General features: G+C 39.4%; 1 protein-coding gene across 1 annotated transcript; it reads right to left on the bottom strand.

The window, feature by feature from the left end:
* Positions 1-30,014: 30,014 nt before the first annotated feature.
* On the bottom strand, positions 30,015-121,337 carry LMLN (leishmanolysin like peptidase). Its single transcript, XM_047734665.1, is given in 20 exon segments — positions 30,015-34,000; positions 47,847-48,057; positions 52,931-53,061; positions 55,197-55,217; positions 55,220-55,247; positions 55,249-55,290; positions 55,292-55,357; positions 57,826-57,958; positions 68,913-69,023; positions 83,609-83,685; positions 88,251-88,358; positions 90,098-90,215; positions 95,103-95,197; positions 98,347-98,452; positions 103,066-103,244; positions 105,999-106,116; positions 106,629-106,711; positions 107,771-107,801; positions 108,460-108,557; positions 121,119-121,337. Coding segments are annotated over 20 exon segments (2,076 nt in total). The 3' UTR covers positions 30,015-33,899.
* Between the last annotated feature and the right edge of the window lie 835 nt (positions 121,338-122,172).

Genomic DNA, 122,172 nt, shown 5'->3' with positions numbered 1-122,172 from the left:
TCGCAGCTTGCCAGGTCCCTCCCCTGCCACAGGGAAGGGCAGTTCTTTTCGTATATAGGTAGGTGAGGAGCGTGGATACCAGAAGGAGGTACCTGCAAGAGTTTCCAATCTGCTCTTTTTTTTTTTTTTTAAGATTTATTTACTTGAGAGAGAGTGTAGGTAGTGAGGGAGGGGAGGGTTAGAGGGAGGGGGAAAATCTCAAGCAGGCTCCCACCATAAGCACAGAGTCCCATGTGGGGCTTGACCTTGCAACTCTGAGATCATGACCTGAGTCGAAATCAAGCGTCAAATACCCAACCGACTGAGCCACCCAGGTGCCCCCAAATCTGCTATTTCTTTAGCCATCTCAGGGTTGTTGCTAAGGGTGAGGGGGCTTTAGGACGGATCACTGCAGTGTGGCTTTCCTGCAGGCTTGCCTTTGGCCATGCATTCACCTCCTCTTTGTCCTTTGTGAGGTGGAATGGACTGGAATTATTATTCCCATGCTAGAGACTTGGAACAAAAGCATAAGAATCGGAAGCAGAGTGGTATACCCAACACTGGGTTGATTTGCCCCGCATTCTGGGCCCTGTCCCTCTAACTACCTTCCATGTTCTTACTAACCACCTCAGAAGGTGGTTATAGATCAACTGAGAATGGAACCCTAAATCCACAGTAACAGAATCACAAAAAGCCCACTGGGTGAATATTCAGATCATTTTCCTGACACAGGCTGTAGCGTGAATTCTGTCTCAGGCCTAGTGGGAAAACTCGAGAACTTTTTTCCTGTGAGTGAGGAGCTTCTCAGTTGAAGGTTGTGCTTGGTATAGTAAAAATTGCAGGTTCTCTAGACTGAGATGGAACCCATTGCATTTCACCTGTAATATACTGGACAAGTTACTTGACCTCTCTGAACCCCAGCTCTTTATCTGTTGAATGAGAAAAATACTACCCACTTCACAGATGACTATGAGGAATGAAGAGAAGACAGACACCTGGCCCACAGCAGGTACTCATCATCCATTAGTCCCCCTCATTCTCTGGGTCTTTCCTAGCAAGGTCCTGGCTACCAAAACATCTGGTAGGACCCAGCTGGCTTGGTGAGTTAGCCTAGCGGGAACCAAGAAGACCCACAAGTCATTTGGAACATTAATGTCCGAATCCATTGAAAGAATCTTCACTCAAATGTGCCTCTTTTCGGGAGAAGTTAGGCCTCTGAGAAAAGGAGGAGGGGGAGAGAAAGAAAGAAGGAAATCCTGAGGACATCGTTTTTATTGTCCACCCTCCTTTTTTTCAAATACATGAAGAGAAATTAAGATTAGTTGGCCATGGCTATGGCCATCCTGTACTCATCTTTTCTTTGGATACATTTCAAGAAAGGATATGATGCTTCTTTCAGTGCTTGATGTTGGCAATGATCATGTAGTATTAGGTTTTCATAGACTTTCTCCCTGATGAAGGTGTTTGATGATAGAGGACTCCAGTCATCAAGATTTTCAGGCATCTGGCTCAGCAATCAATGAGATGAGGGCATAAGGCAGTATTCATATTAAATGGTTTTCCTCTAGTGTTAATACAGGATGGAGTGAGCTATTATTGAAGATCTTTATTTGTAAATTGGCTGAAGCCCTTCGGTCATCATAACAAAATTCAATTAAAGTTGGCTGAGGGGAAAATTGAGAATTTTATATTTATCTATGTTAAAAATGATTAAAGAAGACAATTTAAGTGATACAAATAAACATTATTTCACACTTCATGAAACAAGCAGTCTCCATTCCGAAGGTTCCAGAGAAGTGAAAAATGGGAGGAAGGCAGGAAACTATTATAAGATAAAGAATACAGAAAAAGCAGAAGAAAATAGGAAGTATTGGGCTGAGGCTACATAGGCAATTCCACTTCAGTAAGAAAGAACAAGGAGATAAGCACAGAGTCCAGAGTTGGCTTGGTGTTTGGAAATTAGCTGACTGGATATACTGTGTTTCTGGTCATGTGGAACATTTACAAGGACAGGAAAGTTGCCTATATTCCTTTTGCTGACATGGCAGCCTGGCCAGGAGCAGCTCCATTTTAGGCCTAGAAATTTATCTCAGTATGTACATGTATATTCTATGTACACTTTCATGTATATATGTATTCTATGTATGTAAATTATGTATAAGGATATGTATAGGAATATCTCATGAAACTGGAATACAAGAATCCAGTAGTGCTGCAGGAAAGGGCTAGAACAGGGAATTGCATTGCCATTGGGACATCCCCCTGAAAATCTATTAGGTTCTTTTCTCCTCTCCTTCCCTTCCCCTGGTGAAATATGGCTGTTAATCAGCCTCCTGAGAAAGTGATTGATGCTTACGGTTCTAATCATTTCTGAATCAGGGCAGTCTAGGTCACAAATCCCAATTCCTAACTTGGGCAGTTGTCCTTCCTGAGCCAATGATCTATTAGAGCAAGCGGAAATGAGATACACAGTGCAGACATGGCAGGTGGAGCCCATCCATTGTGAGCAAGGAAGACAAAGTCATTACAATTTAGGACCAAGAACTGGAAACCCAACCTAGACTGGGTATCCGTGCTGCATAAAGAAAGAAAAATGATCAAATACGAGCAAATATATCTAAAATGACCGGAGTCATGACTGAGAAGGATAAACAAAACAGGGGCTTGGCCTCTGGGGGAGATGAGATGGAGAAAAAGAATCAGGGCCTGATGGGGATAAAGGGGATAGGGCCAAGAGAAATCTTGAGTGTGAAACCTGGAGGTTAAGAGCAGGATTGTGCCACTGAGAGTAGAAGGGAGAGAGAAAGGACAGCCTGGCCTGGTGCTTGATTTCGTCAAATAGAACATCCCTTAACTACTCCCACCTAAGCATTTTGTAATCCCTTCCCCTTCCAACACCCTGCTTCTAAATGGGATCTGTGTCTCTGGTCTCTTATCTTCTTGCCTAATTAAAGAAAAGCTTTCAAAAGAAAATAGTGATGTCAAGAATAATAACAGTTTCCACTTACTAAGAGCTTCCTCTACCCCAGCTGTTTCACACAGTTTCTAATTTTCACAACTTTGTGAATCAAACATTACTATCCCCACTTTATAGACCTGGAAAACGAGTCTCAGTGTGATAAAGTAACTAGTCCCAAGTCACGTAGCTACAGGGCATGGAGCACAGAGTCAGATCCAGGTTTGCTGATTGCTGCCTACCATGCCAGCGTCCTTGATGGGGAGATAAGGAATTGTGTTAGTTTCCTACTGCTGCTGTAACAAATTACCACAAACTTAGTGCCTACAACAATGCAAACCTATTATCTTAACAGTCTGGAAGTCAGAAATCCTAAAGTCAAGGGGTTGGCAGGAATGCATTCCTCCCAGAAGCACTAGGGAAGAATGTGCTTCCTTACCTTTTCCAGCTCATAGGCCCCTGCATTCTTTGACTCATGACCTCTTCTTCCATCTTGAAAGCTGGCCATGTAGTGTGTTCAAATGTCTGTGTGACTTTGTTTCCATCTTCACATCTTCGCTCACTCTTCTCCTCCTTCCTCCCTCTTGTAAGGACTCTTATCATTACATTGGGCTCACCAAAGAATCCGGAATAATCTCTTCATCTTAAAGCCCTTAATTCAGCCACATCTGCAAAGTCCCTTTTGGCATGTAATAGAACATATTCACAGGCTCCAGGATTAGGGCGTGGATATCTTTGGGGACCATTATTCTACCCCTGTATGGACATCCATCTCTTTGCTATATCTCCAACACCTAACACAGTGCTTGTCGCATATAAGTGCTTAAGAAATATTTTGTTAAACTGAGGAGTGAGGAACAGTAAACTAGATTGACTCTAAATCTTATCCTCACTTTTGTTTTAATTTTTTTTTTTTAAAGATTTTATTTATTTATTGGACAGAGAGAGATCACAAGTAGACGGAGAGGCAGGCAGAGAGAGAGAGAGAGGGAAGCAGGCTCCCTGCTGAGCAGAGAGCCCGATGCGGGCCTCGATCCCAGGACCCTGAGATCATGACCCGAGCCGAAGGCAGCGGCTTAACCCACTGAGCCACCCAGGCGCCCCCTCACTTTTGTTTTAATTTTTATTTTAGTTTTTGGTTCACCTGTCTTAAGGTATGATAGTATCAGAGGGTCCAACTCCACAACCAAGTAATCCGTTCTTCCAGTTGGTCCTAGATTTAAAGACAGACAGCCCTCAACACCAGAGTCTGTCATCTAAGGCTGAGTGCACCGAGGAGCACTGGGTTGTAAATAAAATCTTCAAAGTGTAGACCGACTGCTTGTGACCTACAGTGGTGAGTGACCTACAGTGGAGAGGGTTTCAAAACTTTAAATTAAAAATAAACCATGAGGGGCGCCTGGGTGGCTCAGTGGGTTAAGCCGCTGCCTTCGGCTCAGGTCATGATCTCAGGGTCCTGGGATCGAGCCCCGCATCGGGCTCTCTGCTCAGCAGGGAGCCTGCTTCCCTCTCTCTCTCTCTCTCTCTGCCTGCCTCTCCGTCTACTTGTGATCTCTCTCTGTCAAATAAATAAATAAAATCTTAAAAAAAAAAAAAACCATGAACAAACAGCCCAAAATTTTAAAAAAATAGGCAAAGGACTTCTTTCTTCCAAAGAAGACAGACAAATGTCCAAGAAACATATGAAAAGATGCTCATCATCATTAACCATCAGGGAAATACAATGAAATTACTTCTCCCATACTATGATGTTTATAATTTAAAAAAAGAAAGAAAGAAAGAAAAAAAGTGTTGGTAAGGATATGGAGAACCTGGAACCCTCATACCTTGCAGGTGGGAATATAAAATGGTAGAGCTGCTGTGGAAGACAGCTTGATAATTATACAAAAAGTCAAACACAGAATTCCCATATTACCCAACAATTCCATTCCTAAGTATATGATATAAGAAAGAGATTAGAGTTCAAAGCTGATGGCCAAGAAAGAATTCTTGAGCTATCTTGGTGCAAAAAGGTGGTTTTATTAAAGCACAGGGACAGGACCTGTGGACAGAAAGAGTTGCAATGGGGTCATTAGGGATAGTGATTATATACCTTCAAGTTGAGAGGGGGTTAGGGATAGTGTAAGTCTCTAAGGAATTTTGGAAAACAGGGTTTCCAGGACCTTGAGGGGGTTAGCTATTGTTAGGAAAAGGTCATTTATTACCATCTAATAAAACTTTAGTCATGAGACCTGTCAGATGTATATCAGTGGGCCATATGCTTGGGGGATGATTACCATATCTCGTCGGGTCTAATTTTAGAGAGAAAGGAAATTTCTAAAGGAATTTTTATTTTTTTTTAAATATTTTTTAAAATATTTTATTTATTTATTTGAGAGAGACAGCGATAGAACCCTATGTGGGGCTCAATCCCAGAATCCTGGGAACATGACCTGAGCTGAATGCAGATGCTTAACCAACTGAACCACCAGGTGCCCCCAAAGGAATTTTTATATGTTAAGGTAGACTTACAGGATCCTGGGGCGGGGTGGTCAGGTTAAAATTGCCTTTTGCCCTTAGCAAAGTGTCAACATCAGGGCAGTTGAGTCCCCAGAGGAACGTCACTCGGCCTCACTTGTCAGTGAGCCACAAGTAGTAAGGAAATTTAATAATTTTTCTTCTGCCTTTGTTTCTCACATCATATATACCAAAAGAATTGAAATCAGGGACTCAAACAGATGTCTGTACACCCACGTTCATGTCAGCATTGTTCACAAGAGCCAAAATGTGGAAACACTCCAAGTGTCTACCAACAGATGAATGGATAAACAAAATGTAATATATACATGCTATTCAATATTATACAGCCATAAAAAAGAATAACGTTCTGATATGTGGCACAACATGGGTGAACTCTGAAAATATTATTTTAAGTTAAATAAGCTAGACACAAAAGGACAAATATTGTATGATTCCACTTATATGAATTATCTAGAATAGGCAAATTCATGTAGACACAAAGTAGATTAGGTTTACCGGAGCTAGGGGAAGAGAGGTTGGGGACTTATTGCTTAGTGGGTACAGAATTTCTTTTGGAGGGTGATAAAAATCTTTTGAAACAGTGGTGACGGTCACACAATATTGTGATACACTTATTGACACTGTATTGTACAGGTGAAAATGGTTAAAATGACAGAATTGATGAGGTTATATATATTTTACCACATTTTAAAAAATAATAAAAATTAATGAATGAATAAATCATAAACCTTTTTGTCGGGGAAAGAAGGGCTTTCAGTGACTCAACACTGCCACAGGGTAAAGAGCATAGGTCCTGTGAATCCCAAGATTCATAAAGGACGGAATGTTTAATTATAAGGGCTTGATGGAGACAAATACTCGGAGGCCTTTGTCATGTAACATAGGGAGCAGCTAAACTAGTTTTATCAAACCTCATTAGCCCTGGAACTGATACACATGGAACTGTTTCACAATAAACTGATTTTAGGGTTTAAGGGAACCAAGCAGGAGAAACAAACAAACATCAGATGTTCTGTCTTCCATCTCACCAGGATTTAACACGAGCAGGAGCAGAGTATGCTTATGATGATAGATGACAGGAGAAAATACAAAGGGGGGACTTTCAAGGAGGATGTGGCAAACAGAACTGCAAGCAAAGGTCCATAAGCGAAACATTAGAACAAGTTCCATACAGAAATTTTTCATATGCAATCATAGAAGAGAGTTCAAAGCCACATAACCAGAAGATATATTTGGTCTACGCAGTGTTTAAATTAGTAGCTAATACTTAAAAATGAGAATATTTCACTTCAAATTTTGTTTATAGCTCCTCTTGAAAAATCAGAAGACCTGGCAAAAGTGGGTCTACAGTCTTGCCTGGAAACTATCCCTGGCACTGAGAGGTGGCTGCTCCCTTGGAAGGGCTGGGTGGTCTGTAGGTTATCCCTTGTCCAGAAAAGCAGGCTTCATTCACCTATGGGTGTTGGAATACCACAGTACCACCAGGGCCAGTCCCCCCAAAACATCTGGCTCTTTAACATGGACACTGTTGAAACAAAACAAACTATTGGGTAGGCAGATACCTTTTCTTTGACCTGTGTAAGGAAAAATGTGTTTAATTAGTTTAAATTTCGGTGTTGAAAAAGGACTTCAACTTCCTCCATTTTTAAAAAAGATTTTATTTATTTATTTATTTATTGAGAGAGGGAGAGAGAGTGAGAGAGAGAAAGGGGGTTGGGGGGGCAGCAGAGGGAGAGGCAGGCTTCCCTGGGCAGGGAGCCTGACGTGATCCCAGAAGCCTGGGATCATGACACTTAACGGACTGAGCCACCCAGGCATCCCTCAACTTCCTCCATTTTGACCTCTAACTTTCTAATTCTGTTCTTCTTTCCAGCTTATCTTTCAATTCAGGCAAAAGACTCTGCGGGCAAAGCATCTCCTAATGGGAACCGAAACTACGCCCTGGCAATAAGGACTGCCCTGAGCCAGCAAGCACCCCACCCATAAGAGTGATCTATTCAACCTTTACTGCCCACCTGCACTACCCAGCAACCTTTGTCTCCCATTTTCCGTATATAAACTTGGAACTATTTTCTGTATCTTGCAGACAGTCTTTGAGACCTAGTCCACGGTCTTCCCAGTGTTGGCCTCACTGAGATAAGTTCCTTTCTTGTTTTACTACCGCTTGTCTCTCTGCCTTTGGATTTTGTCAGCGGATAGTGGCCAAACCTAGTCTGTTTGGGACTCCCAGACTAGGTGCTCCTGTACCCTGGGCACCCCAGCTACAGTACCCTGTATTGTTCTAGAACCTTCAAGCAAAACAAGGGCAGGACTGTAAGCTTAGGACTGTGTCTGCTTACTTATAGCTGAGTCCCTCATGCTTAGAACATGACTTATGCCCATAAATACAGGAGGAGGGAATGAAGACGACATGCACTATGCAGTAACCAGAACATTCATAGGAAAAACAGAGCAAGCTTGCCCTAAGGGGACGGTGCTTGAAGAAAGAAAAACACAGAAGCGCAAGACTTTCTGACAGATGTCACTGATTTGGGGGCAGAAGCCCACAGAGATAAGAATCACGACAGAGGGGCCCCTGGGTGGCTCAGTGGGTTAAAGCCTCTGCCTTTGGCTCAGGTCATGATCCCAGGGTCCTGGGATCGAGCCCCACATCGGGCTCTCTGCTCAGCGGGGAGCCTGTTTCCCTTCCTCTCTCTCTGCTTGCCTCTCTGTCTACTTGTGATCTCTGTCTGTCAAATAAATAAATAAAAAAATCTAAAAAAAAAAAAAAAAGAATCACGACAGAGAACTGAGCTGGACTTAAAACTCTCCGCTTACTAGGGCACTAAGGCAAATGACAGCATTTCCACGAAGAATTTCAGTTATATGGGGGGAAAAGGGAATATAAATAAGTAAAATGATTCCATAAACTTGCACGCTATATAAAAATGTCCTTGGTAGTAAAATAAAAATGAATCTGGGGATCTCTGGTCATGGAGATGTCTCAGTGTTTCTCTCGGATTTGTAGGGATCAATCCAAGACAGGCTGCTTTGGCATAAAGATTATTTTGAGTTAAAAGCAATCAAGATGGCTTGCCTGTCTGGTTCGGCGGGGTTGTGAGTTCGAGTCCCACATTCGGTGTGGAGCTTACTTAAAAAAAAAGACAACCACCACCAAGACCCAGAAGATTCAGGTAAAGTTCTTTATCTCCCCCCACAGCTGCTTAAAAAGAATTTAGATAGAAGACCTACTCCAGGAAGAGAGCATAGATAACCACTTTATGATATGAACTAGGTATAGTGGACAGAGAGGAACCTAGCAGGGCCTTTTTGAGCAAAGTCCTCTCTGATGTGGAGAACAAAGGCAAAAGAAAAAATTAAATTTCTTTACAGCTTACAGCCCATGGACAAATACTTGAGACAGGCAGAGTGACCTGGAGCTTAGCTGTCTCAAAGTTAATACGTCGCTAGAGGCAAAAGACAACCTTGGCTTGTTATTAGCCTGACCTCCACTATCCTATAAAAATCCCTTTGGGAACCTCCTTTATCTCTACCCCTTCCCAGCCAAATACATGTTAGTAATCCTCCTCTAAACATATGGCCCACTGATACCTATCTGAAGGGCCTCATGACTAAGAGTTTGCTATGCTTCACAATTTCTTTTCCTTAGCGCCCATGGTTCTTGGTCACATCACTTGGAAGCATGAAGACGTAGACCCGATAAAGACTGGTGCACAGCCAATCAGAGTTTATGGGTGATAGTACAAAGGTCCCAGAGAGGGAGAGAACCCGAGAGGGTTGCCACCAGAGTTCCTAAGTCTAGGGATTTTTATGAGAAGGTTGGCAGGTGGTTTTAATCTGATTAACCCCCCATGCACCTGTCATCCATCGGATTTTTGTCCATGGGCCCATCTACCTATCACTTGGGAAAGGGTGGAGGGCTCCTTCCAGAGTGGTGTAAAATCCTTTTTAAGGGTAGTTTCCTCTTAGGGTGGGGGCCCCTTGTCCCTACCTGCCTTTCTTCCGATGATCCTTCATTAATATGATGGAGAAGGGCTACTGTGGGTCTAAGATTACCCACAGGTTCAGTTGTCTAGTGAGACAGGGGAACTAAAGGAACCCCATGAAAAACTGCTTTCTTCACCCCTTAACCTGCTTCTGTTCTTGCTAGCATCTACACCCCTGCCTTACACATGCCTTAGAGAACAGATAATGCTATGAACTTGTAAAGGTCAAGAAGATAATGACCTCTCTTTTGTTCCCGGATGCCTGAGCGGACCACAATCCTCAATAAAAACCCCAGACCCCAAGCAAAGATGAGACTCACCTTTCCTTTCCAGGTCTCCTCGACACTGCACCTGCACTCTCTGTACCTTTGATAAACTCTGCTCTCACTTCCTCTCGCCTCACGTTTGATTTCTATCCTGTGCAAAGCCAAGAACCCTCTTGACTCGTCTTGTGGTACCTCTTCTGGACCCTTGAACCTGGTCAACCTGCATCATCTAGCATGTTTATACACACACACACACACACACACATATACAGACACACACATATATATATTCATTCATTCATTTATCTTCCTGCTATTGCTCACACTGTTTGAATAGCACTGACTCACCAAGACTGAAAAAAGCTCCATTTTGATTGATGAATTTAGGGTTTGAGGCCTCATACGACCAACATTTTACAAGCTTATGGGCCAACCAATGCTCCCAGACTTTTCTGGTCACCCTCCTTGCATTTGCAAAGCTGAACCAAAAAATTAGCTTTGCATGAGGTGCCCCCCAAACCTCACCCTTGTCCTATAAACAGGGCTACCCTGAGAGTCTGGCTGCACAGTCCAGAGTGAAGATACAGACTTTAGGGCTCCTGGGTGGCTAAGCCTCTGCCCTCGGCTCAAGTCATGATCTCAGGGTCCTGGGATCGAACCCTGCATTGAGCCCCGCATAGGGCTCCCTATTCATCGGGGAGCCTGCTTCTCCCTCTCCTTCTGCTCCTCCCCATTGCTCTCTCTCTCTCTCACTCACTCTCTCTAAAATAAATAAATAAATAAAATCTTTTTTAAAAAGAGTTTGGTTAATTACTAAATTATTTCTTGAATTATTTATTAAGCATCCACAGTTTAGGTATAGGGATGTGAGGGTGAACTTTACTGGATAAAGGGTCTGTCCTCATGGAACTGAGGTGCTATTGAGGGTGTAAGGAGGGAGAAAAAAAAAAGAATGATGCGTGTGAATGTCTTCTACAAATAGTACTTTTCAGATTCTAGCGTGCAGTCCAGCTGCTTGGCAAGCAATCGTTGCAGCGGATTGCTGGACTCCACGCCCAGAAACTGATTCAGTAGGTTTGAGGAGGGGTCAAAGAATTTGCATTTCTAACAAATTCTCGGGTGATACCATTCCAAATGGAGTCTGCACAAATCATAGAACTCCAAGGTCACCTGTGAGGTGAAGGATTTCGCACTGTGCTTGCTCCTCTAAGTGTGGTTCCCAGGACTCCCTGGTGATCTTTATGAAAAGTACAGAAAAAAGTGAATTCTTGGTCCCTCCCCTAAAGGGAAGCTGCTCAGCTAATAAAAAAGAAGGAATTACTTAGTTAAACATGGAGAAATGACAACGTACTGCTATGTTAAAACTTTAAGAAATTAAATACTGATGAGAAACAATTTTGTTGATTGAATTAAAGGGTGTTTATAATAAAAGCATTCAGTGTTATGAGGTAGGATCCTTATACTATTGGCATGAGAATAAATAGCAATCTGTACCACAAGCCTTCAAAATAATGTTTTAATTCAGTAATTCCTCTTTTGAAATTTTATATTAATAAACTAACCATTGGTGTGCATAAATTTTTTCACTTTTAGAAAAATTAAGCCGTTTATTTTGAGATAATTGTAGACTCACATGCGAGAAATAAAATCTTTAAAAAATTTTATAAGTGAAAGTCTTGCAAATGTATTTTTATTTTCTTCTTATTTTCTGAGTTCTACAAGTACCATCTATTATTCAAAAATTGTTTTACTGTGGTAAAATACATACAACATTTTTAAAAAGAGTTATTTATTTTAGAGATAGAGAACAAGCACAAGCAAGGGGAGGACCACAGGGAGAGGGACAAGCAGACTCTGTGCCAAGGGCAGAACCCAACATGGGGTTCGGTCCCACAACCCTGAGATCATGACCTGAGCCGAGTAGGACACCCAACTGACTAAGCCAGGCAGGTGCCCCACATAACATTTTGAGTGTACAGTTCAATGGCAATAAATACCTTTACACTGGTGTGAAGCCATCACCAGTATCCATCTCTAGAACCTTGTCATCTTCTCATACAGAAACTCTGTACCCATTAAACAATAACTCTCTATTCCCTACTTCCTCCAGATCCTAGTAACCACTGTTCCAGTTTCTGTCTCTATGTATTTGACTACTCCACAGAAGTGGAATCCTATAATATTGTCATTTGTGACTGGCTTACTTCACTTAACATAATGTCTTCAAGGTTCATCCATGTTGGAGCATGTATGTGACGCCACATTGATTATGAACCCATAAGCTACCACTAAGTATAAGGTCACTTATAATAAGCCTCATATTTGTGAGATGTTTCCATGTTTGTAGCTGTGAATTACAAAGTTAAAGGTAAGTCTGGAGTCCCAGGCTAAAGCATCTTTTGGACTGAATTTGGTGGGGGTGACCTGGTAGTAGACAGGTTAGTTTAGGCTGGAGAAATGACACATTCACAAGGACAGAAGAGTGGAGACCCAAGAAGCCAGCTCACTTGGCTATGCTCAGGAGCATGATTAGGGCAATACTGAGAAAAGCATAGAAGATGCTATGGTTTGAATGTTTACATTATCCCCAAATTAATTTGTTGAAAATCCTAATGCCTGAAGTGATGATATTAGGAGGTAACCCTTGGGAGATGCTTAGGTCATAAGGGTGGAGAAGCTCGTGATTGAGATTAGCACTCTTTCTAAAGAGGTCCCAGAGAGATGCCTCATCCCTTCTAACCTTTGAGGTTACAAAGAGAAGTCTGTGACCTGGCAGAGGGCCCTTACCCTACCAGGCTGGCACTCTGAGCTCCGACTTCCAGCCTCCAGACCATGCGAAATAAAATTCTGTTGTGTAAGCCCCCTAATCTGTCGTATTTTGTTACAGCAGCCTGAATGGACTGAGACAGATGATAAAGGGAAAGATCAAGAGGCAAAATGTACATAGGAACAGTTTCCATGTAATAAGAGATGCCGTTTCAAGCCAGAGGAAACTGAAGCTGAGATGGGACATGTTCCAACTACTGTTTAGAGAAGGAGGTACTGCTGATTTGTGTAGTTTGGGTGGCAGGAGACCAGGGCAGCCATGCGGAAGAGGCACAACCTCTCCAGTTGGGTTCGGATGGGCTCACACTTGCCCTGTGAGTCTCGTGGATGCACCCACACTCTACCATGCTAATCGGGATTTGTTGTGTGGACTGCATGCCGAGCTGAGAGAAGGAAACTGCATGCAACAAAAGAGAACAAGAGAACTGAACTCTGTCAGAAAACAGAGTAGTCAGGGGAGGTCAGGATCAAGTATGATTTTGGAGGGCTGAACTTGAGGCAGGGTAGAAAGACCCCTTTCTCAAAATGTTTGCCTGGAGTTCTGGGGCTGCTGGATTTCACTCTGGTCTGAACCAAAAGATAAAGCCTGGGGGACATAGGAGAACCTTGCTTTTTATAGCCATCACTGGGGATGGAACCAAAGGCAAAACCTAGGACAGATGCTGCCCCAGCCACCGCAGTCTAGCTGGTGAGTCATGCCCTGAATTCTGAAGGGAGTCAAGAGGCTGGGATGGGAGTTCACCTGCCTAATCTTGATTTGGCTCCTTGATATTTTCTTCACTGTTGTGTAGAACCACACAGTAAGAGAGTTGAAGGAGCTGGAGCAGATGTGAAGAGGAAGGGCTGGTGGTTAAGGGATCCATGGGGACAACAGGAAGCTCCCCTTTTGTTTCACCCTAACCGGCACAAGGATATAGACCTGAACTGGGGCATAGCTACTGAAATGGATAGGGATACGTAGACCCAGATGAAGGGGAAATATCACAAGATTAACAAAAATATCTTACAGCATGAAGGACTTTGGAAGCCACCCAAGGTCAACTTCCCATCTAAAGAAAATGATTACTAACATTTTTGAGGACTCCCTTCACATTAGGGTGTTCTAACTGCTTTAAATATAAGTCCTTTAATCCCCTCCAAATCCCAGGGACTTTAGGGCCCCTGTTTAGAGACAAGGCAACAGAGGTTAGGCAGCCAGTCTGTGATGGCAGATGGTGAGTGGTGGAATCTGGTTCAGAACCTGGGCATGCGCTCTAACACCTGCAGGTCAGCCATCAAGCAATTTGACTTTCCTTTTTGTATGAGTACTTTCAGAGCCCAACATCGCCATATACTTCTGCTCCTGCATCCCTCCATTTGTGCCCTCTAGCAAACATATTCAAGAGTCTAAAGGACAGAGCAAAATATTTCTTTTTGTTTGTTCCTCTGCGGTTCCCTTTTGGGTGAGGAGGCACCTCTTTCTTGTTCTCTGTCCTTTTTCTACCCTTCTCCCAATGCCCAACCTTAGGAGCCTACCCGGCTTCATCCTACCACACCATCTGTATTTAGGCCAGCAAGGCCCATTTGCCCCTCATGTCTGAGATTGCCAAGTCCCTTTGTCCTGGTCCTCAGATTCTTACGAGGAGAAAGGCCATATTAAAAGACAATCGCCAAACTGTGTGGAAAGAGCCAAGATGCCCTTCAACAGATGAATGGATAAAGAAGACATGATCCATATATACAATGGAATATTACGCAGCCATCAGAAAGGATGAATACCCAACTTTTGCATCAAATGGACGGGACTGAAGGAGATTATGCTGAGTGAAATAAGTCAAACAGAGAAAGTCAATTATATGGTTTCACTTACTTGTGGAGCATAAGGAATAACATGGAGGACATTAGGAGAAGGAAAGGAAAAGTGAACTGGGGGAAATCAGAGGGAGAGACGAACCATGAGAGACTGTGGACTCTGAGAAACAAACAGGGTTTTGAAGGGGAGGGGGTGGGGGATGGGTAAGGCTGGTGGTGGGTATTATGGAGGGCACATAGTGCATGGAGCACTGGGTGTGGTGCATAAACAATGAATTCTGGTACACTGAAAAAATAAAATTAAATTAAAATGTTTAAAAAAATGATAAAAAGGTAAGCTTTTGGGCTCCTGGTGGCTCAGTTGGTTAAGTATCTGCTTTCCGGGCGCCTGGGTGGCTCAGTGGGTTAAGCCGCTGCCTTCCGCTCAGGTCATGATCTCAGGGTCCTGGGATCGAGGCCCGCATTGGGCTCTCTGCTCAGCAGGGAGCCTGCTTCCCTCTCTCTCTCTCTCTCTCTCTCTGCCTGCCTCTCTCTCTACTTGTGATCTCTGTCAAATAAATAAATAAAATATTAAAAAAAAAAAAAAAAAAAAAAAAAAGTATCTGCTTTCCACTCAGGTCATAGGACTCAGGGACTGAGGTTCCTGCTCAGCAGGGAGTCTGCTTCTCCTTCTCCCTCTGCCCCTCCCACCGCCCCCTTCACAAAAATAAATAAATCTTAAAAAGACAATAAAAGATAAGCTTCTGCCTTGCTAATATTGCTTACCTTTGTTAGAAGGAACATCAGTTAGGACCCAAGCAGTCTGAAACAGGGGCTCTCCAGGCTGAAAATGAAAGTGCTAGATACACCAAAGCTGTATCCTATTATTTAAGGCAGTATTATGAGTTCAGGTCTCTGGCTGGCTCAGAGGGGAATTATAAACTCCTGTTTGCCATCAGCAACCTTCAGTTTTCATGTTACTGGTGCTGGGAAGCCACGTTTCAAACAGGTCCAAAATGGGTAGCATATGATTCCAGTGGGTCTAGGGTCCCTCAACAGAGGTGCTGGTATGTGTCATATTTTTTTTAAAGATTTTATTTATTTATTTGACAGAGAGAGATCACAAGTAGGCCAAGAGGCAGGCAGAGAGAGAGGGGGAAGCAGGCTCCCTGCTGAGCAGAGAGCCCGATGCGGGGCTCGATCCCAGGACCCTGGGATCATGACCTGAGCCGAAGGCAGAGACTTTAACCCACTGAGCCACCCAGGCGCCCGGGTATGTGTCATATTTAAAGCTTAGCAAGCTGTTTTCCTAAGATTCTCATAGAAGTTGAATATATATTTTTGCTGAAATCATCGTCTAGGCAGGAATGAGAATGGAAAGAACAAGTGGATGAGACAGGGACAGAGAACCCCAAATGCACCCCCGTCATCCTCAAAGTCATCCTCAAAATGTCCTTATGTTCAGCAGAAATCCACTTCCAATGGATCAAGTCTGCATTTCAAAGCCTACAAAGAAAGGACCTTCTCTTCCCAATGACAACATTTAGGCTTCTGTTCTTTTTTTTTTTTTTTTAAAGATTTTATTTATTTATTTGAGAGAGAGACAGTGAGAGAGAGCATGAGCGAGGAGAAGGTCAGAGGGAGAAGCAGACTCCCCATGGAGCTGGGAGCCCGATGTGGGACTCGATTCCGGAACCCCGGGATCATGACCTGAGCCGAAGACAGTCATCCAACCAACTGAGCCACTCAGGCGTCCCTAGGCTTCTGTTCTAAAGGAGAAAACTCCCTATTTCCTTTATATACATATCCTCATTCTACTAGGCCACTTTCCAGACTTCTGTCACCCTGTTCATTCTGCTCTGATTTACTCAAGTTTGCCAATATACTTTTTAAAATATGGCACCAGGAATTGAAAGATGTTTTCCTCAGAAAACAGTTATGTTGTACCCACAATGTCTGAACAAGGCAGAAGGAGACAAGAAATGGAGGTGATTTTAAGGAAGTGAGCTTGAGGACTGGGAAGATGGTATTGAACAACTGTGCATAGAGGTTCAGATGTAAGATGATTTGGGGGTGGCTGTGTTTCCCAGTGGGAAATAGGAAATACAGACCTGATGGGAGGAGAGATGAAGACCAAAGGAATAGTCTTCAGCCTAGATGTAGGCAGTGGTAGCAAATCCACTGAGGAAGGGGGATATTCCCATTTGCGGAAGACAAGGATGATCAGGCCGTGCCAGACACTTCCCCAGAGTCAGTATCATCTATCTAATCGTCACCATTTGTAAGGTAGGAGTCCCAGCCCTCATGAGGAGGATGAGGCTGATAAAGTTAAGTAACTTGACCAGGGCCACTGAACCACTAAGTGAAGGGGGTGGACTCCTACTCAAGTGAGTTCTCGGGGAGTGTGATGACAGCCTTAAGAACTTGTTTCCAAACCTAGAGAGTCAAGTATGAGTCACGAGGAGCACGGGTGCATGAAGGTTTCCCGTGTAGACGGAGTACAGATTTAGTGCTTAGGAAATAGTCTACAGTTTGTTGGGAAGCTGGGTGAGCACAGACCTTAATGGTTAGGAACACAGGCTATAGAGAGACCCGGCTTCAAACCATAGCTTTGCCCCTTGCGTGTTGTGTGTTCATGGGAAAATTTCTCCACCTTTCTACCTTTTCTTTGTCTATACATTGGTGTAATACCAACTTTGTAACATTGTTACCAGGATTAAATTAGATCGCTTTTGTAATGTGTATATTTCTATATATACGTAAGCAAAATATATATACAAAGTATATATGAGAAATGCTTAAGTAGTAAGCATTCAACAAAGGATAGCTATTTCTTTCTATGTAACTTATTCACTTATCTTTGGCACTCCATGTTGAGCCTCTTTTTATTATTTAAAACAAGTTTTTAAAGGATTTTTAAATAAATAATCTCTACACCCAATGTGAAGCTCAAACTCACAACTCGAGATCAAGAGGTATATTCTCTACTGACTGAGGCAGCCCAGTGCCCGTTGGGCCTCTTTTCAAAATGGAGAACAAGTGTCACTTGTCACTTATAATGTGTCACTTGGCTTAGGTTGAGCTACTCTTCCCAGTTCCTTTCCATGGGTGTTTCCAGTTAGGAGGATCCGTGAGAGTTTCCTGAGACGGAGGGCAGAAGTGAAGGGACAGCCGTCGTGTAGCTTGCACATGTTGTCATTTATTTTTGTGAGGAAGCAGCCAGGCCTACAACTCCTCCAGGTTCCCTGTATCCTCCTCCAGCATCTCTGGCTTCTGAGCCAGGAGTGTGTAGTTAGCGCTCTGACAAAGGGTCCCAGCTTCCGCAGGGCATCCATACCATTAAGGCTGGAGGCAACAAGGACTGTCCCCGTTTCATTTCATCTTTTGGCTCCAGCATGCGCCTACTCTCTTCCACCCTAGACCCGGCTTCTCTTCCCCACTGCCTGCCTGCTGACTATATATACCTCCTCGTTAGGGTTGCCAGACTTAACAAATAAAAATACAGGATGCTCAGTCAAATGGGAATTTCAGATAAACAATACATTTTTTAGTGCAGGTTTCTCTATAATTCACATTTGACTCGGCATCCTGGTGTTTTGTTTTTGTTTCTGTTTTTTGCTTGCTAATTCTGGCAATGCTAAGAGTGGAAGAGTACGTGATTGGAGAAAGATGATTGCTGGGCTGAATCCCATAGAGGATAGTGACTGTGAGTTTACAATGACACCAATTAATACCCAGCTGAATGCTTTTCTCCAGCTGGGCTCAGCTGCCCAGGTGCAGGTAAGGCCTAGAAAACCGGGTTCCTCCAGAGTTACGATTTTACCAGGTAGATGCTGGTAAAAAGCACAAGAGAGTTTAGGGCAGAGGTTTACAAACTTGAATTGGTCACAGTGTCACTCAGAGGACTTTGTCAGAATGCAGACTGTGGGGCCCTTACCTGTCCCCAAAGTTTCTGATTCATTAGATCCGGGGTGGGACCCAAGAATGTGCACTCTAATAAGTGCAGCACTTTAAGACCCACTGGAGTAGAATGAAATGGGGGACCATGAGACTGAAAGTAGATAAGGGGAGGCAGTGACAGTGGAGGGGCTGATGTATTCCCTGCCTGCCTTCACGGTGAGCACGAGACTGTGATGGTGACTTCAGGGGGGTTGTGTTCCTTCAATCTGTTCTTTGCTAATTTTGGGCTATGCATGCACTATCCCTGTCCTTTCCTAATGCTGGCATCTGCCTCCCTTCTAACCAGGGAATTTTTGAGAACTCTGGTGTCATGACACTGGTGTCCAGTGTGATCTATGCGAAGCTGGCCATTAAAACAGATGCACTGATGGAGGCAACATCAACCACAGAGGTATGGAAGTGAAGGTCACAAGATCATAAGGTCACAAGATCCCACACAGAGACTATAGGAAGGGAGGAGGAGAGAGGGGAGAGGGAAAGGAGAACATGTGCACAAGGCACGAAAAACCAGAATGCACAAAGAGAAAAGCAAAACCCAAACAAAGAAAACTGCACAGAGCTAAGAGAAGTACAAATATATGAAGGTTAGGAAAGCAAAGAGGCTAACTGCCTCTGAGAGTTATCCCAAAGGGACTGAGTGATGAAGGAGAACAATGAGGCATCAGGAGCCATAGAGAAGATAAATAGAATCTTGTCATCTAAACTGTGTGTTCTGAGAGTGTTTGATCATGTCTCATGTACTCATTCTATATCCTACTGAAAAGTACACTACAGAGAACAAAATTGCCAAATTGAGGGCTATGAGTGTATGGGTGTAGGGGTGTCATTTTTGATTCTGTGCTTTATTACTCATGCTGTTTTTCCTTTTGCATGTCTCATTTACAATGACCTGGTAAGATAGTGAGAGCCATCATCAACATCACCATCATCATCATAATCATCGTAGGAATAACACAATAGTGACAATAATAGCTACCATATGCCAGACCTGATGCTGCTCATATAAATTATCTCAATCAGTCCTTTCCTTTCACAAACCCATGCGATTGGTAAATCATCCTCCTTTTTCAGATGAGGATACTTGCCAGTAATGGGATATGAAGCAAAGTCTCCTCCCCAAATCCTCCCACCTGCCCAACACTAACAGGCCAGGCCTATGCTCTGTATTTGTTCTGTTAGGAGCACATTTCTGAATTCAGCAAGGGAGACTTCCACTTGGGAGGTACAAGGGAAGGCTGGTCTGGAAATCCAGGAAATGTGAGGTTGTGAAATGGGGAGGAGAAGGAGAGGAGGAAATTATTAATCCTACTCAAATTTATTCCGATTTCCCACATTCTTCTCTAGGGTGTATAAATGAGAAAAGGGAAGACCTTTAAGGAACTGTTCAAACCCCCTGCTTTGAAATCACTATGACAGAAGACTGGCACAGAGGATAGAGCTCTATGGGGGTACAGAACATAGAGCAAGGGGATATTGGGGTGACGGGATCAGGGCTGAGGAGCTCCCAGAAGAGGAAATCCCTAAAGGCAAATAGCAATGATAGGCAAAGGGCTCCTATTCTTTTTTTTTTTTTTAAAGATTTTATTTATTTATTTGAGAGAGAATGAGTGAGAGTGAGCATGAGAGAGGAGAAGGTCAGAGGGAGAAGCAGACTCCCCAAGGAGCTGGGAGCCCGATGCGGGACTCGATTCTGGAAGTCCGGGATCAAGACCTGAGCCAAAGGCAGTCGCTCAACCAACTGAGCCACCCAGGTGCCCCAGGGCTCCTATTCTTAATATGCTAATGCACTTACTTGCAAATCAGTAAGAAAAAGGCAAACACCGCTAATGGAAAAATGGTCAAAACTGAATATGAATATCAAAAAGAAGAAATACGGGTGACTAATCAGGATGTGAAAAAAGGTCAACAAAAAATTTCTTTTAGGAAACATTGGTTAGTGGTTGTGAGGCGAAATGAGTTATTTAATCCAGTAGAGGGCAGTCTGCATGTAGGTATTCACATTTACTTTTATTTTTTACTGTGGTAAAATATACATAATAAAAACTTACCATTGAACTATTTTATGTATACAGTTCAGAGGCATTAAGCACACTGACACTGTTGTGCAACGATCACCACCATCTCTAGAACGTTTTTACCATCTCAAACTGAAACTCTACACATTAAAAATAACTCTCCACTGCCCCCTATATTCACATTTTAATATGATTTGTGATTTTATTTCAGTAATTGCTCTTCTAAGAATCTATCCTAAGGGGGCGCATGGGTGGCTCAGTGGGTTGGGCCTCTGCCTTTGGCTCAGGTCATGATCTCAGAGTCCTGGGAGTGCAGAAGGCAGAGGCTTTAACCCATTGAGCCACCTAGGTGCCCCGGGAATGTGATAGTTTTAAAATGGATAAATACAGGAGCACCTGTGTGGCTCGGTCAGTTGGACTTCTGCTTTCGGCTCAGGTCATGATCCCGGGGTCTTGGGATCAAGCCCCTCATTGGGCTCCCTCCTCAGTAGGGAGTCTGCTTCTCCCTTTCTCTCTCTGCCTTTCCCCTCCACTTGTGCTCTTTCTTGTGCTCTCTCTCAAATAAATAAAAAAAATCCTTTGAAAAAAATGGATAAATACCTCTGTTCAATAGAGGAGATATATACTGCCTTTTTTTTTTTTTTAAAACAAGGAAATATCAGTTAGGCTTGAGATTTGTAAAATCTTGGGTCCATTTGTGACCAGACGTGTGGCTGTGAGACTAAAGTGTTTTTGAGAACTTCCCTGAAACCACCAATGCTTTAAGCCATCACTCTACCCACTTGCCCCTTCTCTCCTGAGAAGAGTCCACTGAAATTCTTACCCATAGCTCTTCCCTTGTTCTTCTTGTCTTCTATTTTTTCACCCTTCTGGTTTTTTCTCTCCTCTCCCTATTTATCTTTTCCGCCAGGGTGGTTTCTAGAATATTGAGGCCCTGGGAACTGGATTCACAGATAGCCAAAGCTGCCCTCTGTTGGGACTCATTTTTACCAGTGTATTCTCCAGGGATCCAGTGGTTCTTTCCACTTTCCTGGAGAGCTGTGGTATAACTGACATTATTATCACTTCACACAGTTTGGGGATGGCGGTGTTGCAGGGTGGTGTGCAACATAGCATTCTGGCTGAATACTTCGTGTTCAAAAAGGATGAACCCTTCCAGAGGAGAAAGGTCCTAATGGGGACAGAGTCTCTGGATGGGTTAAGAAGACCACAGTTGTGTCCCTTGGTGGGAGTGTTTGGCTTAGCTGTGAAGCCTCGGCTGAATTTCAGTCAATGTAGGGAGGAGACTCACTTAATGGAAAATTTAACGTACTCTGTAGTCACTTTTTCATTTTTACGGAAATCATGTTGGAGAGAGGTTTTGCCACCAGCAAATATTTGTGATCTGTTTCCATGATGCCATGGGGGTATGCAGAACACTAGGGAGAGTTGTCTTTTAAATACTGAGTGATGAGAAAACCAATGCATATTTTATAGAATCAGTGGACCAAAGTGCACCTTGACCAAAGATGGGTTATTTCAGCATCAGCACAAGATCTCCCCCAAGAGCTGGGACCTACTGGTTCCACCTCTGCCAGGGACCATAGATAGAAGGAAAAAACAAATCTTTCTTTACAATCATAGGGATAAAGAAGAATTTTCTATTTTACATTTATTAACCATCTCTCCATATGCTAGAGAAAATAACAAAAGCCACCTGCCTTCAGTGTTGCTCACAGCATAAAGAGGAAGACAAACTACCAAACATAGAATTACCATCCAGCAAGGGAGCAGAGGAGAAGTCTTCATCCCACACTAAGATGTGGAGGTCAAAAGGCCAGGGAAAGGCTTTCTGCAACAGGTGATGCCTGGGCTGAGACTTGAGACAGAAATGAATTTGGCAAATGTGGGCTAATGGGGGGAGTAAGGGCCTGCTCCCTGCCTCTCTTCTAATAATGCCCCTAAAGGCACCTGGGGACACAGTTGGTTAAGCATCTGACTCTTGATTTCAGCTCAGGGTTGTGAGATTAAGTCCCGTGTCAGGCTCCATGCTGAATGGGGAGCCTGCTTAAGATTCTCTCTCACCCTCTCCCCCTGCCCCTTCCTGCCCTCTAAAGAAAATAATAATGCTTCTAAGTATAACCATTAATCACTATACTCTTATTTACATAGTGCTTGTCGACTATATTTGCATACAAATTTCTGAATGCACAAAACCCCCACAATGTTAATTTGGCTACTGGATGGAAAGCTCTTTTCTGTGGTTTTGACCTGAATTCCTTTTGTGATGAACATCTAGTGAAGTTCTGCGTATGGGTTAGATTCATTGTCTAGATTCACTCCTGTAGGGCTGGGAAGGCAGTCACTTTGGATGCCTGGCCAATTTTCTGCAAGAAATTTATCATGGAGACATGGGATGTTCTTCTGCATTGCTCTAGGACCTCGTCACTAGCATTGTGCATGGCAAGCAGGGCAAAGTCGCTGCAGCTGACAGAGCAGTTTCCTGACTCTCTACCTTCCCCTTCTTGTGGAAGAGACAGCAGCTCCGATGGAGCCCAGTTCTCCAGGATTGTTCTGGAAGACATTCTTACAGAACTACCATAGAGCCCCTTTCTCCAGCTCTTCCAAGTGTCCTATAAACACCTTGTTCCCGTAAAAAATCACTCACAGCTTAAAAAAGTGGTTTCTGCTTCTTGTAACTGAACCCTGACTGATAAATCTTTAATGATTTAATTCCTACTTTATTTTTTTTTAAAAGATTTTATTTATTTATTTGACAGAGAGAAATCACAAGTAAGAGAGAGGCAGGCAGAGAGAGAGGAGGAAGCAGGCTCCCTGCTGAGCAGAAAGCCCGATGTGGGGATCGAACCCAGGACCTGGGATCATGACCTGAGCCGAAGGCAGCGGCTTAACCCACTGAGCCACCCAGGCGCCCCTAATTCCTACTTTAGAATGGATGCTATTAACTCCATTGAGAGAAAGATAAGATTTTTTTTGAGCTTCAATTTTTTTTTAGGGGGGGCAGAAGAAGAGGGAGAGAGAGAATCTGAAGCAGGCTCCCTGTCTCACATGGGGCTTGTTCTCACAACCCTGAGAGGGTGACCTGAGCTGAAGTCGAGAGTTGGACACTTAACCAACTGAGTCACCCAGGTGCCCCTTGAGCTATAATTTATAAAGACTCTGAGTCACAAAAAACTTGCTCAAGTCTTAAAGCCCGATCTCTCTGCTACCAAAGACTTTGCTATTATTTACCACATGTTAAAAAACAAAATTCAAATGAGTAAATTTGAAGATCTAATTGGTTTTATTAAGCAATTCATGAATCTGGCAGCATCCCATCTAACAAGTAGAGGGGAGTTCATAGGAAGGAAATTGTTAGCAAAAGACAAGAAAGGACTGTTTTAGGCAACTTCACCTTCATAGATGGAGAAGGGCAGAGGTCTTGTTATGCAGATTATCTCCTCTTCCTTTGGGGGACGGAGAAGGCCTAGGCAACAGGCGACCAAACTTAGATTTCTCAGGGTGGTTAGAACTGAAATTAGGTTAGGTATTATGCTCTGGTTTGGTGACTTGGCCTGGCTCAAGAGTTACCATTTTGGGTCTGTGGTTTTCTTTTTAACATACTTTATGTTGATTCCCCAAAATACACATACACACTACCTGACACACAAAATCTTCTCTGCATTGGTGGATAGTGTGTTCAAATCGTCTTTTTCAGGGTTCGTTTGTTTGTCTCTGTCTTCCAAATATGCTGTGAGGGGAAGCCAGCTAGGGTAGAATATGCCTAAAGAATCACTCAGTACGTAGCAGTGAGTAATTTGTAGGGTCAGCCCTTTAACCCAGTTTAACCACTGACAAAGGGAGCCAAGGCAGAGCTGAAGCATGCAGCCCCATTGGACTAGGCCAACCTCAAAGCCATGCTGCTTTCTAATGATGAGAAGATATATATGAACCTGGAAAAGAAGGGGGCTAATTTCTGAGAAGAGGTGAGTTTTGGATTTTTATGTTTGGATTCTTGTTGGCATTTGGCCATTTTGCTTTCTTTTCCATGCAAGTGTCTTCCATGACTCTTCAAAAATCTATTTCTAGTGGTTTAATAAATGACTTTAGAATTGTACTTGGGAAAAAAACTAAGTTAGAATCTTTCCCCAGACCAAATGTCAAAATTAATCCTGTTGGGGCACCTGGATGGCTCAGTTGGTTAAGAATCTGACTCTTGATTTCAGCTCAGGTCCTGATCTCAGCGTTGTGAGATCAGGCCTGACATTGGGCTCCATGTTGCATGTGGAGTGGGCTTAAGATACTCTTTCTCTCTCTGTCTGTTCTTCCTACCCTCAATGCACACTCCCTCTTAAAAAAAAAAAAATTCCTGGCATATTAAAGAATAAAGTGTAAAAATTAGAAGAACCAGAATAAAATATTGGTGAATAGTTAAACTGGAAATAACATAAATGCCCATCAGTAGGGGCAGTAGGGGAATGGCTAAATAAGTGATGGGTACCATAAAATCATTACAAACTATGATGTAAATCTAAGTTTACAGACCTGGAAAGAGGACTGTTGAACCTGTAAGTAATAACTACAAGATACCAAATACTGAGTACAGTGATATCATTTTTATTTTTAGTAATTGTATACCTCATCTAAATTTATGTATGTACATAATAGTCAAGTTTGAAAAGTATTAGAAAAGAAAAAACAGGCCAAAAATGGAGTATTTTTATTAAGCCCCACATCAGTAAACCAAGACTTAACACTAACCTAACCTAATGGCTCTTTCAGCCTCTCCCAGGATTATAACCAGCTAGTCAATCCGAATTACCCGGTCAGCAATAGTGAGGTAATCCACCTGATAGACTCCCATCTTTCCCCAAAGCATGGTAACCCTGCCTGAAACAATCCTTCTTTGCTAGAAATGTCCTTTTTTTCCCCATCCCCTTCTGCCTACAAAAGCCTTCCATTTTGTACAGCTTTTTGGAGCTCCTTTTTATTTGTTGGATGGAATGTTTCCTGATTCATGAATCTTTGAATAAAGCCAATTAGATCTTCAAATTTAGTCAGTTGATTTTTGTTTTGTTTTAGATTAAAACAAAACAAAACAAAACATAATCTTTACACACAACCTGGGGCTTAGACTCACAACCCTGAGATCAAGAGTTGCATGCTCCACTGACTGAACCAGCCAGGTGCCCCTTGAATTTTGTTATTTAACAAAGATTATGTACCGAACTGAGGCCCTCCAGGTTACCTTTGGAGGGATAGAAATGGAGGGGCCAGAAGAAGCAGAGCACTTTTACTTCTTTCTGTGTATAATATTTTAAAGAGTGGTAGAACTATAAATTATTTCTATTATTTGTGCTCAGTAATTCTCTGAAGAAAAAATTTAAGTGACCTTTCAAAAGTGAAAAAAATATATAATAGAGGTAAGGAAGGTTTTCTAAGCATAACATCAAAGATGAAAACCATAGAAGAAATCATCTAAAGAGCTAAAACTTTCATCTAACAAACAATAAACTTGTAAAAGGTATTTGCAAGCTAGAAAACCATGGTGGATACTCTGAGTTAGCTCACTCAATCTCCATTCCTTCATCCTTCTGTGTATAGAGGGTATAAAGCTTAAAACGACATTTCTGAGATTTCCTTGCAGTTAGGATCCTGGATGTAAATTGGGTTCTGTCAGTCAGATGCACTCTCAGGATATTTAGAAGCAGCTGTTAAGCAGAGCCCATCTGTCAGCTGCTGCTGCTTCTGCTACTGCTGTTAGAAACCAAGGTTATGGAGACCTCCGTCTTTAGGGGCAGTTGCAGCCACGCCCAGAGTTTCAGTGTCGAGTCATCCCCCTTTGTGGATACTGAAGGCAGCTGTGGGCTCAGGAAAGATACCAAAGAAAAGTAAAATCACAGAAAAGAGAACAAAAATGAAAGGAGCATAAGGGACAAGGGACGTTGTTGCCAACACCATGAAAAACACAGTGGGCAGAAATAAGAAAAAGACAAGGAAATAAAAAATTAAGGAGTCGAGAAAAAGTGGTAATACTGAGGACAAACATATACATAACTGGCATTCCTAGAGAGGAAATCCGAAAACAGTAAATAAAGATGAAATTTTTTTTTCAAGATTTTATTTATTTATTTGACAGAGAGAAATCACAAGTAAGCAGAGAGGCAGGCAGAGAGAGAGGAGGAAGCAGGCTCCCCGCCGAGCAGAAAGCCCGATGCGGGGCTCGAACCCAGGGCCTGGGATCATGACCTGAGCCGAAGGCAGCGGCCCAACCCACTGAGCCACCCAGGCGCCCCTAAAGATGAAATTTTTAAAAAATTAAATGAAATAAAAGAAGATTTGAATCTATGGACTAAAAAGGCACATACTGTCTTCCAGGAAAAATGGACTCAGAACAGTCACCAAAAAAAAAAAAAAAAATCTCCTTGCAAAAGCTTAAACGTTCAATATTCTTCAAATCTCAAACCATATGCATGGCAGACAATGATGACTTCCTTTCTGACCCAGGAGCTTAGCTTCTAGCCACCAGACCTAACAGATGTGCTCCTGCTTCCCTCCATGTCCTAGTTATAGTGAATGGGGCGCTCCATTCCCCATGCTCTGCTCCCAGCTTCTGTCTTCTCAGAGCCTAACTTTATCGGGTGTCTCAGTCTCTTGGATCTTCAGCCTTGCTCTCTCCACTATTTCCCATGCTATACATTTTATCTTTCCGTCTTCAAGTGTATAGTTCACTGTAAATGCTTGTTCAATTGTCCCCATCCTTCACTGGCTCCAGGACAGACACCACGTCTGTGGGTTTCTTGTGGACCATGGGAAGGCCTGTAGGGCGCCTGACAGGGTTGATGCCCAATACATGTTGAATAGTAAGTACCCAAAAAGACTATTCCAAAATTAAATCACTAGATTCAGTATCTCCACTGAGCTTAGGTATCAGAAAGCACTCTCAATGCACTTAAACCTGGGAGTCCAGAACAAAAGGCAGCCCCTCCCCGGTCCAACAGAATGTAGTCTGGTTGTTCTGCATTCACTCGTTTTCTCTGGTCCTGTTAGCCTAACCTTTGACTAATTCCAGCACTTTTTCCTCTGTGTATAGATTCACCTTCACTGTTTCTGCCTCTGGCCTAAATGATTTCTGAATCTATGCCTTTGGCTTATTGGGCATCTGACAGCCACAGCCAGGTCGTACCTACCCATCCCGGAGTTGACCCACTGTGTTCCTCAGCTCCGGAGACTCCAGTCCGCTGATTTTCACTACCATGCCTCTGGGGCATGGTGCATGGGCAGCCACACCAGACACTGCCATTCCCGACCTGGAAACTGAACGGTGGTATGGAGATGATAAAACAGCAGGAGCAGACTGAAGGGGCATGGGAGAGTCTGGTTTCTACCAGATTAGTAAATTAGTGAGCGTTGCTGGCTCCCTCCCTCTGTATCAGTCTTTGAGAAATAATGGATTGATCGGACCCCCCCATACCACTTCCAATCAATGAAGCCACCAAGCAGATACTAACACACTTGAGAAAACAGGGCTGTTTTGAACTGGTGATGGGGAAGTAGGAGGCAGGACTACAGGCTTAAGTGGTGTGAGAGAAAAATGAGGCAAAACCAGAGAAAACCCCCATCTATGGACATACAGCATGGTGCACAGTGCTGGTGCAGGGGCTCTGGGGCAAAAATCCCAGTGGGGCAAAGCCACTAACTCACCTCAGTCTGAGCACCCGACTTGCTTCAGACATTTCTTCTTTTTTTTTTTTTTCCCACTGTGAAGATACTTACCCCTAGGGGTTATTTAGCATCTATATAGCACTTAAGTGGCTCCCTCTTCACTCCTTTGTCAAACCTATTATAAGAAATGCAGATTTTACAGATTTTAGTTACTTAATAGCAAGCATGAAACTTCACAACTAACCAATAATTTATTTTTTTTTAAGTAGGCTCCAAACTGGGCCTCATGAGCCTGAGATTAAGACCTGACCTAAAATTAAGAATTGGATGCTTGGAGCACCTGGGTAGCTCTGTCAGATAAGCATCAAACCCTTTATTTCAGTTCAGGTCTTAACCTCAGGGTTTTGAGTTTGAGCCCTATGTTAGGCTCCATGCTGGGTGTGCTTGCTTTAAAAAAAGAAAGAAAAAAAAAAGAGTCAGATGCTTAACCGACTGAGCTAACCATCATGCCACCCCCCAATTGCTTTAGAATAGTGGCATAACCTGTTTAAGACTCTGGAGGCTGGGGTGGCAAACTGTGGTGTGGTGTATGACAATAGAGCTAACTCTATTCTTCGTGGTTATCTCATATTAAATTTTCATCACCTTAGCCAAATATACCAAAACCTTTGCTGTATACACACTCATGAACAACTATTAGTGTGGCCCACGTAAAAAATCTCTCCTGGGGTGCCTGGGTGGCTCAGTTGGTTAAGTCTTTGCCTTCAGCTCAGGTCGTGATCTCAGGGTCCCGGGATTGAGCCGTGAATCGGGCTCTCTGCTCGGCAGGGAGCTGCTTCCCTACTCCCTGCCTGCCTCTCTGCCTACTTGTGATCTCTCTCACTCCATCAAACAAATAAATCTTAAAAAAAAAAAAAAAAAAAAAAAAAATCTCTCCCAAGTTGATTGTGGCCTTTTTGAAATGTCACTAGGAGTGAGGGAGAAAAAGCCAGGAGGTGTTCAGATACTGTGATTTGAGTATTTCCAAATGTGATAATGTCAGAAAGTTGTTGAGTCACTGTTTCTAAATTGAAAAAAATTAACTGTTAGTGGCATTGAGTGTTGAAGTGGCACTGAACCTAAGATATACTAAAGTCTGTAGGCAGAAAAATACCCATTTCTATACATATAGAATGGGAAATGTAGTGGCTATCTACTGGAACGTCAGAGCACATATTTGGACTACCATCTCCAAATATGTCCAATTAATTTAAACATTAACAAATGAACTTCTGAGCGAACACTTAACAAAGCTGATTTAAATAAACCCCCTCTGTTTCGGCAAATCTATCAGAGAGGCTGTAGACAAAAGACAGCTTATGGATAACGCCTACTAAATAGGCATATATTTGATGAACATATTGGAAGGTAACAGTGTAATATGTAAAAGGTAGACAATTTCCCCTTCAGTATGCTATGCAAATAATATTGGCTTAATTCAACTACTTGAAGTAATTATATATAGTTTTAGCTACTTTTATAAACTTTAAAATTTTAAAAATCTAATTATTATTATTAAAATTTTCCACAAGATTCTCAGCTCAGCAACTAGGTCACAAAGTGCTTGGATCCATGCCACAGGGTGGAATGCCTTTAAGTGCACATGAAAGCATGTCCAGGATATCCTTTCTCAAACTACATTCAGGTGATGAAGAAGATTCACACCTCAAGAGTACTGCCACAATCTATTTGCTGTAACTGCACAGAGTATGGTATGTGAATGTGCCAGGGGGCTCTTGCAATGGGACTCGTGGCCCACAGCATAAAACAAAAGGGACTGGGATAATCTGCAGCCAGAGGAGCTTCCCCTGAACTGTTTTAGACTGCTCTCTTTTCTACATAACTCTTTGAGGAGTGCTACTCCCTACAGCTTTACATAAAACCTGTCCCCATTCTTTAAGTAGGACAATTCTAATCCATTAAAGTAGAAATCAAATTATTTCCCAATTAACACAAATAGTGCTGTTAACAATTCCCCAAATAGTGCACATGGCTTGTGTTCTTCATCCAGGTTTTAAAAACTGATGGTAAATAAAGACAAGATACAGATTAGTTTCCATTTTTATTAAAGTTTTTTTTTTTTTTACCAAGGAATACATTACACTTGAAGTTCAATAACACAAATAAAGATTAGTTCTTAAATCTTCTATTTACCAAAAATGTAAACATAAAAGAAAATAATTCATCACTTCCAACCCTATTCTGACTGAATGTATCAAAAAAAGAAGAAAAGGAAGAAGAGGAAGAGGAAGAAGAAGAAGGAGGAGGAGGAGGAGGAGGAGAAGAAGAAGAATTAGAAAAAGAAGAAGAAGAATTAGAAGAAGAAGAAGAGGAGGAGGAGGAGGAGGAAGAGGAGAAAGAAAAGGAGAAAAAGTAATAGTAGTAGTAGTAGTAGTAGTAGTAGTAGTCGTCCTTTCAGGAGATAAGTTCTTTCTTCAGAATGAGTAGCACAATCTTATTAAAATATATTCATCTTCCAGGGCTGCAAGGACATGGCATGAATGACTAGTGCCCACTATGAAATGGATCTGTGGGGTTATGACTAAAGTCCACCTCCTTTACCAGGACAGCTCAAATGCCCTCAGAGATGGCTCTTCTCTCTCCATTCAGTGTCCAAGGACATGGACAGCACCAGGGCACTGAGCCCGAGACACTGTTATGAACATGATGCACAAGTTGGCATACTCTAGGACACAGATCAGAGCCAGCAGTGACCTACTGAGTCTGGATGAGTGTTAGTCATAGAATATTAGAGCTAAAAGAATCTGACAAGGCAGCTAGCCATTTTATAGTTGGGTCTTCTAATAGTGAGGAGAATATTGATAAATTTTATGGAATACTCAGATATGTTTATGTATCTTCCTAAAGCCATTTAAACGTCACTAATTCATGTTTATCTTCAAATACTGATAAACTCTAAGCCAACATACTAGGCTGAAACTAATTTTAGGCATAATTTATAACATTTTAAGAATGTCTATTTGGTCTTAACAAAAATAAATATCCTTAAGAAATAAGTAAGGAAAAAGGATATTCTTCAGGAGAGCATTAGAGAGTCTACCTTAAGACTACCTAACTGTTTGCCAGTTTCTTTAAAGCTGTCAGCTCAAGTTGGCTGACATGGCTTTTGCTGCCTTCCTGTAAATTCTGTTCTTGAAAACCTGAGAGACAAATTCACTTGTATTTTTGACAATGTGGGACCTTAATACTATCAAAATGAACCTAAATCTGAACTGAAAACTGAGGTAGTCTAGTCTGTTTTTTATATGCACTCCACACTTTTTGAGTCAGAAAGAGACTCCAGTCTACTGTCCCCAAATCAGCTACTTCCACGATGGCTGCAGGCTGCTAGTCTTCTCGGTGAACTGTTTTGTTAACATAAAAGGCATCCTGCCACAGGATACCAACATATAGGCCATTTTGAATTCTTCAGTTCAAAGCTGAATTCTAGCCCACTAATTCTGCACGGAAATCTCAGATTTCAAGTCTGTTTTTATACTATGGCCATATTCTAAGTGACTCAAATGCTCCTCTTAACATTTCTTATAGGTTCAGTGACCTTCTAAGTCTTCACGGAGTATGCTCTGAAGAATCAGTGATAAGCAAGCACTCTAAAGACTTGTTGAAGAGGAAGGAAGACACCGGAGTGTTAGTTACCCTCAGAAACTCAAGATTTCTTAGCCACATACCTTATCAAGTTCCTAATTTGTGCAGAGAAAACACTAGGGTATCAGATTCCAAGCTTAATAATATATATATAGAAAAAATGTCATCTATAATATTTTCTCCAGAAAGTCATTAGTGCAAATATAATTATATCAATAAAAAATAAAGCAAAAATATATTTCAAGTATAAAAAGCACCATGCTCAGAAACAATACTACCTAAATGGCATTACTGCACAACAGTCAAATATAATTGAACCTACCACTGTGAATCTCAAATATATTATCCATCATATTTTGTGGTGGAAATTCTTTATACAACTTTGCAGGATGATTCATAATCACAATCAATATGTAAGTTTAGAGTTTTATAATTTTCCTTAAAAATATACTCTATACTTTTCTTTGACCTTTAAAGTAATGTGTGACAAAGGCAGAAAACTGAGCCTGACACCATTACTATTAACTTCTCTTTAGCTGAAGTCAGCTATGCTAGAGACCCCCAGCTTTTTTTTTTTTTTCAATGACCAATACCTCCAATTTAAAACTGCTTGCAAATACATATTTAAAATTTATGCATTAGAAAAAGGTGACTTTCCTCTATTCTGGGTTGCAGTTTGGCTCCACTGTCAAATGGTCAGCTGGAATTACTTTTTAGTAATTATAGAGCTTGCTCACTTAGCATAATCTCTTAAATGGAGTGCTTAATAACTATGCTAAATTAAAAGGCGAATGAAATGAATGAATGAATGAATGAAAAAATACTGTTCAGGTGTTTGAGGACTTCATTAACTTTAGAGAGAACTGGGCATTGCTCATTACTAAAAAACTTCGAATTGAATTACTAAGAGGGTGGTGGTAAGCTTTAGTACCAGAGCAGAATTGCTTCTGAGGATGAGAATATACGTAGTAGTAACAGGAGCAGAGTGTCAAAAGCAGGAAGCAAAAAAACATCACCTCTTTTTATTGTTGGTTTGTTTTTGTTTTTTGTCCGCCAAACCCTTCCCCTGTCTGGTTTCTCTGGATAGTAGCTAGGGACAGTGGGAATCTCATTCATCCATTCATGTGCATTACTAATGTGCATACTAATTAGGTGACGAGGCATTTGGCTACCTTCAGAGTCATAGTTACTTCCTGCCATTTACCTGCGCTTCACTGAACTTCTTCAACTTTGACCTTCAGAGCACTGGGCGGAAATCACATCATATCAAGAACATCACCTCCTTTAAAGCACAGGCAATTTTCTGACTTCTGCAGGACCAAGCCTATATTGTGGGTAATGAATAGGCCCTACAACAAACTTACACTTTGCTATTAGTAAACCACCTTGTTTTGACTTATATTTTTCTTCTTATATGTAATTTTCAGATAGTAGATATTCTTCTGTAACAATTTCTTAGCCTACTTGAAAATAACTGCATACCTCTCTATGTAGTACCATAATTTCTTTTTCTCTTCATTGGTCAAAAAGGAATAGTTCTATTTTTCTTGGGTTACAGTTATCAATAATTATTATCTGAAAACACACAATTAGGTTTTCTTCTGTTTGCATATCTTCAGTGTTACATGGCCGAGTATTTTTCTCTCTCTGCTCCCACAGTTTGTTCATGTCATGATTAACTACTGGAGAACACAACTGGAAGGGCTACCAGTGCCTAATGGTTCAGTAGTAAACTGCCACGCAGCTGGTTTGAAAAAGCCAAGCACGGTCAAATCATAAGATTTAGCAAAACATTTAAAAAAAAAAAAACCAACCTTTTAAACAATGAGAACAATGATTTAAGTGTACCATGCACAGCCATTAAATTCAATATAACAGTGATACAGAAACCCAATTCAATTACTATCTGTAAGTCAAAGGACAATTTAACTTCTGAGGACAGGATCCATAATTTATAATCTTATAATAGCCATTTTTAAAATTACTGCAGTATTGATTTTAGGTTAATGAAAATGCTGGGGTATGTAATCACTCTGAAAATTTCACCAATTATTCCATTTTCAAAGGCAAATTTCAGGCAGGTTATATATTCTGACAAAGACATGGTGACTTAGAATTCCTTCTCCTCCTCCAAGCTCTGAGGCTGTCGGGCTGCTGATGAAGAGTGACTGCTGTGAAGTTCTGCTTCAAGGTCTGATTGTGGTCAAAGCTTCCAAGCCAAAGTTAGGAACGCCTCTTCTGCCATCTGCCTAGGCTGGCACTCTCCCAGATTTGTGCTTTGTTCAGAGGAACGTGACACAAAGGAATGTCTTGAGAATTCACTTTTCCATTCCTAGTGCCATACACACAGAAGAAATCCAGCCAGCAGAGGAAATAGATTGCCCAGCAGAAGCCAGAGAGTGACCACCAGGCTAGAGGAACGGGAACACAGATCTAGGATTGAAAACAAAAAATTGACTTTCTGGAGACATTTTTGGACAAAATCATACCAATTAAAAATTGACAGATGAGTACAGGTGACTATTAAAAGGTGAACAAGGACTACCTTGGAGAGCAGAATCAATAATAACTTCCTGAAACTAAATATGCAAAGTCATTTTTATACATTTATAGAAAAAGAACAAAGTATCTTATGCAAGAAGAAAAGACGATGCACCCACCATATTGAGGTTATAAGCAGCACCCCAGAAAAGAAAGAAGTATCTTTAGGAAGTATCCCAACAAAGCTAAAGATGCTACACAGGGAAGTAAATTATTATCTTGGCTATTCTAACACGGGATGCAGGATCTTCTTCCTCTATTCTTGTCCTTTTTAAGTAGGGTAACCCTAAAATTTATCATCCCAAATCAGGGCATTTTGAGACAAGCATTGCAATAAATTTCCTGAGATGGAGCCACTGGTACCCATGGTGCCATGTCAGCAAACTGAAACTTAGATGACTTTTGTGTTCCCCTGCTTAACCAGAAACACAGTATAACTAGTAAGCTAATCTACAACTGGTAAACCAACTCTGGGACCTGCAGTTATTTCTTTCTTCCTTGATATTTCTAATAAGATCAGATATGCCACCCCAGCCAATCAAATTAACCCAAGTACTTCTTGTTTCCTGCTTGCAGTTCTTTTCCCTTATTTTGCAGTTCTCTCTGACTCTTGAGATGGAGACTGCCTACTTTATGAAGTGTGAAATAAAATTAACGCAAGGGAATGCTATTAATAATTATACCAAGACTATAGGTACATGGACTGTCCCAGGTAAACCAGCACATATGGTCCCTGATCTCTAAATATCTACCCATCTATCCATATTACCCAGGCTGATATGGAAATTGGCGAAAGAGGGGATCCTGGGTGGCTCAGTTGGTTGAGTGTCTGCCTTTGGCTCCGGTCATGATCCCATGATCCTGGAATCAAGCCCCATGTCCAGCTCCCTGCTCAGCAGGGAGCCAGCTTTTCCCTCTCCCTCTGCCTGCTGCTCCCCCTGCTTGTGTGATCTCTCTCTCTGTCAAATAAATAAATAAAATCATAAAAAAAAAGAAAGAAAGAAATGGCAGTGTATTTCTATGGGCTTTGGGTACTTGGAATATATTTTAATTTAGCCATGAGTTGTTCTCAGGGGTAAATCTTCCCAAGACAATTCTCAGAATGGAAAGCATTTTTATTGCAGTCAAGAGACCAGGTTAACCTGACTTTATTTCAGAATAAGTTGTCCTTTCTAATATTTTTATCAATAAAGAGCCAACCAAGATTCAAGTCTGACTTGCTTAAAAGGTAGGAAAAATAGGACTAGTCTTCAGCTATGGAATGAATACAGTGATAATGGCAAGGTACTTCTGAGCATCATACTACACAGTGTGGAACAAGTATTTTAAAAGAATTATTTTAATGCCCATAAGCCAGGTAAACCATGGGGGAACTTCTATTCTTCCTCAATGGAATCATGCTGGTATTTGTTAAATCTTAAAAAAAAATCCCACTTAGAGAGGGCATCAAGATGACAGAGGAGTAGGAGACCTAAATTTTGTCTGGTCCCAGGAATTCAGCTAGATAGTTATCAAACCATTCTGAACACCTACACACTCAACAGCATAGTTGAGTTGTTATTTAGTTGCTGCTAAGCAGCAGCAACTCTATGAATAGAAAAGCAACCACAGGGGCACCTGGGTGGCTCAGTGGTTAAAGCCTCTGCCTTTGGCTCAGGTTATGATCCCAGGGTCCTGGATTGAGCCCCGCATTGGGCTCTCTGCTCAGCGGGAAGCCTGCTTCCCTCTCTCTCTCTGCCTGCCTCTCTGCCAACTTGTGATCTGTCTGTCAAATAAATAAAATCTTAAAAAAGAAAAAGAAAAGCAACCACATTCTGGAAGGCAGGATATGTGGAGAAGTGAATCTGAGGCGATATACAGGAAGATAGAGTGTGGTGGGTGAGGGAGCCTCCATCAGCCAGCTACCGGCAAGTGATGGAACAGGAGAGCACAAAATTGGAAGTTTTACAAGTCTGCTCTGCTGAGGGACATTGCTCCAATGGCTAAGCCAGGGGTGGAACCCTCACTGGGATAGGGTGTTCTCAGGGCCCTTGGGGTCACAGAAAGACCAGGGGTGCCTGACTGCAGTAGAGCTCCCAAGTATCAGAGCGGGGAAGCCAGCTGCAAAGACTAAGCCCAGGAGGGGGCTCTCAGCTCAGGGTTACCTTAAACTGTGATCCCTGGCACAACTGGGCCACTGCTCTTTGAGCAAGGGCCCAACGAGCGGCACATTGGGGAGACTCCCTTTCTTTCCCAGCAAGAGTGGCTTGGGAGCCTCATGTGGGAGCCTGATTCAGGAGCCTGCCACAGGAATCTGCTAGGTTTGGAGATTCCAAACATGAACATAGTCATGTGCCTGAGATAGAAACACTTGGTCACGGGCCAGGTGAGCATGGAATGTGGCCAGAGACCAGGGAGATAGGAGTGACTGACTGCTTTTCTCTAAGGGCTCACTGAGGAGTGGGGACCCAAGCTCTCGGGGCCTATAGGGCCAGAGATTGGAAGGCTGCCATTTTCATACTTGTTCTCTAAAGCTGTGTGGAAATCTCCAGGGAAGAAGAGCTACTGAGTGCAAACCCAAGATTATTTAGCCTGGCCCCTGGCAAGAATGGTGCAATTCCACCTGAGACAAAGACATTTGAGAATCAATGCAACAGGCCCTTCCCCCAGATGATCAGCAAGAACATCCAGTCAAGACCAAATTTACTGATCAACGAGAACTGCAAAACTCCAGTGCTAGGAGAATACACCACAGAGAATTCATGGCTTTTTTCCCATGATTCTTCAGTCTTTCAAAGTTAATATTTAAAGTTTTATTAATTCTTTTTCTATTTCTTTTTTAAAAAATTTTTCCTCTTTTTTCAACCAACTTATCAAGATCTTTTTAAAATCTTTTTTAGGGGCGCCTGGGTGGCTCAGTGGGTTGGGCCGCTGCCTTCGGCTCAGGTCATGATCTCAGGGTTGTGGGATCGAGCCCCGCGTCGGGCTCTCTGCTCAGCAGGGAGCCTGCTTCCTCCTCTCTCTCTGCCTGCCTCTCTGCCTGCTTGTGATCTCTCTCTGTCAAATAAATGAATGGAATCTTTAAAAAAATAAAAAATAAAAATCTTTTTTAATTTTCATTTTTATAGCCATATTCTACCCCTTCATTGTATTTACCCTTATTTGTGTGTGTGTGTGTGTGTGTGTGTGTGTGTATAACTACTTCTTTCTTTAAAATTTTAGGGGGCGCCTGGGTGCCTCAGTGGGTTGGGCCGCTGCCTTCAGCTCAGGTCATCATCTCAGGGTCCTGGGATCAAGCCCCGCATCAGGCTCTCTGCTCAGCGGGGAGCCTGCTTCCTCCTTTCTCTCTGCCTGCCTCTCTGCCTGCTTGTGATCTCTATCTGTAATAAATAAATAAAATCTTTTAAAATAAAATAAAAATTTGGGAGGCAGACCAAAATACACCCAAAATCTAGTGTGTGGCTCTGTTCTATTCACCAGCCTGATCATAGTCTTCTCTTTTCTTTTTTCCCCTCCTCCCCCCACCCCCAGGTTTTGGGTCTCTTCTGATTTGTTTAGTGCACATTTTTCTGGGGATGTTACCTTTGCAGTATTTTGTTCTCTTGTTCATCTATTCTTTTCTGGACAAAATGACAAAACAGAAAAACTCACCTCAAAAAAAATTATAAGAGGCAATACCGACTGCCAGGGTATTGCCTCTTATGGCAATTATATGGACATTAGTAAGATGCCGAAACCAGGGTTCAGAATGATGATTATAAAGATACTAGCTGGGCTTGAAAAAAGCATAGAAAAAGGGAGGGGGGAGTGATAGGGTGGCTGGGTGATGGACATTGGGGAGGGTATGTGCTATGGTGGCTCCAGTGAATAAAAATTAAAAAAAAAAAAAGCATAGAAGATACTAGAGAATCCCTTTCTGGAGAAATAAAATCTAACCAAGTTGAAGCTAAAAAGGCTATTAATGAGGTGCCATAAAAATGGAGGCTCTAACTGCTAGGATAAATGAGGCAGAAGAGAATTTGTGATATAGAAGACCAGATGATGGAGAATAAAGAAGCTGAGAAAAAGAGAGATAAAAACAAGAACTAGATCACAAGGGGAGAATTTGAGAGATATGTGATATGATAAAGCTTAACAATATTAGAATAATTGGGATCCCAGAAGAGGAAAAAAGAGAAAGAGGGGCAGAAGGTATACTGGAGCAAATTATAGCAGAAAACTTCCCTAATCTGGTGAAGGAAACTGGCATCAAAATCCAGAAGGCACAGAGAACCCAATTTACAAATCTCAGAGAAAAGAGTAAATCCTGAAAGCAACTCTGGAGAAGAGGTCTGTAACTTACAATGGTAGAAACATTAGATGGACAGCAGACCTATCCACAGAGACCTGGCAGGCCAGAAAGGACTGGCATGATATATTCAGGGTACTAAACTAGAAAAATATGCAGCCAAGAAGACTATAACCAGCTAAGCTGTCATCAAAAATAGAAGAAGAGGGGCGGCTGGGTGGCTCAGTGGGTTAAAGCCTCTGCCTTCGGCTCAGGTCATGACCCCAGGTCCTGGGATCAAGCCCTGCATCAGGCTCTCTGTTCAGCAGGGAGCCTGCTTTCCTTCCTCTCTCTCTGCCTGCCTCTCTGCCTACTTGCGATCTGTGTCTGTCAAATAAATAAATAAATAAAATCTTAAAAAAAAGAAGAAGAAGAAGAAGAAGAAGAGACAAAAAGCTTCCAGGACAAACAGAAACTGAAAGAATATGTGATCACCAAACCAGCCCTATAAGAAATATTGAAAGGGGTCCTCTAAGCAAAGAGAGAACCCAAAAGTAACATAGACCAGAAAGGAACAGAGACAATATACAGTAACAGTCACCTTACAGGCAATACGATGACACTAAATTCATAATTTTCAATAGTCATCCTGAATGTAAATGGGCTAAATGCCCCAATCAAAAGACATAGGATATCAGACTGGATAAAAAAGCAAGACCCATTGATATGCTGTCTGCAAGAGACTCATTTTCAACCCAGAGACACCTCCAGATTGAAAGTGAGGGGGATGGGAAACTATTTCCCATGCTAATGGACATCAAAAGAAAGCTGGGATGGCAATCCTTAAATCAGACAAATCAGATTTTAAACCAAAGACTGTAATAAGAGAAGAGGAAGGACACTGTATCATACTTAAAGGGTCTATCTAACAAGAAGATCTAACAATTGTAAATATTTATGCCCCCAATATGGGAGCAGCCAATTATATAAGCCAATTAATAACAAAATCAAAGAAACACATCAACAATAATATAATAATAGTATGGGACATTAACACTCCTCTCACTGAAATGGACAAATCATCTAAGCAAAAGATCAACAAGGAAATAAGGGCCTCAAATGAAACACTGGATCAGATGAACCTCACAGATATATTCAGAATATTCCATACCAAAGCAAAGGAATACACATTCTTCTCTAGTGCACATGGAACATTCACCAGAATAGATCACATCCTGGGTCGCAAATCAGGTCTCAACTGGTACCAAAAGATTAGGGTCATTCCCTGCATATTTTCAGACCACTCAACCTCAATCACAAGAGGAAAGTTGGAAAGAACTCAAATACACAGAGGCTAAAGAGCATCCTATTAAAGAACAAATGGGTCAACCAGGAAATTAAAGAAGAATTAAAAAAAAAAGTCATGGAAACAAATGAAAATGAAAACACAACTTTTCAAAATCCTTGGGATGCAGCAAAAGGGGTCCCAAGAAAAAAGTATATAGCACTACAAGCCTTTCTCAAGAAACAAGAAAGGTCTCAAATACACAACCTAATCCCACACCTAAAGGAGCTGGAGAAAGAACAGCAAAGAAAGCCTAAACACAGCAGAAGAGAAATAATAAAGATTAGAGCAGAAATCAAGGAAATAGAAACCAAAAGAACAGAAGAACAGATCAATGAAACTAGGAGCTGGTTCTTTGAAAGAATTAGTAAGAATGGACAAACCTCTGGCCAGACTTATCAAAAAGAAAAGAGAGGGGACCCAAATATAAAATCATGAATGAAAGAGGAGAGATTACAACCAACACCGAAGAAATACAAATGATTATAAGAACATATTATGAGTAACTCTATGAGAACAAATTAGACAATCAGGAAGAAATGGATACATTCCTAAAGACATATAAACTACCAAAACTAATGCAGGAAGAAAGAGAAAAGAACAGACCCCAAACCAGCAACGAAATTGAAGCACTAATCAAAAATCTCCCAACAAACAAGAGCCCAGGGACTGATAGCTTCCCATTGGAATTCCACTAAACATTTAAAGAAAAATTAATACTTATTCTTCTGAAACTGTTCCAAAAAACAGATATGGAAGGAAAACCTCCAAACTCATTTTATGAGGCCAGCATTACCATAAGCTCAAAACCGGACAATGACCCATCAAAAAAGGAGAATTACAGACAAATATCCCTGATGAACATGGATGCAAAAATTCTGACGAAAATACTATCCAAAGGATTGTTCACCATGACCAAGTGGGATTTATTCCTGTGCTACAAGCTTGGTTCAACATCCAGAAATCAATCAATGTCATACACTACATTAATCAAAAAAAGGACAAACACCATATGATACTTTCAACAGATGCAGAAAGAACATCTGATAAAGCACAGCATCCTTTTTTTTTTTTTTTAATTTTATTTATTTATTTGGCAGACAGAGATCACAGGTAGGCAGAGAGGTAGCCAGAGAGAGAGAGAGGAAGGGAAGCAGGCTCCCTGCTGAGCAGAGAGCCCGATGTGGGGCTCGATCCCAGGACCCTGGGATCATGACCTGAGCCGAAGGCAGAGGCTTTAACCCACTGAGCCACCCAGGCGCCCCAGCATCCTTTCTTGATTAAAACTCTTCACAGTGTAGGATAGAGGCTACATATGTCAATAACATCTAAAAGCCATCTATGAAAACCCCACAGTAAATATCATTCTCGTCAGAAAGATGGCAGGGATGTCCACTATCATCACTGCCATTCAACATAGTACTGGAAGTCCAAGCCTCAGCAATCAGACAACAAAAAGAAGTACAAGCCATCTGAGTTGGCAAAGAAGAAGTCATATGCACTTCTCACTCTTTGCAGATGATATGATACTTTATGTGGAAAACCCAAAAGACTCCACTCCAAAACTGCTCGAACTCATACAGGAATTCAGTAAAGTGGAAGGATATAAAATCAATGGGCAGAAATCAGTTGCATTTCTATACACCAACAATGAGAGAGAAGAAAGATAAATTAAGGAGTCAATCCCATTTACAACTGCACCCAAAACCGTAAGATACCTAAGAATAAATCTAGACAGAGAGGCAAAGGATATGTACTCAGAAAACTACAGAAGACTCATGAAAGAAGCTGAGACACAAAAGAAATGGAAAAACATTCCATGCTCATGGACTGGAAGAACAAATATTGTTAAAATATCTATGCTACCTAGACCAATCTACACATTCAATGAAATCTCTATCAAAATACCATCAACTTTTTTCACAGAAATGGAACAAATAATCCTACAATATGTATTGGAACAAGAAAAGACCCTGAAAAGCCAGAGGAATGTTGAAACAGGAAACCAAAGCTGGTGGCATCACAATTCCGGACTTCAAGCTCTATTACAAAGCTGTAATCATCAAAACAGTATGGTACTGGCACAAAAACAGACACAGAGATCAATGTAACAGAATGGTGTACCCAGAAATGGACCCTCAACTCTATGGTCAACTAATCTTCGACAAAGCAGAAAAGAATATCTAATGGAAAAAAGACAATCTCTTCACCAAATGGTGTTGGGAAAATTGGACAGCCACATGCAGAAGAATGAAACTGAACCTCTTGCTTGCACCACACACAGAAATAGACTCAAAATGGATGAAAGACCCAAATGTGAGACAGGGATCCATCAAAATCCTTGAGGAGACTATGGCAGCAACTTCTTCCACCTCAGCCATAGCAACTTATTCCCAGACACATCGCCAAGGGCAAGGGAAGCAAGGGCAAAAATGAGCTACTGGGACTTTATCAGTATAAAAAGTTTTTGCACAGCAAAGGAAACAGTCAACAAAACCAAGAGAGAATTGAAAGAATGGGAGAAGATATTTTCAAATGACATATCAGATAAAGGACTAGTATCTAAAATCTACAAAGAACTTATCAAACAACACCCAAAGAACAAATAATCCAATCAAGAAATGGGAAGAAGACATGAACACACATTTCTGCAAAAAAGACATCCAAATGGCCAACAGACACATGACAAAGTGCTCAACATCACCTGGCATCAGGGAAATACAAATCAAAACCACAATGAGATACCACCTCACATCAGACAGAATGGCTAAAATCAATAAGTCAGGAAATGACAGATGTTAGCGAGGATGCAGAGAAAGGGGAACCCTCCTACACTGTTGGTGGGAATGCAAGCTGGTGCAGTGACTCTGGGAAACAGTATGGAGGGTCCTCAAAAAGCTGAAAACAGAGCTACCCTATGACCCAGCAATTGTAGTACTGGGTATTTACCCCAAAGATGCAAATGTAGTGATCCAAAGGGGCACGTGCACCCTAATGTTTATAGCAGCAATGTCCACAATAGGCAAACTATGGAAAGAGCCTAGATGTCCATCAGCAGATGAATGGATAAAGATGTGGTGTATATATATAATGGAATATCATGCAGCCATCAAAGAAATGAAATCTTGCCATTTGCAATAAATGGATGGAACTAGAGGGTACTATGCTAAGTGAAATAAGTCAATCAGACAAAGATAATTATCATATGATCTCGCTGGTATGTGGAATTTGAGAAACAAGGCAGAGAATCATGGGGGAAGAGAAGGATAAATGAAATGGGATGAAACCAGAGAGAGAAACAAACCATAAGATGGACACTGGGGAGGGTATGTGTTATGGTGAGCACGGTGAATTGTGTAAGACTAATGAACCACAGATCTATACTCCTGAAACAAATAATACAGTATATGTTAATAAAAATAAAATAAAATTGTGAATAAAGAAAAAAAAATCCCACTTAGCTAAGAATGGTTCTTTTTATTTTTTTAAAAGATTTTATTTACTTATTTGACAGAAGGAGAAAGCACAAGGAGGCAGAGAGGCAGGCAGAGAGAGAGGGGGAAGCAGGCTCCCCAAAGAGCAGGGAGCCCAATGTAGGACTCGATCCCAGGACCCTGGGATCATGACCTGAGCTGAAGGCAGACACTTAACCGACTGAGCCACCCAGGCCTCCCAAGAACGGTTCTTTTTAAAATGTAGTCTTTGTGTCAATAGTATCAGCATCATCTTGTAGTGGACAGTGCAAACTATGGAACATCAAGCCAGAGTTGATGTGGTAGAGTGGTGTGGGCTGCATTAAGGAATAGACCCTGAAGTGACTAATAACATAGGCATATCCCTTTATCTCCTGATTTTCATTTTGGCCCAAAGGAACAGGAGAAGTAGGCAATGATTACCCAATGTTAGTAATAAAATTTAACAAGCTATTAAAACATTAATGGCAGTTCTGGAACACTTGTTCTTCAAAAACACTGCACTTTCTGTGCTAGTACTAATTAAAATGAAAAAATTAAAAATGAGGGTTTCAAAATAAATTAGAGACAGTAAGTTCTGGGTTTTTATCTGAACTTCATTATTTATTAGTTCATGGATAATACATTACTTAACCTCTTTATACCTTAGTTTTCTCATTTGTAAAACAGTAATTCCTATCTCATTAGTTTTTGTGATGGTTAAATGCAATAATAAAGACATAAAGCATTTGGCAAAGTGTCTAGCATTCAATAAATGGAAACAAAAATAACCTCTACAATCTGAAGAGACTTGAAAGAATTCAGAAAGAAATCTTTCATAGTAACTAATGGAAACTATTTTAGGCAATATAGAACAACTATCTAATCACACTCTAGCATTCAGTAGTGTCAACTAGTAAAAAGAAAATAAAATCAGAGTTTTACATTTTTTTAAAAAATATTACCCACCCATTTGAGAGAGAGAGAGAGAGAGCAACAAAGGAGAGGGGGAGAGCACACGAAGGGGGAGAAGCACTCCCAACTGAGCAGGAAATCCAATGTGGAGCTTGACCCCAGGACCCTGAGATAATGACCTGAGCTGAAGGCAGACGCTTAACTGACTGAGTCACCCAGGTGGCCCCAGAGTTTTACATTCTAAAAGAAATTACAAATATTAGAAAAAGCTATGCGAACTAATACCTAAGAACACCAATAACAAAAATCAGAAGAATTTAGGGAGAATATCTTTTACACTTCCTCCAGAATATTAGCAGTTTTAAAGTTTTAAAGGCATGCTTAAAAACCTAAAAAAATACTTTACTAAGACAGATTATGGATGATCATTTGTTTATTAATAAGGTTCATTATAGGGGTGCCTGGGTGGCTCAGTGGGTTAAGCCTCTGCCTTCGGCTCCGTTCATGATCCCAGGGTCCTGGGATCGAGCCCCACATCGGGCTCTCTGCTCCATGGGGAGTCTGCTTCCTCCTCTCTCTCTGCCTACTTGTGAGCTCTGTCTGTCAAATAAATAAATAAAATCTTAAAAAAATAATAAAAAAAATAAGGTTCATTATAGGTTAATTCTAATTATTAGTATTTCTCACACAAGCATATTTAAAGCATCAAAATAGTTCTATGACTTTAGTGGGTCATTAAAATGTATTAAACAGAAACAAACTATTTACCTCAAAGAAACACTTGTCATTGTTTCTGGCACACAGTTCAATAAATATTCAGTAAAGACTCAATATGCTCAGTGAACCCATTAACAAATATGGTAAGTCAGGATATTTTAGAATTTAAACAGTGATGTGTGTATTTAAAAAGCAATGCCTAAAATGTACCTATTCTTGTAATATTTACACATTTTCAAAATTGCAGTAGTGATTTGGTGCTTACAACACTCTTTTGACCATGCTTCCTCATAGAAATGGTCAAGTTAACAGGGAAATCAATCACATTATAGCAACACCATATTAGAAGGGTGACTGGTAAAGAAGGAGTAGGATAAGCAGAGTATAAGGTGCAGACCGTGCAGGTGGAGGGGGCAGGTGATTTGCAATCTCCACCTCCCACCTCCTTTGAATAGATTCGTTTTTGTCATGCTCCAAAGACAGGAAATGATCATCTCATAGCCCTTTGACCTGGTTCGGATTTTCTCTCATTCCTAGACACTCTTCTACTGTACTCTTAAGATTCTTACTCCTGAACCAGCAGGAATAACTATTTCAACTCTGCCAACGGCTCAATCCTTGCTCATGTCTTGGATAATGAGATGATGACAGATTGTTACAGTTAACTGGGATTAGGCCTGAGGATAGGAACTCCATCAGAACTACCTAACTTGTGGACTATCAGCCTTCTTATTCTAGCCAAAGCAATTTAACAGTAACAACAAAAGTCATCATATCAGCTTTGCATTAAAAGTAAAAGTTAACTAAGAGTATTTAACACTACTTGTACTATTTACCATACCAAAAGGGCCTAAGATCTTTTTTTTTTAAAGATTTTATTTATTTGTCAGAGAGAAAGAGCTGAAAGCAGATGCTTAACCTATTGAACCACTCAGGTGTCCCTAAGATCTTTTGTTCTAAAGATTTTATTTATTTGAGATAGAGAGTGTGAGAGAATAAGCTGGGGGGAGGGGCAAAGGGAGAGGGAGAAGCAGACTCCCTGCTGAGGGGTAAGCCCCATGTGGGGCTCAATCCCAGAATTCTGGGATCATGACCTGAGCCAAAGGCAGATGCCTAACCAACTGAGCCACCCAGGTGCCTGGAACAGGGATGTTCTTAATGACATTGAGAATGGTGAATCCTTGCAAGAAGGTTTTCAATTTCCTTTGCTCGAATCTATCAGAGGAGTCACTATGTATGGCAGTTATAGCTTTATAAATATATTTCTTAAATAATAAGACTCAAAAGTCAAATTCCTCCTTGATCTGTGGGCTACAGAATGGATACTGTATTAGCAGGTATAAAAACAACACGAATCTCCTTGCTCATTTCCGCTGGAGCTCTTGGATGACCAGGTGGATTCACAATGAGCAGTAATTTTAAAAGGAATCATTTTTTTTCTGAGAAGTAAGTCTCAACACTGGGCTTAAAATAGTAAACCATGCTGCAAACAGATAGGCTATCATCCAGGCTTTGTTGTTCCACTTATAAAGCAAAGGCAGAGTAGATTTGGTGTAATTCCTAAGGGCCCTAGGATTTTCAAAATGGTAAATTAGCACCAGCTTCAACTTTAAGTCATCAGTTTCATTACCCCCTAACAAGAGAGCCAGCCTGTCCTTGGAAGCTTTGAAACCAGGCACTGACTTCTTCTCTCTAGCTATGAATGTTCTGGATGGCATCTTCTTCCAATGGAAGCTTCATCTGCATTGAAAATCTGTTGCTTAGTGTGGCCACTTCCATTATTTATCTTAGCCAACTCTGTATAACTTGCTGTAGCTAATACAACAGCACCTGCTACTTTCCCTTACACTTCGATGTTACAGAGACGTCTTCTTTCCTTAAACCTCATGAACTCACCTCTGCTAGCTTCTGACTTTTCTTCTGCAGCTTCCTCACTTCTCTTGGCCTTCACAGAAGTGAAGAGAGTTGGGGCCTTGCTCTGGATTAGGCTTTGACTTAAGAGAATGTTGTATCTGCTTTGAACTTCTACCCAGACCACCCAGACTTTCTCCATGTCAGCAACAAGGATGTTTCACTTTTTTTTTTTTCAGTCATTCATGTATTCACTGTAATATCACTTTTCATCTCCTCCAAGAACTTTTCGTTTGTATTCACAGCTTGGCTAACTGACAAAACCAGCTGTTGACATGCTTTCTTCACTAAGTCGAATCATTTCTAGTTTTTGATTTAAGCTGATAGACATGTGACATCTCCTTTTACATAACACTTAGAGGACATGGTAGGGTTATTAATTGCCCTAATTTCAATATTGTTGTGTCTCAGGGAATAGGGAGGCCTGAGGAAGAGGAGGGAAATGGGAATTGTTGGTTGGTGGAGCAGTCAGAATACACATAATTACCAATTAAGATCAGTTTCTAATGAGTGTGGTTCCTGGTGTCCCCAAAGAACAAAATTACAATTGTAAAATCAAAGATCACTGATCACAGATCACCATCACAAATATAATAATAATTAAAAGGTTTAAAATATCATGAAAATTACCAAAGTGTGACACAGAGACATGAACTGAGCCAATGCTGTTGGAAAAGTGGTGCCAGCAGAGTTGCTGCCAAGGTTGGCACAAACCTTTCATTTGAAAAAATGCAATATCTGTGAAGTGCATTAAAGTAAAGCAGAATAACATGAGGTATGTCTCTATAACTGAAATACATTTAATTGCTTTTTGTGTTTAATGAGCAGAGTTTTGTTTACACTTAATTTCAAAATGAATGGTTGAAACATTCAGTTTTTGTAATCTTGAGGTTTTTTTTTTTTTTTTTTTTTTCCAAATCAGAGGTCTTTAGAAAGGTTCCTTATCCTTCCTCTTACTGAACAGAAGTGTTGTTTACTCACCTTCAATTTCTAACAGTGGTGGTAAGGAGGCTTTCCCATAAAACCGCAATTGGAAGAGAAGATGCTCCACCTGTTTTAAGAGTTTCTACCTTTCAAGAGTTTCCTTGAAGGGAATTTCCAACATTATATAAGAAAAGTCTTGTCTTTACTCCAACCACAGAGACTACTCACCTAGTGGTAGAGCTCGGGTCAAGTTAATAGCTGGAGGATCTCTTTCTGGAGGACAGAGCTCACAGAAGTCCCAACATGATGGGCAGAGCAGGTTACCATCATGAATCCAGCCATTCATCTGAATACTGACAGGGAGGACCTGCCCAGCTCGACTACACAAATATGAAGTGTTCTGAACCCAAACTGTCAGACCTTGAGGAGAACAAGAAACCTTCAAATAGGAAGGGAAAAAAAATCGGATCAGTAAGATTCTCATATAGGATATATGAGCCTTTTTCCTCTACAGGAAAATACATTAGAATTTACTAAAAATACTGACTATAAAACACAATTTGGAATATTGGCATATCTTTAATCTTGTATAAAGAAAGTTAAATTATTCAGGTTCTAAAAGAATTTTCACTCTGTGGTAGTAGCTCTTAGACTTTTTGTTTAGCATTTTTAGAAAAAATCTGAGGAAAGCTACAGACACTACTCTTTAATGATACAAGACAACACACAACTTAACATACAATGTGGATTTATAGACCCTGAAGCCAAGTTGTCAAGAGTAACATTTCTGTAGGGGTGCCTGGGTGGTTTATAGTCTGTGGAGCATGCAACTCTTGATCTCAGGGTTGTGAGTTTGAGCCCCACATGGGATGTAGAGATTACTTGAAAAAATCAAATCTTAGAGGTACTTGGCTGGCTCAGTCAGAAAAGCACGCAACTCTAGATCTCAGGGTCCTGAGTTCAAGCCTCACGTTGGGTGTAGAGATTAAATAAATAAAACTTTAAAAATATTAATGATAATGATGATAATAAAATCTTTAGAAAAAGAATAACACTTCTGCAGATTATAGTATCCTCATTATACTTCAGCTCAAACCTTTGTCAAAGAGCCATTACTCATGTCATTTTCTCCATAAGTCATAAATTTTGTGAATCAAATTTTTTGTTATTTAAATTGTAAAAATATCATTGTAAAAAAAGTATTACAGTACAGAAATGTAAATAATACAACTTTTTTATTCTTTTTCACTATCAAAGACCCTCTGCTCAGTTATAAAAAAGGTCCTAGTGACTTTATATGGACTGGTAACGTCTTTATTTATTTATTTATTTTAAAGATTTTATTTATTTGACACAGAGAGAGAGATCACAAGTAGGCAGAGAGGCAGGCAGAGGAGTGGGGGGAAGCAGGCTCCCTGCTGAGTAGAGAGCCTGATGTGGGGCTCGATCCCATAACCCTGGGAACATGACCTCAGCCAAAGGCAGAGGCTTAACCCACTGAGCCACTCAGACACCCCAGGACTGGTAACATCTTTAAAGGTAGGACTCACATCTTAACTGCAAGGGATAACTAATAAAGTCAATTTTATTTTATATATTTTTTAAGATTTTATTTATTTATTTGACAGAGGGCGAGATCACAAGTAGGCAGACAGGCAGGCAGAGAAAGAGGGGGAAGCAGGCTCCCCACTGAGCAGAAAGCCGGATGCAGGGCTGGCATCCTCAGATCATGACCTGAGCCGAAGGCAGACGCTTAAGTGACTGAGCCACCCAGGCATCCCTCAAAGTTGTTTTCTAAAAAGACTTCACATTAATTTCAATTCTGCTACTTCACTTTAAATATTTCTGGAATCTCTCTCCTGGGCCTATCTTCAAACCAAGTGTGTGATTATGAATATGTCTAATGGTGGCAAATTTTTACTTAGCAAGTTAATGTAATTTTAGAAATACCTAAAAGTTGGCCAGAACCAAATCTAGTAAAGGTAGTTGACTAAAGTAGGTAACAATAAGTTAGTATAGGTACGGGGATGTCCTTATGTATAAGAAATACACAACTTTGTGTCTAAGTAGGAGGATGTCCTTGTGTATAAGAAATACACAAGAAACACCTGGGGAAGAGGGTGAAGCATGTCAGCAGTTTGCACTTAAATGACTCAAAAATTTTTTTGTACCATTCTTGCAACTTTTCTGTCAAAATAAATAAAACAAACAATAAAAAACAAAATAGCTAATCCATGTTAAGTGTTTGGGGATTATACATATTTTCCCACAAAATGGTGGTTAGTATTAAGGTAGCAAAATTAACTGACAACTCTAAGTACAGGGAAGTCAAGTACATTTATTCAATCTTTATATACAGCATGGCAAAATGCATAATCCCTTTGCGGTGCTGTAATGGTGACAGACTTTTAAAATAGCCTGAAGATGGGATGCCTGGCTGGCTCAGTCAGTAGAGCATGTGACTCTTGATCTCAGGATCATGAGTTCAAGTCCCACATGGAATGTAGAGCTTACTTAATTAAAAAAAGAAAGAAAATAAAATAGCCTGAAGAGGTCATCCTCCTCTATCCTGCCACTATTCTAGCCTTATCCCCTTTAATATTTTCACTTAAGGTAATTTATTTAAAAAAAATTTTTTTAATTAATGTGCTTATATGAATATGTTTTTTTACACATATACATTTTACATCTTACATAAATGTGCTTATAAAAGCATTTTATCATGAAAAGTGAAAATTAGCTCAATATATAATAGGAAATTACTTCCTTAATTATGATACTTTAAAAAGATGTAAGGGGCGCCTGGGTAGCTCAGTGGGTTAATCCTTTGCCTTTGGCTTGGGTCATGATCTCAGGGTCCTAGGATTGAGCCCCGCATCAGGCTCTATGCTCAGCAGGGAGCCTGCTTCCCTTCCTCTCTCTCTGCCTGCCTCTCTGCCTATTTGTGATCTCTCACTCTGGCAAATAAAATAAAATCTTAAAAAAAAAAAAAAAAGATGTAATGTCTCATAGCCATAAAGAATAGTAATTATTAGGGCACCTGGCTGGCTCAGGTGGTAGAGCATGCAACTCTTGACTTCAGGGGTGTGAGTTTAAGCCCCAAATAGTGGGTAGAGTTTACTTAAAGAACAAAACAGAACAAGAGTAATTGTTATTATTGGAAAAATTTGGAAAAGGTGTTTTGCTCCACACGAAGTGAAGGCAGTAAAACAAAATTTTTTATTATGATTACAACTAGGTCAAAACTATGAATTTAATAAATACATAAATCTGCAATGTAATTTATCAGAAAATAGTTGCTAGATTACAGCTGTCAGATTATAGCTTAAAAGTTATGTATTTTGAATTGTCTTTTGTAAGATTTCAAAGATAATTTTATATGAATTATATCTCAATAAAACTATTATCAGTAACTTCAAAAGTAACAGTGAAATTACCAACTACAGAAGTCCATTTAGATCTTGCAGCTGAAATGGTACAAACAATTCTTATTTTTTTTTAAAGATTTTATTTATTTATTTGACAGAGAGAGATCACAAGTAGACGGAGAGGAAGGCAGAGAGAGAGAGAGAGAGAGAGGGAGAAGCAGGCTCCCCGCTGAGCAGAGAGCCCGATGCGGGACTCGATCCCAGGACCCTGAGATCATGACCTGAGCCGAAGGCAGCGGCTTAACCCACTGAGCCACCCAGGCGCCCCCAATTCTTATTTTTCAATTCTCAGGATCACACGTTCCTCCCTTAGATTCATAAGCAGAATACGTAATACTCTTTAAGTTGGATGCCCCTAAGTTACAGAATGCCTCTATCTTCATAAGTTTTTTTTTTTTTTTTAAAGAGTTTATTTATTTGACGGAGAGAGAGAGAGCATACAAGCAGAGGAGCAGCAGGCAGAGGGAGAGGGAGAAGCAGGTTTCCCCACTGAGCAAGGAACCCGAAGCAGGGTCTTAATCCCAGGACCCTAGGATCATGACCTGACCTGAAGACAGACCAACTGAGCCACCCAGGTGTCTCTCTTAATAAGTTTCTAATAAGGTGATGCAATCATTTCAAATCAGAGTGCAAATGAGACAATTAAGAAAAAAGGGGTTTGCTACCTTTGGATTTCTAATTACAAAGGAGCAGACCTATTATTAATCTGTAGCTGATTTATTAATTCTTAAATCCATACTTTCCTCAGATCTTATGAAATAAAATTGCAAATTTTTTCCATTACAAAGTAATATTTGTTCAAAAACAAAATTACATATATTCCATTATTTCCTTGTGATATATGTCCAAAGTAAAATTACCATAAAACTTGCTGATATATAATAATTATATGTTTTTAGGGGCACGTGCACCCGAATGTTTATAGCAGCAATGTCTACAATAGCCAAACTATGGAAAGAACCTAGATGTTCATCTACAGACGAATGGATAAAGAAGATGTGGTATATATACACAATGGAATACTATGCAGCCATCAAAAGAAATGAAATCTTGCCATTTGCAACGACGTGGATGGAACTAGAGGGTATCATGCTTAGCGAAATAAGTCAATCGGAGAAAGACAACTATCATATGATCTCCCTGATATGAGGGAGAGGAGATGCAACATGGGGGGTTGAGGGGGTAGGAGAAGAGTAAATGAAACAAGATGGGATTGGGAGGGAGACAAACCATAAGTGACTCTTTTTTTTTTTTTTTTTTTAAGATTTTTTTTTTTTTTTTAATTTGACAGAGAGAGATCACAAGTAGACGGAGAGGCAGGCAGAGAGAGAGAGGGAAGCAGGCTTCTTGCTGAGCAGAGAGCCTGATGTGGGACTCGATCCCAGGACCCTGAGATCATGACCTGAGCCGAAGGCAGCGGCCCAACCCACTGAGCCACCCAGGCGCCCCCCATAAGTGACTCTTAATCTCACAAAACAAACTGAGGGTTGATGGGGGGAGGGGGTTGGGAGAGGGGGGGTGGGGTTATGGATATTGGGGAGGGTATGTACTATGGTGAGTGCTGTGAAGTGTGTAAACCTGGCGATTCGCAGACCTGTACCCCTGGGGATAAAAATGTATGTTTATAAAATTAAAAAAAAAAAAAAAGAAAAAAAAATAATTATATGTTTTTGTAAACAAATGGAAAAAGGTAATTTCTCTCAAGGAAATGACAATATTTTCATGAAACATAAGCATCCAAGCTAATATTTACATAAATAAGTTGAAAATATTAATCAGTACATTATATAAAAATATAAACGATTTTAAAATGTAAAAACCACTGATAACAAGATAAAATTATATAAATATTTGATAATAATTATTAACAATCATATAGTTTACCTGATAACATCCACTCCCCCAGTCTGGGTAACTCAGCTTCCTCTCACACTTTTCCATGACAAATGCTGATTTCTGAATTAGACAAACTGAATGAGGTCCGTACTTTTCAGCACCATAGTTTTTAAAAAGATCTGAAGCAAACCAAAGAATTTCTCTTAAAAATTGACTTTTGGCTCAAAGAAGAAGTTGAAGCACTCCATTCTTATGGTTAAAAGTTGCTTTAAAAATGGAATATGTTAAATGGAAATTTTCAATTAAAAAAATCAAGAGAAATGGGCTCCAAAATCGAACTGGATTCTCAATAAAGGACTTAGTGGGAGGAAATTATTATATCAAAAATAGGAGATAAAACTAGCCTAAAGTATCTAAATGAGATTTACAGAGGAAATGGCACTAAAAATCATCTTTACTGGTTATCTAAATAGGAATCACCTCCGAGATGAAGCCAAGTATTTATCTAACGAAGGCTTTTTTGTGGTGCTGCAGAAAGTTTTTACAAAGTGCTTTTATTTTCATTGTATGCCATCTCCTGGAGGTCCATACCTAACATGCTGATGCAGTCTCAGACTGAGCACAACATGCAGAGATACAGGGTTAAAGGACCTCCAAATATCTAATAGACAAAGGAATGAGGCTCTTTACCCTGCTTAGCAATAATTTGTTCTCTTTAGGCTTAATACAATTTTCGTCTTTTGAAAGCAGAGGTCTTAAAGATAGGTATTTTATGTCAGTTTTGAAAAATCTTAATTACATAACCTAAGAAAGAAAATATAAAACAGAACAAAACTTTTTAAAAAAAAATTTATGAATATCTCAAAGTCTTGAAAAAACAAAGGTGATCCATGTCAAAAAAAAGAAAAGGGGGGTGGTTAGCTAACTACAGCCCTCAGGCCAATCCTGAAGGCTACCTGAAGATTTTATAATAAAGTTTTATTGGAACACTGTCATTAATTTATCATATTGTCTATAACTATTTTCACACTGTAACAGCAGAGTTCAGTAATTGCAACAGAGACCGGCTATGACCCACCAAAGTTTAAAATATTTACTGTTTTCTTAAAAAAAATTTTACTATCTTTCTCTTTACCAATGAACGTCTGCCAACTCCAGACTCTAAAACAATAAAGTGTGATACCATATCATTGGCAAAAACCCATAATTGACAGATCTTCGCGTTTCTTGGCTTTAACATGGACACGCTGAATAGTTAAAGTTTTTAGACATTTATTGTAACTAGATGCGTGATGAAAAAAATGATCTGTACAACTCCAGTTAAATCTACCAGGTTTAAATATAAAAGGAAAACCATTTGAAAATTTAAAATGTAAATAGCAGAATCTGTAATAAAGTATGGACTAATTGGGGATTCAAAGGACCAGGTTTTAGAGTAACTGGGTGATGGACATTGGGGAGGGTATGTGTTGTAATGATCACTGAGTATTATATAAGGCTGACAATCACAGACCTATACCCCTGAAACAAATAATAGATATATGTTAATTAATGAATTTAAATTAAAAAAAGAAAAAAGGACCCCAGATTAGAAATTGTGATGACCACAGAGTAAAAAACTACCTATTGCTCTTTATATACATATCAGATGTGATAACATTTTGTTTACAGAAGTGAATACCTAATTGGCAATATATCTTACCACAAGAGTATTATTCTAATATCCGGAGAATGACATGTTACTTCTAAATTACATAAAATGCACACTCCTCAAAAAAGAAAACATAGGATACCTAATATGATTTAATAAAAAGAGCTCTGCACTGGAGGACCTTAGGCTGGCACCAATTAATTGTATTACTTAGTGTCTCTTCGTTTACTTGTGACATTCAATATGTTCAGTGTGTCTCTCATCAGGTTTTTAGAAAAATAAAATGAAATTATAAAATGAAAGTGCTTTGCAAATGGAAAGTGTCATGCAGATGTAAGTACACAAAAAAGTAGGGTGCACACATCTGCAAATTATCTAAACAACTAATACTTGTTATGTGTCATAGTTCTAAGCATTTATTATATGAATTCAGTAATTCTCGCACGTACTCTATAAGACAGGTGTATTAGTCACTTGGTACAGGGAAGAAACTGAGGTACAGAGAAGTTAAGTTACTTCTAAACAAATGGAGACCAGTGGAACCATAATACAAATTTAAATAGTCTGGCTCCTGGGTCTGTGCCCTTAATCCTTACTTTATATTGCTAATATGTAATTTTTAAATATATATATACAACATTTCATTTCACCTAGACTACTAACCTGGTTGATTTTCCAATATTTACAGTCGGAGCTGCGCTGATATTCACCACTTTAAATGCCAACTGAATTCCTGACTGAAAGGGCAGTAGTCAGCAAATTTCTACTGAACCACCATAATAAGGTAAATCTTCTGTAGGTATTCCACTTAGTTCATCGAAGTACTATTAAAAAAAAATTGTTAGGAAGACAGGAAAGTAAGAAACATTCTGTATAATCAAAACAAAGTCCTCAGGCAATTTATAGCAACCCTCTAATGCCACATAATATAAAAAAGATATCACTGTACTTTTCTTCACATATAATAGAATATAAAGACAATATACTACCTGAGCACGTCTTTCAAGGTTGTTGTAGTTTTAGAAATAAGTAAGGTAAGTTATCTAGTCTAAGTTTTTTTTTTTAAGATTTTATTTGTTTTATTTGACAGAGAGAGATCACAAGTAGACAGAGAGGCAGGCAGAGAGAGAGAGAGAGAGAGAGAGAGAGAGAGAGGGAAGCAGGCTCCCTGCTGAGCAGAGAGCCCGATGCAGGACTCGATCCCAGGACCCTGAGATCATGACCTGAGCTGAAGGCAGCAGCTTAACCCACTGAGCCACCCAGGAGCCCCTTAGTCTAAGTTTTTTACTAAATGATGGATTTGACTAGTGTTTTAAAAAGATGAATAGGAAAAGTTTTAAGAGTTGAAAAACCACAAAACTAATCCAGAGAATTAAGATACTTAATGGACTTCAAGTGTTTTTAGAAGACTTAATTTATGTGTGTTTGATAAATTGGATTTTTTTTTTTTTTTTGACAGATCACAAGTAGGCAGAGAGGCAGGCAGAGAGAGACAGGAGGAGGAGGCGGGCTCCCTGCTGAGCAGAGAGCCCGATGCGGGACTCGATCCCAGGACCCTGAGATCATGACCTGAGCCGAAGGCAGAGGCTTTAACCACTGAGCCACCCAGGCGCCCTGTTTTGATAAATTTGAAAAAAGTAAAACTATGATAATATGAATGAGATCATATATATAAAATACTTTGAGGGTGCCTGGGTGACTCAGTTGGTTAAGCCATCTACCTTTGGCTCAGGTCATGATCTTGGGGTCCTGCACAGGAGGGGTCTGCTTCTCCCTCTTCCTCTGCCTCCTTCCCCGCCCCTGTCCCTTTGCCTCTCCTCTGCCCCAACTCCCCCTGGCTCCCTTTCCTACTCCCACTCCCCCAAATAAATAAATAAATAAATAAACAAATAAATAAATAAAATCTTTAAAAAAAAAACACTTGGAACACCAAAGGATTAAGGCACCAGATAAAACTTAAAGATTTCACATTTACAGCAACTCCTTGAATTGTATTACTATGCCTAGAAATACAGTTATCATCTTATGATATCTGAAGCATTCAGTGTAGTCATAAACATATGCAGGAAGCTCAAAATTTATCAGTGATCATTTTAAATTATCTTCTAAGATACAACTTCTGACTACAGAATCCTTTGTAAATGTCAGGCAGAACTGAGGTGTTTTAGAGGTGGCCACTGCAGGAACAAACTTAAAGGTCCAATCAGAGATTCAGACTGAATATGTGGGACCATGTCCTTCACCTTTTTTTTTTTTTTTTTTTGTTAGAGAGAGAGGAGGGTAAGATGGAGAGGGAGAAAGAGACTTTTTTTTTTTAAAAAGATTTTATTTATTTATTTGACAGAGAGAGAGAGAGACAGACAGACAGACAGACAGAGGGAGAGGGAACACAAGCTGGGGAAGTGGGAGTGGGAGAAGCAGACTTCCTGCCAAGCAGGGAGCCCGATATGGGGCTTGATCCCAGGACCCTGGGATCATGACCTGAGCTGAAGAAGACGCTTAACCATGTGAGCCACCCACATGCTCAAGAGAAAGACTCTTAAGCAGGTTCCATGCCCAGTGTGGAGCTCAGTGCTGGGCTAGATCTCACAACTCTGAGATCATGACCTGCGCTGAAATCAAGAGTCAGATGCTTAACTAACCGAACCACATAGACATCCCTCCTTCACCTTTTGGAATTCACCTGTCAAACTTTTTCTAAAGAAGAACTTCCAAGACTTTTAATTAATTGAATTAGAGTGTCTCAGTCATTTTCATTGAAGAATTTTGTCCTTTTGTGTTAATTAGAGGAAACTAAAGATGAAGACTTTGGAAACAATTAGAAAAAAATACAAACTACCTAAAAATAGATCTGATAAATATTCTAAATGCCTTTTGCCATTACTACAAGACTTTGCTAGATATTAATTGTTGTTGATTAGCACATTGGGTTTAAAGAATTTTTAGAATTCTTCATTTTTTTTTAACTTATAGAAAACAAATGGGGCCTTTCCTAAGTTGAAAAACTCAAGAGAATTCACTCTTCTAACTCAAAATGGAGACTTCTCTTTAAAAAGTTGAGTTGAGGGGCACCTGGGTGGCTCAGTGGTTAAATCCTCTGCCTTCGGCTCAGGTCATGATCTCAGGGTCCTGGGATCGAGTCCCGCATCGGGCTCTCTGTTCAGCAGGGAGCCTGCCTCCTCCTCATCTCTCTCTCTGCCTGCCTCTCTGCCTACTTGTGATCTGTCAAATAAAAAAAAAAAATCTAAAAAGTTGAGTTGATTTCTAAAATTGTGCCTAAAACAAGTGTTACCTGGTACTCTGGAGGTAAAGGTTTTGAAAACTTCTGCAAATTACACACTGCAACTGCTCTCTGGTCCTGTCTGCAAGTTAACTGCAATGGATTACTTCTGAGTGTGTCACAGAAAGGGCTCAGCGTCTGTCTCCTGCACACAAAGACAAACACCATGGAATCAAACTCTAAAGAAAATAAAACAAATCCATTTTTGAGCTTATCTTTTCTATTATCATTTCAGTATACTTTTTAATAGCTTAATACTAAATGCTGCATCAGGTTATGAAGTTATTTTTAAAAGTGTAAAAAGAAATGCTTAATGTAGATATGAAAGATTAATGCTACATGCACTGTAACATTATTCCACCAGTATTAAACATGATTCTATTTATCTCTTTCTCAAATTTTGCCAGTAAAATGGGAGTTTGCAGACCTGATCTGCATATTAAAGACAAATAATAAAATTTCTGATCTTGCTTAGAAATGCAAATCTTCATAACCAATATAATGGAGTCTAAGAAAGAGATGGAGATGGAGATGATGCACTTGTGTCCTGCAGCTACAAAGAATTTTTTCTATGCCACAATCTAGTTCAAAGACTCTCTTTTGACAGTTTATTAAACTGAGCACATTCACAATACATCTTGTTTTCATGTGGAAAATGAAGATTATGTGAATACTCCTAATTATTACAAGTTGTTCTGTTCTGTTAAACCTAATCTTGAAAGTACAATTTGGAAAAAGATGTCTTGTAATTTTCCAAAGACACTGGAATCTATTGCTTTGTTCTGTAGAAATAATCTTCAAATTAGTCATCTTATTGATATTTACAATATAAATTATATTAATATAATGGTAATGTTATAAATGAAATTCCAGTGTTTTTAAACAATATAAATCCTATTAAGGATTTAATAAATAATTTAATAAATAAAATAAAATAATTGCTATTTTTCCTCTTCTCCCACGTGCTTGCTGGGAAAAAAGCCTAGATTAGATTTCTTATTTTAAGGAAAACTGATACTTGCGTCATTTACGTTAACACAGTATAGCAATAAAACATCTCTAGGGGAGTTATAGCTTCTTGAGATAAAATATGTAAAAGACCTCCCACAGTCTTTGATAAACATGAAGCAGCACAGTGTAACAGGAAAGCAAACATCTAGAAGTCTTCACATAGGCTTGGTTTCAAATACTAGCTTATTCGATGTTTATTTAATTTTCCTGAGCTTCAACTATAAAGTGCTCCATGTCTAGCACATACAAGTTACTCAATAAATATAATTTCACTGTCCATACCACTTGTATAAAATCTTTATATATGGCAATTTTATAGCTTCCTATGATAAAGTTTCCAATGAAAATGACCAGTAGTTCTTACTAAGTCACTTCCTCAATGCCACAAAATTCATTTCCTTTTTCTCTAACATAATACATACTTTACCTTGAATTAAAATATGAGTTTTGGCTAACTGGATAAAGAAGAATAAGGAACTTAAAAAATACTGATTTAAAAGCTCCAAAGTTAGAGTTGTTCAAGATTCATGGCATATAATTCTACAGCAGTTCGGCTTATAGAACTTTCTGCAGAGTGCTGTCCAATACGTCTAATCATATAGTGGCTATTAACCACTGTTCACAATAGCAATGTCCACAATCGCCAAACTGTGAAAAGAGCCAAGATGCCCTTCAGCAGACGAATGGATAAAGAAGATATGGTCCATATATATAATGGAGTATTATGCCTCCATCAGAAAGGATGAATACCCAACTTTTTTATCAACATGGATGGGACTGGAGGAGATTATGCTGAGTGAAATAAGTCAAGCAGAGAAAGTCAATTATCATATGGTTTCACATACTTGTGGAGCAGAAGGAATAACATGGAAGACATTAGGAGAAGGAAAGGAAAAGTGATTGGCGGAAATTGGAGGGGGAGAAGAACCATGAGAGACTGTGAACTCTGAGAAACAACCTGAGGGTTTTGGAAGGGAGAGGGGTGGGGGGATGGATGAGCCTGGTAGTGGGCACCAGGAGGAGGACACGTATTACATGGAGCACTGAGTGTGGTGCATAAACAATGAATCTTGGAACACTGAAAAAAACAGAATAAAATTTTTCTTAAAAATCACAGAGAAAAAAGAAAATCCTGAAAGCAGCTCCAGACAAGAGGTCTGTAACCTACAATGGCAGAAACATTAGAGGGACAGCAGACCTATCCACAGAGACCTGGCAGGCCAGAAAGGACTGGCATGATATTTTCAGGGTACTAAACTAGAAAAATATGCAGCCAAGAATACTATAACCAGCTAGGCTGTCATCAAAAATAGCAGAAGAGACAAAAAGCTTCCAGGACAAAAAGAAACTGAAAGAATTTGTGATCATCAAACCAGCCCTACAAGAAATATTGAAAGGGTCCTCTAAGCAAAGAGAGAGCCCAGAAGTAACATAGACCAGAAAGGAACAGAGACAATATACAGTAACAGTCACCTTACAGACAATACAATGGCACTAAATTCATAACTTTCAATAGCCACCCTAAATGTAAATGGGCTAAATGCCCCAATCAAAAGACAAAGGGTATCAGACTGGATAAAAAAGCAAGACCCATTTATATACTGTCTGCAAGAGACTCATTTTGGACCCAGAGACACCTCCAGATTGAAAGTGAGGGGGACGGAAACCATTTCTCATGCTAATAGGCATCAAAAGAAAGCTGGGATGGCAATCCTTAAATCAGACAAATTAGATTTTAAACCAAAGACTGTAATAAGAGATGAGGAAGGACACTGCATCATACTTAGAGGGTCTATCCAACAAGAAGATCTAACAACTGTAAATATTTATGCCCCTAACATGGGAGCAGCCAATTAATAACAAAGTCAAAGAAACACATCAATAATAATACAATAATAGTACAGGACAGTAACACCCCTCTCACTGTAATGGACAGATCATCTAAGCAAAAGATCAACAAGGAAATAAGGGCCTCAAATGAAACACTGGACCAGATGAGCTTCAGAGATATATTCAGAATATTCCATCCCAAATAAACAGAACACACACTTTTCTCTAGTGCACATGGAACATTCACCAAAATAGATCACATACTGAGTCACATATCAGGTCTCAACCAGTACCAAAAGATTACGGTCATTCCCTGCATATTTTCAGACCACACAGTGCTCTGAAACTCGACCTTAATCACAAGAGGAAAGTTGGAAAGAACTCAAATACACGGAGGCTAAAGAGCATCCTACTAAAGAACAAATGGGTCAACCAGGAAATTAAAGAAGAATTTTTAAAAAAGTCATGGAGGGGCGCCAGGGTGGCTCAGTGGGTTAAGCCTCTGCCTTCGGCTCAGGTCATGATCCCAGGGTGCTGGGATCGAGCTCCACATCGGGCTCTCTGCTCAGCAGAGAGCCTGCTTCCTCCTCTCTCTCTGCCTTCCACTCTATTTGTGATCTCTGTCTGTCAAACAAATAAATAAAATCTTAAAAAAAAAAAGTCATGGAAACAAATGAAAATGAAAACACAACTTTTCAAAATCCTTGGGATGCAGCAAAAGGGGTCCTAAGAGGAAAGTACATAGCACTACAAGCCTTTCTCAAGAAAGAAAGGTCTCAAATACAAGACCTAATCCTATACCTTAAGGAGTTGGAAAATAACAGCAAAGAAAGCCTAAACACAGCAGAAGAGAAATAACAAAGATTAGAGCAGAAGTCAATGAAATATAAACTAAATAAACTGTAGAAAAGATTAACAAAACTAGGAGCTGGTTCTTTGAAAGAATTAGTAAGAATGGACAAACCACCTCTGGCCAGACCTATCAAAAAGAAAAGAGGACAGATCACAACCAACACTGAAGAAATACAAACAACTATGAGAACATATTATGAGTAACTCTATGCCAACAATTTAGACAACCTGGAAGAAATGGATGCATTCTTAGAGATGTATAAACTACCAAAACTGAACCAGGAAGAAACTGAAAATCTGAACTGACCCATAACCAACAAGGAAATTGAAGAAGTAATCAAAACCCCCCCAACAAACAAGGGTCCAGGAACAGATGGCTTTCCAGGGGAATTCTACCAAACATTTATTTTTTAAGATTTTATTTATTTATTTGACAGAGAGAGAGAGAGAGATCACAAGTAGGCCAAGAGGCCGGCAGAGAGAGAGAGAGAGAGGGGGAAGCAGGCTCCATGCTGAGCAGAAAGCCCAATGTGAGGCTCGATCCCAGGACCCTGAGATCATGACCTGAGCCGAAGGCAGAGGCTTAACCCACTGAGCCACCCAGGAGCCCCATCTACCAAACATTTAAAGAAAAATAATTACCTATTCTTCTGAAACTGTTCCAAAAAACAGATATGGGGGCACCTGGGTGGCTCAGTGGGTTAAGCCTCTGCCTTCGGCTCAGGTCATGATCTCAAAGCCCTGGGATCAAGCCCCGCATCGGGCTCTCTGCTCAGCGGGGAGCCCGCTTTCCCCACCCCTGCCTGCCTCTCTTCCTACTTGTGATCTCTCTCTCTGTCACATAAATAAATAAATAAAAACAAAACCAAAAAAACCCCCCAAAAAACAGATATGGAAGGAAAACTTCCAAACCCATTTTATGAGGTCAGCATTACCTTGATCTCAAAACGAGATAAAGACTCCACCAAAAAGGATAATTACAGACCAATATCCCTGATGAACATGGATGCAGAAATTTTGACCAAAATACTAGCCAGTAGGATCCAACAGTACATTAAAAGGATTATTCACCAAGACCAAGTGGGATTTATTCCTGGGCTGCAAGGTTGGTTCAACATCCACAAATCAATCAATGTCATACACTAAATTAATCAAAGGAGAAGAACCATATGATCCTCTCAATAGATGCAGAAAGAGCTTTGACAAAGTATAGCATCCTTTCTTTTTTTAAAAAATATTTTATTTATTTATTTGAGAGAGAGAGAGAGAAATAGTGACAGAGAGCATGAGTAGGGAGGAAAGGAGAAGCAGATTCCCTACTAAGGAGGGAGCCCAACGTGGGACTCAATTCCAGGGTCCTGGGACCATGACCTGAGCTGAAGCAGATGCCAACTGACTGAGCCAACCAGGCTCCCCTCCTATCTTGATTAAAACTCTTCTCAGTGTAGGGATAGAGGTTACATACTTCAATATCATAAAAGCCATCTATGAAAAGCCCATAGCGAGTATCATTCTTAATGGGGAAAAACTGAAAGCTTTTCCCCTAAGGTCAGGAATACAGCACGGATGGCCACTATCATCATTGCTATTCAAAATAGTACTGGAAGTCCAAGCCTCAGCAATCAGACAACAAAAAGAAATAAAAGCTATCTGAATCCACAAAGAAGAAGTCAAACTCTCACTTTTGCAGATGATATGATACTTTATGTGGGAAATCCAAAAGAATCCATTCCATAACTGCTAGAACACATATAGGAATTCAGTAAAGCGGCAGGATATAAAATCAATGCACAGAAATCAGTTGCATTTCTATACACTAACAACAAGACAGAAGAAAGATAAATTAAGGAGTCGATCCCATTTACAGTTGCACCCAAAACCACAGGATACCTAGAAACACATCTAGCCAAAAAGGCAAAGAATCTGTACTCAGAAAACTATAAAGTACTCATGAAAGAAATTGAGGAAGACACACAGAAATGGAAAAATGTTCCATGCTCATGGAATGGAAGAACAAATATTGTTAAAATGTCTATGTTAGAATGATCTACATATTCAATGCAATCCCTATCAAAATACCATCAATGTTTTTCACAGAACTGGAACAAATAATCCTACAATTTGTATGGAACCAGAAAAGACCCTGAATAGCCAGAGGAATGTTGAAACAGAAAACCAAAGCTGGTGGCATCACAATTCTGGACTTCAAGCTCTACCACAAAGCTGTAATAATCAAGACAGTATGGTACTGGCACAAAAACAGACACATAGATCAATGGAACAGAACAGAGAACTCAGAAATGGACACTGAACTCTATGGTCAACTAATATTCAACAAAGCAGGAAAGAATATTCAATGGAAAAAAAGATAATCTCTTCAACAAATGGTGTTGGAAAAATTGGACAGCCACAAGTGGAAGAATAAAAATAGACCATTTTCTTACACCATATACAAAAATAGACTCAAAATGGATGAAAGACTTAAAGGTGAGGCAGGTATCCATCAAAATACTAGAAGAAAACACAGGTAGCAACCTCTTTGACTTCCGCTGTAGCAAGTTCTTCCAACACACATCACCAAAGGCAAAGTAAACAAAAGCAAAAGTGAATGGACTGGGACTTGATCAAGATAAAAAGCTTTTGGGGGCGCCTGGGTGGCTCAGTGGGTTGAACCTCTGCCTTTGGTTCGGGTCATGATCCCAGGGTCCTGAGATCGAGCCCCGTATCGGGCTCTCTGCTGGGCAGGGAGCCTGCTTTCCCCTCTCTCTCTGCCTGCCTCTCTGCCTACTTGTGATCTCTGTCTGTTAAAGAAATAAATTAAAAAAAAAAAAAAGATAAAAAGCTTTTGCATAGCAAAGGAAACAATCGACAAAACCAAAAGACAACCAACTGAATGGGTGAATATCTTTGTAAACGACAAATCAGATAAAGGGTTAGTATCCAAAATCTATGAAGAACTTATCAAACTCAACACCCAAAGAACAAATAAACCAATCCAGAAACGGGAAGAAGACATGAACAGACATTTCTGCAAAGAAGACATTCAAATGGCCAACAGACACATGAAAAAGTGCTCAACATCACTCGGCATCCGGGAACTACAAATCAAAACCACAATGAGATACCACCTCACACCAGTCAGAAGGGCTAATATGAACAAGTCAGGAAATGACAGATGTTGGAGAGGATGTGGAGAAAGCACGAAACCAGAGAGGGAGACAAACCGTAAGAGACTTTTTTTTTTTCTAATTAACATATAATGTATTATTTGCCCCAGGGGTACAGGTCTGTGAATCAAAGACACAGCACTCACCATAGCACATACCCTCCCCAATGTCCATAACCCAGCCACCCTGTCCCTCCCTTCCACCTGGCAGCAACCCTCAGTTTGTTTTGTGAGATTAGGAGTCTCAACCCTAAGAGACTCTTAATCTCACAAAACAAACTGAGGGTTTCTGGAGTGGAGAGGGGTAGGAGGGATGGGGTGCCTGGGTGATAGACATTGGGGAGGATATGTGTTGTGGTGAGTGCTGTGTATTGTGTAAGACTGATGAATCACAGACCTATACCCCTGAAGCAAATAATACAATATATGTTAATAATAAATAGATAATAATATTTGAAAACCAAACAGTGTAATCTATCATATTAACAGAGTTTTTTTTTTAAATCACATGATTATATCAACCAAAGCAAAAAAAGAATTTGATAAAAGTCAACATCCATTGTGATAAAAACTCTCAGAAATATAGGTAAAGAGGGGAACTTCAACTTGAACAGAAGCATCTACAAAACACCTACAACTAACATTATACTTAATAGTGAAAAACTGAATGTCCCCCTCCCCCAACTGTCTTCATGGATTAAAAAGCTCAATAGAGGGGCACCTGGGTGGCTCAGTGGGTTAAGCCTCTGTCTTTGGCTCAGGTCATGATCTCAGGGTCCTGGGATGGAGCCCCACATCGGGCTCTCTGCTCAGCAGCGAGCCTGCTTCCCCCTCTCTCTCTGCCTGCCTCTCTGCCTACTTGTGATCTGTCAAATAAATAAATAAAATCTTAAAAACAAAACAAAACTCAATAGAGCTAAGATGTCAATTCTCCTAAAATTGATAAAGTTTAACACAATTCATAGAAAAATCCCAGCAAGATTTTTTGTAGACACGGTTATTCTGAAATTTTATGAAAGGCAAAGGAACTAGAACAGCTAAGATAATTTTAAAAAGAGGGGCGCCTGGGTGGCTCAGTGGGTTAAGCCGCTGCCTTCGGCTCAGGTCATGATCTCGGGGTCCTGGGATTGAGCCCCGCATCGGGCTCTCTGCTCAGCAGGGAGCCTGCTTCCTCCTCTCTCTCTGCCTGCCTCTCTGCCTGCTTGTGATCTCTCTCTGTCAGATAAATAAAATCTTAAAAAAAAAAAAAAAGTAAAAAAAAAAAAAGATAATTTTAAAAAGAGTAAAGTAGATCAGTTTACAGGTTTTAAGACATAGTATCGCTACAGTAATCAAGGACTGTGCAGTATTAATGAAGTGACAGACACATAGACCAATGGAACAGGAAGCGAGAGCACAGAAATAGACCCATATAAATACACCCAGCTGATTCTCTGACAAAAGCAAGAAAGCAATTTAATAAAAGAAAGACAGCCTTTTCAACAAATGGTGCTGGAGCAACTGAACATCCAAACACAAAACAAAGAACCTTGATCTAAGTCTCCCACTTTATACAAAAATTAATTCAAAATGGATCTCAGACTGCAATATACAACATAAAGCAATTAAATTTTTGAAAAAGAAATACAAGAATCTTTGAGATTTAGGGCTTTGCCATTGACTTGATATTGAAAGTACGTCTCAGAAAAGGATATATTGATGATCTGGACTTCACCAAAGTTAAAAACTTTTACTCTACAAAAGACCCTATTAAGAGAATAAAAAGAAAAATTACAGATTAGGAGAAAATGTATGCAAACCACATATCTGACAAATGACTAGTACTTAGACTATACTAAAAATTTTCAAAACTTAACAGTAAAAAAAAAAAAAGAAAGAAAGAAAGAGAAAAGCAAACATTTCAATTAGAAAATTGGCCTAAGACATGAAGAGGTATCTAATCAAAGAGGCTATACAGACATCAAATAAGCACATGAATAAGATATTCAACATCATTAGGCATTAGGGAAATGCAAAGTAAAACCACAATGAGATATCACTACCATCTTTCAGAGTAACTAAAATAAAAAACAGTGACAACATTAAATGCTGACAAGGATATGGAAAAACTGTCATCACTTATACATTGCTGGTAGAATATAAAACATTGTATAGCCATTCTGGAAAAGAATACTGGAGCTCTGGAAAAGAGTTCAGCAGTTCCTTAGAGAACTAAACTTCCAACTACCATATGACTCAGCAATTGCTTATCTTGAAGAAATGAAGATTTCTTTTCACACAAAAACCTGCACACAAATGTTTACAGCAGCTTTATTCATAACAGTCCAAAACTGGAAACAACCTAGGTATCCTCCCACATGTGAATGTTTAGGGCACCTGGGTGGCTCAGTCCATTAAGCAGCTGCCTTCAGCTCAGGTCATGATCTCAGGGTCCTGGGATGAGCCTGGAACGGGTTCCCTACTCAGTGGGTAGTCCGTATCTCCCTCTATCCTTATCCCCTGCTTGTGATCTCTCGCTCTCACTCTTTCAAATAAATCTTTAAAACAACAACAACAACAAAACATGTGAATGCTTAAACAAACTGTGGTACATCCATATCATGGAATATTATTCAGCTATTAACTTGAGGAAACTATTGATATACACAACCCAGAAAATCATGTGGAGTGAAAAAAGTCAGCCCCAACAGGTTATATATAGAATGAATCAATTTATATAACATTCTTTAAATGGCAAAATTATAGAAATGAAGAACAGATTAGTGGTTTCCAGGGGTGTAAGAGGGGCTGGAGTGGGAGGGAAGTAGGTATAAATCTATAAAATGGCAACATGAAGGATTCCTGTGGTACTGAAATGTTCTGTGTCTGACTGTATCAACGTCAACATCCTGGCTGTGTTACTATACTACAGTTATTACAAGATGCTACCAATTAAGAAAACTGGATAAAGTATATATGGAATCTCTGTATATTTCTTTAAAACTACATGTAAACCTATAATTATCTCAAAATAAAAAGTTAAAAATATACATTTACAAGGGTACATGCTGGCTCAGTCCATGAAGTGTGAGGCTTTTTTTTTTTTTAAAAGATTTTATTTATTTATTCGTCAGAGAGAGAGAGAGAGAGAACAAACATGCAGAGGGAGAAGCAGGCTCCCTGCTGAGCAAGGAACCCAATGCAGGACTCGATCCCAGAATCCTGGGATCATGACCTGAGCCGAACACAGCCACTTAACCAACTGAGACACCCAAGAGTCCTGAAATGTGAGGCTCTCGATCTCAGGGTTATGAGTTCAAGCTTCACAGTGGGCATAGAGCTTACTTAAAAAAAAAATGCATAAACATATGAATATGTGGGTATACACATCCCTCAAACTTGATGAGTGGACTTTTAAAAAGTTTGCTAGGTGATTTTGATTTTCATCCAGATTTGAGAGCCATTATTCAAAAGTATTTTCATGTTTTTAGATACTGAATCAACAGCTGCATCTATGTTTATGAGTGCATTCTCTGAAGAAAATAGTAAGAATGATAGAATATGCAAACATTTTATAGTTTATAATTTATTCATTATAAACTAAGTAGAAATGCTTATGGCTCTCATTCCCACATTGTGGATTCTTTTTGTATATGATTTAAAACAATAATGTATCGGGACGCCTGGGTGGCTCAGGTGGTCAAGCAGCTGCCTTCAGCTCAGGTCATGATCCCAGCGTCCTTAGATCGAGTCCCACATCGGGCTCCTTGCTTGGCGGGGAGCCTGCTTCTCCCTCTGCCTCTGCCTGCCACTCTGTTTGCCTGTGCTCACTCTCTCTGATAAATAAATAAATAAATAATCTTAAAAAAAAAATAATGTATCTACTTATTATATTACCACGAAGCACCACAGATGGTTTTCTGTACATTTTGAAATTGAACTGTTTAGGTAACATTTTCAAAATAGTGACATTTTAGGTTTAGGATAAAGAACAAAATCAGAAATCAACCATGTTATCAAAGATATAATGAGGAAATGTGTTCTTTTTTTTTTTTTTTTTTAAAGATTTTATTTATTTATTTGACAGAGAGAAATCACAAGTAAGCAGAGAGGCAGGCAGAGAGAGAGGAGGAAGCAGGCTCCCTGCTGAGCAGAAAGCCCGATGTGGGGCTCGAACCCAGGACCTGGGATCATGACCTGAGCTGAAGGCAGCGGCTTAACCCACTGAGCCACCCAGGCGCCCCAGGAAATGTGTTCTTACTTTTGTTTCTGCTGGTCAATCCAGAATTTGCAGCTCTTCCTGACGAAGTCACAGCCCATTCCTCGGCCCCAGTCTAACTTCTCAGCCATACTGTAATTAGCCTTATACCAGCTGTGGAAATAATTCAAATAAAGAAGTTATTACTGTCATTTTAAAAACAATTCCAGCATACTAATTACAAATCTCAACAATGAGCAAACCAGTACCTCAAGACAGAGAAGCATTTACAAGCAAAGCACTTATACATGGGAACTGTTGCACAAAATCATGTAAAATAAGCACTGGGAAACTTGTCTTATGGTGAGGGTACTTTCGTATTTGAAAAAAAAGAAAAAACCAAAATATGTTGTCACTGTAATTTTCAAAAATGACAGAAGTCACGGAGTAGAAAGTGGTTAAGATGTGAGACAAAGGGATTAAGGGCCAAAGAAATAAAAAGAGAATGGAGAAAAAAAGACAAGGGAGTAAACTAAGGAAGAAATAGTGGACTTACTAGTTGGATAAACATTACCTAGTCTGATTCAGTTGGCCCTAGTTTCTTGCTTTGTGGCCTTGAATTCGTGATATTCCATCAATATAGGTTCTGCTTGTGACTAAAAATTACACTATTATAATAAGACATATGAATATTTTTTTTTTTTTTTAAGATTTTATTTTATTTATTTATTTGACAGAGAGAAATCACAAGTAGGCAGAGAGGCAGGCAGAGAGAGAGGAGGAAGCAGGCTCCCCGCTGAGCAGAAAGCCCGATGCGGGGCTTGAACCCAGGACCTGGGATCATGACCTGAGCCGAAGGCAGCGGCTTAACCCACTGAGCCACCCAGGCGCCCCAGACATATGAATATTTTTGTCTAAAATTAAAAAATTTTTTAAATGTTCTAATTTCAGAAAAAAAACCCCACATTTATTTGGTTTCCTGGCAAATTTATTTATTATTTTTTTAAAGATTGTATTTATTTACTTGACAGACAGAGATAACAAGTAGGCAGAGAGGCAGGCAGAGAGAGAGGAGAAAGCAGGCTCCCCGCTGAGCAGAGAGCCCAATACAGGGCTGGATCCCAGGACCCTGGGATCGTGACCTGGGCCGAAGGCAGAGGCTTAACCCACAGAGCCACCCAGGTGCCCCAGTTTCCTGGCAAATTTAATCAAAGCCTAGGAACCTACTTTTATTAGTTTTTCTTTTTCAAGATTTTATTTGAGAGAGAGAGAGAGAGAGCATGAGAGCACAAGCAGGAAGAGCGGCAGAGGGAAAGGGAGAAGCAGGCTCCACGCTTAGCAGAGAGCCTGATGTGGGACTCAATACCAGGACCCTGGGATCATGACCTGAGCCAAAGGCAGACACTTAACCAACTGAGCTACCCAGGTGCCCTTTTCTTCTTTATTCTTTTTTTTTTTTAAACATTTTATTTATTTATTTGAGAGAAGAGAGAGACAGTGAGAGAGAGCATGAGCGAGGAGAAGGTCAGAGGGAGAAGCAGACTCCCCGTGGAGCTGGGAGCCTGATGTGGGACTCGATCCCGGGACTCCAGGATCATGACCTGAGCTGAAGGCAGTCTCTTAACCAACTGAGCCACCCAGGCGCCCTTCTTCTTTATTCTTAATAATAAGATTAGTTGGGGCGCCTGGGTGGCTCAGTGGGTTAAAGCCTCTGCCTTCAGCTCAGGTCACGATCCCATGGTCCTGGGATGGAGCCCTGCATAGGGCTCTCTGCTCAGCAGGGAGCCTGCTTCCTCCTCTCTCTGCCTGCTTCTCTGCGTACTTGTGATCTCTGTCTGTCAAATAAACAAATAAAAATCTTAAAAAAATTAAGATTTTACAAAAACTATAAAATTATAAAAAAAATAGATTCTTACCATATATACACACGCACGCGCGCGCACACACACACACACGTATATATATATATTTGTTTGAGAGACAGTGAGAATGTGCACATTCATGCTAGAGGTTGGAGCAGAGGGTGAGGGAGAGGAGGGGGGAAGAATCTCAAGCAGTCTTGGTATGAGCCTGATGTGGGGCTCAATCTCATGCCCTGGAGATCATGACCTGAACTGAAACCAAGAGTTGATGCTTAACTGACTGAGCCACCCATGTGCCCCAGTTTCTAAACTTTTCATATTATATCTGTCCCTTTAGCATTACCAAAACAGTACATAAAAACAAAGGCTCAAAGGCCAAGGGAATGACAAGAATTTTTCTCTCCATTCCAGCTACCTTCCCACAAAATCAAAATAAAAAAAGGAGCATCTTCAAAACATTCTCCTTTTTAAATTTTAATTTTATTTATTTAGGGGTGGCTGGGTGGCTCAGTGGATTAAGCCGCTGCCTTCAGCTCAGGTCATGATATCAGTGTCCTGGGATCGAGCCCCGCATCGGGCTCTCTGCTCATCAGGGAGCCTGCTTCCTCCTCTCTCTGCCTGCTTGTAATCTCTCTTTCTCTGTCAAATAAATTAAAAAAATCTTAAAAAAAAAAAGATTTTATTTATTTATTTGAACGAGAGAGAGCACATGGTAGGGGCGGAGGGAGAAACTGAGATGGAGAGAGAGAGAGGGAGAAACTGAGAGAGACACTAAAGACATGAATCTCAGCATTCCAATAACCAAAATGCCGGCAGCCTCTGCAGCTATAACGTGACTTATGTTAATCAGTTAATGTAGGTCAAGTTGTCCAGATAGTAACAGATGCCCTCAGTATTGCACACTAGCAGTCATTTTAGCAGTGCCTAGGTTAGCCACTCCTTCTCCCTATGGATAAAATGTAAAGTAATAAGATTTCCTTGGGAATTAACATATCTAATATAGGTTGAGTACAGAGCATAGTATCAGCACTATGTCACTCAATCGCCAGCTAAGTACTCCACCTACATTTCTTGAAACCCTCCCGATACCTTCTTTGCAGCTCTTCCTATGCTATGAGTCAACAGTTATTAAGCACTTCTTCTATGGTAGGCCCTTTGTTTAATGATAAGGCTCTACCAGTGAATAAACAGACACAGCTCCTCCCTTCATGAAGATTATAATCTAGTGGGGAATACCCGACAGAGGTTTTAAAAAAAATTACAACTGGGATGAATGCTACAGAGATTAAGTGTAAGCTGGTAATAGCAGCACATTAATAGGAAAATCTACACTAGTCTGGGGAATTAGGAAAGATCTGAGGAAGCAGTTTTAAGCTAAACCCAAAGGATAAGCTCCAGTTAGCTGAGGGAGCAGGGGAAGCACTGGAAACAGTTTCTTAGGGGGCATTAGAGGGTTGTGAAATCAATTTATTGTATCTTAATATTTATTTCTCATTCTTCTAAAAAATCAATAAAATAGGAAAAAAAAGAACTGCATTGTTGGTAGTAGGGTAAATATATTTCCATGAACTTTGGTTCAGTTTTGTATACAATAGCTAATACCTGAGTTGGCACCTACATGGGCCAAACACTTTACTAAGGACTTTACATGTATTAACTCACAAAACACTGAGGTAGGTATCACATTTTACCCTTATTTTACAGATGAGAGAACTGAGGGAAAGAAACAGCAAGTAAGTAGCAAAGACGGGACTTGATTCTAGGGTTCTGGTTTCAATGTCAACGTTCTTTATAAAAAATTGGGATACAATTCATATCTTATAAAATTCACCCTTATAATGTATATAATTCAATGTTTTTAGTATATTCACAGGGTAGTACAACCACTACCATTACAGGCATATCTCATTTTCTTGCATTCCACTTTATAACATTTTGCAGATACTGTCTTTTTATTGTTACAAATTGAAGGTTTGTGGCAACCTTGTGCCAAGCAAGTCTACTGGCACCATTTTTCTGACAGCATTGGCTAACTTCCTGTCTTTGTATCACACATTGGTAACTTTCATAATATTTTGAACTTTTTCATGATTATTATATTTGTAATGGTAATCTGTGACCAGTGATCTCTCGTGTTACTATTGTAATGGTCTTGGGGCACCAGGAACCACACCTATACGACAATAAATGTGTGTATTCTGACTCCTGCACTGACTGTTCCCAGTCTCTCTCCCTTTCCTCAGGCCTCTCTATTCCCTGAGACACAACAATATTGAAATTATGCCAATTAATACCCAATGTGGGCTGCCTGGGTGGCTCAGTTGTTAAGCATCCAACTTTTGATTTTGGCTCAGGTCATGACCTCAGTGTCTGGGATCAAGCCCCATGTCAGACTCTGGACTCGGTGCAGAGTGTCCTTCTCCCTCTCCTTCTACTCCTCTTCCCACTCATGCTCTTCTCTCTCTCAAATAAGCAAATAAATCTTAAAAAAAGAAAATAGCCTAATGTGGCCTTCCAAGTGTTCAAGTGAAAGGAAGAATCATGGGTGCCTGGGTGGCTCAGTGAGTTAAAGCCTTGGTCTTTCACTCAGGTCATGATCCCAGGGTCCTGGGATCAAGCCCTGCAGCAGGCTCTCTGCTCAGCAGGGAGCCTGATCCTCCCCAGCACCGACACCCCCCACCCCACCCCCGCTCTGCCTGCCTCTCTGCCTACTTGTGATCTCTGTCTGTCAAATAAATAAACTTTTTTTTTTTTTAAAGATTGTATTTATTTGCTTGACACACAGAGAGAGATCACAAGTAGGCAGAGAGGCAGGGGTGTCTGGGTGGCTCTGTGGGTTAAGCCTCTGCCTTCGGCCCAGGTCATGATCCCAGGGTTCTGGGATCGAGCCCCGCATCGGGTTCTCTGCTCATCAGGGACCCTGCTTCCCCCTCTCCCTCTGCCTGCCTCTCTGCCTACTTGTGATCTCTCTCTCTGTCAAATAAATAAACTCTTAAAAAAAAAAAAAGGTAGAATCACATGTTTCTCACTAAATCAAAAGCTAGATATGATTTAGCTTAATGAGGAAGGCATGTCAAAAGCTGAGAGAGGTCAAAAGCTAGGCCTCTTGCGCCAATTAGATAAGCTGTGAATACAAAGGAAAAGTTCTTGAAGGAAATGAAAAGTGATATTACAATGAATACATGAATAATAAAGAAAGTAAACAGCCTTATTGCTGATAATGAAGAAAGTTTGACTGGTCTGAAAGAATTCTACTGTGGGTAAAATGCTACCAAACAGCATCCCATGCTATAGAGAAGTTATTCATTAAAGGAAGAGTCCAACAGTGTGATGAACTTCATTGTCTTCTCTTCAGAAATTGTCACAACCACCCCAACCTTTACTGCCCACTGCCCTCATTAGCCAGCAGCAATCAACTGACTGAGCCACCCAGGCACCCCATATTTTTAAATTATGGCATGTACATTGTGGGGTGCCTGGCTGGTTCAGTCAGTACAGCATGCAACTCTTTATCTCAGGGTCACGAGTTCAAGCCCCACATTGGGTACAGAGATCACTTTAAAAAATAAAAAGGTATGTACGTTGTTTTTTTAGATATAATGCTATTGCACACTTAATAGACTACTGTATATTTATATGTACTGGGAAACAAACCAAAAAATTCATTTGATTTGCTTTAGTTAGTTGAATGGTCTGGAACCAAACATGGTATTTCTCTAAGGCAAACCTATATCTAATCTCAGAACATTTACAACACCCCTCAAAAAACTATGTCCCCATAGTAATCACTAATTATTACTTGTGATCTCAGGGTCAAGAGATCAAGCCCTGTGTCAGGCTCTGCGCTCATTGTGGAGTCTGTTTCAGATTCTCTCTCCCTATCCCTCTGCCCCTCCTGCTTGTGCTCTCTCTCTAAAATAAGTAAGTAAATCCTAAAAAAGAAAAGAGAGAGATACTAAAGTGGCTATACCATTTTGCATTCCCACCAACAATGAGTGAGAGTTCCTGTTGCTCCATGTCTCCGGCAGCATTTGGTGTTGTCCATGTTCCAGATTTTGGCCATTCTAACAGGTGTGTAGTAGTATTTCATTATTATTTTAATTTGCATTTCCCTGATGACCCTTTTTTTCCCTGCTTTTTCTTTAATACGATTGCCATCTTCCCTGATATAGGATTAGGTGCCTTCTTAATGGCACCAAATCTACTTTTCTGTTGCCACCAGATAGCATCCTAGGATAGAACTCTGATTACCAGTCATGTTCACAGAGTACTGGTCTTAAGTATAGTACAGCTAACTCATGGTTGGGCCATAATTAATGGATAATGGTCTTTTCAAAAAATGGATTAATGTACATATCTAAACCACATTAAATTTTAAACTTAGAAGTTCACAAACAGGGGCGCCTAGGTGGCTCAATTGTTGGACCATCTGTCTTCAGCTCATGTTATGATTCCGGGGTCCTGGGATTGAACCCCTTATCTTGGGATCACGCCCAGTATCAGGCTCCCTGATCAGCGGGAAACCTGCTTCTCCTTCTCCCTCTCCCTCTCCCCTGGCTTGGGTTCCCTCTCTTGCTGTCTCTCTGTCAAATAAATAAATAAATCATTAAAAAAAAAAAAACTTAAGAAAAAACAAAAAAATTCAAAAAAGAGTTCACATATAGTCTATTTCTTTCCTATAGTTGCTATCACTCCAAATTATAGTTTTGAAATCCAGAAGTCGGAAGAATCCTGTTGTTGATGCTTCTTTTTTTCCTTCCTTCCAATCTCCTTCTCTTCCCCTTTTATTTCTTCTTTCCTTTCCCTTTTTCTTAATAAGATGAAAAGAAACGGTTTATTAAGGAAATCAAAATACAGTAAACATCAAAAACTTACAGAGTAATTAGAAGTTCTTATTTTAAGATTTTATTTATTTATTTATTTGACAGAGAGAGTACAACCAGGGGGAGGAGCAGAAGAAGGGTTGGGGGAAGCAGGCCCCCTGCTAAGCAGAGAGCCTGATGTGGGACTCAATCCTAGGACTGTGGGATCATGTCCTGAGCTGTGGGCAGACGCTTAACCAACTGAGCCATCCAGGCGCCCTACAAACTCTTTTTGTAATGATGTTAAAATTACTGACAAGATGTTTTTGTTATTAAATAAAACACGGAGCATTTCTTCATATGCTTATCTATATACCTTTTTTGATGAAGGGTCTGTATAGATCTTTTGCTTGTTTTTAATTGGGTTGTTCATTTTCTTTTGTTGAATTTTAAGACTTTTTTTTTTTAAGAGTTTGTCAGGGAGCAAGAGAGAGGGAGAGCAGGAGCAGGGAAAACGCAGGTAGAGAGAGAAGCAAGCTCCCTGCTGAGCAAGAAGCCTGATGTGGGGATTGATCCCAGGACTCTGGGATCATGACCTGAGCTGAAGGCAGATCTCAATCAACCAAGCCACTCAGGAGTACCTTGAATTTTAAGTTGTTGTTATTTTTTTTATATATTTGGGTAATAGTCCTTTATCAGATGTGCCTTTTACAAATATATTCTCCCTGTCTCTAACATGTCTCTTCATTCTCTTGACTTCATCCCTTTTATGGCTGAATAATATTTCATCGTATGTATATACCACATTTTGTTTATCCATTCATCAGTTGATGAACATTAAGGCTTTTCTACTTTTTTCTTTTTTTTAAGATTTTATTTATTGGGGTGCCTGGGTGGCTCAGTGGGTTAAAGCCTCTGCCTTCAGCTCAGGTCATGATCCCAGGGTCCTAGGATCGAGCCCTGCATCGGGCTCTCTGCTCAGCAGGGAGCCTGCTTCCTCTCCCTCTGTCTGCCTCTCTGCCTACTTGTGATCTCTGTCTGTCAAATTAAAAAAAAGAAAAAAGAAGATTTTATTTATTTATTTGACAGAGAGAGATCACAAGTAGGCAGAGAGGCAGGCAGAGAGAGGAGGAAGCAGGCTCCCTGTTGAGCAGAGAGCCCGATGCGGGGTTCGATCCCAGGACCCTGAAATCATGACCTGAGCCGAAGGCAGAGGCTTTAACCCACTGAGCCACCCAGGCGCCCCATGGCTTTTCTACTTTTTGATTATAAGTAAAGTTGCTGTGAATATTCATGTCTGGGTTTTTGTGTGGACATGCTTTCAGTTCTTTTAGACCGATAACTGGGAGTAAAATTGCTAGATCATATGGTAAATCTCCTTAACTTTTTGAGGAACTATCAATCTGTTTTCTAAAGTGGCTGGATCATTTTACATTCCTCTTAGCAGTATATGAGTTCCAATTTTCCCACATCCTCATCAGCATTTGCTACAGTCTTTTTTATTATAGTCATCCTAGTAGGTGTGAAATAGTATCTCATTGTAATTTTGATTTGCATTTCCCTAAGGACTAATGATGCCGAGAATAACTTCATGTGCTTACTGGCCATTTCTGTATCTTTTTTAGAGAAATATCTATTCAAATCCTTCACATATTCTTTTTTTTTATTTTTTATTTTTTTTTATTTATTTGACAGAGATCACAAGTAGGCCGAGAGGCAGGCAGAGAGAGAGAGGTGGAAGCAGGCTCCCCACTGAGCAGAGAGCCCGATGCGGGGCTCGATCCCAGGACCCTGGGATCATGACCTGAGCCGAAGGCAGAGGCTTTAACCCACTGAGCCACCCAGGCGCCCCAATCCTTCACATATTCTTAAATCAGGTTGCCTTTTTATCATTGAGTTATAAGAATTCTTTATATTTTCTGGGTACTAGATATTTATCAGATAGATTATTTGCAAATATTTTCCACATTTTGTGAGTTGCCTTTTCCCTTTTTTGATAGTACCCTTTGAAGCTCAAAAGTTTTTAATTTTGATGAAGTCTAATCTATCTAATATTTCTTTGGTTGCTTATGCTTCTGTTATCATATTTAAGAAATCACTGCTGGGACACCTGGGTAACTCAGACAGTTAAGCACCTGCCTTCGGCTCAGGTCATGATCCCACCATCCTGGGATCAAAGCCCTGCATCAGGCTCCCAACTCAGTGGGGGTCTGCTTCTCCCTCTCCCTCTGTCACTCCCTTTGCTTGAGCTCTCTCTCTCTCTCAAATACCTAAATAAGGTCTTTTAAAAAATTACTGCTTACCCCCAATAGCATGAAGATTAATACCTAGGATTCTAAGAGTTTCCTAATTTAAATTCAATTAACATAGAGCATATTATTAGTTTCAGAGGTAGAGTTCAGTGATTCATCAGTCTTATAGAATAACCAGTGCTCATTACATCATATACCCTCCTTAAGCTTCATCACACAGTTACCCCATTCTCCCACCCTCTTCCACTTGAGCAACCCTCACTTTGTTTCCTATGATTAAGAATCTCTTATGGTTTGTTTCCCTCTCTGGTTTTGTCTTGTTTCCTTTTTTCCTCTCTTCCCCTATGATCTTGTTTTGTTTCTTAAATTCCACATATGAGTGAGATCATATGATAATTGTCTTTCTCAAATTGATTTATTTTCTTTAGCCTAATACCCTCTAGTTCCATCCATGTCATTAAAAATGGCAAGATTTCATTTTTTTGATAGCTGCATAATACTCCACTGTATATATATATACACCACATGTTCTTTATTTATTCACCCAGAGATGGCTAGCTGGGATCCTTCCATAGTTTGGCTATTGTGGACATTGCTGTAATAAATATTGTGCTGCAGGTACCCCTTCGGGTCACTACATTTGTATCTTTGGGGTAAATACCCACTAGTGCGATTGCTGGGTCGTAAGGTAGCTCTATTTTCAACTTTTTGAGCAACCTCCATACTGTTTTCCAGAGTCACTGCACCAGCTTGCATTCCCAACAACAGTGTAGGAGAGTTCCCCTTTCTTCCCATTTCTTTTTTTTTTTTTTAATATTTTATTTATTTATTTGACAGAGAGAGAGAGCACAATTAGGCAGAGAGGCAGGGAGAGAGAGAGGAAGGGAAGCAGGTTCCCTGCTGAGCAGAGAGCCTGACACGGGGCTGGATCCCAGGACCCTAGGATCATGGCCTGAGCCGAAGGCAGAGGCTTTAACCCACTGAGCCACCCAGGAGCCTCCCTTTCTTCCCATTTCTTGGTTGGATTATTTGTTCTTTGTGATCCAGTCATTTTTCAGTAGGATGCTCTTTAGCCTCCATGTATTTGAGTTCTTTCCAAATTTCCTCTTATGATTTCAGTTCAAGTTTCAAAGGAATGTGGTCTGAAAATATGCAGGGAACGATCCCAGTCTTTTGGTTCTGGCTGAGACCTGATCTGTGACCCAGTATGTGATCTATTCTGGAGAATGTTCCATGTTCACTCAAGAAGAATGTATATTCTATCACATTAGGATGGAATGCTCTGAATATATCTGTCCAGTGTCCATGTGGTCCAGTGTGTCAATCAAAGCCCTTGTTTCCTTGTTAACCTTAGCTTAGATGATCTGTTCATTGCGGTGAGTGGGATGTTAGTCCCCTACTATTATTTATTAGTATCAATGTGTTTCTTTAATTTTGTTATAAATTGGTTTATATATTTGGCTGCTCCCATGTTAGGGGCATAAATATTTGTAATTGTTACATCTTCTTGTTGGACAGACCCTTCAATTGTGGTAATAGCTTCCTTCCTCATCTCTTATTACAGTTTTCAGTTTAAAATCTAATTTCTCTGATATAAGGATTGCTACCCTAGCTTTCTTTTGCTGTCCAATAGCATGATAAATGATTTTTATCCCTCTCACTTGCAATCTGGAGGTGTCTTTGGATCCAAAATGAGTCTCTTGCAGACAGCATATTGATGGGTCTCGCTTTTTTTTTTTTTTTTTTTTTTTTGGGTCTCGCTTTTTTATCCAATCTGATACCCTGTGTCTTTTGTTTTGTTTTGTTTTGTTTTTTGTTTTTTTAAAGATTTTATTTATTTATTTGACAGAGAGAGATCACAAGTAGATGGAGAGGCAGGCAGAGAGAGAGAGAGAGAGAGAGAGAGGGAAGCAGGCTCCCTGCCGAGCAGAGAGCCCGATGCGGGACTCGATCCCAGGACCCCGAGACCATGACCTGAGCCGAAGGCAGCAGCTTAACCCACTGAGCCACTCAGGCGCCCCACCCTGTGTCTTTTGATTGGGGCATTTAGCCCATTTAAATTCAGGGTAACTACTGAAAGATAAGAATTTAGTGCCACTGTATTACCTATAAGTGACTGTTACTGTATATTGTCTTTGTTCCTTTCTGGTCTATGTTACTTTTGGGCTCTCTCTTTGCTTAGAGAACCCCTTTCAATATTTCTTATAGAGCTGGTTTGGTGATTGCAAATTCTTTTAGTTTCTGTTTGTCCTGGAAGCTTTTTATCTCTCCTTCTATTCTGAATCACAGCCTTGCTGGATAAAGTATCCTTGGCTGCATATTTTTCTCATTTAGCACCCTGAATATACCATGCCAGTCTATCCTGGCCTGTCAGGTCTCTATAGATAGGTCTTCTGCCAGTCTACTGTGTCTACCCTTGCAGGTTATGGACTTCTTATCTTGAGCTGCTTTCAGGATATTCCCTTTTCTCTGAGATTTGCAAGTTTCAGTGTTATATATTGAGGTGTGATCCTATTTTTTACTGATTTTGAGGAGGGTTCTCTGTGCCTCCTGGATTGAATGCCTGTTTCCTTCCCCAGACTAGGAAAGTTCTCTGCTATAATTTGCTCCAATATACCTTCTGCTCCCACTTTCCTCTTCTTCTGGGATCCCAGTTATTCTAATATTGTTTCACTTTATGGTATCACTTCTCTCTGAAATTCTCCCCCTTGTGATCCAGTAGTTGTTTATCTTTCTTTTCCTCAGCTTCTTTATTCTCCATCATTTGGTCTTCTATATCACTAATCCTCGCTCTTGCCTCATTTATCCTAGCAGTTAGAGCCTCCATTTTTTTTTTTTTTTAATTTATTTATTTGACAGAGAGAGATCACAAGCAGGCAGAGAGGCAGGCAGAGAGAGAGGAGGAAGCAGGTTCTCCGCCGAGCAGAGAGCCCGATGTGGGGCTTGATCCCAGGACCCTGAGATCATGACCTGAGCCGAAGGCAGCGGCTTAACCCGCTGAGCCACCCAGGCGCCCCTAGAGCCTCCATTTTAAAATAGATTGATCGATTGATTGATTGATTATCAGAGAGAGAGAACACACAAGCAGGAGGCATGGCAGGCAGGCAGAGAATGGAGCCCGATGTGGAATTCAGTCCCAGGACCCTGGGATCATGACTTGAGCCGAAGGCAGACACCTAACCGACTGAGCTACCCAGATGTCCCAGAGCCTCCATTTTTTAACTGCTTCTCATTAATAGCCTTTTTAATTTCAACTTGGTTAGATTTTAGGTCTATCATTTCTCCAGAAGAAATTCTCTAGTGTCTTCTATGCTTTTTTCAATCTCAGCTAGTATCTTTACTTATAATTGTTACTCAGAACACTAGTTTTACAATCATACTTATGTCCATACTGATTAGGTCCCTGGCCATCAGTACTGCCTCTTGTTCTTTTTTTGAAGTGAGTTTTTCTGTCTTGTCATTCTTGCAGAAAGTGGTCACTTTTCTGTTTGTAGAACTGCAGCAATTTTCTTAGATCTCCACTTGATTTCATAGGTGTTCAGAATTACTTAATAGCTATCTAGCTGAACTCCTGGAACAAAACTAAGGTCTCCTACTCCTCTACCATCTTGGACTCTTTGATTCTAAGAGTTTCATAGTTTTAGGTCTTATATTTAAGTCTTCAATCCATTTTGAGGTAATCTCTATCATATATAGTAGGGTTTATTCTTTTGCATGTGGATAACCAGTTATCCCAGCACCATTTGTGGAAAAAAATATTCTTTCATCACTGAATGCTCTTGGTACTCCTATCAATGTCTTTGCTCTTAACCATTATATATGTGTGTGTGTGTGTGTGTGTATGTGTGTGTGTGTGTGTGTGTGTATATGTACGTGTGTGTACACTTCGGTCATCTTTCTTACTGTGTGAGATGTTATTAAGAAAAAACTTCTAAAGAATATTTGTGAAGCGCCTTTGGGCAATAGAAAGGACCATTTAAAATGTAGTGAGATAGATACAAAAAAACTACTATAGTAATCCAGGCAAAAGATAATGGTGGTTGGGGCGCCTGGGTGGCTCAGTGGGTTAAGCCGCTGCCTTCGGCTCAGGTCATGATCTCAGAGTCCTGGGATCGAGCCCCGCATCGGGCTCTCTGCTCAGCGGGGAGCCTGCTTCCTCCTCTCTCTCTGCCTGCCTCTCTGCCTGCTTGTGATCTCTCTGCCAAATAAGTAAATAAAATCTTTAAAAAAAAAAAAAAAAAAAAAGATAATGGTGGCCTTGATAAAGGCAGTGGTGACCAAAAAAGTAGACAGATTCCAGGGATATTAAAGAGCTAAAAATCACAGAAGACTTTTGATTGATTGGATGTAAGAGGTGGGAAGAGGGAGTTGTCAAGGATGATTTCTAGGTTTCTGGATTGATAAATAATAATGTTTTTACTGAGAGAAACAACTTAGTTAACCTATATTTAAGTCTTATGGATTTAGGGAAGTTAATTTCCATGTATTTAATTTTAAAATATTGCCATATATTTAGAAACATCTAAATATATGGCTATCTAAATATTGGCTATATTACCGTTGTGCTGCCCCAGGAAAAGGAAAAATGCCATAAAAATCGCCAGTGCCATGATTTTACTAGTGACTCACACACTCCAGTGTTTCTGTAACCTACTGGTATCTTAAAGAAACTAGCATTGGTTATAAAAGGGCTACAAATAGGTTGTTAAACAGAGCAGCAGGACCACTTTTGTTGGCCATTACTTGCCCAAGAATAAATGGGAAAGAGTTATAATGGTACTAAAAGAAATCCAGAGTTTTCTTCTTTCTTTTAAAAAATATGGATTTCCCGGGGCGCCTGGGTGGCTCAGTCGGTTGAGCCGCTGCCTTCGGCTCGGGTCGTGATCCCAGAATCCTGGGATTGAATCCCATGTGGGGCTCCTTGCTCAGCGGGGAGCCTGCTTCTCTCTCTGCCTCTGCCTGCTTGTGCTTTCTCTCTCTCTCTCTGACAAATAAATAAATACATAAAATCTTTAAAAAAAAAATATGGATTTCCCAACTTGGTCCACTAAAAACTATGAGAAGCAATGGTAACCTAGTAGGAATGAACATGGTGCCTAGGTGGTGGTTTTTTTGTTTTGTTTCATTTTTAGGTAGGCTCCATGCTCAGCGTAGAGCCAAACAGGGGACTTGAACTCATGACCCTGAGATCAAGACCTGAGCTGAGATTAAGAGTCTGACACTTCATCAAGTGAGCCACCCAGACGCCCGCAGGTTGTGGTTTCTAAAATCTATTCTCCACTAAATAGAACCAGTGATTCTTGGAAGACTGGCTGATGCCCAGATCTAGGACAGGATGTTTGCCCATCAGCCTGACACATCCTATTATACCAAAAAAAGGAAGGAAGGAAGCTATCAAAAACTAGTGAGTCTTGTCAAAAGGACTCAGGAGCCCACAAAGAAAAAGACTCCCATTGGAGTAATTTAAAAACAGTATTCTACTGCTTTACCAGAAAGTTCTACTGCTTTAATAATCAGGAATCTACACATCATCAGTTTCACTTACAACTTTAAAACCTTTAGTCTTTCCTTTATATTAGCATGGCCTCTACTCATTATAAGATAAATCTCACAATGCCTGGAATTTTGATCTATTCATTACTACACCTAAGGGACTTAAAGATTTATTGAATGAATGAATGGAGTTGGTATAAGTTAAGATAGCTAACTGCACAAAATTCAAATATTTTACTTCAGCGTAAAATGTATTTTCTTAAGCTAATATTCATTTCATCTTAACATTAAATTTCATATTCATTTCATTTTAATAAACAATGCATGTAATATTCTCATAGCTGTCTTACCCAGTGTCTTCCATTAATGCCAGAGTGATTCGAGAGAAGACTCGGTTCTGGGTGTGAGAACCAGTCATTGCTTCATTCTGAAAATCAACAGATTTTAAATTAGAAGACTAGACCTCCTAAAACTCCCAATAATTTCCATTATTTTGATGTATATGTAAAATGTCTCAAGTGTGAGAGGCTGACTTAGTCACTTAAACTAGTGAAATATATAAACCTTCTTTAAAATAACAATGAAGCTTAAAGAAAGATTTGCTTTCTGCCTTAAATATCTACACTGTGTACAGTTTCCTAAAATGGCAGACAACCACCATTTAGAACTCTGAGGAAAATGAAGATAAATATAAGCAAACAGAAATACTGTAAAAATATTACACAATCTAGACAAAGTAAAATGAGTGGTTGAGACAGATGCCCATAAAATATTGGAAGGGATGGTTATTTGTCTGAATTTTTTAAAAAATGCTTTTATAACCCTCAATCCTATGATCACAGAAATATACATTAACATGCAAAGCAAGTATCACAGAATCATAGGATCAAAGGAGTTCTATGAGGGACCTAAAATGTCATCAAGGTCTACTATCTACTCAATGTTTTTATTTACATCCTAAAATTCCTACAACAGCTCTGAGTATTCTTCAAATCCTTATGCTGAATGCTGGGTAGTCACCTCAAGTACTTTAAGATCATTAAAAGAAGTAGTTCAGGGGTGCCTGGGTGGCTCAGTGGGTTAAAACCTTTGCCTTCGGCTCAGGTCATGATCCTAGGGTCCTGCGATCGAGCCCTGCATCGGGCTCTCTGCTCAGCAGGGAGCCTGCTTCCTCCTCTCTCTCTGCCTGCTTCTATGCCTACTTGTGATCTCTTTCTCTGTCAAATAAATAAATAAATAAATAAATAATTAAAAAAAAAAAAAAAGTAGTTCATGGGGGCACCTGGGTGGCTCAGTGGTTAAGTGTCTGCCTTTGGCTCCAGTCATGATTCTAGGATCCTGGATCAAGCCCCAAGTCAGGCTCCCAGCTCAGCAGGGGCATGCTTCTCCCTCTCCTGGCCCCCCACTCGTACTCTCTTGCTCTCTCTCTTTCTCTTAAAGAAATAAATAAAATCTTAAAAAAAATTAGTTCAAAGACACAAAGTTGATTTCAGAGAAAGGCAGCTATTAATGAAATTAATACTGTCAAGTCTCTACTGCAGAGTGAATAAATTTTCATGTGTGACTAATCTATGGTTTTCTAATGGGAATCACTTGGGAAATATGAAATTAAAAAAAATTAAATTCCCATGGGAGAAATGAATATAATGTGTCTTCCATAAGTTTCTATCACTATTGATTTGTGGTCACCTGATAAGAATAGTCAGCACAAGCATTAATTTCACTCTTTTGTAAGCCACAGTTTGGAACTTCCCCATGTGCACTGACTCTTATGGGGATGTCCCTTACAGAGATCTGGAAGTTATGTCTATGGAACTGTTAAAAACAAACAAGCAAACAAACAAACAAACATATATTAATTCTTATTTGGGACATAGTACTTCTAAGCCAGGCTGGTTCTTACATCCCTCTGTTATGGCCTTACGCTCCTGTATTTGAGCTGGAGTGGGGTGGGGGAGAGGCACGGATGACAGTCCCTTGTCTGCTGTGTGGAGCACAAGAGAAATGCCTGACTTCTGTCATGCTCCCATGCTGCACATTCTTTCCTGTATCCTTCTAAGTGAATCTTTCTTCAATGTTGCCTGTTAGATCTTATGAACTTAAATGCCGCTGCTGCTTCGTTTTTCTTTTTTCTTTTTTTTTTTTTTAAGATTTTATTTATTTGACGGAGATCACAAGTAGGCAGAGAGGCAGGTAGAGAGAGAGGAAGGGAGGCAGTCTCCCTGCTGAGCAGAGAGCCCGGCAATGGGCTCGATCCCAGCACCCTGGGATCATGACCTGAGCTGAAGGCAGAGGCTTTAACCCACTGAGCCACCCAAGGGGCCCCACTTGAATGCTTCTTTAGTTAAACCTAAGAATACCCACTGGAATGCCACTCCTGAAAGGTATCACAGATATAAATAAACTGCTCACCACAACATTTTAATTTTTTTTTTAAGATTTTATTTATTTGAGAGAAAGTACGAAAGAGAGTGAGAAGGGAGAGGGAGAAGCAGACTCCTCACCAAGCAGAGAGCCCAACGTGGGACTCAATCCCACAACCCTGGGATCATGACTGGAGCTGAAGGAAGATGCTTAACCGAGTCACCCAGATGCCCCATCACAACATTTTTAAAATAAAAAATGTAGGGGTGCCTGGTTGGCTCAGTCGGAAGAGTGTGCAACTCTTGATCTCACAGTTTTAAGTTCAAGCCTCATATTGGGTGTAGAGATTACTTAAAATCTTAGAAATAAAATAAAATTAAAATAAAATATTTAGGGGCGCCTGGGTGGCTCAGTGGGTTAAGCCGCTGCCTTCGGCTCAGGTCATGATCTCAGGGTCCTGGGATCGAGTCCCACATCGGGCTCTCTGCTCAGCAAGAAGCCTGCTTCCCTCTCTCTCTCTCTCTGCCTGCCTCTCCGTCTACTTGTGATCTCTCTCTGTCAAATAAATAAATAAAATCTTTAAAAAAAAAAATAATAAAATAAAATAAAATATTTAAAACATTGTTGCTCATTAACACAGGTCTATTGTTACATTTCATATAATTCTATGTAATTGTTAAATCATGTTGGTTTATAATGACTTTTCTCTGGATTTTAATATTTTGTGGAACAAAGCAATAGCAGTTAAATATAAAGTACACTAAGACAGCTAAACACAGCCAACTGAGGAATGCTGGTACTGTGCATGACCCATTCAGTCCATGTTCTTCCACTTGGTTCAATATGACCAGAGGCTCTGTTTTAAAAGTGTAGTTATTGCATGGCTCCCTCTAATTTTGTACATGTTAGTCTTGCCCCCATTATTCAATTTATAGCCTTCCTTACAACTACCATGGCTTTTTGTTGTTGTCTAAGGTAAAGAAATACTATAGTAAATACAGGAGCTTATTTATTGGAAATATGTTTAAAACTGAGCTAGTACTTTTATTATGACTTACTGCTTTTCTTAGTGGTATGTTATTTGTTTTTTCCATGAGTCTTGTTATTTTTAGTGTTTAATTTTGAAGAAAGAGTTTTTTAGGAAAGCATACATTGCATTACAGGAAGAGCCCTGTACTGCTTAGAAAGATGTCAAGATACATCATTAAGTGGAAAAGAGTTGCACAAATGTATGACTCCATTAAAAAAACAAACTGTGGGGGCGCCTGGGTGGCTCAGTGGGTTAAAACCTCTGCCTTCGGCTCAGGTCATGATCTCAAGGTCCTGGGATCGAGCCCCGCATCGGGCTCTCTGCTCAGCTGGGAGCCTGCTTCCTCCTCTCTCTCTGCCTGCTTCTCTGCCTACTTGTGATCTCTGTCTGTCAAATAAATAAATAAAATCTTTAAAAAAAAAACCACAAACAAACTGTGTGTTGGTGTGTATATCTCTACATTTATATAACATTTCTGGAAGGATATACACAAAATTTAAATAGTGATTATATCTTAAAGTAGATCTGGAACACTAAGGGGAAAAGGAACTTTAAGTCACCATAGGTTTTTAAGTTTACATAGGGTCCACCTTATGGAAAAGCAAGGGAAGTGAGTGGAAAAGAAGAGGAGGACTTATTTAGTGGCTGCCTATCAAACATTCGAGTTTTAAAAAGAGACAAGGAGTTAACTAACAAACAATAATCAGGAAGGACAGTTAAGATTCAGTCTAGTTCATTACTGAACTTATTGACCTGAACTTATTAAGAAACTGCTTGTTAAGGGGCAGGGGGGAACCAAACAGAAAAAAGAAGAGAAAAATAATTTTACTTCATAACCCATTATACTGTTTGAAATAAGTTGAATAAGAATTACTTTTATTTATTTATTTATTTTTAAAGTGTTTTGTGTGTGTGTGTGTGTGTGTGTGTTTTTTTTTTTTTCTCAAAGATTTTATTTATTTCCCTGACAGACAGATTACAAGTAGGCAGAGAGGCAGGCAGAGAGAATGAGAAGGGAGGAAGCAGGCTCCCCGCCGAGCAGAGAGCCCGACGCGGGGCTCCATCCCAGGACTCTGGGACCACGACCCGAGCCAAAGGCAGAGGCTTTTAACCCACTGAGCCACCCAGGCGCCCTGTGTGTGTGTGTTTTTTAAGGATTTTATTTTTTTATTTACCAGAGAGAAAGCAAGAAAGAGTACAAGCATGGGGAGTGGCAGGCAGAGGGAGAAGCAGACTCCCTGTTGTGCAAGGAACATCATGCAGGACTCTATCCTAGGACACTAGGATCATGACCTGAGCAGAAGGCAGATATTTAAACGACTCAACCACCCAGGCATCCTGAGAATTATTTTTATTAAAGAAAAAATTTGTCTTGTAAAATTTTAAAAAAATATTTTATTTATTTACTTGACAGAGAGAGATCACAAGTAGGCAGAGAGGCAGGCAGACACAGAGGGGGAAGTAGGCTCCCTGTGAGCAGACAGCCTGATTCAGGGCTCGATCCCAGGACCCTGAGATCATGACCTGAGCCAAAGGCAGAGGCTTAACCCACTGAGCCACCCAGGTGCCCCTCTAGTAAAATGTAAAAATAAACTGACCTCTAATAACCGCTTTTCCCAATGATTGAGCTCAGTGCCCATACCGCCTTGATTTTCGAGTTCCATTCCCTCCAGAATTGGACAGTTAAAATGTTTTCGTGCTTCATCCTGAGAATCAGAAAAAATTAAATAAACCCTACAGAAGTATGATAACAGCAGATTCTTTATCTAACCTAATCTAAATATAATAAAGTAGCCGTTAAAGAACTACTTTGGTGAGAAGTGAGAACATCTTTTAAAAATATGGTTTTTACTATAATTAAGTAAAATATTTTGATACTATTACACTCTTCTTTGCTAGTAAATTATTTCTCTTACTATTTTCTTCCTCTATTTGAAGATTTGGGCTTTAAGTGACATTTCAAAAAGGCTACAGACTAACATGATTGCTATTTGTAACTATTGTATCAACAACATTTTTAATGAAGGTATAAACTGCTCAGTATAGATACAGTCTTTGAAACAAAAATAAATTCTTCATTAGAATATAATTTTGCTCACTTGGTTTTTTTCTCTCCTTTGGTTAGAAATTTCCAGTGATGAGAAATATCCCAAGAGCAATGCAAAAGTTCCAAAGGCAGGGGTGTTGGCTGGCTCAATCAGTAGAGCATGTGACTCTTGATCCCGAGGGCATGAGTTTGAGCCCCATGTTGGGGGTAGAGTTTATTTTAAAAATAAAAGTGGGATGGTTAATTTTACATGTCAACTTGGCTAGGCCACAGTGCCCAGATATTTGATCAAACATTATTCTGAATGTTTGAGTAAGGGTGTTTTGTTACTTTAAGTAAAGCAGATTACCTTCCATAATATAGATAGGCCTCATCCATTCAGTTGAAGACTTAAAAAGAACAAAGACTGACTTTGTCCAAGCAAGAAGGAATTCTGCCTGCTTACTGCCTTTGGACTCAAACTGTAACTCTTCCCTGAGTGTTCAGCCTTCCAGCCTACACTATCAGAGTTTGAGCTCCCCAAACCTCCATAATGGTAGGAGCTATTTCATTAAAATAAATTTCCTTTTCTCCCTCCATTTTCCCCCCTCTTTCTCAGTCAACACATTCTGTTGGTTCTGTTTCTCTCGACAGCCTTGACTAATACAGACAGCATAGGAAAGGATCAGCAATTACACAAACAGTACCAGCGATCCTAAGAGGTATGACAGTAGAGGAGCACTGGCTTAAAGCAATGATTTAAAATGGAGCCATGAGGGACGCCTGGGTGGCTCAGTTGGTTGGACGACTGCCTTCGCTCAGGTCATGATCCCGGAGTCCCGGGATCGAGTCCCACATCAGGCTTTCAACTCCATGGGGAGTCTGCTTCTCCCTCTGACCTTCTCCTCACTCACGCTCTCTCTCACTATCTCTCTCTCAAATAAATAAATAAAATCTTTAAAAAAATAAAATAAAATAAAATGGAGCCATGAGAATTACTGCCAAATTTCCATTTCTTCATATTTCTCTTGGCTTGTAGCTTTACTGTATTGCTTTTATATCATTTTTCTTATTATAGGTCCTGAAATTTAATCTTAAATTCTTTTTTTTTTTTTTAAGATGTATTTATTTATTTTAGAGAGAGAGAGACAGTGTGCATGCACAATTGGGGGGAAGGGCAGAAGGAGCGAGAATCTCAAGCAGACTCCATACTGGGCACAAAGTCTCACAAGAGGCTTGATCCCACAATCCTGAGATCATGACCTGAGCCGAAACTAAGAGTCAGACATTTAACTAACTAAGCTACCCAGGTGCCCCTAGTCTTAAATCCTTAAACAATAATGATTAGTAAAGAATGAACTATAAGAAAAGAAAAGAGGAGATGGGTCAGGAACGTGAAGAAGTTGCATTAATACGTACAACAACACGAGGTGTTACTAGAAGATACACAGTGTGAGAAACGATCTTATTATCTCGAACATTCCACAATCTCTCCACTTTTCGAACTACTTTATCACTCCATTGATATAATCCAAGACTGCAATTAAAGAATAAAAGACAGTCATTTTGCAAATTCACCACAACTTTAAATAGTAAAAGTGTTTATGAACATCAATATGAAATTAAAATATGACTTTACTATGTACTAAGTCTTTGCAAAGTACTTGACATTTTCTAATTTAATCTTTTCAACCTTCTGAGGTTATCACTATTTTGTAGATAAAAAGAAGTTTGGAGAGATGAAGAAACTTGCTCAAGTTCACATAGCTAATACTTCGTTCAGATGACAATGAATTACTTCCTTTTAATAAATTGGATAAAACAAAAGCAAGTCCAGAGACATATCCAAGTATATAAGGAAACTTAATAAATAACAATAAAAAATGTCATTTTAACTTATTGGGAAAGTGTAATTTACTTAATAACTGTGCTGTAAAACTGGTTATCCATTTAGGAAAAAAGTTAAATCCCTATTTCAGACCATATACAGAAATAAATTCCAGGAAAATTCAGCAAAAATGGCAGACCTCTGGAAATTCTATTCATGAAAGCAATGAGGAAAGTGGCAAAATGCTTAATCAACTTTTTCAGAACTTTGTAAATTAACTAAAGACCTGCAGCAATCCAGGAAGGATTTATTTTTTTAAAAAATGGATAAATTCAGTAAGAACAGTAAACTTTGTGGCATTTTCCCATGCCCTCACTCCAGTCATATGGCAGCCCTGAAAACTAAGAGCCCACAATCGTGATGAAAGCCAGCAACCTGACAGCCACTATAGAGTGGGCAGATCATGGTTGACTGGAAGAACGCATTAAAAAAAAACCCATAATCCAACCATGTCCACAAGAAACACAGCTCAGACTCAAGAAGAGAATTATGTTGAATGTAAAAGAATGAAACAGATGTACCATGCAAACTGTACCTGTAAAGAAAGCTGGAATGGCTATACCAATAGCAGACAAAACAGACTTAAAACAAAAAATGTTAATAGAGATAAAAAGGGACATTTTATAGTGATGAGTCACTCCACCAAGAAGATATAACAGTTATAAACATATATGTATCTTACAAAAGAACCCCAAAATACATGAAGCAAAAATAAATTCTGAATTAATTAAAGCTATGAATGTAAAAAATTCAAATAATAACTTAATTGAAACTATGAATGTAAAAAATTCAAATAATAATTTACCAGAAAACATTTAGGAGAGTATTTTTATAATCATTGAAGGGCAGAAGTTTCTTAAGCAACAGAAGAAAAAATATGATTAACAAAATAAGTAAATGGGATAAATATTTGCAACAAATACAAAAAAAGGATTAATATCCTTAAATTATAAAGTACTCTAACAAAATCATTAGAAGAGGAAAAATAACCCAAGACTAGCCAAAAAACATAAATAGGCCATGATCAAAGAGAAAATTCAAATGGCTAAAACCTTAGCAGTAGTCCTAGAAATACAAGATACCATCTTTTACCAAATTGGCCTAAAAAAAGATCTATACTATCCAGTAGTGGTAAGGTAAGCGTTCATACAACATTGGTAGGATATAACGACATCAATTATAATGGACATCAATTTTGCCTTTTCCTATAATCCATATCCCCTTTTTTTTCCCCTAGATGCCTTTTTTTTTTTTAAGATTTTATTTATTTATTTGACAGAGAGAGATCACAAGTAGGCAGAGAGGCAGGCAGAAAGAGGGGGAAGCAGGCTCCCTGCTGAGCAGAAAGCCTGATGCAGGGCTCAATCCCAGGACTGAGGTCATGACCTGAGCCAAAGGCAGAAGCTTAACCCACTGGGTTACCCAGGCGCCCCAATTACTTCTATCATTAACCCTATGAATCTCTCATTTTCACCACAAAAACAGAATAAAGAAGCTATATATTCTCCACCATTATTTTACGGAAATTTTAAACAGACATAATGTTGACAGAATTGTAAAGAGAACACCTGCATGACTGATAACCATAAAATACATACTTTGCTATATTTGCTGTATCATATATCTGTTCATCTACCCATGCCTTGATGTTATTCTTTATTAGTTTATTTTTTATTTATTGTATTTAAATTCAATTAGCCAACAAATAGTACACATCATTAGTTTCAGATGTAATGTTTAATAACTCATCAGTTCTAACACCCCAGGTTCATCACATCACATGCCCTCCTTAATGCCCATCACCCGGTTACCCCATCACCCCACCCACCTCCCCTCCAGCAATCCTCAGTTTGTTTCCTATAGTTAAGAGTCTCTCATGGTTTTTTTTTCCCCCTCCATGACTTCCCATTCAGTTTTCCCTTCTTTCTCCTATGATCGATCCTCTGTACTGTTTTGTTTTTTTTTAAGATTTTATTTATTTATTTGACAGACAGAGATCACAAGTAGGCAGAAAGGCAGGCAGAGAGAGGAGGAAGCAGGCTCCCCGCCAAGCAGAGAGCCTGACGTAGGGCTCAATCCCAGGACCCTGAGATCATGACTGGAGCAGAAGGCAGAGGCCCAACCCACTGAGCCACCCAGGTGCCCTCTCTGCACTGTTGCACTGTTTCTTAATTGCTTTTATCTTTTTCCATGGCAAAGTCACGTTTAACCAACCGTAACAATCAAACGCAGCAAGAAAATAAACAGCTTTTACCTTATTAATAATTCCTAATGTCCTCTTCACTATCTACATTTCTAGACAAATAGTTTCTCCAAATAGATATGGAAGGGACGAATCCAACTCTTCATATGTTTATCAACTGTATTTCCTATTATCCTCTTATATCCATTTATACTGTAAGATTTCCTGCTTTTGAGGAATATCCTGAGTACAAGAAAGCACTGCAAATTATCAGCTTAACAATAGTTCTGATGAGTGGCAATCTCTCTCCTCCTTACCTACATCACTTATGTAGATGATGCCTATTTCACCCCTTATGTTTCCCATAAAGACCACAATTTTAGGAAAGGCCAGACTCCTCCTACACCACCAAATGAATACAAACTAAGAAGAAAAAATATATTTCCAATTAAAATTTGTTTCTTCACATGTACTTTAAAAAATATCATGATGAGGGGGCGCCTGGGTGGCTCAGTGGGTTAAGCCGCTGCCTTCGGCTCAGGTCATGATCCCAGGTCCTGGGTTCGAGCCCCGCATCGGGCTTTCTGCTCAGCAGGGATCCTGCTTCCTCCTCTCTCTCTGCCTGCCTCTCTGCTTACTTGTGATTTCTCTCTGTCAAATAAATAAATAAAATCTAAAAAAAAAAAAAATCATGATGAATAAAACATTATCTGCTTTAGTATTTAATTCTAGCTATTTTAATAGAGATCTCTGTAATTAAAGCAAAATATACATCAAGTGAACAAATTTTTTTTTTTTAAAGATTTTATTTATTTATCTGACAGAGAGATCACAAGCAGGCAGAGAGGCAGGCAGAGAGAGAGGAGGAAGCAGGCTCCCTGAGAGAGCAGAGAGCCCGATGCGGGGCTCGATCCCAGGACTCAGAGATCATGACCTGAGCCGAAGGCAGCGGCTTAACCCACTGAGCCACACAGGCGCCCCAAGTGAACAAATTTTAAGTGTAAGGTTTAACTGTTTATTTCATATCCATATACCACTAATCTGATAAAGACAAGGAACATTGTCAGTACCACTGGAAGGCTTCCTTGCTCCCTATCCCAATCTATACTCAACTTATATGCCATTTAACAGCTTGGCCCTTCAAGACCACTTATCTGCCTTTTATCATTGCTCTTTTTTAACTCCATACAAACAGAGTATCTGATCTCTTTTGCCCAACACTCTATCTGTGATATTGATATATGTTATTGCATGTAACAATAGTGTGTTCTTTTATAGTACCTTATAAGTTTTCTTTTTTTTTAAGATTATGATTTTTTTTTCATTTATTTGACAGAGACAGTGAGAGAGTGGGAGAAAAAGAAGCAGGCTCCCTGCTGAGCAGGGAGTCTGATGTGGGACTGGGTCCCAGAACCCTGGGATCATGACCCAAGCCAAAGGCAGACACTTAACAACTGAGCCACCCAGGTGCCCTATAGTTTTCAGTTATATGAATACATTATAACATATTTATTCATTCTTCTATTGATGGATCTTTTTGATAGTTTCTATTCTTTGGTAATTAATTACAAAACTGCCATGAACATTTTTTTTAATTTTATTTTATTATTTATTTGACAGACAGAGATCACAGGCAGAGAGGCAGGCAGAGACAGAGTGAAGCAGGCTCCCTGCTGAGCAGAGAGCTGGATTTATGGCTCAATCCCAGGATCCTGAAATCATGACCCAAGCCAAAGGCAGAGGCTCAACCCACTGAACCACCCAGGTGCCCCCGAACATTCTTGAGCATGTCTTTTTGTGCACATATCCTCTTAATGTAGAGATCTAGAGATCTGTCTCTTACATAAATGTATGCAAACAGTTACAGTTCTGTGATATGCTATAAAAATTTTTTGATAATTTTTTTAGCGTTTCTTAATATTATTTATTTTAGGCCCTGACTCTATAGATTGCTGGTAACATGCTATACTAAATATAGTTTCAGTTCATATATAAATATTGCCATGAGAGGCAATAATTATTAATAAACCAAAATATAATCAAACCACATTTTCCTATGGCCTAACTATACCGTATAGTATTAAAAGTTACAATGTGGTAAAAAAGAGCTCTGCTGGCAAGAAGAGTCCTGGTTCTTTGGGCAAGTCACTTAAGTTTTCTGCATCTTAACAGCTTCATCTCTAAAATGAAAAGGTAATGCTAAGTGACCTCTTTTATCCCATTTTATTAGCTATAGCTTTTTTAGGTCAGCCATGAAGCCACTATTATTTATGGCACCTAACATGCCATGATCCTAAGATTTTAGTCTTAGCGCCCTTCTAAAAGAGAAGAACAAGAACAAAAATAACAAATACCTGTAATTAAAAGGTGGGAGACCATCTGCAAATCTTGAAGTCAAAGGATTTCCATCTTTATCATGGTAAAATGCAAACAGGCCAGCAGAGAAACCCTATAAAAAAAAAAAAAGTTCAAAATGTGTCACAGAGAAAAATATCAAGACTGATTATACACATCATAACATGCTACTATCAAAAGAGAACACTGATAGAACCTCATAAAAGCATGTGGCCAATATTTTTAAAGGAATTTGCCACAGACTGGAACTAGACAAAACTTCAGTATTCCATCTTATGAATTTTAAATTTCAATTACCTGAGGTAATTGTAAGTGAAGAAATCCAAAGTACTAGTGACAACATTCTTTGGTACTGGTATAAATAAGAAATACATGTGTTTAAGAATGATTTATATTTATCACAGTTTATCCCCTTCACATGAACTTATTACATAAGCTCTACAATTGAATCCAGGGAATGTTACCACTGAGAACAATTAACAATATAGTATAGAGTAGGGGGTAGGCAATCAAATGCATTCATAAAAATTCAAAGTCTTTAATCCTAAAGTCCACATTTAATATATATCTGTACTTAACAAGACTGGAAGTGTGTGTGTGTATGTGTGTGTGTGTGTGTGTGTGTGTGTGTGTATACTTAGGAAAAATGGAAACATATATCAAAATATTAGCTGTGGTTCTTTTGATGGTAGGATAATGTGTAAAATCACTCATATTCCCCCAATTTTTTTGTAATGTAAATTTGTTATATTTAGAATCACAATTTAAATATTTTTAAAAAGTCTTTAATGAATGAGATAATGGATACTTCACATAAAGGTTCCCATTCACTATCCTTACCCTCCCATAACAGATGGGCACACACACACAAAATTATTGCCATTTGATATCTCTTATTTCATTAGTGAGATTTCCTTTCTTGCTGTCTTTCCTAATCTAGTAACTCAGACAAAGTACTTTTGTAACTACTTTTTTTTTTTTTTTTAAGATTTTATTTATTTATTTGACAGAGAGAGATCCCAAGTAGGTAGAGAGGCAGGCAGAGAGAGTGGAGGAAGCAGGCTCTCTGCTGAGCAGAGAGCCCGATGCGGAGCTTGATCCTAGGACCCTGGAGTCATGACCTGAGCCGAAGGCAGAGGCTTAACCCACTAAGCCACCCAGGTGCCCCTGTAACTACTTCTTTATGTATGTTTTGTATACTGAGAAGATGTTATAGCTTATATCTAAATAACTAACAATCACAATGATCACTTAATTAACCAATTCCTTTGGCAAATTTCTTTGCTTACACAACTGGGGCCTCTGTGTCATTCAAGGCTTGACAAAATGATTAATGGAATCCAAATTATTCTTTTATTCCTGCATTTCTTCTTCTTTTTTAATCTCTGAAGATGCAAAGGACACTTAATTGAGTCAGCTAAGGAAATCTGAATAGTTCTTTATATACAATTCATTGAAGTTATACAAAGCTTAAAATAGTATCATTTGCCTCATCCTGTGTAATATTCTAAATACACATTTTCCCACTCTATCAGCTTGAAAATTCTTCTAAACACTCACACCTCAAAAGCTTATTAGGTATTTAAAGCAACACTGTAATTGAAAGCTATTAGCATATATAACTTTAGGGGGAATCTCTGTAAAAATATAATTCTTGCCATTGTCCAAGATGGTTTTTGAGACTTAAGCTAATATTTAAAATTTCTTAGGTTTTTACAATTTTTAAAGTAATTCAAATACGCAAAAAGTAAAAAAGAACTGGAGGCTTATGTATCTTCTTTAAGGTTAAGGTGTTAATTTTACCGTATTTTCTTTAAACTTTTAAGAAATAAAACACTGCAGAGTAAATATGACTGAAGCCCCATTACCTAACTCTTTCCTCCCTCTTCCTAGAAGTAACCACTACCAAAAAAAAAAAAAAAAAAAAAAAAAAAGTAACCACTACCTTGAAGTCAATGTGCATAACTTTCATACATGCTTTTATAGTAAATGATATCTAGCTTTAATTTGTGATTCCTTGACTGCTAAAGTAAGTCTGAATACCTTCTCATACATTTTTCAGTCAATTGAAATTTTTTCTTTTGTGAATTGCCTGTTCATAACATAATCTATCTCATGCCTGGGATCTCTGCATTTATGTTCACTTATGTATTCACTTAAAACCTGTTGTTTTTCTTTGTTTCTCTCAACATCAAATAACTGTAGTTTTTAGATGTTACTTAGAATGATCCTTGTCTTTCACCTCAATTAGCAGGTTCAGTTTACTTTTTTAAATAAAAGAAAAAGACATGATTCATGTTAGAATCCCCTTCCTTAAAGGACATAAATGCTGTCTGGTTACAATGGAGTTTCACTGAGTCATTCAATGCTGATTTTAAGACAGGCTTGCTTTTCAAGGTCATACATGACAGCTCACTAAGTAAGACTAATACATAATTGCCACTAATTTTTTTTTAACACCCTATATTCATAGCATGGTCCTAGGACATTTCTGTTTTATCTTATTTAATCTCCAAGAAAAAAAAATCCACTCTAGTATGTACTACCATTATCATTTTAACAAATGAAACTGAGGCTTGCAACGGCTAAATAATTTACACAAGAGCCCAAAGATTTTCATTGGTGGAATTAAGAAGATTCACACTTAAATCTGTGTGATCTATTCTCTCTCAATGACTGCATTTTACTACCATCTATTTTCTAAATACATAAATGGCATCAAGACAACATTTCCTAGGGTCTTAGATAACTTTAATTAATTTCCTGGACATATTATAAAAGTTCACTAATCTGGACAAATAGGGAAAAAGGAAGGAGAGGTTCTGAATAAGTAAATTTAAATTTTAGAAGGCCTAAGCAGCTCAAGAGGGCTTTTGCAATCAGATCTCTGTAAAAGATAAGAAAGATCTATAAAAGCATTATCAATTATCACTTTAGAGGAAAGTAAGTTTTTCTAAATTACTGTTTTTTTTAAAATAGTGATCATTTTCTCAAAACTCCTATTTACCCAATGAATTTACTTGCTTAATTATTTTAGGTAGTATAACTCAACCAAGCCATTATCTTAATCATTAAAAATTCTCTATTGGCAGAGGCCTAATAATCTAGGTTTTACAGACATAAATCTAAGAATCCAAAATTTAACATACATATCAACATGACAGCATAATAAGCAGAAAATCAAAGCACAAAAAACAAAACAACAACAACAAAAAAAAAACAGTAGTTAACAGCAAAATTTACCAGGGCATGAATAATTTCATGTTTTACTGTGGACAGCATCCCAATAAACTCCTGAGGCTGGGTAGAGATCATATTTGGACACAGGTTAGCATATCCTGCTATTGGCCTGTTAAAATAGACATTGAATTTTTTATTATATTCCAGAAAAATATGTATTATATTTACTAACCTCTACTTTTATCATCCCCCCAAGTTTTTATTTAAATTCCAGCTAGTTAATATACAGTACAATATTAGTTTCAGGTACTAACCTATACTTTTCTACAAAACATTGACAAAGGTAAGAAAAGTCTTTGCTAAATATCAAATGTCGTTTTGTACCGTAACATCTAACTCACTGTCTTATACTTTCAAGACATATACCTCTTGTTTTCCCATGGTGTGGCTCATTAGCACCAGTCCTCACAAAAGGAAAGTTAATATAAAAAGTAAAATACATCTCAGTGTGATTTTATAAAATATGTTAATATGTACCAAAAGAGGACTGAGAAACTTAAATCCTAACACTAGTTTACTTGCAAAATCATTTTTGACTTCGGCATTTAACTATATTTACAGGCACAGGGGTAAGTAGGTCGGTGGAGAGGGAAGCTAGATGTACAATAGGACAATAAGCAAATCATTTAGGGTGCTCACCTTTCTTATGACCATCTTGCTATTCCCTTTCTAACATGGCCTTCATTCGCATAAAGATTTTTTTTTTAATCTTCCCATCATCTTCTTTCAGTCTACATTTAATTCTATCACTTTCTGATCCTAGAACCTGAGAGTGAAAGAGCTGATTCACCCCTAGCATAATTCATTCAGTTCCACCACGCACCTACCTGTTTTTCAAAACTGTGGCAAATAGACAACAGTAAGGAAATCCAAAGTCCTTTCTCCCACCACTACCCTAACATTTTACCACTTAAAATGTAACCATCTTTTCCAAAGTAACATTTGCCTTATTTAAGTAAGAAACACGCCGCATACTTTGTTCACACTTGAGAACAGACTTAGACTTAAAAAGTATGATTGTTACTCACTTACCAGAACACTGCCACACTGACCTCTAAAATACAAAATGGATGTCATGGCCAGGCTTAAACCCCATAGGGACTTCTCACAGCATTTACAATAAAACAGCCCTATCTCTCCAATGCATTTCCTTAAGTTCTCATCCTCAAACCCAGTGTCCACAGAAGTGGCTTCTAACAGCAACAGGCACACATGGATTCTTCCTAACATACATCTTTCTCAAGCTCTTTATTTGGCTGAAGCTTAACAATGCTCAGGTTACACCTAAAGTTTCAATTTCAAAGAGGCTATCTTTGCCATAATTTAGATTATGTTTCCCCTTTTTCCTTTTATGTTATAGTACCCTTTTCCCCCCTATAATTTATCACGTTTTGAAATGACATTTCTTTGTAAGTATTTGGTATCTGTCTCCCTCTGGAATTTGTATGTTCTTTGATGCAGGTACATGTGTTTGTTTTGTTCACCTAGTCTGCCGGCAACATATTAGGCACTCAAATATTCATGGAATGAATTAATGTGGCAGTTTTGAAGGAAAGTTTCTCAACTAAAAGATTAAAAAAGAACTGAAGATATACTTTTTCTTCCAACATCAACATCAGAAGAAACAAAATTCTTTTCCCAGATATAAGAAGACAAAGACGACACAATATTCACAGATACAAATAACACTTACTCTTTTAGTTACTCATTTATATCAAATATGAACTGAAAGTTAAAAGTGCTTTAAACATAATAGCAGTGCAAAGAAACTGAAACACACCTCTGGGTTATGGGATTCTCATCTGTGTGATGGTTCCTATGCTGGATTCTCTCACCAAAAGACAACTAGATACTTCAGGTATGTTCAGCATTGTCAGATGCTGACAGGAGATGAACTAATCTACAATATCCATCTCAACATGGGATTTTATATCCCTCTCCTGACTTTTCCAAGGAAGCCACTCTGTTCCTAATGCATAAGGTTCACTTTAATATCTTTTATTAAAAGAAAAATAAAGTTAATAAAAACTTATTGTGAAAGGGTATATAGCAAAACAACATAGAAATATATAAAGAAAAACATGAAAATTCTGTTCTACAACCTACTTCCCTCTAAATTTCACTTTCAGAATTAAATGTTATCAGTAATTTGGGGGGGTGGCGCCTGAGTGGTTTAGTGGGTGAGGCCTCTGCCTTTGGCTCAGGTCATGATCTTAATTTAAGGTCCTGGGACTAAGCCCCACATCCAGCTCACTGCTCAGCAGGGAGCCTGCTACCCACCCCCTGTCCCTCTCTGCCTGCCTCTCTGCCTATTTGTGATCTCTGTCAAATAAATAAATAAAATCTTTAAAAAATAATTTGGGTTTATTTTTAGCGTAACCAGTCATCCTAGTTTGTCCAGGACTGAGGGGTTTCCCAGGATACGAGATTTTCAGTTCTAAAACAAGGGAAGTCCAGGCCAAATTGGAATGGCTGGTAATCCTAATTATTTCTTTTTCCTTAGCATATTCAAGTACATATATAAACCTTAAAACAAACACGTAATCATATTATATATACTGTTTTACAATGGTCTTTGACTCTCAATAGTATATTGAAAATGAAATTGTGTGTGTATGTGTGTGCACAATCCATACAGTTTAGTTCAAATTAAGATAACCATGATTTTGTAGCACTACTATTATGAAGGTATATTTCACACAGACATCTACATTAAGAAAGTACCTCATTTTATGAGATAACTTATCATTCATTTAGCACTCCAAATACCACATTTCCTTGGTACTGAGACAGCATTAATTACAAAAAATCATAAAGCTAATAACAACTTCTCAGGAAAAAAGGAATACTCTATTAAATACATGTATTTTCACTAAATAATAGCGTGTGTGTGTGTGTGTGTGTATGCAAAAACATATAGCACTTTCTTTTTCAGTATTACATTCAATCATTTGACTCAGCTTTCCCAACATTTAGAAGCTAAAGATTTTTGGGTAGATTTCACAGATCATCAGTTACACAGCATCATGGTAACAGACTGTTTTGCATAATCCATGATGCTGATTTTGACCATATCCTTAACACCTTTAGGTAAACATATACCAGTGTTTCCTTTGCATTGCCTACTTGATTCAACTAGTAATTTCATTTTTCTTTTCCTCAAATGAACAACACACCAACAGAAATGAAACAGCTCTTTAAATTCAACTAGCCTTGACAGAGGAACATTCAAGACCTTAGCAACGGTCCAAATATACACATGAACTGGTCACATTAACTCTCCTAGATTTGAGAATGTTACAATCTATCCTGAGACATGGCGATTTCTACTATCTTCAACTGATTTGTCTGGAGTATGACAGGCAATCTTCTGCATATACAATAACATTTCATTTCAAGTCGGCTTCACTGAGAAATTTTTTTTTTAAAGATTTTATTTATTTATTTGACAAATAGAGATTACAAGTAGGCAAGAGAGGCAGGCAGGAAGAGGGAGGAGGAAGCAGGCTCTCCGCAGAGCAGAGAGCCCGATGTGGGGCTTGATTCCAGGACCCTGGGATCGTGACCTGAGCCGAAAGCAGAGGCCTTAACCTACTGAGCCACCCAGGCGCCCCTCACTGAGAAATTTTTTTTAAGATTTTTTATTTATTTATTTGACAGATAGAGATCGCAGGTAGGCAGAGAGGCAGGCAGAGAGAGAGGAGGAAGCAGGCTCCCTGCTGAGCAGAGAGCCCGATACGGGGCTCGATCCCAGGACCCTGAGATCATGACCTGAGCCGAAGGCAGAGGCTTTAACCCACTGAGCCACCCAGGCGCCCCTCACTGAGAAATTTTTAAAAAATCTTTTGTAAATAGAGAGCCTCTAAATATTTTTTTAATTTTTTTAAATGATCTTATTTATTTATTTGAGAGAGAGAGAGAGAGCATGAGAGGAGAGAGAGATCAGCGGGAGAAGCAGACTCCCCTCCGAGCAGGGAGTCCAATGTGGGACTCGATCCCAGGACTCCAGGATCATGACCTGAGCTGAAGGCAGTTGCTTAACCAACTGAGCCACCCAGGCGCCCCTCACTGAGAAATATTTTTAAGATTTTTTATTTATTTATTTGACAGAGAGAGATCGCAGGTAGGCAGAGAGGCAGGCAGAGAGAGAGGAGGAAGCAGGCTCCCTGCTGAGCAGAGAACCCGATGCCGGGCTCGATCCCAGGACCCTGAGATCATGACCTGAGCCGAAGGCAGAGGCTTTAACCCACTGAGCCACCCAGGCACCCTTCACTGAGAAATTTAAAAAAATCTTTTGTAAATAGAGAGCCTCTAAATATTTTAAGTGATAATTTATCTAAGTGAAGGACACAGCAAGTAATATAACAATTAGATGAACAGTTATTTTGAACATCTTACAGATTTAACAGAGGTGCCAAAACTAAAGTTAAAATCATTTCCTTAGGTATTTATTTACTTCCAAAGGACTCTCCACAGTAGACTTTTTCTCTGGAGCTGGTACTGACATTACCATATGGTAACAGTTCTACCACCTGACACTCTCCTCCTCCCACCATCCCCCCTACGCCCTGTCACCCCCACTCCTCCATCCTAGCAGAGTATAGTTTCTTACAACTGGAGGCAATCTGGAAAATGCAAACATCCTGTACTCTAAACGCTTAGGATTCTTTTTAAGAGTTCCCATATTAGATCTTGGAAAATAAGTCTCAGGGGAAAGTTTACCTGTCCATTTTTGCTTCCTGCTGACAATAGGCTGCATAAGAGATGATGTTTTCGTGGCTGCACCTCTCGGTGGCCAGAGCACCAACATACAGAACAAAGTCTGCATCCCGGACGCCTTCTTGGTCTTGCACACCCACTGCCACACAGGACCACTTACCCCCACGGCAGACCCTGCATCGCTGCGCCCGTGGTGGGCAATGGAAAATCAAACCAGAGACAAGGTTAGCTGTAGGGACTTTTATTTTATGTGAACCCAGATTCTAAATTTGTATGATTTAACAGTTATTACCCTCCAACTTTTATCAAAATCCATTCCTACCTCTACTCAGTTCCTATCTCTAATTCTGAATTTATTTTGCTAAAATTTCTACTTTATGAGTGATAATAAAAATCTATAATCTTAATTAAAACAATCAAATGTTTTTTTTTTTAAAGATTTTATTTATTTATTTGACAGAGAGAAATCACAAGTAGGCAGAGAAGCAGGCAGAGAGAGAGGAGGAAGCAGGCTCCCTGATGAGCAGAAAGCCCGATTCGGGGCTCGAACCCAGGACCCGGGATCATGACCTGAGCCGAAGGCAGTGGCTCAACCCACTGAGCCACCCAGGCGCTCCAACAATCAAATGTTTTTTAAGGGGAGCCAACCAGGACGTAAAAAAAAGAAATAAAGTTTTAAACTTTTAAACTTTGACACTTAGTGAAAATTACAGAGGACCTTCTTGTGTATGTGTGTATATATATGTGCATATTCCTAGGAATCTACAGTTATTTCAAAATTAATTAATAAAAAGCTTTTTATCCAATGGAAATGTATTTTTCTATTATAAAGTAATTCATGTATCTTGTTAAAAATTCATATAATACATACATACACAAAGTAAAAAGTTAAAGTCATCTTTACCTTTTAAAGATGATTTTAAAGGGTAAAGTCACCTCACCATCACTCTTATTTCTAGTTTTCTAATCAAATCTTTGCCCCTGTAACATCTGTTTTTTAGAGAACTTCTCTCAAAGCTCCTAAACAATTATGAACTCCCAACTTACAGTTTAAAAAAATCAGTAAATTGTGATTTTTTTGTGTAAATAATGTTTTCATAGAGAAATAAACAGAAATCCTCATTTCATTACATTGTTTACTCTTGTTTCTCTAATACATATATTTATAATTTTTCAGTTTAATTACTTTAACCTATTAATAGTGTTAAAAGAAGTTGTGATTTTTAAACATTCTTTTCCATGATCACTCATGTATTAAAAAAAAAAATCACGACACCCTCAACCCTTCTTACATCAAGATGTAAGAAGCAGAATTTGGAGAAGCCAAGAGACTGAGAAACAAAAAATACCTCAGAAAAAAAGGAAAGCAATGCCTTTTTTTTTTTTTTTTTTTAAAGATTTTACTTTTAAGTAATCTCTACACTCAATGAGGGGCTCAAACAAACTCATGACCCAGATTGATCAGCATGCTCTTTTGACTGATCCAACCATGTACCCCAAGGACTTCTTAAAATGTCTACAAAATGCCTCTAAATTTCTTGGGAAAAAAGCTGGATATGCAATTAACAAGTTTTAAAAAATTTTAAACATGTCCCTAAAACCTTTTATACACTACGAAGAACTCTGAGAAAAGAAATGAAAGCTGAGGGGCGCCTGAGTGGCTCAGTGGGTTAAGCCGCTGCCTTTGGCTCGGGTCATGATCTCAGGGTCCTGGGATCGAGCCCCGCATCGGGCTCTCTGCTCAGCAGGGAACCTGCTTCCTCCTCTCTCTCTGCCTGCCTCTCTGCCTGCTTGTGATCTCTATCTGTCAAATAAATAAATAAAAAATCTAAAAAAAAAAGAAATGAAAGCTGAGTAAATTAGTTGTATTAGGGCCAACATATAGTCCTCTAAAAGCCTTATGGAGCTTCAAATAACTTAATAAAAAAAATTACAAAGAAAACTTCATCTAAACGTATGCTTAATTTTGGTTACAAAGTAAATGTTCAAGTAATATATTCACTTTCTAGAAGTAACCAGAGAACAGTTCAATAGAGAAAAACAGCTAAGGCAATAATATTTTCATATGTGTATGTATAATAAATTGGTTTTCTGGTATACACATTTAAAATTTTTATCTTTTTACTGATAAGTAATATATCCTTAATATGAAAAATCAGAACATTACAAAATTACATAACTTACCAAAGAAAAGCCCCCACTCCAACTCTTAAAGAAAACCATTAATATTTTGGTATGGCTCCAGATTCTTTAGTGTGTGTGTATACCTCTAGATTGCTTCATAATTTTTTATTGTATATGTACATACTTTTTTATTTTTTGTGTTTTTGTTTCAGTTTTATTAAGTTGAATTATCGATTATAATTCTTAAATAAAATAGGCTAACTGATTTCCAACTTGTTTTTCATTTAAGACCTAAATATCTCTCCAAGTCAGTAGATGGAGATCTACTTCATTCTTTAATAGCTGCATGGTATTCCATTATAGGATTATACCATAATTTAATACTAATATAGGCATATTTATAGTTTTGCAAAGAATATCCTTGAACACATATTGCATATTTGCAAGTATTTTTATGGAATACATTTCCAAATTGGGTTGAAGCACACCATACATATTTTTTATTTTAAGAGATAATGTCAAATTGCCCTTCAAAAATACTTAATATATACCTGCTAGAAGATGTTTTGGAAGATAAAATTCTAAGCTGAAATGATTCAGCAGCCCCAGAGACAAGTTGAAAAAAAGAAAAAAAAGGAAAGAAGGTATCATCAAATTCATTTGAAAATAAATGAAAGAATAAAATGAGAAAAATGAAGCTTCTGAACTTAAGACTATAAAAACTTTTTGGTGACACTCACAGATTCAAAATCTCCCTCTCTCAGTTTATTCTAAAGACTAAAAACAGAGCTGCTAAGAATAGGTTGAATTACCTGGAGGTGCTCCTCAGGCACTGTAACTGGGCCACATTTTGTATGCTCTGCAAATTCCCCAGTGCAGTATCTATGGGGATCATTTTCCTTCTGTAGGTATCGGTTTGTTGCACGTTGTCTTCAGTTCATTTGTACATCAAAATTCAATTACAAAAAAACAAAAACAAAAACAAAAAACCATAGAAGAAAAGAAAGAAAACTAGTTCACAGCAGTTAAAAACATTAAAAAAGCTACTATACTAGTTCATTAATAATAACTACTATTTTTGTTAGAAAAGTGGACTAAGAAAGAATTTTGGTTGCATGGGAAATTCTCCTAAGCTAGGTTTCAGACACCCAAATACTTCATAAGCCTCTACTGTAGACACATGAGGGAGGGAGGGGATGTGGAGAATAAGCAACTACACCCCAGAAAAAGATCCAGCAGGTCACCTCATAGTAGAAAATCAGGGAAAGAATGATTACCTAACAGACGCTTTCTTATTCCCTTTAAATACCTTGCAGTTTGGTCACTAAGGACAAACATAATAAAATATCCTATATGAGTTTCATAATTTGTCATACTGACAGAATGGGGAGGTCAGAGTACCAAACAACGAAAGAAAATGACCTGTATAGAATGTGACATACCTGCTAAGTAAGATAGTGCCTGCAGGTCTCCGAACCTGAAAAGTCTTCTCTAAATAAGAAATAGCTTGTGGAAAAAGTTTATTCTAAATAAAAGTTGAAAAAAAAAAGTCAGAATTATAGTTAAAGGACAAGTATATTTAAAACAAGTAAGCTTAGGATATTAATGACTGAGGGGAAAAAAGGGGAAAACTTTACAATTCTGGAATACAGACGCTAGTCAGTCAAAGATTGTGTGGAAAGAGAATGAGTCTAGGAGCAAAGGAATTTCCTTATTTTCTTAGTTGAGCTTGGGGAAAGGAAATAAAGTGAAAAGTTCCTTCCCCGTCTCTACTGAAATAGAATATAAGAATATAGAAGTCTCAACTAATCTAAATTACTTCAAATTTGGGAGCAAATTAGATGACTCCAATATTAAGGTAATTTATGTTAAAATCTTATGTTTAGAAGATCTACTTTAATTTCACCGTATGTGTGACTCTGTAACAGCTAAGACACTGCTGACGTTAGCACCTCTATACTCAACTTCAGCATGTCATATATCAGACACATCCACCTGCAGGGGAATGAGTATTTCCACAAGACAACAGTGTTCTCGATGTATTTCAAAAATTGTCTTTTTCACTGTATCTTTAGCATGTTCTATTCCCACAAAACATAAGAGAACAAGGAAGAAAACAAGAAGACTGATTTACTATTAAATTGTAAAATGAGAAGACTAATTTAGCATCAAATAGGGACAAAATTTTGGTGAATGCATCACAGAGACGCTTTTGAGGAAAATGATAAAAATGTTCACTACCAACACCTTCTATTCATTCATTCATTAAATAATCAGCATATATTTTCTTTGTTGAAGTATAATTTATATATAATAAAGTGTACCCACTTCAAGTATCAAATTCAAGCCATAAGTATTTAAGACATACTGGGGCACCTGGGTGGCTCAGTGGGTTAAGCCTCTGCCTTCGGCTCAGGTCATGATCCCAGGGGCCTGGGATCGAGTCTCGCATCGGGCTCCCTACTCAGCAGGGAGCCTGCTTCTCTTCATCTCTCTCTGTCTGTCTCTCTGCTTACATGTGATCTCTCTCTCTTTGTCAAATAAATAAATAAAATCTTAAAAAAAAAAAGTATTTATGACATACCTTTACAAGGTATCTTTTCTCAGGGAGCAATCTGAAAATCAAGACATAAAACATAAGAATTCCACGGTGGGCACAGCACTGTCTCATTAGTTCAGAGTATATCTGGCAGGAGCCCCAAGGAATGCTCTGTGGAAGATCTAGTATCAGTTCTCTAAAATCTTAATTTACCTCAAGAAACATTGAGCTTACTCTGTACCAACACAATGCTAGGCATGATCATGTTATCCCATTCTTTTGGGAAATTAAGGAGAGGGAAAGACATCAGTTACTCCTAATAGCTCTTCATACATGATTACAGATTCATAATTTATTTTCTGAACCCCTCTTACACTAACTGAAAAATTAGACTATCATCCCTTTGGCTAATAATTTTGTAAATGTTCTTATTATATATATTAATACTTTTATTTTTCCTCCATGTACTTATTGAGGAGGTGCCTTCCAGGTATGTTATGACCACAGACAAGTTGATACATACTTGCTCTGTTAAAACTGTTGATGATGTATAGATTGATTTTAATCATATCCCATGGTCATCATCCTTCCAGACTAAAAGACATTATTAGCTTAATTCCATCTTGAAGGTGCATTAGCATGTAGCTCCATGTATGGATCTTCAGGTAACAAATGGAAATATCTTTACTACTTTGATTCGTAATTGTAAAAAGACAAAATAATGGTGTACTTACTCGTCAATACTTTTATCATAGACAGTCTTGATTCTTAAATGTTCATCAACATCTCTTTTTACAACATGATTTGCCTTAAGATGAACCTTATTTATGACCTGAAAAAAAAAAAGATTTAAAAAATGTTTAAAGGGTGTTTTATAGATTAGCTAATGGAGATTCTAACCAGAAAAAAAATAAAAGAACTAAATAAATGAAGAGTTGTTTCATGTTCACGGATAGGAAGACTCAATATTGTCAGAATGTCAGTTCTTCCCAGTTTGATAAGTAGATTCAATGCAATCCCAATTAGAATCCCAGGAAGTTATACTGAGGACACCAAACAAACTGATTCTAAAGTTTATATGGAAAGGCAGACCCAGAATAGCCAACACAATGTCAAAGGAGAAGAACAAAGTTGGAAGACTGATACTATCTGACTTCAAGATTTACTATAAGCTATAGTGATCAAAACGTGGTACTAACAAAAGAGACAAACATTTATTGCAGCATTATTTAAAACAGCTAAGATACAGAAGCAGCCTAAATGTCCTTTGACAGATGAATGGATAAAGAAGATATGGTATAAAAAAAAAGAAGATGTGGTATTAGACAATGGAATATTACTGAGCCATAAAAAAGAATGAAATCTTGCCATTCATGACAACACAGATACATCTCCAGGGTATTATGGTAAGTGAAAGAGAAAGGCAACATGATTTTAGTTATATCTGGAGTCTAAAAAACCGAAAATGAACAAACATACAGTGCAACACATATAATAAATACAAGATACATATTGTAATCACTAGTGCAAACACTCAAATATATTGCATTTTACTGAAATTTAATTACAACTCAATTTAAAAAGTAAAGCAAAGAGATATAGCTAAAAAGTCAACAGAAGAATCAAAATAGAATATTAAAGAGGAAACAAAGAAAAAAGTGGAACAGAGAAACAGCTGAACTGCAGACCCAAATCCAACTCTCAATAATCATATTTAAATGTAAATAGACTCTAGAACATTTCCATTAAAAAGCAAAGATTGTCAGACTAAGATCCAACAATTTATTTTTACAAGAAACCCATTTTAACTATAAAGACCTAAAGGGTTGAGAGTGTAAGAATGGAACAAGATATATTATGTAAACATTGATAAAAAGAAAGCCAGAGTGGCTATACTAGTATTAGACAAAGTATATTTCTTTTTTCTTTTCTTTTTTTTTTTTAAGATTTTATTTATTTATTTGAGAGAGAGAGACAGTGAGAGAGAGCATGAGTGAGGAGAAGGTCAGAGAGAGAGAAGCAGACTCCCCGTGGAGCTGGGAGCCCGATGCGGGACTCGATCCCGGGACTCCAGGATCATGACCTGAGCCGAAGGCAGTCGTCCAACCAACTGAGCCACCCAGGCGTCCCAAGACAAAGTATATTTCTAAACAAGGAATACTATCAGGGATAAAGAGAAGGGCAATACATAGTGCTAAATGAGTTAATTCAACGAACACATAACGATCTAAAACATGTAACCACCTAACAGCACAGCTTCAAACTACATGAAGCAAAAACTAAAAAAATAGACAAATCCACAGTTATAGCTAGAGGCTTCAACACTTACACCTCAGTAATCAGTGCAGACCAGAGACAAAATCAGTAAGGATATGGGAGACCTATGTAGCACTACAACTAACTTAACTGAACCAACATTTATAGAACACTTGCCCCAATAATAGCAGAATGTACATTCTTCTCAAGTGCACATTGCAACATTCACCTAGATAGATCACATTTTTGGCTCTAAAACAAATCTTTTTTTTTTTTTTTTAAGATTTTATTTATTTGACAGAGATCACAAGTAGGCAGAGAGGCAGGGAGAAAGAGGAGGAAGCAGGCTCCCTGCTGAGCAGAGAGCCCGATGCGGGGCTGGATCCCAGGACCCTGGGATCATGACCTGAGCCGAAAGCAGAGGCTTTAACCCACTGAGCCACCCAGGTGCCCCTCTAAAACAAATCTTAAGAAATACAGAAAACCTGAATCATACAAAGGATGTTCTCTATCCATAACAAAATTAAATTAGAATGCAATTACTGAAAGAAAACAGGGATATTTCCTAATATTTGAAAATCAAACAACAAACTAATCACTAGGTTGAAGAGGAAGTCACAAAAGAGATTAGAAAATATTTTTATAAAGATCTTATTTTTAAATAATCTCTATACCCAACGTGGAACCTGAACTCACAACTCCAAGATCAAGAGTCACATGCTCTACCAATTGAGCCATCCAGGTGTCCCTAGAAAATATTTTAGTTGAATGAAAATCAAATTACAGCAAATTAGTATCTGTGGAATACAGCTAAAGCAGTGTTTACAGGAAAATTTATTTTTAAAAACCCTCAAATTAATGATCTAAGCTTCTATTTTAAGAAACCGGAAAAAGGGGGCACCTGGGTAGCTCAGTCAGTTAAGTTTCTGCCTTGGGCTCAGGTCATGATCCCAGAGTCTTGGGATCAAGCCCCACACTGGGCTCCCTGCTCAGGAGGGAGTCTGGTTCCCTCTTTCCCACTCCCCCTGCTTGTGCTCTTTTTCTCAAATGAATAAATCTTTAAAAAAAAAAGAAAGAAAGAAAGAAAGAAAAAAAAAAAAACAGAAAACGAGCAAACTAAAAAAAAGAAAAAATAAAGAGCAGAAACCAATTAAATGGAAAACAGAAAAATAATAGAGAAATCAATAAAACTAAGAGCTAATTCTTTGAGAAGACTAATATAACTGATAAACTCCTAAGCAGAGAGACCAAGAGAAAGAGAACACCAATTACCAATGTCAAGAATGAAACAGGAGACATTACTACAGACTTTACAGACTGTGATACTGTGATTTACAATAGGAAATATGTATTTGGTTTTTGTCGCATTACTGGCACAGAGTTCTTAAAATCTTAGAACTTCCTAAGTGATGAGAGTGATAAAGGTGTCTTTTGTTAAATTAATGAGGTGACTTTTGGAAAGCACTACGGATGGGGACTGATTGCCAGTGGAGCCAGTGATTAGAGGGTTGGAACTTTCAGTCTCCACCCCTTCATCTCTGATGAGGAGAGGGGCTGCAGTGGAGTTCAATCCTAATGGGTGATGATTTAATCAACCATGTCTATGTGATGAAGCCTCTATAAAACCCAAGATGATGAGATTTGGAGTTTCCTATTGGTGAACACTGTTAACCTTAAAAATAAAACTGCTGGTTATTTTTCCAGCAAAAATGGATTTGGGAATAGCAAAAAACTGCAATCCAGGATAAGCATGATACAATAAAACCATAGGCAAATCTGAAAAACAAAGGAGAGGGATAATACTCTTACAGAGAGAAAAAGGAAACTGGGAGGGCTATTACAAGCAAAATGTCTACTGGAATAAACTGGGAGTTCAAAGTATAAAGGCTTTTCATTTGCTTAGTTGTGAGTCTCTCATTGGCTGGACTATTGCCAGGGAAGGAGCCAAATCATTCTTCCTTCTGCTGGGATAGTAAAATAGTATACACATGCAAGGTCCATCACTTCCTGTTAGGTCTGTAATTGACAATGAATGGCAGGGCATGAGAGCTCCCTCTTGCTGGCCTCCCAGCTCCAATCTAAATGAGGTTTCCCCTTTTATTGATTTTCACACCATATGAGAGAGATTCCTAGAGAAGGGAATGCTCTGATGGGGGGGAAACTCCTTGCCCTTTCTCTGTACCTTGCCCTATGCATGTCTTCCAACTAGTTGTCCTTGAGTTATACTTTTTTATAATAAACCAGTAATCTAGTAGTAAATTTTTTCTCTGAGTTCTATGAGCTGCTCTAGCAAATTAATCCAACCCAAGGAAGGGGTTGTTGGAAACTCCAATCTATAATCATTTGGTCAGAAGCTCAGATGACAGTCTGGACTTAACAACTGGTGCCTGTAATTGTGGAGTGTGGGCCAGTCTTACAGAACTGTGGAATCTGATCCTATCACTGGGTAGATAGTGTCAGAATTGAGTTTCGATTTATGTAGGAGAGTTACTTGGCAATGTGTGGAAAAACTCCCACACGTTGGAATTGATACCAGAACACTTTATTACAGACATTTAAAAGATCAAAAGAGAATACTAAGAAAAATGTTATGCCCATAACTTTGACAACTTTAATGAAACGAAATTCTCTGAAAGATATAACATAATCAAAACACAATGAAGAAGAAATAACCTGAATAGTCCACTATCTATGAAAGAAAATAGTTCATAGTTTACAACTCCCCACTAAAGAAAATTCCAGGTTGAGATGTCTTCATTCATGAATTCTATTAAACATTTAAGGAAGAAACAATAGTGACTTCCTTAAAATGGAAGGGGAAGGAATATTTCCAAACTTATTCTCTGAGGCTGGCATTACCCTAATACTGAACCCAACAGTTACCAGAGGAAAAAAAAAATCTACAGACCAATATCCTTCATAAATATATAAGCAAAATTACCAACATCAGCAAGTTAAATCCGGCAAAATGTAAAAAAGGGTAATACATCATAACCAAGTGGAATTTTAATCTAAGGAATGCAATGCTAGTTTATCATTTAAAAATTTCAAACAATGTAATTCACAACATCAACATACTAAAGAAAAAAAGCTACATAATTATATTAATTGATGCCAAAAAGACATTTAATAAAATTCTGGGGTTCCGGGGCATCTCGGTCAGTTAAGCATCTGCCTTCAGCTCAGGTCATGATCCTGGGGTCCTAGGATCAAACCTCTGACAGGCTCCCTACTCGGCAGGGAGTCTGCTTCTTCCTCTCCCTCTTATCCTTCCCCATGCTTACGTGCTTGCTCTCTCTCTTTCTGAAATGAATAAAAAATCTTTAAAAAAATTCAATATCCATCCATGATAAAAATAAGAATAGAAAATAATTTTCTCCACATGGCAAAGCACATTTGCCAAAAATCTAAAACCTGGGTGGCTCAGTGGGTTAAAGCCTCTGCTTTCGGCTCGGGTCATGATCCCAGGGTCCTGGGATCGAGCCCCGCGTCGGGCTCTCGGCTCGGCGGGGAGCCTGCTTCCTCCTCTCTCTCTGCCTGATTCTCTGCCTACTTGTGATCTCTGTCTGTCAAATAAATAAATAAAAATCTTAAAAAAAAAAAAATCTAAAACCAATACACTTTTTTCTTTTAAAGGGTTTTTTTTAAAATTTTAATATTTAAGATTTAATAATATCTACAACTAATATTCTTCTTTTAAAAAGATTTTATTTATTTGAGAGAAAGACCGTCAAAAGAGCACAAGTGGAGGGGGAGGGGCAGAGGGAAAAGGAAAAGCCAACTCTGCTAAGCAGGGAGCCCAGACCTGAGGCAGGGGTGGTGCCAATCCCAGGACCCAGGATCATGACCTGAGCTGAAGGCAAACACTTAACTGACAGAGAAACTCAGGTGCCCCTACAGCTAATGTTCTTTTTTTTTTTTTTAAGATTTTATTTATTTACTTGACAGAGATAACATGTAGGCTGAGAGGCAGGCAGAGAGAGAGAGGGGAAGCAGGCTCCCTGCTGAGCAGAGAGCCCAATGCGGGGCTCGATCCCAGGACCCTGAGATCATGATCTGAGCCGAAGGCAGAGGCTTAACCCACTGAGCCACCCCGGTGCCCCAATATTCTTAATAATAGAAGACTGAATGCCTTCCTAAGATCAGGAAAAATACAAGAAAGTCTACTCTCACCATTCTTATTCAACGCCATATAGGAGGTCACAGTACCATAAAGCAATATTAATATTAAATATTTAATATAAGCAAAAGATACATATTGTAATCCCTAAAGCAAATACACATACACACACACACACACACACAGATTAAAAGTAAAAGAATGAAAGAGATGTATCACATAAGCTCTATCATAAACAAGCTCAAGTGTCTCTATTAGTATCAGACAAAACAGACCTCAAGACAGGAAGTATTACCAGAAGTAAAGAGTGATATTTTATAATGATAAAGGGTTAATATATCAGGAATTGTAAATATGAATGTATCTAATAACAATGGATTCAAAGTCTACAAAGCAAAAACTGACAGAAGTAAAGAGAAAAAGAAAAAATTTACAATCTTAAGAGATCTTTAAGACCTTTGTATGAGCATAGAAAGCGCTTAGAATACCAGCAATCACTTTACCTTATTGAAACATATAAAAAGCTATAATCAATAACTATAGAATATATATTCTTTGCAAGTATACATGAAAAGTTAAATAGGATATAGCATATGCTGAGGTATAAATATAACAATCTCACATTTCAAAGGACTAAATTCTTACAGAAGACGCTCTCTAAATAACAGTAACAATAAGATCTAGAAAAGGACCCAATATTTAGAAATTATATTTAAACATTTTTAATAACCCTCAGATTAAAGAAGAAATTACCAGGGAAAATAAAAACACTTTGAATCAAACAACAACTAAGCTCCCCTACTCTTGCTCTCTCGCTCACTCTCATCTATCTTAAATAAATCAATATAATCTTAAAAAAAAAAGACAACTCTCAATTAAAGATAAATAAATAAATAAATTACCAAAGCTAACAGTTGGTTATTTAGGATATCTTTATGCCAAAAAATTCAACAGTTCGGATGAAATAAAGTCCTTAAAAACACAAGTTACCAAGACAGGCACAGAATCAAATAGAAAGTATAAACTGACTTGTTATCAGAGAAATTGGATTTATCTAAACTTTTCTACATAGTGGCTGCTTGGGTCCAGAGGTGAAAACAGGGACTGACTAGATAGATAGGTAGATGGATAGATAGATTTTTAGTAATTTCTACACCCAACATGGGGCTCAAACTCATGACCCTGAGATCAAGAGTCACATGCTCTCCTGGCTGAGCCAGCCAGGTGCCCCAGGGATTGACTAAAAATGGGCATAATGGATCTGTTTAAGGTGACGCAACTATTCTAAAACTGGATTGTGCTGATAGCTACACAATTCTCCAAATTTATTAAAAGTCATTGAATTGGACATTTAAGTGGGTGAATTTTATGTTATATAAATTATAGCTCCATAAGAGTTATTTTTTTTTTAAGATTTTATTTATTTGTCAGAGAGAGAGACAGAGTGAGCACAAGCAGGGGGAGTGGCAGGCAGAGGGAGAAGCAAGCCCTCATCGAACAAGGAGCCTGATATGAGACCCAATCCCCGGACCCCGGATCATGACCCAAGCTGAAGGCACGCCTAACCACTGAGCCCCCCAGGTATCCCTCAGTAAGAGTATCTTAAAAACTCTCTACAAAGAAAATGGCAGGCCCACCCAGGTGGTCTCAACTATAAATTATACTAAAATTTAAGGAAGAGATGATTTCAATTTTATACAAACTCTTTTAGAAAATACAAGAAGATGGAACACTTCCCAACTCATTATGTGAGACCAGTATAATTCTGGTATCAAAAATGAACAAAGGGATGCCTAGGTGGGTCAGTCAGTTAAGCGGCTGTCTTCTCTCAGGTCATCATATCCTGCATCGGGCTCCTTGCTCAGTGTGGAACCTGCTTCTCTCTACATGCCACTCCCCCTGCTTGTGTGCTCTCTCTCTCAGTAAACAAAATCTTTAAAAAAAATGAACAAAAACTTCACTAAAAAAAGAATTTATAAACCAACATTACTCATAAACATAGATGCATAAATCTTTAACAGTCTATTAGCAAACTGAATTCAGAGTTATATAAAAAGGATAATACATCCTTAAGTTAGGACCAAGGAGGGTCTATCACAAAAAGAAATTGCTATTTACACAATTTACTACTGGAAAATTCAATGTATTCTATCATATAACAAAATATTTTACATAATTCCATTTGTATAAACTAAGCTCTAAAAGAGACAAAACTAATCTTCTCTTTTTTTAAAAGATTTTGTTTATTTATTTGTCAGAGAGAGAGAGAGAGAACAAGCAGGGAGGGCGGCAGGCAGAGGGAGAAGCAGGCTCCTTGCTGAGTTAGGAGCCCGATGCAGGACTCAATCCCAGAACCCTGGGAACATGCCCTGAGCTGAAGGCAGTTGCTTAACTAACAGAGCCACCCAGGAGTCCTGAGACAAAACTAAACTAATGTTAACAAAAAAAACCAAAAAAAAACAAAACAAAAAAAAAGGGAATAATTGTCGCCTGGGGTATCTGGATAGGGAAAACTGACTGGCACAAGATGGGGCAGGGATCTTTCTGGAGACATAGAAATATTCTGTTAATCATGTAGCCACAAGCTTCTCATGAACTACATGACTGCATTTATTACATTCCAATACATGTAAATTTAGCAGAAAGCTTTTAGGGGCACATGGCTGGATCAGCTGGTAGAACATGTCACTCTTGATCTTGAGGTTGTGAGTTTGAGCTCCATACTGGGCACACAGATTACTTTAAAAAAAAAAAAAAAGTTTAAAATAATATTCCTTCCTTCCTACCTTCCTTCCTTCCTTTTTTAGAGCACTGAGGGGCAGAGAGAGATAAAGAATTCTCAAGCAGGCTCTACTCCCAGCACAGAGCCCCAGGTAGAGCTCGATCTCATAACCCTGAGACCATGACCTGAGCCAAAAGCAAGAGCCAGAAACTTAACCGACTAAGTCTCCCAGGTGCCCCAACAACAAAACTTTTAAAAGTAACAACAAGTGGGATGCCTGGGTGGCTCAGTCAGTTAAGCGGCTGCCTTCAGCTCAGGTCATGATCCCAGGGTCCTCAGACTGAGTCCGGCATTGGGCTCCTTTCTCAGCAGGGAGCCTGCTTCCCTCTCTGCCTCTGCCTGCCACTCTGCCTGTGCGTGCGCGCTCTCTCTCTCTGACAAATAAATAAATGGAATCTTAAAAAAAAAAAAAAAAAAAAGTAACAAGTGAGAGGATGGGGAATGGGTGGAAGTATATGAAACATGAATGAGAGAATATGGTAAGAGTTAAAGCTGGGTGATGGGTCCATGAGCATTCATTATACTATTCTGTTTTTTTGTTCTGTTTTGTTTTCATGTATATAATTAAAAAATGAAACTTAGAGGTTTTGTTTGAAAACAAGTTAAATGTGTCAAAAAAAATTTTTTTTAGTTGGTTCTATACCCAACATGGGGCTTGAACTCACAGATCAAAAGTCTACATCCGGGGCACCTGGGTGGCTCAGTGGGTTAAGCCGCTGCCTTCGGCTCAGGTCATGATCTCTGAGTCCTGGGATCGAGCCCCGCATCGGGCTCTCTGCTCTCTCAGGGAGCCTGCTTCCTCCTCTCTCTCTGCCTGCCTCTCTGCCTGCTTGTGATCTCTCTGTCAAAAAAAAAAAAAAAAAAAAAAAGTCTACATCCAACATGAGGCCTGAACTTAGAGATCAAGAGTCTCACACTCTACCAACTGAGCCAGCCAGGCGCCTCCCTACACCTCCCCTCCTACTTCCCTCCCACCCTCCCAACATGTTTTGTACTTCCCACCACAACCCCAAAAATGTTAACATAATTTCCTATAGCATTTAACAGAGGTGTAGTCACTAGTAGGAGTACAATGAATAATTCTTTTTTTTTAAGATTTTATTTATTTATTTGAACATGAGTGGGGAGAGGGGCAGAGGGAAAGGGAGAATAAGACTCCCTGCTGAGCAGGGAGTACAATACTGGGCTCATTCCTAGGACCCTGGATCATGACCTGAGCCAAAAGCAGATGATTAACTGACTGAGCCACCCAGGCACCTACAATGAATTATTCTTACCTATACTTTATGTTTAGGTTAAAGCTAAGACAATGGTTAGGAGGACTTGCTATTATATAGTCTATGAAGAACCAGGAGATTTATTAAGAATGATAAGTCTCGAAAAGAACTTAATAGCTTGCTTTTAGTATCTGAAGCACTATCACAATTGATTTTGTTTAGCCAAGAGGCATGAATATGAATAGTGGGTAAAAATTTCAGGAAGAGTTTTTAGCTCTATAAAAAGAAGAACTTTAGGGGCGCCTGGGTGGCTCAGTGGGTTAAGCCGCTGCCTTCGGCTCAGGTCATGATCCCAGGTCCTGGGTTCGAGCCCCACATAGGGCTTTCTGCTCAGCAGGGAGCCTGCTTCCTCCTCTCTCTCTGCCTGCCTCTATGCTTACTTGTGATTTCTCTCTGTCAAATAAATAAATAAAATCTTAAAAAAAAAAAAAAAAGAAGATAAAAAGAAGAACTTTATACTGGTGATCTCCAAAAGTAAAGGGGCCGCCTCTGGAGATAATATCCCTATCCACTGAGATGTTCAAAAAGAAGTTGGAGTTTTGAACACTGGCAACAATCACTAGATGAAACTGCTATATATGTTTCCTCCAATGGAGAGATTTTGCAGTTCTTTGAATAGTTTTCTCTTCCTGTAATCTAAATTCAAAGAACGAAGCACAGGGTTTTGCAGGAATGGTTTTGTTGTTTTAGTTGTTTTTAAAGAATTCATCGGGAGTGGGAGAATTGTGGATATATTGTTAAAGGGTACAACCTTGCAACCAGTCAGTAAATAAGCCCTGGAGCTCTAATATAGCATAATGACTATAGTCAACAATACTGTATTATAAACTTAGAACTTGCTAAGAGACTAAAAAAATAAATAAAATTCAGCCAAAATGCAGTGTCATGATAAAAGCTGAAATATAGCTATAAGCCCCAAACTTAGTATATGGTTATAACAGTATGCATAGAACATTTTAGAAATTATCACAAAAATGAGTGGTCTTAGATTTCTGGGCTGAACTGAAAATTTCTAGATTAGTCTTTCTCAATAAAGTAATAAAACAATTATAAAATCAATCATAACATGCCACCCTGCCCCAGGTACTCTATCTCCTTTCCACAAAGAACACTGATTATTGTGGGCTCTCTAAATACTGCTGAGGAATCAGACATAAACCTCATCCCAAGGAACCTTACAATTTAACTACAAAAGCAAGACTACAAAGAAATGCCTGAGAAATAAACCTTCCCCACACAGCAGTACTTGGTTAAGTGCCAGAAGAGATTACAGATAAGACATACTATGAAATGGAAAAAAACATTCTGCTGGAGTGGTTTCAGCTGACTGTCTTGAAGGTAGGGAACTTTAACTAGGGTTAAAAAGAATGTAGGGCACCTGGGTGGCTCAGCGGGTTAAGCCTCTGCCTTCAGCCCAAGTTCCAGGGTCTTGGGATCAAGCCCAGAATCAGCCTCTCTGCTCAGCGGGGAGCCTGCTTCCCTCTCTCTGCCTGCCTCTCTATCTACTTGTGATCTCTCTCTGTCTGTCAAATAAATAAACAAATAAATAAAATCTTAAAAAAAAAAAAAGAATGTAGAGAGGGAGAAAAATGGAAGGAGGCAGGCACTTGCAGGGTAGGAGAACAGGGTAAAGCAAGCAATGTGGTGAAGTGACTTGAAAATAAGCCTGAATTTTGTCTTAGAGAGCCCCCCAATAGCCTTCCAATGCCTTTAGCTCTCCTAACCTTTGGGTCAGTAGTTTCCAATGTGTGGTCTTTGGACAAGTATCATCATCAACCACCCGGGAGACTGAACTGCAAATTCTGCGTACCATCCCAGACCTAATGAGTCAGAAAGTGGGGGAGTGAGACAGCAAACTGTGTTTTAACAAATCCTTTAGGTGATTCTGATGAACTCTCAAGGTGAAAACCACTGTCTACAATTGCCTAAGTAGAACTCTCAGCACAGGAAAGCCATCATGTTCTGAGTGCCTAACTCAGCCACTTTGCTGGGTGCAGAAAGGGAGTTAATACTGTTAGAGTAGGCAGTTTGTTAGGTTCTCACAAGATGCCGCGAGGCCAGCAAAGAGGAAGTCATGGCCATCTATGGAGAAGAGGCCTGTCCTGGCACCAGTCCAAAAGAAAACCACAAGGGACTGCCATCTTGACAGCTTGAGTGACCTCAGCTCATTATACAGTTGTTTTATCATTAGCACTGCGGTTATGAAGGAGCTCCGCCTCTGAAATCTCCACGAGAGTTCTTTATCGGGCAAATAAGGCAAGAAAAAAGGGCATAACCTACATTCCTGGAAGACACCACCCTGTTTCAAGAAATCCTCACTTTAAGTAATGAATATTCCACCCCTCTGTTAACAATTGTCAATAACGGAAACCGAAATCCAGTGGGTTCAGACCTTCCTTGAGCGCACTCTCTCTCACATCTCTAGAATGTAGTTTTACTTTAAGAAACTTTCCTGCTTGGGGGAGTCTGGGTGGCTTAGTCTTTAGGCGTCTGCCTTCGGCTCAGGTCATGATCCCAGGGTCCTGGAATCAAGCCCCACATCGTGCTCCCTTCTTGGCGGGAAGCCTGCATCTCCCTGTCCCACTCCCCCTGCTTGTATTCTCTCTCTCCCTGTCTCTGCCTCTGTCAAAGAAATAAAATCTTTAAAGAAAAAGGAAAGAAAGAACGAAAAGAAAGCTTCCTGCTTGTACTGCTTATGTACCCTGTTGTCTGTCCTTGAATTCTTTCTCCAGGCAGACCAAGAGCCTCCAGCGACATCTTTTGCAGGGGCTGGGTCAAGGGCTCAGGACCCAAGGACCACCCGGTAACAAGGGCAGGTCCAACCCCTAAGAGTTCAGTTTCCGGTCCAATTTCAATTTCTTCTCCAACACACCTTGTTCCAGCAACTACCCTCTACATCTTCGCCTCTCGTGTTACTTTACCCTCACAGCGCCCGTTCCCGCCCCTCCGTCGCCCTACCTCAGTCTCAGAGGGGACGTGGTGCCGGCAGGGAGGGGAACTGTCCAAGGAGACAGGAATTGATGTGGAACTTGCCCAGAGGCCGCCCAACAGGAGTAAAACGCCTTGGACCCATAAAGACCTGCTCCAGCGCCACTGGCTAGGGCCAGGGCCCGAACCCGAGGAACCTGCAACTCCGTCCCATTCGGCCGCCATCTTCGGGCCGAGCGTCGTTACCATGGAGTACGTGACGTCCTCACCCTGGCGCCAGCCCCGCCCCTCGCCGCCGGCAGACAGACGATTTTCGATTGGCTAGCATCACCAACCAGGTCGCCCGGATGTGAACTGCATCACGCCCGTCGCGTCTCAGTTCGGGAAGCCTGCCAATAAATGCCGTTTCGCGGCCCACGTGAGTTGGGCTGTAGGAAGACTAGTGGGTGTTGCACGGCATTGATTGTATAAAGCTGTTTCTCTTTAATTCAGTTTCTCACCTTAAAGGTAGGCATCCACACTGGATGCCATGTGGCTTAACAAACTGATGTAGAACCTTTAACGGTTTAGCCCTCTGTATAAAAGATGAATGGAATATACTTTCATTTTTACTTTATTTTCAGTCACCAATTTTAGCACCATTTAACTAGTCATTTCTTATAAAATCAGTATGTTCGTTCCTATTCAACCCCATCCCTTAACTGCCATAAAACAAAACAAGAATTAGGGATGTCTTAGTGCAGCATTTGACTTGATCTCTGGGGTAGTGAGTTCAAGCCCCACAATGGGTGGGGAGCCTACTTAACACAAAAACTGCAAAAAACAAACAAACAAAAAACCCCCAAACAACCCACAAGAATTGCAACTGCATTTAACCCAGGAAGAGACCAGGTGGATCCTTGCCATTAAGAAAACTCTACCTTCAATCTAGGCCATGAGTAACTATAAAAAAATTGAAAATTGGGATATTCTCCCCCAAGGCCCTTTAAACAATTAAAACTAGTAACTAGAAGCACTGAACTGGTACAGTCATTTATCCAGAACTGACTACTGTAAATTACTATACTAGGAACTGGGAATAGGA

Source organism: Lutra lutra, chromosome 1 (assembly GCF_902655055.1).
Source record: "Lutra lutra chromosome 1, mLutLut1.2, whole genome shotgun sequence".
NCBI classification, from domain to species: domain Eukaryota; kingdom Metazoa; phylum Chordata; class Mammalia; order Carnivora; family Mustelidae; genus Lutra; species Lutra lutra.
Note: the sequence above shows the minus strand (reverse complement) of the source record. Positions and strands in the feature narration are given on the sequence as shown.